The 144,179-nt window shown below is 46.6% G+C and overlaps 1 protein-coding gene and 1 non-coding gene across 2 annotated transcripts; one reads left to right on the forward strand and one right to left on the reverse strand.

Annotated features, from left to right (window-relative positions):
- The first annotated feature begins 45,614 nt into the window (after nucleotides 1-45,614).
- Nucleotides 45,615-45,752, forward strand: LOC114815315. The gene has a single exon (XR_003763079.1). It is a non-coding gene; the product is annotated as a small nucleolar RNA SNORA7 (small nucleolar RNA).
- A 6,234-nt stretch (nucleotides 45,753-51,986) lies between these two features.
- Nucleotides 51,987-108,333, reverse strand: BARX2 (BARX homeobox 2). The gene is made up of 4 exons (XM_029074617.2): nucleotides 108,147-108,333; nucleotides 68,625-68,928; nucleotides 63,273-63,357; nucleotides 51,987-53,123 (listed from the first exon to the last, which is right to left on the reverse strand). Exons 1-4 carry the CDS (start codon nucleotides 108,331-108,333, stop codon nucleotides 52,833-52,835), a joined length of 867 nt encoding a protein of 288 aa, XP_028930450.1. The 3' UTR covers nucleotides 51,987-52,832.
- Between the last annotated feature and the right edge of the window lie 35,846 nt (nucleotides 108,334-144,179).

A 144,179-nucleotide genomic window follows, 5' to 3' on the forward strand; every position in this document is an offset into this window, starting at 1 on the left:
GGGAGGCTGTTTTCAAAGCCTCGTTCTTGGGCGATGAATGATGTTGCAATGGCGTTTGAATGAGACATTTAAAATCTCACTCGTCGGGCCGTGAAGATCGTGCTCGCCTTCATCGCCGCTGCCGGAGCCCCGCTGACTCACCCCGGCCGTGGCCCGTTACCTGCCAAACGGGGCTTTTCTAAATCCACCTGGATCCACCTTTCCGGGGCAGTGAACTTGCAGGATTAATGCAGGCTCCTCCCCTGCGCACACTCTGCAGCCTCCTCAGCCCCGCCCCACCTGGGCCACCTGGGAGAGGATGGGGGCATCCGAAGGGCAGGGGGAAGGGTTCCGGGCTGGGGCAGCACCCCTGCCCCTTCCACGGAGGGAAGCGATGCAAACAACTGTGTAGAGAACGGGCACCGTGACACTGGAGGCTTGGGAGACCCTGAGATTGTCAGTGGGCACCTCACTGGGAAATGATTTGTGCTGGTGCCCACACTGCTGGGAGAAAAATTCAGCAGCATCTTGGGGGTGAGCATGGGGCAGAGGGTTTTGATGAGTGATCCAAGGAGCCTGAAATGTAAGACAGGAAATGGATACCCCCTTCAGCCATAAGAACACTATTCAAAGTTGTTCCACTGGGCTCTCTTCTTCCTGTCCCATGCTTTTGCAAGCGTGTGCACACACACATAAACACACACATAGACATACACATAACATGCATATACACACACAGACATACGCATGTACAAACACATATCCAGAGCAAGAGGCAAGAGAACAGATTGAGTTTCTCCCTGTGTGGTGCAAACCCACCAGTTGCTAATCTCCAAACAGCCTTATATAAGCAACTATTGTTGCTTCAATTAACACTTCTCCTGGAACAAAGCCTCCTGTCATAACAACAGTTTCTCTCCTGGAAAGCCCAGCATCTCACAATGCCCTGCACAAGTGGAAAGGTCCCCGGGGAAGAATCTGCTTCCTAGATGGACCCTCTCCCACTGCCTGCTCCCTCATGGAGTGCCAAGCAGGGAGGCAGCAGGAAAGACGTCAGTGGAAGACTAAGTGAGGGCAAGGCAGAACTGCCAGGAGCAGCAGTGCCAGGGGCCGGGCTGGTAAAATGCCCTCTGTCTTCCCCTGGACCGGGTCTCAGAAGAAGCGAGTTAAGACTCAGAGCAAAACTGGGAACAAGGAAAAACTCCCCAGAGTGTCAGGTTGTGCTGAGACGGGGCAGACCGTACTAGAGAAGCCAGTAGTCAGGGGAGGCTTGTGGAGGGGCTAGCAGGCAGGCAGAAGCTGGAAGATGGAATGTCCCAGGTGCCGAGTCAGGCCTCACCCTCTGGTTCAGGATTTCTGTTTCCCCATCTCTGCGCAGGAAGAAAGTCTTGTGCTCCCCTTGTACTTCCTAAATTCTTAGTATGGTGTGTGGCACCTAGTGGGTGCTTAATAAATAATAATAATGTTGGTATTTGCTAAGTGCTTACTAAGTGCAGAGCACTGTTCTAAGCGCTGGGGTAGATACAGGGAAATCAGGTTGTCCCACGTGAGGCTCACAGTTAATCCCCATTTTACAGATGAGGTAACTGAGGCACAGAGAAGTTAAGTGACTTGCCCACAGTCACACAGCTGACAAGTGGCAGAGCTGGGAGTCGAACTCATGACCTCTGACTCCAAAGCCCAGGTTCTTTTCCACTGAGTCACGCTGCTTCCCATGACCACCACTATCATACCTCCCCCATTACCTTGGGAAATCAACTTTTCTAGAGTAGGCAGGAATCTGGAGCTAAAGGAGTGAGAGAAATAACCCTGCTTTCTCTGACCTCCATTTCCTCCTCCAATAACCCACCCAATCCTTCAGGCGTGAAGCCTTTCAGGGCCAGTTAGAAATTCTGACTGCACGGAGCCATGAAGAGTTGGTGAAGGGGGGCAGAGGGGACAAGCTGACCAATATCCTGGGTTTCTCCTGCCTCATTCCATTGCATTGGCTCTTCTCTGTGAGCCCGAAACTGCCTCATCATGAATCCTAGGTCTGTTTACAGCTAATTATGCTGACCCTAAGCTGTTCGCTGCTCAGCCCCATGGGGTTTGTAGTTGGTTTCCGGCCTGATTTCTCAGGGTGAAGGGTCCTGGGGGGGGACTCCAACTCTCCAGGCCTGGGACGAGTACCCGGTCTCTTGCCCTCCTTTCTCACATGACCCTGTGTATGCAGGGAGGGGTGGATAAGAAGAGAAAAGGGAACAAGGTAAGGTGCGGCGGGGTGTGAGAGGCCCACCTGAGGGAACACTCTAGATTCTGACAGACCTCTGTGAGTATGACATAATTGTGTCATCCTGTGGCCCCAGTAGAGGGTTATAACAGCATAGGCATCTGGGTGTCTTAATCCCAGTACCTAATATGGAGGCCAAATTTTGATTGGTCTGTTTTCTTGGTAAAATCAAGTGGGCAGGGGGTGGTGGAGAGGGGCCTGAAGTCCAGGGTAGAATTTCCTTGGTGGTCTCCCAGCCCTACAGAGATCTCGCTGAAGAAGCTGAAGGTGGAATGCCAACAACCATCCTGGGCACTAATGAACTCCACTAATGGGCAGTGCCTTCTACTTCCTCTCCCTGTTGCCCCTAGTTGGGAGGAGTTCCCCGTCCAGGCAAAGTTGCAGTAGAAACCAAAAAGAAAAATAACTCAGAGAGGCATAGGCACAAACATACACACATACCACATAAACACACACACACACAGACACACGCACATACACACACCACCCTCTCTCTCCTCCCTTCTCCTCCCCGCCTCCCACCACACACACCTCATTACTAATCAACAGGCCAGAATATTATAAGGTACTCGCTCTGCCCAGGGCAGTTTTCATTGTCACTGGGAGGATTTTTCGGTCCAAACTAAATAGAGACTTGGGTGGGGCATGTTGCTCGTTGGGGTACTGCTGGGCCCCTGGAATTGGGCTGGAATGGGAAGGCGCTGACTGCAGCAACATTCCCTGGTGAAATCATGGGGCACCGGGCGGGAGGGAGCCCTGAACCCCAGGGACAGATTTTGGTCCTCCAGGGTCATTCTTGCCTCCAGGGACCAGAGACTGGACCAGCAGAGTGAACCTGATGAAATTCAGCTTTGCCTTTCAATCAATCATATTCATTTTATTTTTGATGGTATTTGTTACTAAGTGCCGGGCACTATCCTAAGCACTGGGATAGATATAAGGTAATCAGGTTGGACACAGTTCTTGTCCCACATAGGGCTCACATGTGTTAATCCCCATTTTACAGTTGAGGTAAGTGAGGCCGAGAATAATAATAATGTTGGTATTTGTTAAGCGCTTACTATGTGCCAAGTACTGTTCTAAGCGCTGGGGTAGACACAAGGGAATCAGGTTGTCCCCACGTGGGGCTCACATTCCTAATCCCCATTTTACAGATGAGGTAACTGAGGCACCGAGAAGTTAAGTGACTTGCCCAAAGTCAAACAGCTGACAAATGGCCGAGCCGGGATTTGAACCCATGACCTCTGACTCCAAAGCCCTTGCTCTTTCCACTGAGCCACGAGAAGTTAGGTGACTTGCCCAAGGTCACACAGCAGACAAGTGGCAGAGCCGGGACTAGAACCCGGGTCTTTCTTATTCCCATGTTGGTGCTCTATCCACTAGACTATTCTGCTTCTTGAGGACCTAGTGGGTGCAGAGCACTGCGCTAAGCTCTTGAGACACTACAACAGAGTTAGTAGACGTATTCCCTTCCCACAATGAGTTTACAGTTTCAGCCTTGGATTTGTTTTTTCAAAGGAGAATATTGGAATGAACGTTTGAGAACTGATTTTGTTTAAGTCTGTGTGGGAGTTGGAAAAAGGCATATCTTTTCAGTTCTTCCAATCTGTGACTTCACTCAAATTAGAACCATTAAGACTGTATACCTTGGAGACACCAGGTAATTGAAATCCACATCCACATTGAAGCAATCACCATTATCATCATAATCATCAACATACTTATGGAATGCCTGTTCAGTGGAAGGTTCTCTATTAACCATCTGGGAGAGTACAGCACTCTGTCAGTGACATTCGTTGAGGGCGTATAATGTGTAGCATGGTAGTAAGCAGTTGGAAGTGTATAATAATCAGATTATTATTATTATTATACTATTATAATAATAATACTACTATTATATATTATAATACTATATATATAATACTATTATAATATAATACTACTATTATAATAATACTAATAATACTATTATTATTAGTAATAATAATCTTTGTTATTTTAATGGTACTTGTTAAGTGCTACTATACCAAGCACTATACTAAATGCTGGGGTAGATTCAAGAAAATCAGGTTCTACATGGGGTTCACAGTCTAAGTAGGAGGGAGTATTTTGCAGATGAGGGAACAGAGGCACAGAGAAGTTAATATACTTGTCCAAGGTCACCCAACAGGTATGTAGTGGAGCTGGGATTAGAACTCAGGTCCTTTGACTCCCAAGTCTCTACTCCTCCCACTACACCATGCAGCCTTTACAGCATGATTGTAGAGTTATTACTCTCTGATAGGCATTATGCTAAAACACATTCTCTGCCCTCAAGCACCTTAAACACTGAAGAGGGAAGCAGACAGATCATTTACAAAAAATAGGAAGAAGACAAAGAAAGAAGGTATCATAGGTAGTAGGATAGTCATGGCAGGATGTATGAGTGCTGAAGTTGGGTTTAAATGTATAAATGCCATTGGATTAAGGCAATGAGGGTGATGGGAATTAATTGGAGAAGGCTTCCTGGGGTAGGTGGGATTTTAAGAGGGCTTTAAAGATGAGGAGAGCTGTAGCCTGGTGGATTTTTAAGCTCTGTTGAATTGTACTCTCTCAAACTCTTAGTACAATGTTCTACACATAGTAAGCACTCAACAAATACCATTAGATGATGATTTGTAGGGAAAGGAAGTCCCAGGCTGAGGAACAGTTTGAGCAAGGGATCAGAGACAGGAGAGTCAAGAGTGAGGTGCAGCCAGACAGTGCTCAGAGATGGCATGAAGAGAGGGAATGGCTCTTTTTTAAAAAAATGGTATTTGTTAAATGCTTTACTATGTGCCAGGCACTGTAGTATGCCCTGGAGTAGATACAAGATAATCAGGTTGGACACAATCCCTGTCCCACAATGGGCTAATAGTCTTAATTTCCATTATAAAGAAATTGAACTAAGGCACAGAGAAACTGAGTACCTTGCCAAAGGTCAAACAGCAGACAAGTGGTGGAGGTGGAATTAGAATCCAGGTCCTCTGACTCCCAGGCTCGTGAGAAGCAGCATGGTCTAGTGGCAAGAGCACAGTCCGATTAGACTGTAAGCCCGTCAAACGGCAGGGACTGTCTCTATCTGTTGCCGACTTGTTCATCCCAAGCGCTTAGTACAGTGCTCTGCACATAGTAAGCGCTCAATAAATACTATTGAATGAAAAGGTTTGGGAGTCAGAGGTTGTGGGTTCTAATTCCGACTTTGCCTCTTATCAGCTGTGTGACTTTGGGCAAGTCACTTGACTTCTCTGTACCTCAGGTACCTCATCTGTAAAATGGGGATTAGGTCTGTGAGCCCCAGGTGGGATAACCTGATTATCTTGTATCTACCCCAACCCTTAGAACGGTGCTTGGCACATAGTAAGCGCTTAACAAATGCCATTATTATTATTTCCATTACATCACGCTGTTTCTCTCCCATCAAACCTCTTCAAGTTCATTATTGCCGAAAGGGTCCTGAAAAATAACTGGCCAATATGGGTGGCAAAGGCTACAGCAGTGACTGAAGCCACTGTCGGGCTGGTCCTGGCACTCGGGAGTAGCAACTGCCCTAAGCAGACATCGCTTCTGCTGCCAAATGGGCACTTCACAATGTGCTGCCCACCCACATGCCTACTCTCTTGCTGCATTGCCTGCCCCAGAAAAAAAAATCTGTCGGGCAGAGAGAGAGAGAGGGAGAGACGCAAGGCAAGCCACTAGTACCAATATGAATTGTTTCATCCAGGTTCTCGGACCCCATTTTTCCCCAGTTCACTCTCCTTTCTGTGTCAACTATGGGTGTGAATCTGGGACTTTTGGACCTTTGGTTTTGCCCCGCCCCCAACCCATCAGGACTTATGCACATATCTTTAAATTATATATTCTAATTTATTTATTCGTTTTCATGTCTGTCTCCCCCTCTAGACTGTAAACTCTTAATGGACAGGGAATGTGTCTGCTAATTCTATTACATTGTACTCTCCCATTACGGTGCTCTGCACATAGTAAGTGCTCAGTAAATATGATTGATTGATTGACAGTTCCTGTTGGGAGACTATATCATCAAAATGGCCTCCTTCCCTATTTAAATTTCCCTATTTGTTTGGAAGGACTATGTTCTTCTAACAGGGCTGGTAGCTTGGAGCTAATCAACTCCGAAGGAATATTTCAATATTTCAAGCCTTGGTCTGGCTCTTTTTTTGATGGCATTTGTTGAGCATTTACTATGTTCCAGGCACTGTACTAAGCACTGGGAAGGATATAGGCTACTCAGGTTGGACACAGTCCCACAAAGGGCTCACAATATTAATTCCCATTTTACAGATGAGGTAACAGAAGCACAGTGAAGTGAATAGGCTTGCCCAAGGTCACACAGCAAACAAGTGGCAGAGTAGGGTGCCTCCCTCTCTTCCAAAGCCTCAGGGAACAATGAAGGGTGGAGATGATTTTTGAGCAGTGTTTAAATTTAGCTCCCACTAGTTCCACCATCTCCACAAGGAGTGCCTTAGAATCCCTCCTCTCAAGCAGTCAAATTTGCTTAGTCTATCAAAAAGGAAAAAAAAAGCCTTTTCAAATGATGAACCTTCTCTGTCCCTGTCTCTCCTTCCACCTTGGCATGACCAGGGGAAAGACCCTGAGAAAGTTTTTACATAACATTTCCAGCACTTTGTCCTCTAGACTGTATGGTCATTGTGGGCAGGGAATGTGTCTGTATATTGTTATATTGTACGCTCCCAAGTGCTTAGTACAGTGCTTTGCACACAGCAAACAATAAATGATTGAATGAAATAAATGAATTTCAGTAGGACCCCATGGGGAAAAATACATTTTTCCTCGATATTTTGATTTCCTGAGTAGATGAGCGCTAAGAACACTTCCATTTCTGAGCTGCATGAACAGCTTTTTGAGACAAAGTAAGGGTCATAGCTTATTCCTTATTTTCCTTGGCCCATTTTCTCCAAGCCATATCTAGCACCATTGTTTCTGCTATAACACAGGAACTATATTCTTGAAGAACTTTGTGCTATGGAAAAATAACATTATAGTAATCACATTGATTCAAAGAGAATGAAGAACTAGGGGGATAGATGGTTCAAAGACATCACCATAACTGACATTTTTCAAAACAGATTTTAATAATGATAAAAGTATGCAATTGATTAAATCCTTACTATATGCAAACCACTGTCCTTAATGGTGGAATCAATAAAATAAAGTCAGATTAGACACAGTCCTAGTCCCATAAAGGGCTCACAGTCTGAGGGAACGAGAACAGATATCCATCCCTATTTTACAGGTGAAGAAACTGTGGCACAGAGAGATTAAGTGAGTTTCTCCAGGTCACTCAGGAGGCAAGTGGCAAAAGAAGGACTAGATAGAGCCCATGTCTCAATCAATCAATCAATAGTATTTATTGAGCACTTGCTGTGTGCAAAGCACTAAACTAAATACTTGGGAACCCCTTCCCTTATCTGACAAATACTCTCCCCACATTCAAAGTCTTATTAAAGACACATCTCCTCCAAGAGGCCCTCCCTGACCAAGCCCTCATTTCCTTTTCTCCCACTCCCTCCTGTGTCACCCTGATTTGCTCCCTTTATTCACCCCAACTCTTCAGACCCAAAGCACTTATGTACATATCCATAGTTTATTTATTTACTTTAATGTCTCTCTCCTCCTCTAGCCTGTAAGCTCATTATGGGCAGGGAATGTGTCTATTTTGTTGTTATATTGTCCTCTCTCAAGGGTTTAGTACAGTACTCTGCACACAGTAAGAGCTCCATAAATACAGTTGCTTAACTGATTGAATGATTGGGAGAGTGCAATACAATCAAGTTGGTAGGCCTATTCCTTGCCCACAGTGAGCTTACAGTCCAGAGGGGAAAAAGACTGTGAGCCCATTGTTGGGTAGGGATTGTCTCTATCTGTTGCCGAATTGTACTTTCCAAGCACTTAATACAGTGCTCTGCATACAGTAAGCACTCAATAAATACGATTAAATGAATGAAATGGGTATTAATATAAATAAATAAATTACAGATATGTACATAAATTCTGTGGGACTGAGGGTGGGGTGAATACCAAGTGCCCAAAGGGTACAGATCCAAGTTTATAGACAATGCAGAAAGGAGAGGAAGTCAGTGAAAAGAGCGCTTAATCGGGGAAGGTCTCCTGACTCACCTTCCTGTGCTCTTTCTTCTAAGCCTCACTACCTCTAGTTTATGTAATAGTTGTTTGATCCACTCCAAGCACAATATTTTACGCTCTTGCCACTCACTGTGATTTTACTACATTACTGTAGAGTTGCAAAAACACCAAGAGAGACCAATTTGTGTATGGAATAGTTAAGGTCGAGGCTGGGAATTGGAGCAGCTTTTCTCCTCAACCGAAGCCGGGGGCAGGAGCACGACTTTTTCTTCCAACTTGTGTCAACTTGGGGATCATGCCCCAACAGGCTCAGGGGGTGGGCGGAACATTGCCTAATTCTGCCATTGTGTTGCATTCTAATCGCGTAATGGAAACACGTGTTAGAACAGACTGGCCCAGAATTTGAGAGAAATGGAAACCACAGCTCTTACCCCCAACCTATGGAGAGGGCAGTATCTGTCTACTCTCCACTGCCTTCAGTCCAACCGACATTCTGCTCACTCAGTCCTTCCCAGGACACACCTTTTCCCAGCCTGGAATTCTCTCCCCTTTTATAGCCTAGAAGCAACATGGCCAATTGAATAGAGCACAGGCTTGAGATTCAGAAGGACCTAGGTTCTAATTCTAGCTCTGCCACATGTCTGCTTTGTGACTTTGGTCAAGTCACTTCACTTCTCAGTGCCTCAGTTGCCTCATCTGTCAAATGGGGATTAGGATCGTGAGCCCCTTGTGGGACATGGATGGTGTGCAACCTGTTCGGCTTGTATCTACCCCAGAGCTTAGTACAGTGCCTGGCATGTAGTAAGCACTCAACAAATACCATAAAAAATAAATCCAGCAGACTCTACAGCTCTCCCCATCTTCATAGCCCACCAGGAATCTCACCTCCTCCAGGTGGCCTTCCCTGATTCACTGCCATCTCCCCATTTCCTAGCTTCCCACCTATCACGAGGTCATGCTGCTTCCAGCCACTTCCTAGAGTACTTTTAAATAGGCTTAGCAGAAAGGAAGATTGGAGGTAAAAGGAAGAAGAGCTGGAACCTAGATCAGCAGAGATGGAATCCAGATCCTCCAGCAGAAATAGACTGTCTCTCTGGATTGTGAACTCTTTAAAGTCAGGGAACATATCTGCTAATTCTGTTTGTACTCTCCCAAGTGCTTAGGGCAGTACTCTGCACATAGTAAGCACTCAATAAATGACATTGATCTATCGGTATGGGCAGAATAGAGAACATAGAACTGTAAGTCAGAATGCTGGGTCCTTTCTCCAACTCCCAGCAAACTTTTGGTGCCATCCTGGGTACCTCTCCTCTGCTGAGTGTCTTAGCCTGTTTGGCTCTCTCTTCATTAATTGAAACCTCAGGGTGATGTTGTAGATAGAGCTTGTTGCTATAAACACTTTGTCAATTTGCATAAATATGTGACATTGTAAAGGTTCCTGAAAGATCTTATCAGAACAGCTCTGGCACGGAGCCATATTCACCCAGAAAGGGCTGAGAGAAAGACAATGCATGTGTGTATGTTTAAGTGCGTGTGAGTAGCGCGTGTGCTTTAAAAAAAAGTTTCTTGTTTTTCTTCCCTCTGCAGGTGAACAGACCGTGGAAAATTTTATCCAACTCAGAGTCAGTGTTCAACATATCCCTCCGTTCTTATTTCAATTTTTTTCCATCCTGCCTGTCACAGTTGAAGACCAGGGCAGGATTGTTAAGATTATGTAAGTGCATCTTGTCGGGGCCTGGAGGGGGGCGGGGGCAAGGGGGGGGGGGGTTGTTCTGACCTATGACTAATGCTTCCTGCCTTTTAGAATGGGAGACCAAGAAACGCAGCAAAACCACAGAATCTCTTGAGTCCGTTTACGATGATGACAGCATGATAATGGTGGGATTTATGAAGCACTTGCTGTGTCGAGCACTGTGAGCTAGGCACTGGAGCAGATAGAAAGTAATCAGTCTGACCATAGTCCGTCCCACCAGGGACTCACAGTCTCAGGGGGTGGGAGAGCATAAATCTTATTCCCACTTCCCAGATCTGGAAACTGAGGCACAGGGAGATTAAATAATGTTCCCAAACACAGCCTCCTAGGGGCAGAGCTCAGAGAAGAACCCAGTTTATCTGCTGCCAGTTCCAATCCCATGGTCTTTCCACTAGGTCATGTGGCTTTGCAACTTGAAGTTGACTAGGGTGAAGAGGCAGAGACTCATGAAACGTTTTAAGGTCCAATGGCCTCTCTCCTGCCCCCCATCCTCCCCACCCATTCTTCAGAAAGGAAAGAAAAAAGGCAGAAGTCACCAGTTAGGGAAGTGACTAAAAAAGCCTTGATATGGGCAGTTGAAAAAGCCGAGATTAACGTGACTGTCATCCAGACAAGTTTGCAGTCTAAAGAATTTAGGCTGATTTGGGTTGAAATTCTTGAAATCTCCAACACACCTAGTTTAATCTCATTAGGGCCAACTCCAGTGACAGCCACTAAAGAAAGCTGCAGGGAGGGGGAGGAAGGCCTTGGAGACAGTCATGCATCGGTAAGCGGCAATTTCCTGCACACCTGGACAGGAGAAATCACAGTTGTCAACTCTTCACGTGAAAGAATGGGAGATAGTTACTAAATCCGAACAGCAAGGGGCTGCTGGGTGAGCAGTTCTGCTTCCCTGGGCCAGCCCTCAGACTACAGACGAGGAGCTGTGGAACTGGGTTTGCCACAACGTGGCCTAATGGAAACAGCACGGGCCTGGGAGTCAGAGGAGCTCGGTTCTAATCCTGACCCCACCACTTGCCTACTCAGTGGAAAGAGCCTGGGCTTCGGAGTCAGAAGTCATGAGTTCGACTCCTGGCTCTGCCACTTGTCAGCTGTGTGACTGTGGGCAAGTCACTTAACCTCTCTGTGCCTCAGTTCCCTCATCTGTAAAATGGAGATTAAAAGTGTGTGAGCCCCACGTGGGACAACTTGATTACCCTCTATCTCCCCCAGCACTTAGAACAGTGCTCGGCACCTAGTAAGCGCTTAACAAATACCAACATTATTATTATTATTATTACTGTATATCCTTGGGCAAGTCACTTAACTTCTCTGAGCCTTAGTTTCCTCACCTGGAAAATGGGGATTCATTTATCCATTCATTCATTCACTCATTCAATAGTATTTATTGAGCACTTACTGTGTTTAGAGCACTGTATTAAGCTCTTGGAAGAATACAATATATCAGTAAATATACACATTTCCTGCAGTAGAGATGGAGATAGACATTAATATAAATAAATAAATTACAGTTATGTACATAAATGCAGTGGGACTGGGAGGGGTCATGAATAAAGGGAGCAAGTCAGGGCGATGCAGAATACAGTAGAGGAAGAGGAAAGAGGGCTTCGTCAGGGAAGGCCTCTTGGAGGAGATTCTTTGCTGCTCAGTGCTTACTTAGACTGTGAGCCCCATGGGGGACTGGGACCGTGGCCAACCTGATTAACTTATATCCACTCCAGCACTTAGAATGGTATTTGACACATAATAAGCACTTAACAATTATCATTATTATTAATAATAATAATAACAGAGGGGGTGGGCTGGGGAGACCTGAGAGGTCCTGCTTGTTGCTGAGGAAACCTCAGCCCTTAGCTGCAAATATCTGCAGAAGGCCTAGAGGCCAGGCTGGCAAGGTGGTAGTAGTTAATGATAATAATAATTGTGGTTTTTCATTAAACACTATCTTCCAAGCAGTGTACTTAGCGCTGGGGTAGATGCAAGATAATCAGGACACACAATCTAAGCAGAAAGGAGGACAAGTATTGAATTGCTATTCGGCAGATAAAAGAACTAAGGATCTCGGCAGATAAAAGAACTAAGGATCAGAAAAGTTGTGACTTACCCAAGGTGACACAGCAGACAAGTGATGGACTGGGATTAATAATAATAATAATAATATTTGTTCTCTGTCCACAAGGAGTTTACAGACTAGATGGGCAGAATGAATTCAATTAAACTACAAATATGTACCTAGGTGCTGTGGGGCTGAGGGTGGGGGTGAATATCAAGGGTTTAAAGAGTAAAGATCCAAGTGCACAGGCAATGTAGAAGGGAGAGGAAGTTGGGGAAAAGAGGGCTTAAGAGGGGAAGGCCTCTTGAAGGAGATGGGATTTTAATAAGGCTTTGAAGGTGGGAAGAGTGGTGGTCTGTTGTATATGGAGCAGGAGGAAGTTCCCGATCAGAGGGAGGATGTGGGAAAGGGGTCAGTGATGAGATAAATGAGATCAGGGCAAAGGGAGCAAGATGGTGCTAGAGGAATGAAGTGGGTAGGCTGGTCTGTAGTAGGAGATCAGTGAAGTAAAGAAGGAGGGGCAAGCTGATTGAATGCTTTAAAGCTGTTGTTAAGGAGTTTTTGTTTGATACAAAAGTGGTTGGGGCAATCACTCGTAGTTCTTAAGGAGTAGTGAAAGAAGGACTGAATGGTTTTGCAGAAAAATTATCTGAGCAACAATGAATTAGGATTAGGATTGGAGTTGGAAGGGACAGGAGGCAGGGAGGTCAGCAAGGAGACGGATGCAGTAATCAAGGAAGGATAGGATAAATGCTTGGATCCGTTTAGTAGCATTTTGGATGTAGAGGAAAGGGCAGATTTTAGCAATGATGTAAAGGTAGAACCGACAGGATTTGGTGACGAAATGAATATGTAGATTGTATGAGAGAGATGATTTGAGATAATGCCAAGGTGATAGAGATATTGTTTACAGAGATGGGAAAGACAGGAGGACAGGGTTTGGGTGAGAAGATAAAGAGTTCTGTTTTGGACATGTTTAATTTGAGGAGCCAGAGGGACATCCAGGCATAGATGTTCTGAAGGCAGGGGGAAGTAAGAGGCTACAGAGAAGGAGAAAGATTGGAGCTGGAGGGGTAAATTTGGGAATCATCCACATAAATTGTCATTAAGTTAGGTTGTCCACCAGGCATAGAGCACATAATGTCCCATGTGTCTCCTTGTCCAATCTTCCTGTGTACCAGGAGTGGCCACCCTAGTAAGAAGTTAAGGATGCAGAACTGGAAGATTTACTAAGGCTTCAAAGTCTTTTTAAAATCATATCTCCTCCAAGAGGCTTTCCCAGATTAAGCCTTTTTTTCCCCCTACTACCTAGCCTTTCTGTGTTGCCTATGAACATGATAGGTACCCATTTACCCATTAAGCACTTGATATTCACCTCATCTTTGGCTCCAAAGCACTTAGGTGTGTATCAGCCATTTATTTATTTATATTAAGAACTGTCTACCTATCTAGACTGTAAGATCCTGTGGGCAGGTAACGTCTACCAACTCTGCTGCATCCTACTATCCCAAGCACTTAGTACAGTACTCTGCACACAGTAAATGCTCAGTAAGTACCACTGACAGATTGATTACTGCTAATATTGAAATTTTTTGTATTTTTAAGACCATTTTTTCAGGCTTTACATAAAAGAGAAGCGGTAGTGGATAGAGTAGGGGCCTGGGAGGCAAAAGGACCTGGATTCTAATCCCAGCTCCACCACTTATCCTTGTATGATCTTGGGCAAGTCACTTCACTTCTGTGTGCCTCAGTTACCTCATTTGTAAAATGGGGGTTAAGGTTGTGAGCTCCATATGGGACATGGACTGTATCTAACCTGATTAGCTTGTGCCTAGCCCAGCCCTTAGTATGGTGCCTGGCACGCAATAAGCACTTAACACATACTATATAAAAACAAAGAGAGAGGGTTTTCTTCTAGAAGGATCCACAAATATGGCTCACAGAGCAAATGGGTTGAGCACCACCCCAAAACTGGTGCAAAGCCTTTTGTTCAGTGCCCTCTACATAGGTGGTTGGTCTTAATATAATAATAATTATGGTATTTGTTAAGCACTTTCTCTGTGCCAGGCTCTGTACTAAGTGCTGGAGGGGGTACAAACAAGTCAGGTTGGATATAGTCCCTGTCCCACATGGGGCTCATAGTCTTAATTCCCATTTTACAGATGAGGTAACTGAGGTACAGAAGTGAAGTGATTTGCCCAAGGTCACATACCAGATGAGTGGCGGAGTCAGGATTAGAACACAGGTCCTTCTGTCTCCTAGCTCCATGCTCTTGCTACTAGACCACACTTAAAGACAGTGAGAAGTGGCAGGGACCAGCCACAGACTCGTCCCCATTCGACTGCCAGCTTCTTGAAGTCAAGAGCTTCCTCATTCCAGTGCTGTACAGTGCTCATCACCCACATGAAGGGGATCAATGATTATCCCTTGATAATGAGGGAGACCAGAATTCAGCTCTAAGGTCCTGTGCTCCAGGGGGATTCTTTAGAGAGACAAGAAGACAGCCAAGAGATTTGGAAGTCCTGGCATGGAGCATGTTTGGAAGAGACGTAACCAGGAGTGAATGTAGCTTCTTCTTCTTCTTTTTTTATGGTATTTGTTAAGCACTTACCCTATGCCAGTTCCTGTACTAAGCACTGGTGTAGATACAAGATAATCAATTTGGATACAGTCCATGTTCTACTACTGAGAGCTAACCTCCTCCAAGAGGCCTTCCCAGACTGAGCCCCCCTTTCCCTCTGCTCCCCCTCTCCTCCCCTTCCCACACCCTCTGTTCCTCCCCCTTCCCCTCCCCTCAGCACTGTGCTCATTTGTATATATTATTTATTACCCTATTTATTTTGTTAATGAGGTGTACATCCCCTTGCTTCTATTTATCTTGGTGATGTTGTTTTTGTTTTGTTCTGTTTTGCTTTGCTGTCTTTCTCCCCCGTTTAGACTGTGAGCCCATCAATGGGCAGGGATTGTCTCTATCTGTTGCCAAATTGTACATTCCAAGCGCTTAGTATAGTGCTCTGCACATAGTAAGTGCTCAATAAATACTATTGAATGAATGAATGAACATGGAGCTTACAGTCTTCATCCCCATTTTACAGATAAGGAAACAGAAACACTGAGAAGTTAAGTGACTTGCCCAAGGTCATGCAGTATACAAGTGGCAGAACCAGAATTAGAACCTAGGTCCTCTGACTCTAAGGTCTGTGCTCTTTCCATTAGACCATGCTGCTTCTGTTTCTTGTTTGGTGCTTTTCCACTGGTTCCTGCAAGATGATGGAAATGACCATCCTGCCCCTTTTAACTATTCTGAGCATGAAATGGGTGAGGGCATAGTGGTGTTGCTGTTAAAGTCGCAGAGATATTCCTCTCAGAGCTCACAGCCTCCACCCGCTCTCCTACCAGCCATCTGGCAACGTGAGCTTGTCAGCACAGAGGGGCAGGATAAGGGAGTGTGGATGGCTCATGCACACATCACCACTCCTGTAAAAACAACTCAGGTGCATATCCTGCTGGTGTCGGGCATACCTTTCCACTCCTACCCACTGGAAATGTTCACCTGAGTGGTCAAGGGCACATGGCTTAGTGGAAAGAGCATGGGCCTGGGAGTCAGAGGACCTGGATTCTAATTTTTGCTCCTCCGCTTGTCTGCTGTGTGACCTTGGGCAAGACACTTAACTTCCCTGTGCCTCAGTATCCTTGTAAAATGAGGATTAAATTCTACTCTGTCCTACCTAGATTATGAACCCCATTATGGCACAAGGATTATCTCTAAATTGATAACCTTGAATCAACCCCAGCTCTTAGAACCGTGCTTGGCATGTTATAAGTGCTTAACAAATGCCATCGCTATTAGCACATACCATAATTATTATTGAAAGACTGACTACTGTGTTTTGATGGACAAAGGGTGCAAGAACTTCTCTCAGTGTGAGCTTCTCCCTCATGGATACAAGGTTAGGGTAGGTAATGTAACTTAGAGTGAAGAACACAGGACTGGCATCAGGAAAGCCAGATCCTGTTCCCAGCTCTGCCATTTCCCTGTTATTGGGCCTTGGTAATTTACTCATCATCTCTATGCTTCTGGCCTTGGTTGTGTTATTTGTAAAATGGGAATGAAATTCTTATTTCCCTTCCTTTTTGACTGAGAACCTCATGTGGGACAATAATAGTTAAAGGCTTTAGTAAACACCATCATGATGATATATAACTCAAGACTACATTGTTTGGCTGCAAACAGCAGAAATGATCAGAAAGAAGAAGTGGCAATAGACAATCCGACTCCTCATTCTTTAGTGACTTTCCATTTTTTTATGGTATTTGTTAAGCTCTTACTATGTCAAGCACTGTTCTAAGCTCTGGGGTAGATACAAGTTAATCAGGTTGGACACAATTCCTGTCCCTCATGGGGCTCACAGTCTAAATTGGAGGGAGGAGGATTTAATCCCCATTTTACAGATGAGCTAACTGAGTCATGGAAAAGTTAAGTGACTTGCCCAAGGTCACCCAGCAGACAGGTGGAGGAGCTGGTATTAGAACTCGAGTCCTCTGTCTTTCGCTCCTGTGTTCTTTCCACTAAGCCATGCTACTTCTCTCCATTTCTATGTGTTTGTCCCTGTCCCTTCTTTCCCACCTCCCCTCAGCAGCGTTGGGTTACCTGTGCTTGCTGAATGGGCAAAATCCCTAGATACCAGTCCAGGGGGATGAGTTTCCAGGGCAAGGCTTCTGGAGTTTGGAGGCATCACTAGGGACACAGACAGGCAACAGTTGCTTCACCTTCTGGAGGAGTACAGCTTCTCCTACAGACCACCAGCCAAATGTCCTGATGTCTCCTGACGTGCTGGTAATAGTAGCAGGAGCAAGTAGTCATAGTAACAATAGTAGCATGGCTTAGTGGCAAGAGCCCGGGCATGGGAGTCAGAGGTCGTGGGTTCTAATCCCGACTCCGCCACTTGTCTGCTGGGTGACCTTGGGCAAGTCGCTTCATTTCTCTGTGCCTCAGTGACCTCAATCTGGAAAATGAGGATGAAGACTTTGAGCCCCACGTGGGACAACCTGATTACCTTGTATCTACCCTGGTGCTTAGAACAGTGCTTGGTACATAGTAAGTGCTTAAATACCACAATTATCATTATTATTATAATAGAAGAAGAAGTAGTAATGGCAGTAGGAAGAGGAGTAGAAGTAGTAGCAGCAGCAGTAATAAAAGTAGTAGAAGTAGTAATGGTTATAGGAGGAGGAGGTGTAGAAATAGTTGTGGCAGTAATAATAGTAGTAGGAGGAGATTCCAAGACTAAGCCCCCCTTTTCCCCTTTCCCCCCTCCCCTCCCCATTGCCCTTCCCCCTCCCCCAGCACTTGTGCATATATGTACATATCTATAATTATAATTCTGTTTATTTCTATTAATGATGTGTATATATCTATAATTCTATTTATTTACAATGATGCCTCTGTTGCCTGTTTACTTGTTCTGTGGTCTGTCTCCCCGCTTCTAGACTGTGAGCCCTTTGCAGGCTGGGATTGCCTCTGTTGCCAAATCATACTTTCCGAGTGCTTAGGACAGTGCTCTGCACACAGTACTTGCTCGGTAAATACGATAGAATGAATGAGTAGGAGTAGTAGCAGTGGTGATAAAAGTAGTTGAAGTAGTAATGGGAGGAGGAGGAGGAGGAGAAGTAGTAGGAGTAGGATTGCAGAATGACTTAGTGGAAAGAGCACAGCCTTGGGTGACAGAGGACCAGGTTTATAAAACTGGCTCTCTCACTTGCCTGCTGTGTCACTTAGGCCAAGACACCTAAGTCCTCTGTGCTTCAGTTTCCTCATCTGCAAAATGGAGATAAACTACCTGTTTTCCCTCCTACTTTTCCTAATCCCATGAGAACCGGGACTGTGCCCAACCTGATTGCCTTGTATCTACCTCTGTGCTTAGCACAGTGCTTGATACATACTAAGCACTGAACAAATACCATTTTTATGGTTATTATAATTATTAATAGTAGTAGTAGTAGTAGTGGTAGTAGTAGTATTGTATCGGGCCCTTCCCTCAGGTAACTGCCAGTTCCTGTACCCATTTCCCCAAATAACCCTTCTGCTTTGTTGCCAGGGTAGCAAATAGCCAGTGCTCCTAAATGCCGACTGGCTCTACCCCGATTGGGATTGGAGGGCAGTGGGCTTCTGAGATTGTCCATTCCTGAAACTCCACCCCGGGCTCTTACTGCAGCCCAGAGCAACTAGGAGAACTGACTACCCCCTACCCTTGGCGGGCAGGAGGAAAAAAGCAAGGAAAAAAATTGTAAAAGAGTGAAAGAGAGTTTAATATCTCAATCAAGACTGCCAAGCCAGCGCACCTCCTGGATGTGAGTGATTAATGAATCATTTTGTCAAAGCACCATGGAATTCTGTCAAAACAAAAGCTCTCTGAGGCCTGCCCCCCTAATTCACCCCTCTCGGCTCTTCCCTGACTCCAGATCTACCCAGCGACCATTTCTCCAAGTACTGAGATACAGCAGCTAGCTCTTTAATTCCATTCTCATCAGTCTGTCGTGTGTTTCCCAGCTCTGGAAAATTGGTCTTGGCCTGTCTACTCAGCATGGAGAGGGCAGAGGCAATCTGCAGGTTCAGGATGTTGAGGGTGAAGTGGGGAAGGGACCACGGGATTCCTGCCACTCAAAATGCCCTGTTAGTGCCTGGCCTGGGCTGTCTACACCAGCAAAGTTAAGTGGAGGACTGGGCAATTCCCCAGCAAATTGGGCGGTTGCTGGACAAGAATCACTGCTCTGTCATAAATGTTTTCCTCATGGGAGAAGGGATATTTTGCCTAAATGATCTTGATAGCTGCCTAAACTCTTCCTTCTGCTTTGCCTATTTAGACTGGACTCGGGTGTCTCCCTCAGTTTCCATCCTTCCCAGCTGCAAGACAGGCTCATCTTACTTCCCAGATTTCCAGGCCCCTACTTCTCTGGGTCTCCTGCCTCTCCCTAGCCCACCCACTCCTTTTTTATAGTATTTGTTCAGCATTTACCATTTGCCAAGCCTTGTTCTAAGCACAGGGATAGATACAAGCTAATCAGGTTGGACACAGTCCCTGTCCCACATGAAGCTTATAGTCTTAATCTCCATTTGACTGTTGAGGCAACTGAGGCCCAGAGAAGTGAAGTGAGTTGTCCAAGGTCACACAACAGACAAGTGGTGGAACTGGGAGCTAGAACCTAGATCTCCTGACTCATAGGCCCATGCTCTATCCACTTAAGGCCATGCTGATTTTCCCCATCTTCTGGCACAGTCCCCTGGTGCTAGGCGCTGTTGGCTGGCTTGGCTCCCGGGAGGCCTGTCCTCAAGGGTTTGGGCATTGGGCATTTCTGCTGGCAAGTGGTGGGATTGAAGGTGGGGGCAGAGGTGCCTGGCTCAATTCACAATCCCCCTGGGCAAAATACCCCTTTCCGGTGCTAAGAGCTCTGGGAGGCGGGATCCACGCGGAGCAGAGGGTCCAAACTTCAACTACGTTGACAACGGCCCCCCACCCCCCGCTTCGCCCAGCCCATCGCTGGCATCACCTCTGCCAATGCCTAACTGGAACTTGAAATTACTTGAAACAGGAGCTGGGGCTGGGACTGTTGGGTGAATCCAAGCCAATGGACTGAGTTCACCTTCTGTGTTCCCTCCCACTGCCCCACCCAGTCATCTGAATGGATTGGTTGCCAGCAGCCGGCGTCTTGCTTGTACATCTCCCACACCTGCTACTCAATAATAATAGCAATGCTGATAGGCTTTATTAAGTGTATACTATGTGCCCTGTGCTCTGCTCGATGTTGGGGTACATAAAAGATACACAGGTCGGTCAGAAAGGTTTACTGACTAGCCCAAGGTCACACAGCAGGCAAATGGCAGAGAATCCAGGCATCCTGACTCCCGGCCTGGGCCCTTTCCACTAGGCCACATTGCCTCCTCAAGATAGTTTTGGAAGAAAGAAGGAGGACTTAGTCAGGGAAGGACTCTTGGAGGGTGGACTCAGCAGGAACTGTGCTGGGTTATGCCACATTTCACTGGAGGATTGTCAACTGGCTGGCATCCCCAGCAAGCCCTCCTGCCTCAGTGGGCCTGGGGAGTCAATCGATCTATCAGTGACATTTTTTGAACTTTTACTAAGAGCAGAATACTGTACTAAGCACTTGGGAGAGCACAGAACAACAGAATAAGTGGATACGTTCCCTGCCCATAACGAGCTTACTGTCTAGAAGCAGCCCTGAAGCTACCATCAAACTGAGCCCCAGCCAGCAACCTCCAGCCTGGGCAGGAATTCGCACTGTGGTTTAGAAGGCAAGAACCATTCCAGGAGCGGTAAGGTGGGGACTGTGTCCCCCTGAATGGCTCCGCTTTTAGCTCAGTTCCAGGGTTGGATCCAAAACTCTCTCCCTGGACCCTGGAGAGTCCACAGCGCCACAGAGCTGGGGAAGGCTATTGTTTCCCGGCCAATCAGAAATTCTCATTAGGGGATTTGGAATCCAGTTTGAATTCCTGGATTGGGGAGGAGGGAACCACACCCTCCACCCAATTTGGGTAACTACAAGCAGTCCTGGGTGATAGTGGGGAGACTCAAATGGGGCACTAGGGCCTGTGTTATTAATCAATCCATAGAAAAGCAGTGCAGCTAAGTGAATAGAACACGGGCCTGGAAATCAGAAGGACCTACATTCTATTCCCGGCTCTGCCACTTGTCTGCAGTGTCTCCTCGGGCAAGTCATTTCACCTCTCTCTGCCTCAGTTACCTCATCTGTAAAATGGGGATTAAGACCGCAAGCCCCATGTAGGACATGGACTATGTCTAACCTGAGTAGCTTGTATCTATACTGGCTGCTAATACTGTGCCTGGCACACAGTAAGCACTTAACAAATACTTAGAAAAAAAATCAGGAGTATTCATTGAACGCTTATTCTGGGCAGAGCTCTGTACTAGGTTCTTGGCACAGTATAATAGAGTTTGAAGACATGATGTCTGATCTCAAGGAGCTTTACAAACTAGTGGGAGAGACAAGCATATAAATAAATTAGAGATAGGGGGAAGAAACAGTTTAAAGCTATGGCCATAAGTGTTTGGGTGGGGGCGTGAATGCCCAAGGACTTAGGTGATGGTAGAAGTGCTGAAGTGTCAGTAGGTGGGAAACAGGATAGGGAGATGAAAGATAAATCAGGGAAGGCTTTCTGGGAAATGGGATTTCAGGAGGCTTTGAATATGGGCAAAGCTATGGTCTGTCAGATGTGAATGGGGAGGGAGTTAAAGGCAGAGGGAAAGGCAAGGGTGGGGGTCGGAGGCAGAGTGCAGTGTACAGGTGTTGTACTCAAAATAGTCCACAGGATTGCTGTTTCCATTTTGCAAATGTGAAAACTAAGTCTCGGAGACAGGAAGTCACTTATCATCAGCCTCAAAGCAGATGAGAGATCAGAGTTCATCCAGGATCCCTGGGATCCAACTATTTGTTTAAACCACCTCATGCTTTGTCTATGATCTGGAGTTTCAGAACGAGGTGTGGTGCCATCTTAAAGAAAAGAATGGACTGTTGATCTGAAGTCTCACGTCTCCATCCTCAAACTCAAGTCCAGTCAGGATTGGTTTCAAACAAACAGCTGAGGTTGCCTTGGCAATTCTCTTATGTCTTGGGGATGAAACCTGGGGTGTCTTTAGCAGCCTGTTTGTTTAGAGACAGGGATTTCTCTAGCTCTATTCTTTCTGCTTTCTGGAGACACTTCTGTCCATCTCTTGTAGGATTACAGTGTGCAGAGTACCAGACTAAGTTCAGTCATTTATTCATTCAATCGTATTTATTGAGCTCTTCCTGGGTGCAGAGCACTGTACTAAGTGCTTTGGAGAGTACAATACAACAATAAACAGATACATTCCTTGCCCACAATGAGCTTACAGTCTAGAGGAGGGGAGGCAGATAATGTAAATAAACAAATTACAGATATGTACCTAAATGCTGCTTAGAAGAGTACAATAGAGTTAGGAGACTTGACCCCAGACCTCCAGGAGTTTACAATCTAGTTTAATACAATGTGGACACTTCTTGCCTGAAGCCAATCACCCATTCCCTGGATGGTTGAGCTTGAAACCCTACAAAGGGAGAGGGGAGGGAGTTCCTCTTTCCTTCTAAACTGTAAACTCATTATGGGCAGGGAATGCAACCCCTAATTCTGTTGTATTCTCCCAAGCACTTAATACTGTGCTCTGCACATAGTAAGTGCTCAACAAATACCACTGATTGACTGATTGATTAACTTATTCACTCCAGATTAGTATGGCTCAGAGAAGCATCAACCATTTGTCCCTCTTCGGGAGAGAGAAGAGAAAGGGAGAAGCATAGCCTAGTGGAAAAAGCACAGGCCTGGAAGTCAGAGGACCTGGAGTCTAATTCCAGCTCAGCTACTTTTCTACTGTGTGACCTCAAGCAAGTCACTTAACCTCCCTGCGCTTCAGTTTTCTCACTTGTAAAATGGGGATTAAGTCTGTGAGCCCCATATGGGACATAGACTGTGTCCAACCTGATTAAGGCGAATCTATGGTCAGTTCAGCGCCTGGTTTAACAAAAAATATGTATTTTTTCAAAAAGGAGTTCACCTTTTTCTGGTCCTCAGCTAGTATCAGGATTGTTTCTCCATGGCTACCCCCAAGTGTGTTTTTAATAATGTTGGTATTTGTTAAGTGCTTACTATGTACAGAGCACTGTTCTAAGCGCTGGGTAGATACAGGGTCATCAGGTTGTCCCACGTGAGGCTCACAGTCTTCATCCCCATTTTACAGATGAGGTAACTGAGGCACAGAGAAGTTAAGTGACTTGCCCACAGTCACACAGCTGACAGGTGGCAGAGCTAGGATTCGAACCCATGACCTCTGGTTCCCAAGCCTGGGCTCTTTCCACTGAGCCTCGCTCCTTCTCTGTCCATTAATCTCTCAGTTCCCTGGATGCTGTTATGTCCATGACTCCTCATGGAGCAAGTTGCCCACTCAGCACGTAATGAGTGCTAACCGAGATTGGTTACTTAGGTGTTTCAATAATGCCACCTCTAAGCCACTCTGGCCATGTCAGCACTCCACCCTGATTGACTGAGTGTATCTCAGGTTTGACCATATTTTGAATTCCATCTCCCTTCTTCCTCACTAAACTGGGTGACCTCAGAGCAGTGCCCAGAATCTAGGCGAATTGGTAATGGGGAGGAGCAGCAGGGTGGGGGTGAGATAATGAGACATCCAGAACCTTTGGGCATCAGCTGTCAATCAGACACCAGGATTGCACAGAGAGCACAGATTAAAAAACACAATCATAACCCACTTGCTTTGAATTGGGTGTGCTCTCCCCCAAATCCTAGATGGGATAGGCCAGATTCCAGCACTTGGCTACCCCTGTTGGGGAAACAACACCATCTTTAGGTTAAGCCAGGAGATCCTGCTGTCCTGGGTAATTTGCTCTTGTCTGGTTTCCGGAAACAAAGTCTCATTCAGCTTCCACTTATTTTTCTCCAATTGCTGAGTGGAGCTGGAGGATTATCGAGGGGGAGGAAGTTGATTCCTTACTAGGACCTGCTAATTGTTCAGCTCCTTCCCTGGCAGAAGCTCCCAATCTCTCCCACGTGGACTTGGGGAATTGTCATTGTCACTGGGTGGTCTCTCATGAGGTGGATGAGGATCCCTCTGTTGTTCCATGTGACAGGAAAACTGTGTAGGGAGATGGTTCAATCAATCAATCAATCAATCGGTCTTTTTTATTGAGTACTTTCTGCATGCAGGGCACCGTACTAAGAACTTGAGTACAGCACAACAATATAACAGGCACATTCTCTGTCACAATGAGCTTAGAGTCTAGAGAGGGAGACAGACATTAATAAAAATAAATAAATTACAGATATGTACTTAAGTGCTGTGGGGCTGGGGTGGTGAATAAAGAGAACAAGTCAAGGTGACGCAGAAGGGAGTGGGAAAAGAGGAAATAAGGGCTTAGACAAGCAAGGCCTCTTAGAAGAGATGTGCTTTCAATAAGGCTTTGAAGGTGGGGAGAGTAATTGTCTGTAGGATATGAAAAGGGAGGGCGTTCCATGCCAGAGGCAGGACATGGGGGAGAGGTTGGTGGTGAGATAGACAAGGTCCAAGTACAGTGAGTAGGTTGGTATTAGAGGAGTGAAGTGTGCTGGCTGGTTTGTAGTAGAAGTAGTGAGGTGAAGTAGGAGAGAGGGCAAGGTAAATAAGTGCTTTAAAGCCAATAGGAGTTTTATTTGATGCGGAGGTGGATGGGCAACCACTGGAGATTCTTGAGGAGTGGGGAAACATAGACTGAACATTTCTGTAGGGAAATGTCCGGATAGCACAGTAAAGTATGGACTAGAGAGAGGAGAGACAGAAGGCAGGGAGGTCAGCAAGGAAGCTGATACAGTAATCAAGGAGAGATAGGGTAAGTGCTTGGATTAACATGATAGCAGTTGGGATGAAGAGGAAAGGATAGAATTAAGCGATGTTGTGAAGGTTGAACCTACAGGATTTAGTGATAGATTGAATATATGAGTTGAAAGAGAGCGAGGAGTCAAGTGTAACACCGAAGTTATGGGCTTGTGAGACAGGAAGGATGGTGGTGCTGTCTACAGTGATGGGAAAAGTCAGGAGGAGGACAGGGTTTGGGTGGGAAGATATGGAGTTTTATTTTGGACATGTTAAGTTTGAGGTGAAGGCAGATCAAGTAGAGATGTCTTCAAGGCAGGAGGAAATGTGAGACAGCAGAGAGGGAGAGATCAGGGCTGGAGGTGTAGATTTGGGAATCATCTATATAGAGGTGGTGGTTGAAACCATGGGAGCGAATGAGTTCTCCAAGGCAGTAGGTGTAGATGGAGAACATAAGGGGATGGGATCTAGCACTGAACCTTGAGGGTCACCCAAAGTTAGGAGATGGGAGGCAGAGGAGGAGCCGGTGAAAGAGACTGAGGTGGTTAAGGTTTATCAATCCCGCTGTTAGGCAGTGGTTCCGAACATATGCTCAGCCTGTGAGGCAGTGGTGGGGACTTCTTCTGCATCCTGAGGCTTCCAGCCAGCCCAGATTCTGCAGGGAGGGGTCCACACCTGTTACGATGCAGTCTAAAATTGGATTTCATCAGCTACAGGACCACCCAGCAGTTGACTTCCAATTGGACTTTGGTCAGTCAACCAGTCAATCAATCAATCATTACTGAGGGCTTACTGTGGACAGAGCACTGTACTAAGTGCTTAAGCATTCTATTAAGTGTTTGAGCAGTGTACTAAGTGCTCAGTCCTGGGGTAGTGGGTCTGGGATAAGCTGAGGGGCTCTCTCTGATGTGCACTCTCCCTGGGGATCTCCCCTGGCCTCTCCCTTCTGTTTCAGGACCCCACAGGGAGATAGGGAGGCTCCAAGCATTCCCCCTCCCCTCTAGGCTTCAGTGGACTTAGGGAACCTGAATCCCCACCTCCTCCAGGGGGAAACAATTCCTTTTCCTTTTTTCGCCTATCTGTAAATGATTTCTGAGTTGATCTCCCTGGCTAAATTAAAGGCTCCTTAAGGGCAGGGATCAAACATGTCCACTATTTCTACTATATCTTTCTCTCCCAAGCACTTAAGTACAGTAGTTGCTCACTCAGGACAATTGATTGTTTGAGACATTTTCAGGTGCATAATAGTAATAATAAATAATTATGGTACTTGTTAAGCACTTACTATGTGCAAAGCTCTGTTCTAAGCACTGGGGTAGATAGATACAAGTTTAAAAGATTGGACATTGTCCCTGCCCAACATGCTGCTCACAGTCTTAATCCCCATTTTACAGATGCAGTAACTGAAACCCAATTAAGTTAAATGACTTGCCCAAGGTCACACAACTGACACGTGACAGAGACAGGATTAGAACCCAGGTCCTTTTGGCTCCCAACCCATAGTCCAACCACTAAACCATGCTGCTTCTCCAGGTTTTGTCTTCTAGAAAACCACCTACCTGGGTTTGTATGCATTTACAGCCCGCTGCCATGCTGTTTCATTCAGTTTCTTTTTTTCTTTCTTTAACTGGTATTTATTAAGCGCCTGCTCTGTGTCAAGCACTGTTCTAAGCCCTAGGGTAGATCCAAGATAATCAGGTTGAACACAGTTCCTGTCCCACATTGGGCTCACAGTCCAAGAGGGAGAACAGGTATTGAATCCCCATTTGAAGAAACTAAGGCACAGAGAAGTAAAGTGACTTGTCTAATATCTCCCAGCAGGCAAGTGGTAGAGTTGGGATTAGAACCCAGGTCCTTTGGCTCCCATGCCAATGTTTTATCCACTAAATTATAGTGCTTCCTCTTATACCTGCCGTTTCCCTTCCATCTTCTTTCCTGCAGACCTGGCCTGATGTCTTTGGTGCCCTGGGGCTGATTTGGATGAAAGGTTGAGCCCTTCTAGGGCTCCCAGAGGCCCCGGGGAGCCCCATGAAGACTGGAAACCCCAGACCTCTTCCTAGTTGGCCTCCCATCATCTGACTCACCACAAGAATTGCAGGTACTGCTCTTCCTCATAAAACTAACAAAATGGAGGGATTAATTTGGTTATTTGTCTTTACCTAGTGAGCCAAAGGCCAAAGAAATGGAGAGGCAGAAAGCCTGGTCACCCCCTCCACCAACCCCACCAACCGACAGGCCTCCCCTGATTGCATAGTGAGGGGGGGGGCTTTGCTCCTTACAGCTGACCTGTCTCCATCCCCTGCCCCTGGCTCTAGCCCATGGAGCAGGCCCATCCTCCTGGCAGGAGAGCCCTCCTGAATCCCCTCTCCCGCCCACCATCGGAGTCCCGGAAGGAGTCAATGGGTCCACATTTTGGGCAGAACAGACTAAGAAGGGAGGCTTAGGGGAGTGGAGGTAGTACCTGTTCTCAGCCCAAGATGAATGTGGGGGTGTCCCAGAGAGGGGCCAGTGAAAGGATGGATGTACTCTCTGCTCCCTTGGCAGCAGCCTCCTCTGCCTCCTGTCTCTACTCCCTGGAACACCTCAGCTAAGACAGAACAGGCCTAACCCATGTTGAGCTCTAGCTTGGCGGTTGTGAGTTCTAATCCTACCATTGCCTGTCTCACCATGCCACTTTGACAAACCTACTTGCCCTCTCTGGGCTTTAGTTCTCTCAGCTCTGAAGAAGGCTTGAAAACAAGAACTCAAAGTTTTGTTGCCTATGGAAGGTTTTCCTTCTTTGTCCCACTACTGAGCTACGCCACAGACATCATCAGTACACCTCATGTCTCAGCCTGGGAGGGAGGAACCCTGGGCCCCTGTATAGATGACCACCTTACCCTGCAGGAAGAGACACTGACACCAGCAATCTCAAAACCCATGCCTATGTTGAGGTAGATAGAGGATCATCAGTTCAAACAGTCTTTGCCCACACAGAAGGCAATCTAAGAGGTAGGAGAAGTAGGTACTGTAATCCCTTTTGACAGATGAGGAAACTGAGGCCCAGAGAGGTTAAGCGATTAGCCCAAGGACATGCAGCAGGCCATTGGCAGAGCTGGGATGAGAACCCAGATCTTTCTGAGTCCCAAAGCTCTTTCCCCTTGATCATGTGTCTCTCCAGAGAAAGCGTGGCTCAGTGGAAAGAGCCCGGACTTTGGAGTCAGAGGTCATGAGTTCGAATCCCAGCTCTGCCACTTGTCAGCTATGTGACTGTGGGCAAGTCACTTCACTTCTCTTTGCCTCAGTTCCCTCGTCTGTAAAATGGGGATGAAGACTGTGAGCCCCCCGTGGGACAACCTGATTCCCCTGTGTCTACCCCAGCGCTTAGAACAGTGCTCTGCACATAGTAAGTGCTTAACAAATACCAACATTATTAATCAGTGGGGAGGCAGCATGGCCTAGTGGATTGAGCACGGGCCTGGGAGTCAGAAGGATCTGAGTTCTAATCCTGGTTCTGCCAGCTGTCTTCCGCGTGACCTTGGGCAAGTCACTTAACTTCTCTAGGCCTCAGTTACCTTATCTGCAAAATGGGGATTAAGACTGTGAACCCCATGTGGAATAGGCACTATGTCAACCTGACTAGCTTGTATCTACCTCAGCGCTTAGAACAGTGGCACATTGTAAGCGCTTAACAAATACCATTAAAAATCAGCAAATACTTTCCTTAGCCCCATTATACCCACCTATGGACAAGCTATTACTTGGTAGTTGCCTCCTTCACAACTCTCCCTCTCTCTCATCTTCCCACTGCCTGCTTCCCACTTTGAAGGGGAGACGGGGCAGGACAGGCTTGACAAATTCTTGATTTCTCTCAACTGGAGAGGGCTAAACATTGAAAACAAGAACTCAAAGTTTTCTCACCCATGGAAGGACAAGCCTAACCCGTTTTTGAGCTGTAGCTCAGAGGTGGTGAGTTCTAATCTTACCCGTGCCTCTGTCTCACCATGCCACTTTGACAATCACACTTACCCTCTCTGGATGTTAGTTCTCTCAGGTCTGAAGAAGTCTTGAAAACTAGAATTCAAAGTTTTGTTGCCTATGGAAGGTTTTCTTTCCCTCCCTATGGGATAGAAATGCCATCCCATTCCAGCATTCGAGATAATGTCTTTCACACTGCATACTGCCTGCAAACTCCAAACACTCAATAAATATGATTGACTGACTGACTGAGGAAATGTTAACGTTGATTATCACCAGACTCCTAGCTGGGAGAGCCAGCTGGCCAGTGCCTCTGGAGGTCAGTTAGTTGGAATTCTCTCCAGCCCACAGGCACTACCTCCACCAGGAGCAGACTTGGCACTTACAGCAAGGGAAGTTTGGTTCTCCTTTATCCAACGCAGAAGGCAAGAGGGTTCCCCAAACTAGGGCAGTGGGATGGGGAGGGGGGCAGAGCCCATCTCCTGGGGGATCTTTGGCTGAAGGTTAAGGTGGCCAATTGTTCATATTCATAGTGGAAGTCTGATGTTCAGCTGTCTTGTCTCATGAGTATGGAGCTGGCCAGGATGCCTTTGTGCCTGTTAGTTTTCCTTCCGAGTGCCAGTGTATCACTTCCTGCCCCACTGATTTCACTTTCCCCTCCCCCTCCCCCGCCATTTAAAAGCTCAACAAGTGGTTCTTTCAGCCTCAAGGCCAGAACCTTGACCTCCAGCTTTCCAGGGGTCACCAGCCTCATCAGTCTTTCCCGGCCGCCTCTCTTTCTCCATCCAAGAGTTTTCCCGCCATCTTCTGCATCCACTGATTCCATTCTCAACTTCAAATGTTCCCTCTGACCTGACCCTCTCCCCCTCAGCTCCCCAAGTTCCTTTGAAATTCCCCACTCCTTTCCAAACCTTTTCCTCCCGACCTCCCCTCCCAGCCTTTCTCCCCCATCCCGTCCAACTGCCGCCGACCACCTCTGAGTCCCTTTGCCCGCCCCTCCTCACAAGCAGCCCTTCCCCTAAGGCCAGTCCTCTGGGCCAGCTGGGCGACCTGGTCCAGGGCAGACCACCCCTCTGCTGCCTGGGCAAGCTAGTGTGCTGTGAGAGGGTGGGAAGTGTAGAACACCCTCTGTAGAACACCCAGCAGGGCCAGGATCAGATGAATGCCGAATTCCTCCAACAATCACGTTGATGACCATGATACAGGACCCATTGTTCGTCCTCCTCTCAGCTAAGAGAAGCTCCACCCTGGCCCTGCCCGAGCCTCACCCCAGTGATGACAGACAGGCTGTCTAAACTGAAGTGGGCCAGGACTCTGCCCTCTAGCTGGCTGGAATATCTCCTCCTCTGCCCTCTTTTCCTGTCATGAGCTCACCCAGTGCTGCACCCCTGTGGGGGAGTAGCCAGGTGGGTGGATGCCCTCTCCCCCCACCCCCAAGGGCTTGTAAGTTCAGATTTAGTATATGGGCAGGGCAGGGTCCCTTGAGGCTGGACCTGCCCGGGGCCATCCTTGCCCCAGAGGATCCAGTTCACACTAGGCCAACCTGATCAGTGCTGTCAAAATCCCTATACAGCTGACTTTTCCCTTTTCTCCAACTTCCATACTCCATTCCCTTGTGGTTGCCCTTAAACATGCCACAGAGGGAAATATCTGGCTGGCATACCACATGGGTACTTTCAATCCATGTGTTTTCTTTCTTTTCCTTACTTACCCTCTTTCCATTTGTCTTCCTTTCTCATTCCTTAAATTTCCCCTCTCCATTCCCTTGGTTATGTGTTCTCAGTAGACATAATCTTCCTGAGGGGTTATGCCAGTTAATATCCTTCCTGATTAATCCATTCAATTCAATTAATAAACTAAATCTCGGATCACTGCTAACACAGGATAATGATCAGTGAATCAATAGAATTTATTGAGCACTCACTGTGTGATGAACATTCCATAATGCTCCTTTAGATTGTAAATTTCTCATTAGAGTGTAAGTTCCTTGCGGCTAGCGAATGCGTCGTTTACTTCTACTGTACTTTCCCAAGTACTTAGTATGCATGATGTACTCTGTAGGCATTTGATAAGCCTCTTCTAGTGCTACTACTACTACTTTGGCTACTACTCTTTCCTCCTTTTCTTTTACCTTTTCTAGATCTTTTCACTCCTGCTCTCCCACCCCACAGGTGCTTAAAAAGAAAATAATTGCTGTGTTTGATTTAATTAAGTAGTTTGTATTTCTGAAGTGCCTGACATTCAGAATGAGTTAGTCAATGCAGAAACTCTGGCAGGAGCTTCTCTTCAGAACTGAGACTCTAGCTTGGATGGGGCAGTTGCTCAGAGTAGGCCGGTGTTCAGATGAAGAAATGAACCGAGGGCATTTGTTCCCAGCTTCAGTTCAGATTTCCTCTACCTTGCTGACCTGGGTCTTTTGGTGCTGAGTTCTAATCCCTACCTCATCCCTCTACCCCTCCCAGGAATTTAAGCCCCAACTTCCCAGCTGAAGAGGGAGAATAACAGTTTTTTTCTGGATCCAATATTGAATAGCAGTATGGCCTAGTGGAAAGAGCAAGGACTTGGAAGTCAAAAGACCTGGGTTCTAATTCCAGCTCTGCCCCTTGCCTCCCATGTAATCTTGGGCAAGTTACTTCACTTCTCTGTGCCTCCATTCCCTCATCAGCAAAATGGGGATTCAATACCTATTCTCCTGCCTATTTAGATTGTGAGCCTCATATGGGGCCTGATTATCTTGTATGTACCCCTGTTCTTAATACAGTGCTTGACACATAAGAAGTTCTTAACAAATACTACAGTTATCATTATTATTACTAGATTGAAAGCTCCTTGAGGGCAGGGATAATTTCTACCAACTCTATTGTATTGTACTCTCTCAAACTCTTAGTACAGTGCTCTGTAAACAGTGAGCTCTCAGTAAATACCACTGAATAATTGGTTGGTTGATTCCTCTCCTGTTCCTCAGAAAGATTGTAAGTTCATTGTGGGATCATTGTCTCTTCTTTCTGTTGATCTTCCCTAAATGCTTAGTAGAGTGTTTTACCCTCAGTGAGCACTCAGTGAATATCATTGCTACTACTTTAAAGAAAAAGCCCAAACATTCTAGCCTCTGGCCTGAAGAGCTCCAACAGGACCTCAGATTAGACTGACGCCTCCAGAGTTTTCAATGGGGAAGATACCAAGGACATTGGAACTGTGTGAACTGATTGATGGTGGAAAATTGGGAGCATTTTGGAGGAAGGGAAGAAGAGGGGCAGGAAGGGGCAATGAGTGCTTAATTAGTACAATTACTACAACTACTGCCTTTACTACTAGGTAGGAGAGTAGAGGAGAGACCCTAGGCAAGTCACCAAACCTCTTTCTTTGTTACAAGTTCTAGCTCTATCAGTGTGTTGCTGTGTGATCTTGGGCAAGTCACTTAAGCTCTCCGGGCTTCAGTTCCCTCATCTGTCAAATGTGGAGAAGATTCCTTGCTTTCCCTCCCTTTTATTCATTCAATCATATATATTAAGCACTTACTGTGTACAGAGCACTGTACTAGGTGCTTGGGAAAGTATAATAGAGCAATAAAGAGAGACAATCCCTGCCCATAATGAGCTCACAGTCTAGAGGTGGGGGGAGTCAGTCATCAATAGAAGTAAACGGACATCAATATAAATAAATAAAATTACAGATGTATATACATGTGTTGTGGGGCGGGGAGAGGGGGGAAGAGCAAAGGGAGCGAGTCAGGGTGACGCAGAAGGGAGTGGGAGATGAGGAAAAGTAGGGCTTAATCTGGGAAGGCCTCTTGGAGGAGATGTGCCTTCAGTAAGGCTTTGAAAGTGGGGAGAGTAATTGGCAGCTTTGAGGACTTTTAGACTGTGAGGCACCATGCGGGACAGGGACTGTATCTAATTTGATTATCCTGTATCTACCCCAGTGCTTAGTACATGGTGGGCACTTAGTAAATGCCATCACTATTATTATTTTCCCTCCTGCTCACTCTATCTCGTGTATCTCACTGCCGACCTCTCACCCAAGTCCTGCCTCTGGCCTGGAATGCACTCCCTCTTCATATCCACCAGACAATTACTAACCCTGCTTCAAAACCTTATTGAAGGCACATCTCCTCCAAGAGGCCTTCCCTGACTAAGCCCTCCTTCTCTTTTCTTCCACTCCCATCTGCCCTTCTGCATCGCCCTGACTTGTTCCCTTTATTCATCCTCACTCCCAGCCCCACAGCACTTATGTATGTATATGTAATTATATGAATATCTGTTTCTCCTCTAGACTGTAAACTCGCTGTGGGCAGGGAATGTTCTGTTATATTGTTATACTGTACTCCCCCAAGCGCTTAGTACAGTGCCCTGCATATAGTAAGTGCTCAGTAAATAGGATTGATTGATTGACTGATCCTGCTAGCCAGCACCATTGGAGTTCTAAGGCCCACTGATACGGATAAAAGGATTAGCTTGAGGCGGGAGGTAAAATGGCGCTGTTAATTCATTTTTCTTTTTGGCCTCCGCCCTCTCGCTCTTCTTTATTCTGCTTTGGTCTGGCCCCAGAGATGCAGGTGGGAGAGGCCTGGCTGTCAGTAGGGCTGGTACTTGCACTGCCAGGTATTGACTGGCACTGGTACGAACCACCCTCCGTTGTTGCTCCTCTTCCCCCTCCGGCATTTATGCAACAGCTGGCGAGGCTGCTTCCAAGTCCAGTTTCTGCTTTTCTTTCCACGCTTCCCATCCTGCTCAAAGGCCCCCATTGTCCCACTGTGACAGCCTGTCCCTTTACAGTGTCCCCTGGTCCGGCTGCTGCCTTGACTCAGGGGAGCAGACCCAGAACCAGGGTTTGACTAGAGCAATGGAACCCATAGGGGTCAACTTGTTCTGCACTCTAGACCGTCGCCATCTTTCTAGAGCTGCTCTGTCAGGGCCAGATTGGCCAGAGTGGGCTCACCTGGGGACTAAAAATAAGAATTTGATTTTACGATTGGACTTCTTTGGCGTGAGCTACTGAGGGTCCCAGGAGTGAGCAAATGCTTGGTGACACCATTTTGCTCTACTGACCTGGGCCAGATTGCTTCACCCCTTTCTCTGTGCCTCAGTTTCTCCATCTGAACAATGGATAGCCACGGTCTCCCAGCCCCAAAGCAGGCAAGGAGAATGAACGAGGGCACATCCGTAGAGAAGCCTTTCAAGTAAGCTACTGGCCTACTCCTCTGAGAAGGGGGATGATTTCTGACTGCCTAGAGGAAGAAAGTGTGTATCAAAGCCATTCCTCTGGAATGGCTTATCCTTCAGATTCAGGAAAGGACACATTTTTGAGAATCTGGTAGAGCAAAGCCTCAGTTACTGCTGCATCTCACCCAAGCCAACAACCACAAATAGACCATCGCGCCTCGTGGCAATCAAGAAATCTTGAAAGGATCATGAATCAAGAGGGCAAAAGAAAAATAGTGCCAGATGCGCCCAACCGCATACATGACAAGTTCAGCAAAAGGACAGTCTTTGTGTAGGCACAGTGTGGTTAGGACTGTGGGTCCCACATTGGCCTTTTCAACCACTTGTGAACCCATAGGTGAATGGGTGGCATTGTCGTCAAGCACAAAGGATGACTCTATGTACATATGCTTAGATGTATATATTATAACAATTAATAATTGTGGTACTGGTTAAGCACTTAGTATGTGTCAAGCACTGTTCTAAACACTGGGGAAGATGCAAGATAATCAGGTCAGACACAGGGCCGTCCCATGCAGGGGTCACCCTCTAAACAGGAGTGGTAACAGGTATTGAATCCCCATTTCACAGCTGAACTAACTGAGACCCAGAGAAGTGAAGTGACTTGCCTAAGGTCACAAAGCAGATAAGAGGAGGAGCCAGGACTCCTAGGTCCAGGATCTTTCCACTAGGCCACGCTGCTCGTCATTATACATTCCCCATCAACTCCACCATCAAACAGAAATTCCACACTGTTGACTTTAAAGCCCTTCATCAGCTCACCCCCTCCTACCTCTCACCTCACTATTCTTCTACTATAACCCAGCCCACACACCTCACTTCTCTAATGCTAACCGTCTCACTGTACCTCAATCTCATCTATTTTGTCACCAACTTCTCACCCACGACCTGCCTCTGGCCTGGTATGCTCTCCCATGTCTTATATGACAGACATTTACTCTCCCCACCTTCAAAGCCTTACTGAAGGCACATCTCCTCCAAGAGGCCTTCCCTGCTAAGCCCTTCTTTCCTCTTCTCCCACTCCTTTCTGTATCACCCTGACTTGTTCCCTTTATTCATTCCCCCTCCCAGTAACATGGCACTTATGTGTATATCCAAAATTTTATTTATTTATATTAATGTCTGTCTCCCTCTCTAGTCTGTGAGCTCCTTGTGGGCAGGGAATGTGTCTGCATATTGTTACATTATACTCTCCCAAGAGCTTAGTACAGTGCTCAGCACACGCTAAGTGCTCAATAAATACAATTGACTGACTAATTTAGGTTCAGGCATTGCTACAGCCCGCATTTTCAAGTTTATAGTAGCCAAAGTAATGTCGGCATTTATTGAGCCCCAACTGATTGCAGTGCACTAATTACTTGGGAAAGTATCCCAAAAGCATGAGACATGTTCCCTACTCACAAAGAGCTTGCAATCTTCTGGGGAAAACATACATGAAAATATTTACAAATAGTGGAATCAAAACAAATAATCAGAAGTACAGTTCAGTAGGCATATATGAACACAGAGGTGGAGGGTTGGAATTCGTAACTAGCCTAAGTGCAAGAGCAGGGAATGTGAACAGCTTTGAGCTTCCTGCAGAAAAGGGCCTAAATTGAGCTTCCTGCAGAAAAGGGCCTAAATTGGTCTGATACCCTCGGACTCCTGGGTTCTGGCCTGAACTCTCAGGGGGTCCCCGCACCCTACTTCAGGGCTCTCCTCTCTGAAATAAGGTGATGAAACACTTCGAACTCCATACCCCCCAGCGTCCTGACTGGGCCATTGTTCTCCTAACTTCTCTGCACTCAGTAGCCACAGTTAACCAGCTGAGAAGCAGGGTGGCCCCAGGAAAGTTTCTTATCCGTGATCAGACCTGTGACCTCCCCCCCACCCCCACCCCAAGGAGATAAGTGACCACAATGCATCTTGCCTTTGTGGACCCCATTTCTTCCTCAAGTCTTCTCAAAGGGGAAAAGGGTGAGGAGGGTCCTCACAAAACCCCATAGGTCACTGGCCCCTGGTCACTGTATACCAGGATCAACAGTGCTACTAGGTAAAGGGCCTTAGAGAATCTCAGAGCTGGAAATGACCAAGAGAAGTCAACTGGTTCAGTTCCCTGCATCCAGAGTAGATCAGTGTTATCTGATCTCTATCTGAATTCCTCCTGGTCTTGCCATTGGTCTCTGTCCTACATTAAATTCTTCAGGAATGGACAGCACATCACCTCTTGAGGGGTTAGGAGATGCTGGACAGGAAGTGACTCATGCTTGATAAGAAGTGACTAGTCCTGGACAGGAAGCAACTTACCTTGGCTAGGAAGTGAGTTGTGCTGGACCAGAAGTGATGTGTCACCTTAAATTACCTCAAGTTGTCAGAAGGTGGGGATAATCTTGGTCTTGCTCCCTCCCACCTCCCTCCAACTGGGACTTTCAGCTCTCTAGAATCTCCCCACCCTGCAGAACTCAAGTGGACAGTGCACAGATGGCCTCACAGTGTGTCCCGGGCTAGAGTGGGTAGAGAGCTCATGACCAAAATGGGGATCCTGTGTCAGGAAAGAGCTTAACAAGTTAATGTCACCTACCCTTCTGGCCCTGGACATTCTCACCTTACATCTCTGGGCCATGTGACCCAAAACGCCACACTAGAATCACTGCATTCTGCTCCCCGCTATTAATAATGTCACATTGCTGGGCAAGCCATCGGGGGTAATATCAGAGCCGCTCGTGCCAACACAGGAATCCAGCTAACTGTCTCCCAGCCCACTCATGGCTGCCAGCAGGGGCCTTGGCCTGGGGGCGGGGCTGGCCTGAAGCTTCAGATGGGCCCATCCCGGCCCATCCCGGCCTGACCTTAGCTGGGTGTTGTCCCCAATCTGATCTCAGGAACGGCTCATGTTCCACCCCATGGGCTGGAGCTTGTTGCCTGTGACCTATCGGCTGGTGGGCCTGGGTTGAGTGAGAGTGTGGCCTCCTGGGGACAGGTCAGAAGCCACACCACCTTGGCTTATAAATCTGGATTTACTACTACTTCTACCACCGGAGAAGTAGTAGTAGTAGCAGTAGTAATAACAGTATTTGTTAAGCACCTCCTATGCACAGAGTGCTGTACTAGACAATGGGAGAAAAAAAAAACCAGGTGAAAGACACAGTCCCTGGCCCTTAAAGCATTAACCATATAAATATTCAAGGAGGAAGAGTGGACTAATGGCAGAGTCATAGGGAGAGAAGGAATAAAAAAACCACAGAAGCACCAAAGGTTCAAATACACCAGAAGCAGCATGGTGTAGTTGGATAGACTATGAGTTTGGGAGTCAGAAGGAAGGACCTGGGTTCTAATCCCAGCTCCGCTATTTGTGTGCTCTGTGACCTTGGGCAAATCACTTCACTTCTCTGGGCCTCAGTTACCTCATCTGTCAAATGGGGATTGCAACTGTGAGCCCCACATGAGAAAGGGACTGTGTTCAACTTGATTTGCTTATATCCACCCCAGCACTTAGTACAGTGCTTGGCACATTAGTAAACACTTAACAAATACCATATTATTATTATTACTAAATACACAAAATAAAAACCAAGAGTGCAGTAGACTACTGTGACTTGAGGAGCATGATTTGGGGATCCTGGCAGCCCTGACAGCAGCAGTAATTACCACAGACATTCCCAGAGTTTCAGGTTCTGTGGAACCCGTGGGTATCTGTGGCTGCTGTGATGGAGCATAGCAGGCCGGGACCAAAGCTCTGAGATAATGCTATAGGAAGTCATGGTGAGGTATAGGTGGGACAGCTCGGCTCTCTGCTTGGAGGAAGGGAGACAGCGGGGGTGCTGGCTCCTAGGGTTACTAGAATTGCTTTAAAACCCCACACTAAGATCTCATCCCTTCAAGAGTTTAATCTGAATAACCTCAGGGATCTTGGGTGTGTACACACACACACACACACAAACAAAAACACACACTTTTCACCCAGAAACGTTCCCTCTCATGGATGCAAAATTTTCATTTTGAGTGACAGACCTCGAAACAGGGTGACCTAATCGGGAGTCAGGGGCACCCAGGAAGTGCCAGGAGAGTCAGGAACATTGTGCATTCAGTAGTTCTTTAGCATCGACTTCCTGCCCCTGAGTCTGTCAAAGATGGGCAGGGTTTATGGGGCATCTTTTTAAGTTGGGGAAACTGAGGGCCAGAAACCATAAGGGTCCCAGCTCAGACATGAGGCAACTCAGAGGGATTTAGATTATGATGTGTGAAAATCCTTGGACGATTGGGAATCCTATGATGGATGCCAGTTACCAGCGATGGCAGCTTCCAGGCCTAGGATCCAACCAGAGACACCTATATCAACCAACCAAGTCCCTGTGGTCCGGGCCCCCTGTAGCAATCTCCACCAGTGCTTAGGAGCATCAGTGATCCTCTGCCAAGTCCTGGCAGTTTGCACCCAGTGGACTCTCAATAAGTTCTTTTGCTACTTCTAAACGAGGGAACTGTGAGGGAAGAACAAACATGGCTTAGTTTCAGCTGTTCCTTGCCCCTGTGCTGAGGAAGGCCAACATTTCCTTCTCCACCTTGACTCATTATGATTACCAGCACTTCTCCTTAGTTGCAGGTCTTGGCAGCAGAAACTGCTGCGGAGGGCAGCTAGTTGTGTGGAGAAACAACATGGAATAATGAGTAGAGCATGGGCCTGGGAGTCAGAAGGACCTGAGTTATAGTTCTGGCTCTTTCACTTGTCTCCTGGGTGACCTTTGGCAAGTCACTTCACTTCTCTGGGCCTCAGTTATTTCATCTGTAAAATGGGAATTGAGACTGTGAATCTCACAGAGGACAGGGACTGTGTCCAACCTGCTTTGCTTGAAACCACTCCTACACCCCTACAGTGTCTGGCACACGGTAAGTGCTTAACAAATGCCATGATTATTAATATTATCATTATTATTATTAGTTACTGAAAAGAAAAACAACAGGTAGAAAGGCCCCTGAGCAGAGTCCATGCTGGATGGGGTACAGACCAGCTGGGCTATCCAGAATCAAATTGGACGATGGGTCACCTTAGTTCTACTGGGGGGAAAGAGGTTTAGAACTTCAGGTTTAGAACTTGAGCTGGGGACAAGAGATAGAAAACGTTCATCAAAAGAGAGAAGGAAAGGGAATATTGGGAAGCAGGGAACAAAGTGAGCTTCCTGGAAGTGGAACTGGGTCTCCTGGTCAGTCAATCAAGTAATCAATCAAAGGGACAGGGAATGTGTCCAAGGTGATTTGCTTGCATCCATCCCAGTGCTTAGTACAGTGCCTGGCAGATAGTAAGAACTTAACAAATACCATCACTATTATTAACAGCCAGTACAGCAGTAAGAAATGTGCATTCAGGGAAAATAATAATAATTGTGATATTTGTTAAGCGCTTTCTATGTGCCAAGCACTGTAGTAGGTACAAGATAATTAGTTCTCATGGTCTAAGTAGGAGGAAGGACAGGTATTGAATCCCCACTTTGCAGATCAGGGAACTGAGTGCCTAAGGTCAACCAGAAGGTAAGTGGCGGAGGAAGGATTAGAACCCAAGACCTCTGACTCCCAGACCCATCCTCTTTCCAGCAGGCCATGCTGCAGAGATTCCAAAAGATACATAGCTCCCTCCATGTTAGAGTCCTGAGCCCCATGTGAGAGAGGGACTTTACCGGTTCTGCTTTCACTAAATTTATGCTAGTAGAAGAATTTTGGCCCACAGTGCTTAACAAATTCCACAATTAAATACCACAATTAGGGAAAATAAATGGGAACCCATTCCAGCAAGCAACTAACAAAGCCACCCTCATTCAGACACGTAAATAATCTTTTCCTGTGTAAAATAAAGTCATCTCCCCCTGCTAACAATCTTTCCCTCAGTAAGCTGATAACTAAAGAGTAAGAGGTTGAAGCACCAAGTAAATAGCCCTTTGAACACAACGAAGCAATGAACAGTTTAGGTTTGTTGGTTTTTGATGCTGGGTGGCCATTTAGCTCCTTTTAATATCCAGGCGGTTCACCACTCTTGTTTTCATTGGCCTCCTCTCAGTTCACAGTCACCAGCCAGCTCACAGAGAGACTGGATGCTGTGGACTAGCTTTGAGTCAGTATCTTTGCTACCAAGCCATCTCTCTACTGTGTCCAAGTGACTCACCTCTTGTGTGGGGAATTGGGGGAACAGGTATCCAACCAATCAGTCTGACTCCTTCATACTGGATTTTAGAGAGGAGGCTGGGTTGATGGTGGCCATTAATGGCCAAAGTCTGCTCTTGTGCCAATAATAATGATGATAATAGTAACCACAACCATGGTATTTGTTAAGTTGGACATAGTAAGTCCAAGCACTGGGGTAGATACAGGATAATCAGATTAGATGTAGTCTCTATTCCTCACAGGGTTCCCAGCCTAATGGGGAGAGAGAACAGGTATTTCGTCTCCTTTTACAGATGGGGGGGAAATGAGGGACAGAGAGGTTAAGTGACTTGGCCAAAGTCACACAGCTGGTAAGTGGCAGAGCTGGGACTAGAACCCAAGACTCCTTGACTCCAGTCCTGTGCTCCTTCCATGAGAAGCACTGTGGCCTATGAGAAGTGTGGTGTAGTTAGGAGAGCCCCAGCCCATTCAAACCCAGATCAGTCAGTAAATCCATGATATTTATTGAGTGCTTAGTACATGCAGAGCACTTTACCAAATGCTTGGGAGAGTACCAGCTTGGCTCAATGGAAAGAGCCCAGGCTTGGGAGTCAGAGGTCATGAGTTCGAATCCCAGCTCTGCCTCTTGTCAGCTGTGTGACCTTGGGCAAGTCACTTAACTTCTCTGTGCCTCAGTTACCTCATCTGTAAAATGGGGATTAACCGTGAGCCTTACGTGGGACATCCTGATTACCCTGTATCTACCCCAGTGCTTAGAACAGTGCTCGGCACATAGTAAGCGCTTAACAAATACCAACAGTATTATTATTGTATCTACCCCAGTGCTTAGAACAGTGCTTGGCACATAGTAAGCACTTAACAAATACCAACATTATTACCAATATGACAGAGTTGGTAGACATGATCCCTGCAAATTTCCATCTCTAGAGACCAAAGTCAGAACTCCAGCTGGTCTGGGGGATGAAATCTGGCTCTGTCTACAACAGAAGCTGAATTAATGACTGTATTTATTAAGTGCTTACTCTGTGCCAAGCACTGTGCTAAGCAATGGGGTAAACACAGAAGCAGATACAGTCCCTGTTCCCCTCAGGGCTGCTCACAGACTAAGAGGGAGAGAGAGCAGGCATAACATCCTCATTTTGCAAATGAGAGAAAAGGCCCAGAGAGGTTAAATGACTTGTTCAAGGTCCCACGGCAGATCAGTAGTGGAACTGAGGTTATCAATCAATCAATCAGTGGTATTTATTGAGCACTTACTGTTTCCTTCCCTTGACTTTCCCATTACTGCAGATAACACCACCATCCTCCTTCACAAGCTCACAACCTTGGCATTATCCCCGACTCATCTCTCTCAACCCACATATTCAATCTGTCACCAATCCTGTCGGTTCAACTTTCACAACATCGCTAAAATCCGCCCTTTCCTCTCCATCCAAACTACTACCACATTAATCCAAGCACTTGTCCTATCCTGCCTTGATTACTGCATCAGACTCCTCGCTGACCTCCCTGCCTAATGTTTCTCCCCACTCCAGTCCATATTTCACTCTTCTGCCCAGATCTTTTTTCTATGAAATCGTTCAGGCCATGTTTCCCCACTCCTCGAGAACCTCTAGTCATTGCTGATCCAACTCCGCATATGCAGAAACTCCTTACCATCAGCTTTAAAGCACTCAATCATCTCTCCCCCTCCTACTTTACCTCCCTGATTTCCTACAACCCAGCCTGCACACTTCACTCCTCTAATGTCAACCTACTCACTATACCTCAATCTCGTCACTCTCTCCACTGACCCCTCACTCGCGTCCTTCCTCTGGCCTGGAGCTCCCTTCATATCGGACAGATGGTCATTCTCCCCACCTTATTAAAAGTACATCTCCTCCAACTAAACCCTCATTTCCCCTACTCCTTCACCCCTCTGTGTTATCCACACACTTGGATCTGTACCCTTTATTCACCCCAACCTCAGCTCCACAGTATTTATGCACATATCCACAATTATTGATATTAGAGTTTGTCTCCCTTCTGGACTGTAAGCTTGTTGTGGGCAGCAGTTATATCTACCAACTCTGTTATATTGTACTTTCCCAAATGTACCGGGAATACAGGGCTCTGCACACAGTAAGCGCGCAATTAATATGGTTGACTAATTTACTGATAGGTTTACAGAGCACTGGACTAAACACTTGGGAAAGTTCAATATAATAGAATTGAGAGACTCTATCCTTTACCTCGAGGAGCTTAAAATCTAGTGAGGGTTGCAGGCAATAAAATAAATTACAGGTAGGGGAAACAGCAGAATATAAACCTACATACTTAAGTGCTGTGAGCTGGGAGTGGGATGAGTAACAAAGGGCTTAGGGGTACAATCCCAAATGCATAGGTGACAGAAGGGAGGGTGAATAAAGTGGGGAAATGAGAGGTTAATCAGGGAATCTGGGTCTCTTCCCACTAGGACATGCTACCTATTATCATCATTTTACAGATGGGGGGAAACTGAAACACAGAGTGGCTTACTCGTCCAAGGTGACAACAGCAGGCCAGTGGCAGAGCTGGGACTGGAACCCAGGTTTTCTGAGTCTTTGAGCCCACTGCCCCTCTACCTCACCCACTATCCAGCAGGGTGCCTATATATGCCAATATATACCTTATACCTTTATGATGGATTTTTAGGACTCCCTACCATCCTTTCTTTCTTCCAACCCTGGTTCAGGGCCCTCCAACAGTGTTCTGGGCTGGAATCATTACCAGCATCTTTTTCAATCAATTGATCAATAATTTTATTGAGCATCTGCTGAATGCAACTTGAGAGAGTACAATAGAGTGAATAGACATGGTCCCTGCCTTCAAGAAATTCAGAGTTCTTTGTTTTGATTTTGTGTACTTGTCCCTGTCTTTATGTAATGTTTTGTTTTGTCAGTCCTTAAGTGTCTGTCACCGGTCATTCATTCATTCATTTGTATTTATTGAGCTCTTAGTGTATGCAGAGCACTGTACTAAACATTTGAGAGGGGACAGTATAACAAAAATAAACACATTCCCTGCCCACAGTGAGCCCTTCTTCCCCTTTGATTTTTAGACTTTGAGTCCCCTGAGGGCCAGGAACTATGTCTAATCCCCACCTATCTATTCTTTCTCAGTGCTCAGTTCAGTGCTCTGCACATAGTAAATGCTTAATAAATACTAACTACTACTACTGCTGCATAGCAGGAGAAATAGATGCTAAATGGCCTTGTGACAAGAGAATGGTCTTGAGAATAAGAGAATGTGGGTTCTAATCCCAGTTCCACCACTTGTCTGTTGTGTGACCTTGGGCAAGTCACTTGACTTCTCTGTGCCTCAGTTACCTCTTCTGTAAAATGGGGATTAAGACTGTGAGCCCCATGTGGGACAACCTAATTATCTTATATCTACCCCAACACTAAGAACAGTGCATGACACATAGTAAGCACTTAACAAATACTATAATTATAAAAATCATAAAATTAAATAAATAAAATAAAATACTAAAATAATTACCAATTGGAGGAAGAAGGGAAAGGGGCTCTGTGCATGAGTTAGTGGTTAAGTAGTAGGGTGTGTAGGCTATGCTCAGAAGTGCTTTCCACCGATACACCTGGGGCCTGTGCTGGTTCCATAATTGTGGATATCTTGGGACCCTGGGGCCACACCTTTCCCCTCCTGCCAACCACCAGCCAGGGCCAGACCAGGAGACCCAGCTAGCAGCGACTCACTCGTCTTTGTGCACATGCCTTCTCCTCTCTTCCTTACCCTCTCATTCTCAGATCTCCCTGTAGGGAAATTCTCCGCCGATCCAGAAGCCCTTGGGCGAGAGGCTGGGCTCGGTCTCCCTCAGCAAGGGAACGGGACAGTCTGTGACAGAGGGAGGCCCTCTCCGCCCTGCTCAGCCTCACCACCCTCTCCCCCTGTATTGTCTGGTGAGAATAGAGGTCCCTTTGTTCGCCCCGAGAATGGGATGTTGCAACAGTCTCAGGGGATTGGCTGCTCTCTCCCTTTCCCTCCTTGTCACCGGCTGCCCCAAGACAGATGGGCTGAGGGGACTCTCTCCCAGAAATTCAACCCATTATACAGATCAGGCACCCGAAGTCCGTGGCAACTGGAGTGACCTTTCCCCTAGGCCCTACCAAGAATCAGTATCCAAGAGACATCAGTTCGCAGGGGTACTGGAGGAATTGAATTTAGGATACAAGAAGGGGGCTTCAGAGGAGGATTGGAGCAGTCATTGGGAGATATGGCAGGTCAAGTGAATTCAGTCTTTTTACAAAATATAATCCAAAATAAATTCAATTCTGCCCAATTCCCACATTCCACGGTGGTGTCCAGGAGTACAAAAAGGGGGACCACCATGACTGATAATGAGGAAAATGGAAAATAAATCACCTTTTTCCCTCATAGGTAGCCTTGGCAATTTCCTTCTGGCACCACCTGGAAGAAACTTTCCAAACTGGCAGAGAGGGAGCCAACTATTTGCCAAACTAAGATAAACTCAGGGTTTATGAGGACACTCGCCAAGCTGAGAGAGTTGAATGAGAGACAACCGTGGCACCCCATCCGAGCGGTAGACCGAGGGCTCAAAGGTTCCACGTTCAGGGACCTGTGGATGGACTGTGTGACTTTCGGGAAGTCACTTTACCTCTTTGGGCTTAAATTTCCGCCTTGGTGAATGCTGACTCCTCTTGCAGGGGCTTATGAGAAATAATGAGCAAATACAAAGGACGGCAGGTTCCCCTGGAGACATAGATAATAGTAAATGGCAATCAGGGGTTGACACAACTCCTTTTCCAGCTTTTAAACCAGGATGCTACCCACTCTGGAAGGATGGGGCTCAGATAGGAGCAAAGAGTGGAACGCAGTGGGAAGGGGAATCTCCGGGGATGTGTCAGGCTTCAGACCGAACCCCTCTGAAGTTTTCTAAGGAGAGTGGCCTAGTGGAAAGAGCATGGGCCTGGAGATGGAGGACCTGTGTTCTAATTCTGGCTCCACCCCTTGCTTGCTGTGGGAATTTGGGCAAATCAACTCGCAGTGGCCCAGTTTCCTCATCTGTCAAATGGGGATTCAATACCTGTTCTCCCACTTCCGCTCCCTCTCTGTGAGCTTCGTGTGGGACAGGGACTGTGTCTGACCTGATTATCTTGTATCTAACCCAATCCTTGGCATACAGTATGCACTTAACAAATTCCACAAATAATTATCCACGAGGTTAGGTTGATTCTACCCCCTCTTTCCTAAATTCTGTGATTATCTAGAATGAGACGGAGACTGCCTTCTGGGTCCTCAGGCTGATTCATTCATTCATTCATTCAATAGTATTTATTGAGCGCTTACTATGTGCAGAGCACTGTACTAAGCGCTTGGGATGAACAAGTCGGCAACAGATAGAGACGGTCCCTGCCGTTTGACGGGCTTACAGTCTAATCGGGGGAGACGGACAGACAAGAACAATGGCACTAAACAGCGTCAAGGGGAAGAACATCTCGTAAAAACAATGGCAACTAAATAGAATCAAGGCGATGTACAATTCATTAACAAAATAAATAGGGTAACGGAGGAGTGAGGCTGATCCAGCCCCTAGAGCAGAACTGAACCCCCAGAACAGGTTCATACCAAATTCAGCCCTGGGAATGGCAATGGATCAATTAATCAACCAATTAATGGTATTTATTGAGCACTTCCCCTCTCAGGGTCACACCTGGAGAGTATCCAGTATTCTACCAGCCTTGACTATGGGAGGAAGAGTCAAGCCGAGGCATATCCATTCCATTCTTAGCTTGGGCAGTGGCCAGAGAGTGGAAGGCAATCTACTACAAGTCAAAATCCACCTGTGCTGGGCAGCAGCGGCAAGGGAGAGTCGAGGGTGGAGACTCAAGTTTACTGTGTGGAAGGAAGCAATGGCAAACCACTTTTGTATTCTTACCAAGAAAACTCTATGGATACACTACCAGAATGACTGCAGGTGGAGGTGGGCATTCTGGAAGAGATATGTCCACGGTGTCGCTACTGGCTGGACACAACTCGACAGCATAAGACAAGACAATTGAGTACTTATGACATGCAGAGCACTGTACTAAGTGCTTGGGATAATACAGTAGATTTGGTAGATGCAATCCCAGCCCTCAAGAACCTTCTAAAACAGCTTGTACGCCTCCAGGGGTGTCCACCCCATCAAGTGGTCCAAAAGGACTGGAAGCAAAGTATCCCAAGGGTTCCCCTGGATCCTCAGCCTGGAAAGAACAGGTGCTTCTGTGATTCAAGCCATGGAACAGAGGAATTTGAGGGGCTGGGATAGCCTGTCTGGACGATTACTGCCTGCTCACTCATCTTCTGGGGCCCAGGGAGGACAGCTCCAAAGCCTAGCATGAGGAGAGAAGCAGCATGGCCATGTGTCTGTTGTGTGATCTTGGGCAAGTCACTTCACATCTCTGTGTCTCAGTTACCTCATGTGTAAAATGGGGATTAAGGCTGGGAGCCCCATGCGAGACATGGACTGTGTCCAACTCGATCAGTTTGTATGTATTCCAGTGCTTAATACAGTGCCTGGCACAGAGTAAGTGTTTACAAATACTATTTAATAATAAAAAAAGAATACGGAGGGATAATTGAGTAAACTGGTCCAGGACATAGTTACTCCCAACCAGAGAGGGCAACCAGTCACCCCCAGTTCGTCCTGAGCATTGCAGCATGGCTTAGTGGAAAGAGCACGGGCTTAGGAGTCAGAGGTCATGGGTTCTAATCCCACTTTTGCCACTTGTCAGGTGAGTGACTTTGGGTAAGTCACTTAGCTTCTCTGTGCCGTAGTTACCTCATCTGTAAATTGGGGATTAAGACTGTGAGTCCCACATGGGGCAACCTGATTACCTTGTATCTACCCCAGCACTTAGAACATCATCATCATTATTATTATTATTTTTATTATTATTACCCCACTGGGAAGAGTGTGTCCTGCTGGTAATTGGTAGGATTGCAGAGCCTGAGTCCAGTTCACCCACAGATCTACCCCGTTGGATTAGAAGATCCTTGAGGGCAGAGACTGTATCTCTTACACAAGTGTACTCTCCTGAGGGCATAGTACAGTGTGCACAATAAGTGCTCAATAAAAAATCCTGACTGATTGATTAATTTTGGCATTTGTTAAGTGCTTTCTATGTGCCAACTGATGTGCTATATACTGGGGTAGATAGAAGATCATCAGTTCAGACACAGTCCCTGTCCCCCCACGGGGCTCATAATCTAAGGCAAACAGGGAGTAAATCCCCATTTAGTTGATTATTTATATTAATGTCTGCCTCCCCCTCTAGATTGACTGTAAGCTCATTGTGGGCAGGAACTTCCTACCAGCTCTGTTGTATTGTACTTTCCCAAACTCTTACTACTGTGCTTTACATAAAGTGCTCAATAAATGTCATTGATGATCTGAGGCACAGAGAAGATAAATCATTTGCCCAAGGTCACAGAGAAGGCAAATGGTGGAGCTGGGATTCGAACCGGGGTCTCCAGACTCCCAATCCTGTGCTCCACCCACAAGCCCACGCTGCTTCTCATGGACTGATCATGTGCCTTGCAGGTTATCCTTTCTTGGACACCAGCGGCCTCTCCCCTTTGCACAGTCACCGGGTTCGGGGAAGGGGACGGGAAGGAGAGTGAGAGCAGGAATGGGGGTGATGATGAATGGACAGTTGCAGCTGGGCGGAGCAAAGCCAGCCTGGGAAAACTGTGTGAATACTTTCAAGCATCTCAATCCTAGCCTAGGATTCAACATGTGACCCGGGGATTAAGCCGAAACACCTGGGGTGAAACCGCCCCACTCCATGGGGCCTGCAGCTTTCTGTCTAATGGCATGACTAATGCAGAGGGTTGGAAAACACTTTGCAAATGCCTGAGACTAATTATTCTGATCGTCATCGTTAATAAGTAATAGTTTTAATTAAATAATAGCTAATACTAATAATAAATTATAATTACCGACACTTCCCACAGCATTTCCAGACCTTGAAGTAGATCATCAAAGTCGTTCAGTGGAGAGTTCATCTTGAGAGCCAGATGGAGGTCAGAGGTTGGGACTGGAGGAGCCGGCTTCTATCCGGGGGATCTAGGACTCGGTTCACTCCTCCGCACCAGGTCTGCTCATGTGACAGATCTTTCTTTCTCGATCTGGGGCTTCCCGGTTATTTCCATCCCTGTTCCCATCTTCCCCACTCTCCCCCCAGACTGACTGAGGAATGGCTTGACCAATCTACAGTGGGCATTCTGCCCACATCACCCATGATGAGAGTTGAAGGGTCGGGACCTGGGCCAGAGACAGGAGCAAATGTGTTCAGTCCATGAGTCAGTCAGTCAGTCGTACTTACTGAGTGCTTACTGGGCGCAGGGCACTGTACTAAGCACTTGGGAGAGTACAATATAACAGACACATTCCCTCCCCACAATGAGCTTAAAGTCTAGAGGGACACCAGCACTTACCTTTACCTCAGAAATTGAAAGACCAACAGCTATACCATTACTGGACGAGAGGAATGGGATGCCCAGCCCAGGGTTTTGTTTCTGACTGTAAGACTGTAAGCTTGTTGTGGTCAGGGAATGTGTCTGTTCTGTTTATTATTATATTGTACTTCCCAAATGCTTAGTACAGTGCTCTGTATACAGTAAGCACTCAATAAATATGATTGAATGAATGAATGACTGGAAACAGAATGCTTGGAGTGCCTGAGTGATGGTTGTCCTCCTGCCATAAAGCGGCATTCTAGGCACCTGAAGGAACCACCGGGTGCCACTTGCCTGCTCTGTGACCTTGGGTAAACCACTTAACTTCTCTGTAGCTCGGTTATCTCAACAGTAAAATGGGGATTAAGACTGTAAGTCCCATGTGGGACATGGACTGTGTCCAACCTGATTAGCTTTATCTCTCCCAGTGGTTAGTACGGTGTCTGGCATATAATAATAATAATAATGATGTTGGTATTTGTTAAGTGCTTATTATGTGCAGAACACTGTTCTAAGCACTGGGGTAGATACAGGGTAATCAGGTTGTCCCACGTGAGGCTCACAGTCTTCATCCCCATTTTACAGATGAGGTCACTGAGGCACAGGGAAGTGAAGTGACTTGCCCACAGTCACCCAGCTGACAAGTAGCAGAGCCAGGATTCAAACCTATGGCCTCTGACTCCCAAGCCCGGGCTCTTTCCAGTGAGCCATGCTTCTTCCCTATAGTAAGCTCTTAAATATCACACTCACACACAAAAAATGTGGTGGTCATCTCCTGCAAATGTAGGTGCATTCTGGACTTTTCTGTAAGACAGTTATCCTCATGCACATTCAGATGCATTCTGGGTACTTGGAGGGGCATGCAATCAATGCTGTACCAGAGGACAGTAACTCAGCAGGCAGTTGCCAGGATAGCCACCTCAGTAGCTTCTGAGGTATTTGCCATCCATATTAGCAGGTCATTTTTCAGAATTCCTGCTGGGTATCAAGTTGCCTTAGGTGGTTCTCTGGTGGGAAACCTACCCCACTGCTGGCTGTCTTATTTCACTTTTGTGGAAGAGATGCTTTCGGTCACCCCCTGGGAACATTCTGATTGGGTAAATAGCTGCCTGATTAACATTTCTCATCTGCCTCTTCCAGCCCCTGCTTTCCTCACTAGGAAAACATTTCTATTCTCTTTCTCAATTACAGAGTTACCATCTCAAGTTACCATCTCAATTCCAAGGCCAGTGACTTTCAACAGTGATATGCGAACCACTGTAGGCACTGATTTCTGAGAATGGTTTCCCATTCCTTTCCCCATTCTGGTGCTATCGAGAGACAGGAGAGAGAGGAAGGAAGGAAGGAACCTAAGGATAAAAGCCTCCTGATCAAACCCACAGGACTGGCACATATGATGTCCAGTCCATCCATCTCCACCAGGTCTGAGGCCCAATCCAACTGCATGTCAGCTGCTACTGGATCTGATCCACCCCTATATCTGCCAGTACTGAGACCCGATCCACCCCCGTGTCTGCCGATCCTGAGTCCAATCCATACCTACCAAGACTCAATCCATCCCTGTTTTCACTCACGATCTCACTCAGCATCTGTCAGGGTCTCAGAAGCAAAAGCTTGGGGTTCAGTGGGTTTCTAGAAACCAAATGAAATGACCCAGATTGAGATGGGGGGGTGGAGAGGAGGGAGCAGTGGACAAGAATAAGTCTTCCAGACTGCAGCAGAGATAGGGAGGGGATGGTAGTCTCCTACCCAATGCCTGGCTCATCTTGGCAAGGAGGAGAAAGTTACACAGTAACTGGGCTAGAATCAGCTCATGTAATAATTGTGTTATTTGTTAAGTGCTTACTCTGTATCTAGCACTGTTTGAAGTACTGCAGAAGATACAAAATGATCATTGGACACACTCCCTGTCCCACACAGGCCTTATGATCTAGGCAGGAGAACAGGTGTTGAATCTCCATTTTACAGTTGAGGTAACTGAGGCACAGAAAAGTTAAGTAACTTGTCCAAAGACACACTTTAGGCATGTGGCAGAGCTAGGATTAGAATCTGGATTCTCTGACTCCCAGGTCCATGCTCTTTCCACTGAACCACACTGTTCTTCACCATCGGAAGGGCATGCTCCCTTTCCACTGAGGGAAATTCAGAATGAAAATCATGAAAGGATTGCTACCTTGGAGAGACGCAAACCGTCTCTCCCTCCGTAGGCTTCTGAGACCTCAGCCCCCTCCATAACCTCCCATGAGAAGCAGCATGGTTTAGTGGAAAGAGCACGGGCTTGGGAGTCAGTGGACGTGGGTTCTAATCCCAGCTCTATTTGTCTGCTGTGTGATCTTGGGCAAGCCACTTAACTTCTCTGTGCCTTAATTAACTCATCTGTAAAAAAGGGATTAAGACTGTCAACCCCATGTGGGACAACCTTCTTACCTTGTATCTACCCCAGTGCTTAAAACAGTGCTTGGCACATAGTATGTGCTTAACAGATACCATTATTATTATTATTATTATCCCTGTGCCTCCTCAACCCATTCCCCAGCCAGACGACTAGATCATCACTTGATGTGTAGTGGTACGGGTAGTTGTTCTGTGGGAACATTGCTCACATGACTATCTGAGACTTCCTTCCCTTGAAGGACTATTCCACATTGTTTCAGGGTGGAGGAAGGCTCCTAAAAGGGTCTCCAGCTATCACAACGGGTCATCTGGTTTTATACCAGCGGGCATGGATTCCAGCTGATCTCCTCCCTCTCCTCCAACCCAAGGACAGCTTCAAACAGTAAGTGGGAGAGGCAGCAGCCTCAGAGAGCGCTGTCATTTGGATAATAATAACAATAACAATAATTAGAGTACTTGTAAGTGCTTATTATGTGCCAAGCACTGTTCTAAGCATTGGGGTAGATACGAGTTAATCAGATTGGACACAGTCCCTGTCCAACATGAGGTTCACACTCTTCATCCCCATTTTACAGATGAGGTAACTGAGGTACAGAGAAGTTAAGTCACTTGCCCAAGGCCATGCAGCAGACATGTGGCGGAGCCAGGATTAGAACTCAAGTCCTTCTGGCTCCCAAGGTTGTGTTCTATCCATTAAGCCACACTGTTGGCAAGGTTACTGCAGAACTCTGAGGATTTTCTCCTCAGAACTTCTGAAGCATAGCCATTTTGAGATCCTCTCCTAAGACTAAAATTGTCAGGAGATTGAGTTTATCCTTTGTTTTTATTGTCATGTTCTTGAAATAGGCTCTGGGAGACTCAGGAATTTCCATGCAATGCTTCATTTGAAAACACTAAGTTATGTTGTGTTTTCAGCACAGTGATCAAGGCAACCACCCAAGGGAGAGGACAGATAAATCTTCCCCACCCAGTGACAGCTAAATGTCTGTCCTGTCGGGTAGGTGGGTAGGTGGGGGTATGGGGAGAGAGTTGGCAAAGATATTCTGGATATGCTTGGTGCCACTAGCAACACCCTGATCTGCAAGTTAGGCCTGAGGGGAGATCCTTGGGCCTTACCTTCTGGCAGGCAAGAAGGGAGACCAAAGATGGAGAGAGTGTGTAGTCCATAGGAACCCCTGACTCTTCCCTTCCCACTGGGGTCTACTACCCCAGCTCCAGACTCCTCCAGGCCATGACAGGAGAAGGACTCCAGAAGACTGCCAAAATCCAATCCTGTTTCATTATTTATTGCCTTTTGATAAAAAATAAAGGTTTTAACACAACTGCTTTGCAGTTTTCTGCCAACTCCAGGAAGAACAAGGCACTTTGGTGGTGAGTATTCCTACCACCCTTTAATAGGTCAAAGGCACACACACATCTTCAACAACACACACAAGCTTCCTCCAGCAATGGCTCCTATAAACTCCTCATGCCCCTGCCCCAGCCCTCCCTGTCCCACTCAAAACACATCAGATGCTTTTTAAAATCCTATAGAAATAAGTGCTGGATCAGCGAGGCTACTCTCCCTCTCTCTCTCTCTTTGTCTCTCTCTCTCTTTCCTTCTTTGTCATGGCAATGCCTGGCATTGACAAAGGAAAGAGCAGAGGGCAGTGTAGACCATAACGCGGGTGGGGGGGGGGGGATTTCTCTTACCCAGTCCTGGCCCGGAAGCCCCTCCCCCAACAGTGATGGGGACCCCCAGACCCTCCCCTAATCAGGTTGAGCAACTTGGGGGCTTCTCATACCCGTTTTGACTGGAGAAGACCCCTCCCCTCCCGCCTTGAGATGAGCAAGTCCTTGTCAAGCACAGTGGGGTGAGGATGGGACAACTCTCCAGGAAAGAACGGGGACAGTGGAAATCTTCCCTCCTCTCCTCACCCATTGTTTGATTCTCAAAGGCACCAGGTGTGACGAGTTGAGTCATTTGGGAGTGACTCCCGCTATTCTCCCCCTCTGGCCCATCCCCTCAAGTTTTGCTTTAGCTTGACGATGACACAGATGGCGGAGAAGGCGGGGACCCCTCTGGAGGCCGCTCCGGGGTTGTGGGCGCCTCTGAGGGGAAGTCAGACACCTTCGGTTCCTCTTGGGCTTTCGGTTCCTCTTGCTCCTCCCCCTCCTCCTCCTCCTCAGGTTTGTGCTGATCCTGGGGGTGGGGCTGGGACTCGCTATTCATCTTCTCCTCGGCCTCGATTTCTTCTGATGTGGGGATGGAGTTCTTCTTGGGGCGGCCTTTTGGCTTGGTGGGGGCTTCCTGTCCTCCTTTGAGGACCTGTGGAACATAAGCACATAAGCCTTTAAGCATGATCTTTCTGGGGTCAGCCTCATGGTCCACCCAGCCCAGTGTTCTGCCTCCAACCCACAGAACGTTTGGGAGATCCATTAGATAGCATCTCCACCTACCATTAGGCAGCCCTAACCTGTCCCTCTAGAGATACCTCTCACCCATGAATTCTTCCACGCCCTCTTAACCTTTATCCAAACCCTTCCTGTGCTGATGTTTTCCTCCTGCACAAGTTCATGGTACCAAATTCGCTACCTTTATCACAAGGTGGGTAAAGATCTGTTTTTCTCTTATGGTATTTGTTAAGCGCTTACTATTTGTCAAGCACGGTTCTAAGCCCTGGGGCAGTTACAAGACAATCAGGTCAGACACAGTCCCTGTCTCTCATGGGGCTAACAGTCTAAGTAGGAGGGAGAATGGAAATTAAATCTCCATTTTACAGTTGAGGAAACTGAGGCACAGAGAAGTTAAGTAACTTGCCCCAAGTCACAAAGCAGGCTAGTGGAGGAGCTGGGATTAGAATCCAGGTGCTCTGACTACCAGGCCCATGCTCTATTCTCTAGGCCACGATGTTTGTTTGTTTGGCACCTTTCCCCTTTCAAGCCTCAATGTGTATGTGGTGGGGAGGGTGCAGGGGGTTCCCTTATCCTGAAGCTATGGGATTTGCTGAGCAACAATTCCATGTTTACTTCACCCACCCCTTTAATTACTTTCTAGACATTAATAGGGTCCCCCTCTCAGTCTCTGCCTTCCCAGGCTGAAAGTTCCAAATCTTATTAGTCTGTCCACACACAAGCTTTCCATCTGCTTGAGCATTTTGGCTAGTGAGAAAAAGGAAGAGAAATTGCCTAGAGCCTTGTCCTACCCTGCCTGATCCATCCCTGGGAATTAACAGACTTCGATGAGAATGTCTTTGACCCCTTCAATCAGAGAGGAGCTGCGGTAATGGGTGTCAGACCATCACAGATGGATGAATACTCAGAGATTGAGCTGGGAAGACTTCCTTGTTCGTAGCCACCTATGCCAACCCATCCCTACAAAATCACTCCCAAGTCCCTCTTGCTTCAAATCCACCAGGGCACAGCTCTTCCATTCTTCAAAACCCTCCTGAAAGCCCACCTCCTTCAAGAGGCTTTCCCTGTTCATTTTCTTTTCCCATTGTCCAAGTCCCTCGGCATTTATGCACTCACTGCCCCCTTCTAGCATTTTCATAAATATCAATAGATGCATTCCTACTATTTAAGCACTTAATCACTAATCCATCTTTCCATTCTCTTCCTCCTAACCACAAATTATTCTGTCTGTTTCCCCCATTTGACTTTTAACACCTCAGAGGCATGAAGTGTATCTTTTAGCTCTATTATACTTGCCCTAGCACTTATTACAATGCTCTGTACTCATTGGGTTCTCAAAAAATATGATTGATTGACATTGAGGTTGTAAATTAGGACGTACTATTGGAGCGAGAGAGTAGTCTTGTGAAAAGGGCCTGGATTTTGGTGTCAAGAAACCTGAGTTATAAACCCAACTCTGCCACTAGCCTGCTGGGTGAGTTGCGACAAGACACTTTAAGCTCTGTACCTTAGTTTCCTCGTCTGTAGTGTGAGGATAATAATGCTTTGCTTTACCTCAAATGAGTCAGCTGGTGCAAAGATGCTTTGGAATGAGAAGGATATCTCCCTCAACAAATCGTAAGCTCTTTGAGATCAGGGATCATGTCTTTTACCACATTATTGCACTATTCTAGGTGCTTATTATAGCGCTCTGCTTTGAGTAGGTTTTCAATAATGCTACTGAAGAATCGAAAACTAAGACAACTTTATTTTGAAATACTTTTGTGGGGGTATCTGTTAAGCACCTACTATGCGACAAGCCCTGTACTAAACACTGGGATATATACAAGATAATCAGACCGGACAGAATCACTGACCCACCCGGGGCTCCCAAGCTAAGAGAAAGGGAAAACAGACCTTAAATCCCCATTTTACAGATGAGGAAACATAGGTATAGAGAGGTTAAGTAACTGGCCCAAGGTCACACAGACAGCAGGTGACCGAACCAGGATTAGAGCTCAGGTTTCCTGACTCCCTTTCCAGTGCTCTTTCCCATCAGGTCACACTCCTTCAGTTGGAAATGCAGTTGACCGAAGAGTTCCGGTGGGTCCTTGGCCCCATGGAATCTCACCGGAAGGACAGTCCAGGCTGGCTCAAACTGGGAAACTGGCTCTGTCCATCCCCTTTCCCCTCTATCCCCCAACATTCCCAGCTTCTACAGAACCGTAACACTCAATAGTTAACCTCCCAAGCTGGAGCAGATTGGCTGACCAGCTTAGTGATGCGATGATGCCAATGGCCTCAGTGCCCAGTCAGCAGGACGACTGTGCCAGGAACTGGGCCACAGGTACCCATGCAGGGAGGTTAGGTCTGTGCTTCTAGGGTGATTCCTAGCTCCGGTAGGAGCCAAGACCACTGATCTTGTAGAAGGGCAAGTGCTGCATGAAGAGAGTCGAATGGCCGCTGTGGAAGGGATTGGAATGATGCACTCACATCCCCTGACACACAATCAATTCTTGTCTCCCTAACCCCTGTTTCATAAATCTCTTTGGACAAAACACCACTTTCCACTCAGTAGTCTTAACGATCTATATGGAAAGGCCCTTTCGGGTGCATTTCCATGGGGCCATCAAGCTATGTATCGAGCACCGACTGAATGTGGGACACCGTACTAAGCACTTGGGAAGAGGCAACAGAAAAGTGAGACACATTCCCTGTCCACAAGTGTCTTTTGCTCTGATGAGGGTTTCCCTTACAGCCTGACAATCTCTATGTGAAAATAAGATTGGCCTAGTGGAAAAAGCACAGGACTGCATGTCAGGAGACCTGGGTTTAATCTTAGATCTGTCCCTTGTCTGCTGTGAGACTTTGGGCAAGTCACTGAACTTCTCTGGGCCTCAGTTTCCCATTCTATAAAATGGGGATTAAATATCCTTTGCCCCTTGTCTTTCAGACTGTGAGCCCCAGTGTGCGGGATTGGGTCCAACCTAATCTTACTGGTTCTACCTCAGAGCTGGGCACACAATCAACACTTAACAAATACCAAAGTTATTATACCACTGGCACTAGGTCTGCTATCGACAGGGCCTGCTTGAGGGATGGTGCTTGACAGCTGGCTGTAGCTCCTAGTGGAGAGGCCGGTAGTGCAGTGCTCTGCATACAGTAAGCACTCAGTAAATATGATTGATCGATTGAGTGACAGTTCTCTGATACTCATCCCAGCCCCAGAGTACTTAAACTCTCCTGTTTTCCCTTAATCTATTTTAATGTCTGTCTCCCGCTGTGGACTGTAAGCTTCTTGTGGGCAGGGAACTCTGTCGTAGTGTACTTCACCAAATGCTTAGTACACTGCCCTACACACAGTGAGTGCTCAATAAACGCCACTGAGTGATCGATTGGACAGTGGCCAGAGCTGGATGGAAGGACAAAACTGGACCCTTCCGGTCTTCAATTGACCTTTCATTCATTCAATAGTATTTATTGAGCGCTTACTATGTGCAGAGCACTGTACTAAGCGCTTGGGATGAACAAGTCGGCAACAGATAGACACAGTCCCTGCCGTTTGACGGGCTTACGGTCTAATCGGGGGAGACGGACAGACAAGAACAATGGCAATAAACAGAGTCAAGGGGAAGAACATCTCGTAAAAACAATGGCAACTAAATAGAATCAAGGCGATGTACAATTCATTAACAAAATAAATAGGGTAATGAAAATATATACAGTTGAGCGGACGAGTACAGTGCTGTGGGGATGGGAAGGGAGAGGTGGAGGAGCAGAGGGAAAAGGGGAAAATGAGGCTTTAGCTGCAGAGAGGTAAAGGGGGGATGGCAGAGGGAGTAGAGGGGGAAGAGGAGCTCAGTCTGGGAACGCCTCTTGGAGGAGGTGATTTTTAAGTAGGGTTTTGAAGAGGGAAAGAGAATCAGTTTGAGTCTCCAGGAGTCACCTAATTGGCAACGGAAAGTCCGACTGGAGTAATTAGCAAACACCGCCCACACGGCCTGGACCCGCTCACTCTGCCCTTTTTCCTACTGCAGAGAAAACAATCAAACCATTTTTTCAGAGGACCTGAGCGTTCCAGGAAGTGCCCTCATTAAGAGATAACGACTTTCTTGGCTGCTACAGGATTTCATGCTCTGGCCCCTTGCCTAGGGACACACCTGAAACAAACAATTATCTCTCCCCTCTCCCCTTGGCAGGTACCACCACCAACTGAGCCTTTGCCTTCCCTTCCAAAAGGCTATGGTCTCGGCTGGGGCCAACCCCGTCCTCTGTCCCTCCCTACACTTCTCCCAGTGAAGGAGGGGTCGAGCCCCCTCCCTCTTTCTCCCCTGGAAAACTCTGTAAACACACCCATCTCTTCTCATAGGCCATCAGAGCATGCCCAGTTTCCAGTGCTACTACAGGGCCAAAGCCAGATCTTGGCAGGATCTCTCTGGGGCTTCAAGGAAGGAGTAGCAGTGTGGCCTAGTGGAAAGAGAATAGGCCTGGGAGTTGGAGGACCTGGGTTCTAATCCTGGCTCTACCCTTCATCTGCTGTATGAACTTGGGCAAATCATTTCACTTTGCTGTGCCTCAGTTATTTCATTTGCAAAAATTCAATACCTGTTCTTACTGCTATCTAGATTGTAAGCCCTATGTGGGACCTGATTATCCTGTATCTACCCCAGTGCTTAGTAGAGCGTTCGGCACATAGTAAGTGCTTAACAAATGTCAGAATTGTTGTTATTATTATTGCTGCTAAAGGAGTAGCCAGGCACCTGACCATAACGCTTTGTACTGGTGGTAGAAATGCTAGTTGTTGAGTCCCCACTAAGTGTAATGAGCTGTCTGGGGAAGTACAGTGGAAGCAAAAGACCTGCCCTCAAGGAGCTTATACTTGAATGGTGGTGAAAGTCAATCATTTTTATTGAGCGCTTATGTGTGCAGAGCACTCTACTAAGTGCTTGAGAGAGTATAATATGACACTAAAACAGACACATTCCCTGCCCACAGTGAGCAGAGGTCCAGAGGGTGGTGAAAGTGGTGAAAGACTGTTCTTGCTGGCCTCTACAGGACATCTGCCCACCCTCTATAATATATAAATGTTTCTTCATCACTATCACTTGCTTTTGCTGGGATTCTTTAGGGAATCCTAAAGAAGGGAACAGCTCTTCCCTTCTTCTTGTAACTCCCCAAGGCTTCTGGTAGTCTGCTTAACACCAGGGAAATGCTTCATTAATGGTATTGCCTAGCTTGGGGAAACAGAGCCTGGAGAGGAGACCACAGAGCTTTTAAATGTTCAATTTCTCCCAGCTACTTATGCTCACTCCTCTCCCACTACACCCCGGCCTGCATACTTCCCTCCTCTGTCCTCTAGGCACTAAGCTCATGATGGGCAGGGAATGTGTCCACTAATTTTGTTATAGGATTCTCACCCAAGCGCTTAGTACAGTGCTCAGCACATAGTAAGCGCTCAATACAATTGATTGATTGGATGATCTGATGCCAACCTACTTCCACTGCCTTGCCTTCATCTCTACTGCTCCCGATTCCTTGCTCACACCTTTCCTCCTTCCTGGAATCTCCTCCCTTTTTGCATCCGTGGCTTAGTGGAAAGAGCACAGGTTTAGAAGTCAGAGGTCACGGGTTCTAATGCCGCCTCTGCCAGTTGTCAGGTGTGTGACTTTGGGCAAGTCACTTAACTTCTCTCTGTCTCAGTTACCTCATCTGTAAAATGGAGATGAAAACTGTGAGCCACATGTGGGACAACCTGATTACCTTGTATCTACCCCAGCGCTTAGAACAGTGTTTGACACATAGTAAGCGCTTAACAAATACCATTATTATTATCTGAGTCCCGCAGCACTATGTACATATCTATAATTTTATTTATATTAATGTCTGGCTCCCCCTCTAGTCTGTAAGCTCATTCTGAGCAGGAAATGTGTCTGTTATATTGTTACACTGTACTCTCCCAAGGGCTTAGTACAGTGCTCTGCATACATTAAGTGCTCAATAAATATGATTGACTGACCACTGCTCTCCCCATCTTCAAATCCCTATTAGAATCATAGCTCCTTCAGGAAGCCTTCTCTGACTAATCTCCAATCTCCCCACCTTATTTCCCTCCTCATTTCAGCTTTGCACTTACCCCTCCAGCCACATAGGTATCCAACTCGGTATTGTTATTATTATTGTTATGGTATTTGTTAAGCACTTACTGTGTGTCAAGTACTGTTTTAAACACTGGGGTAGATACCAGTTAATCAGGTCAGACACAGTCTCTGTCCCACATGAGCTCGCAGTCTAAATAGGAGGGAGAGAATCCCCATTTTACAATTGAGCAAACTGAGGCATAGACAATTTAAGCGACCTGCCCAAGGTCACACAGCCAGCAAGTGGTAGAGCTGGGATTAGAACTCATGTCTCCTGTCTCCCAGGTCTGTGCTTTTTTCACTAAGCCATTCTGCTTTCCCCTCCCCCTTTCCCCTTTCCCAAGGCTCTTATGTCTATATTTTTGTATTGATTTCTTACCCCTTCCTGTAATTTATTTTAATGTCTCTTTCCCCCAAGCCTAGATTGTCACTTCATCGAGGGTAGGGGTTGTTTCTACTCACTCTACTGTGCTCTCCCAAGTATGTTGTGTAGTGATCTGCATAGAGAAAGTGCTCTGATAAATACCCACTGAAAGATGGATTGATTGAATAAGATGGAGATTCAGCAGTGTGACCTTGGTCTCTCCATCACCGTCTACACAGCAGTTCATCTTGGAGGAGTCAGTCAGCTGCTTAAGGTAATTTCCCTCCTCACCATGCAAGTCTACCCGTTGCAAATCCATCAAGCTGGGCATGTTCCAGGATAAATGCAAGCAGGATCTCACTGCCACTCTGGACAATGACCCTCTGACTTGTGTAGGCTGTTCTTTTTTTTTTTTCAACAAAGGTATACGTTAAATGCTTACTATGTGCCAGGCATTATACTAAGTACTGGGGTAAATACAAGCTAATCAGGTTGGACACAGTCCACGTCCCTCATAGGGATCTCAGTCTTAATCCCCATTTTACAGATGAGGGAACTGAGGCCCAGAAAAGTGAAGTGACTTGCTCGAGGTTATACAGTAACAGGTAGCAGAGCTGGGATTAGAACCCAGGTCCTGTTTATTTGTTTTGATGTGTATATACCTATAATTCTATTTATTTATATTGGTGCCTGTTTACTTGTTTTGGTGTCTGTCTCCCCTCTTCTAGACTGTAAGGCCAGTGTGGGCAGGGATTGTCTCTCTTTATTGCTGAATTGTACTTTCCAAGCACTTAGAACAGTGCTCTGCACATAGTAAGTGCTCAATAAATATGAGTGACCGACTGACTGACTGACTGAATTAATTAATTAATTAAGCCAGGTCCTCTGACTCCCAGACCTGTGCCCCAACCTAGGCCATACTGCTTCTTTCAAGAGAATGTCTTCAGGGAACTCTCCCTGGTTGACAATCCCTGCACACCATTTCCTCCAAACTCTCCCGAGGCACAGAGTTGGGATCGATAAGAGAAGACCTCATACCCCAAGGGGAATCCAGTTGGCAGAGGAGATTCCAGCACAGTGGATTGGGTGGAGATTTCTGTCTTCTTTTTCATGCCAGGACTGTGAGTGCAGAGGTTGAGGGGGCGGCGGTGGGGGAGCGGTTTGTCTCCACTTTGGGTTTCTTTGAATAATGCCATTTGTCACAAAAACCTGGCAGGCTTTCTTGATCCACCCAAAGCAGTGATGACCCCAAGGTGAATCTTACATTGAGCCCGCAATAACAAATTTTCCCAACCCTCTGCAGTTTACCAATCCTGATCAGTAGCAACTAGTCAGAGATGTTATCTTGGCTGTGACAAATTGGCAGCTGCCATCTTGGCAGCCAAGTCAACAACTCTGAGAATATATTTCTAATCCTTTTTTTATGATATTTTTAAAGCACTTACTAAGTGCCAGGCACTGTACTAAGCACTGGGGGAGATACAAGATAATCAGGTTGGACAGAGTCCATGTCCCACATGGGGTTCACAGTCTTAATCCCCATTTTGCAGATGAGGTAATTGAGGCCCAGAGAAGTGAAGTGATTTGTTCAAGGTCACAAAGCAGAGAAGTGGCAGAGCCGGAATTAGAAGCCAGGTCCTTCTGACTATTAGGCCCATGCTTTATCCACTAGGCCTCGCAGCTTCTCTTCCATCGTAAGCGGGGCACAGACCTCTGAATTGTCTTCAATGCCCAAATCATTGCTTTCTCTTCCTTACCAAAATCTGGAGAAGGACTGCAAGGAAGTCTCTAAACCCTAATTTGTTCCTGTTCTCGAACCACTGTGGGGATGGGGAAGGGAGCACCACACTTCTCTCAAACACATTTAAGGAGGGGCTATAAGATGGTCAGGTCAATCTGCCAACCTAGGGTGCCCACTCCTCTACATCATCACTAATCTGGGCGTCCAGAGACTGGGGAGGGGATGCCAATCCTGGGTAAGGAATGAAGAAGAAAGAACCAGATGCTTTTTGTTGTGTTTTTGAACCTGGGCGAGGCCTGCCAATGCTGGTGGGTAGTAAATCAGCTCAAACCATGAATCACTAAGAGAGACTCCACCACATTTTCGAATTATGGCCCTTGTCACTCTGTGGACACTTTCCACCTGGGGGAAACTGAGTCACAGGGTGGGGAGGGGGTCTTGTTCTCACTTGGAGGTTGAGCTGGGAGGACAACCAAAAGCCCTGGTTCCCAGTCTGGCATCACACCCTCTCCCCTCAATGGTCCATTACTTCTCCGACCAAGGCTTTGCTTAAGGTTAAGGAAATACAGGTTGTCAGCAAATTTACTTCTCTCTCTCTCTCTCTTTCCTTCCCTCCCCTACCCCTTCCCTTTCCTGTCACTCATCCCACTGCACCTCTAGTTCTCCAACCACCCACCCATGCCCCTTGATTCCTGTGAACAACTGAATGGCAGGGCTCATACATGAACCTACATAATCAAGCACACATGGGAACATATGCACACATAAATATCTGCATTTCTTATCATTAGTAAGCTCATTATGGGCAGGGAATGTGTCTGCTAATTCTGTTGTATAATAATAATAATAATAATAATTATGGTACTTGCTGAGCGCTTACTTTGTGCCAAGCTCTGTTCTAAGCTCTGGGATAGATACAAGCTAATCAGTTGGACACAGTCCCTGTACCCCATGGGGCTCACACTCTGAATCCCCATTTTGCAGATGAGGTAACTGAGCCCCAGAAAAGTTAAGTCACTTGCCTAAGGTCACATAGCAGACAAGTGGTGGAGTCAGGATTAGAACACAGGTCCTTCTGACTTCCAGGCTTGTGCTCTATCCACTAAGCCATGTTGCTTCACGTACTGTCCCAAGTGCTTAGTACAGTGCTCTGCACATAGTAAGCACTCAGTAAATACCATTATTTGATTGATTTGTCCTGTGTCTCTTTGCTTCATCTTCCCTCTGAATTATAAGCTCTTCAAAACAGGACCAGGGTCAAATCCATACTCTGAAAGTCCTTCATAAGTGCACAAGAGAGGCCTAGGCTGGTGGGAGATTTCCCTTTATGCCCCAGTGCAAAGGGGATCGGCATCTGTGGGTGGACTGTCTGCTCTCCTCCCTACTTGTCTTCTCTTCACCAACCCAGCCAGGTGAGGAGGCCAAGACAGGGGAAGGAAACCATAGAATTTCCAGGCCTCAGCAGTGAGGCTCAAGATAATGGCGGAGGTTGGAGTTTCAGGGTGGCCTGTGGGCAAGGGGGGAGGTTGGGGAGGAGAGGCAGGGAGGCTGAGATTGCCGGCAGAGAAGGGGGAAGTTAGGTGGGGATGTTGTGGGGGGCTGAGCCTGAGGAGGACAGAGGATGGGGAGATAAGAAGAGGGGGTGGAGAATGGGGAGGCTAGGAGGTAGGGAGAACAGGGAGGTCAATATGAGGAGAGGCTGGAGTAGGAAGACGGGGAGGTGGGGAAGCAAGGAGGTGAAGGCTGAGAAGATCGGGAGGCTGGGTGAGTGGAGGCTGGGAGGACGAAGGCTCTAGAGGCCAGGAGGTGAGGTAGAGGGGCAGGGGCCTCCCTCTTTCTTACCATTTTCTTCCACTTCATCCTGCGATTCTGGTACCAAGTCTTCACCTGGAGTTGTGTGAGTCCCAGAGACTGGGCCAGGTCCAACCTAGGGGGTGAGACCAGGAGGAGGGGTGAGTCAGGGGTGGGAGGGAGGGGGGTGCTGAGAAGCTGGTAGTGATAGAGGCTCTGGCTGGGGGCTTCACAATTCCCTGGTTGAAAACCTGAAGCCCGGAGGAGGCAGTTCAGAGTCTAGGCCCCGGTCTGAGCCAGACAGGAGAGGCCCTTACTCCCTGGTCCTCACCAGGACAGAACCATGGCATAACCCCGGCCCCTTGGCATGCCAGGGAAGGGGGCAGGTAGGAGGGCACGCTTTATGTTGGAATTGGACTGGGGAAAGCTCTGCCTTCCTCCTGACCCGAGTGCCAGGCTGGCCTCCCAAATCCCCTGAGGCTTCCAGTGGCACCCACCATGGGGCAGCAGAGACCGCACAACCTGAGAAGCAGCATGGCCTAGTGGATAGAGCACGAGCCGGGGAATCTGAAGGACCTGGGTTCTGATCCTGGCTCTGCCACTTGTCTGATGTGTGACCTTGGGCAAGTTGTTTCACTTCTCTAGGCTCAGTTCCCTCATCCGTAAAATGAGGATTAAGAGTGGGAATCCCACGTGGAACATGAACTGTCTCCAACCTGATTATCTTGTAACCCAGTGTTTAGGACAGTGCCTGGCACATAGTAAGCACTTAACAAATACTATTAGGAAAAAAAATCGAGGCTCGGAATTGACACCCGAATCCACACGGCCCTGGGAAGGGAGGGGACTGCAGAGGCATGGGTTGGACAGGGGCAGGAACGCGCTAGGTATCCACCAAGTTTTCGTGAATTTCCACGTAGAAACTTTTCCTGTGGGGTCCTGCTACTCTGTCAGTCAATCATATTTATTGAGTGTGTACTGTGTGCAGAGCACTGTACTAAGCACTTGGGAGAGTACTATGCAACAATACAGCAGACACATTTCCTGGCCACAGACGGAGGTTCAGGCCCCCAGCTGCAGCCCTTGTGTCTGGCCTAGCCGGCCTGTTTGCAGCGCTGTTTTCTAAGCAGCAATCCACCAGGGGGTGAAGGCCTACACCACTTGCCTGTTGTGTGACCTTGGGCAAGTCACCTTACTTCTCTGGACCTCCTTTTGTTTATTTGTAAAATGGGAATTGGATGCCCGTTCATTCTCCCTCTTGCTTAGACTGGGAGCCTTTTGTGGGACAGGAACTGTGTCCAATCTTGTATCTACCCCAGTGCTTAGTACATTGCTTCATTCATAGTAAGAGCTTAACAGATACCACAATTATTGTGAGGGTTATTGTCATTAACCCCCAGCTACTGGTTGGCCCCCAGAATGGGCATCCACCCTGTGAGCCCCGGTGAGCAGCCCCTTGCCATCCTCAGAGCTGGGAGCTCTGGGAGAAATGCTGCTCGGGAGGCAACGCTGCCTTAAGCAAGCCTGACACCGTCCGACTAATAGCCACCAGAACGACCTCCCAGCAAGTACACTCACCCATGGGGGTCACCTAGGCAACCAGGGAAACAAACAGAAAGAGAGACAGACAGAGACACATAGAGCGCAAGTGAGAGAGAGCACTACCATGCATGGTTGCAGTCACGTACAGGGCAAGGTGTGGTCATGACAGCCTGCTCCGCAGGGTCGGCCTCCTCGTCTAGAGGCCCAGCTCCAAGCAGGCCGGTTGGGGCAGCCCCAGTGGTCCCAAGATGCCACTGGAGGAGCCTCTGAGCTGAGGCTTTGGGGCAGATCTCAAAACATTTTGATTCCCAGGCAAGAAATCATTTTTCCCATCTCCTGGTGCCAGGACCTGCTCAATCCAACCAACTCTGGATGAGCCATAGTCCAGGGGATGGGGTTAGGGAATTCACCCCATCTTCCACCAACTCTGATCCCCTTGATCCTGGATCAGAGCAACTGCCAAGCAGCACTGGATTGTACTTCCTTTACTCCCCTGTACCTCCTTGACAGAGGGCTGAGGAATGGAGAGACAGTCCAGTGGGAGGAAATGAAGAGTTCAGGCAGCCTGGGGATGTTCCAGGCGATTATTTCCACTCCCCAAGGGCATACAGGGTAAACCCCAATCATCCATAATCCACCAAATCAGAATATTTGCCCACCACAGGATAAGGTCTAGGCACAGACAGGGAGGCGGAAGTCTGGTCTGATCCCAATTCCATCCCTTTCTCCACTTTGTGACTCCAGAGAAACTGTGTCCCTCCCTGTTCCCTTGTATAGGGCTCCAGAGCAGAGTAAGGCCTCTGACGGACAAGGTCAGACTTGTTTTAGAAGTTGGGGGGGCAGAAGAATAAGATGCAGCTGGCCCTTGTGGTTTCCCCAAGATTGCTTTTTTATGGTATTTGTTAAGTGCTTACTATGTGTCAGGCACTGTTCGAAGCTCTGGGGTAGATACAAGGTAATCAGGTTGCATGCAGTCCCTGGTCACAGGAGGCTCACAGGCTTAATTTCCATATTACAGATGAGAGAGCTGAGGCACAGAGAAGGGATGTGACTACTTGCCCAAGGTGATACAGCAGACAAGTGGAGGAGCCGGCATTAGAACTCAGGTCCTTCTGACTACCAGGGCAATGCTCTATCCACTAGGTCATACTGCTCCCCCAGTCTTCCTGGCTGGCATGGCGGTATGCCACTCTGCTGCCCAGCAAACTCCTCCCTATGGAGCTCAAAGAGGAGCAGGCTGTGGGCTGGGGGATGGGCCACCATGCAGAGGGGCTGGACATGGGAACACCTGTCCACCGATCCAGTGAAGGAGCTGGGCTCTGGGGCCCTCCAGTTGCAGAACCCAGGAAGAGGGTCCATTAGGACTGTTAGCTCCTTGAGGATAGGAATCATATCTAAAATGAAAGTCGTGCTTAGTACATTGCCCTGCAAAAAGTAAGTGCTCAATAAATACCATCGATTGATTAATTAGGGCAGGGAATGTGTCCACCAACTCTGTTGTATTGTACTCTCCCGAACACTTAGTACGGTATTCTGTACCCAGTAAGTGCTCAATAAATCCGATCGATTGAATTGATTGATTGATAGGTTATGATGGAACTGTCCAACAAGATGCCATCCTGTGACCAGAGGCTAACCTGCCTGGCAGTGCTGCAGGGGGCAGGGGGCAGGGGGCAGAGCTCCTCTCACCAGAGAAAGCCTAGCAGGAGGTCAGGGAGGGCAGTGCCAGGTTTTCTTTCCCACCCATGCCTGGAAAAGGGAGAAATGACTGGACCCATTTCACAAGTTGGGTAACTGACGTCCTTGAAGCTTTAAGAGGCTTGTCCAAAATACATTGAGCCTTGACACTAGAGAGCGGGAAAACCTTCTCCATACCAAAACCCCTGGTCCCTATCAGACATTCAATCGTGTTTATTAAACACTTACTGTGTGCAGAGCACTGTACCAAGTGCTTGGAAAGTACAATTTGGCAACAAATAGAGACAATCCCTACTCAACAAGGGGCTCACATCTGACCCTAGATCAGGCCTCCTTATGATCTGTGTCAAGAACTTACTATGTGCCAGGCCCTGTTCTAAGTGTTGGGGTAGATACAAGTTAATCGGGTTGGATGCAGTCCATGTTCCACATGGGGCTCACAGTCTTCAGTCCCATTTTACAGATGAGGCAACTAAAGCACAGAAAAGTTAAGTGACTGGTCTAAAGTCACTCGGCAGACAAGTGGCAGAGCCAGGATTAAAACCCAGGTCTTTCTGACTCCCAGACCCGTGCTCTGCCTAACTAGATAACACAGCTTCTCACGGCCTTCAACACCTCCACAGCGGATGTCCAAATGCTCTTCTACCTTGCCTCAGCCCTGCCTGGCAATGAGGAAAGGGGCTCCCCAAGCTGGTTTCTATTTGCCTCAGATGTGCCCAAGGAGTAAGAAGCCCTGAGATCTAATAAGACCAAAGCTAACTGTCAATACCAAGCTCCTGCAGGGCATTTAGAGGAAAATCAATAATATGTGATTCAAGTGCTGAGAACCAAAATATTTAAAATAATCGATTCCCCTTTCCCCTCACCCTATTCCCAACCCTAACCCTAAACTTTACCCAAAGCCTCTTCCAACCCTAATACTAGCCTTAAGCCTTCAGCCTCTCCCTATACCTATCCTTAATGCAACACAGAGAAGCAGTTTGTCCTAGTGGCTAGAGCATGGGCCTTGGAATCAGAAGAATCTGGGTTCTAATCCCTGCTCCACCACTGATCAGCTTTGTGATCTTAGACAAGACACTTAACTTCTCTGTGTCTCAGTTACCTCATCCCCATTTTACTGGGGATTAAGACTGTGAGCCCCATGAGGGATATGGACTGTGTACAACCCAATTATTTTGTATCTACCACAACACTTAGTGCAGTGTCTGGCACATAGTAAATACTTTAAAAATAGCACTTTAAAAAAAAACAAACCCTGAGCCTCTCCCCAACCCTATCACAACATATTAACCTCCAGCCTCCCCCTAACCTAACTCTAATGCCAACTCTAAGCCTCCCTAACCTTAAATCTTAATCTAACCCTGACCTTAACCTAAATCTTATCAAAGCTCAACTTCTAAGCCTCACCACAATTCTAACCCCTAGCCTGTCCCTCATCCTAGCCCTTAATTTACGTCTTTTGATCTTTGATTTAGGGAAATGGTAAGGACTGCTGTCAAATGGATTTTAGGAGTTTGGTTTTGGCAATTGGTCAGACCCCACGGTGTTGCCTGGACCCCCTGACCCCTGGGGCCGGGCCATTCCAACCTAATTAGCTTACATCTCCCCAAGCACTTAGTACAATTCCTGGCACACAGCAAGAGTTTAAAAAACATCATTTAAAAGAAGACAGTGCTGAGGGAGGCAGCAGGCAGAGGAGTGGCTTGTGTCTGCAAGGCAGTAGTAAGCTTGTGCTCCTGCAAAACAATTCTCCCTTTGGACAGGGAATTTCCAGTCCAAGCAGAGGCTATAGGGATAGTAAGGCCCTCCTCTTCCTCCTAGCCACTGCCAGTTCCTATGGTGCTTCCTTAGGGCTGGGCCTCCCTGCTTCCAGAGTCCTCCTCCTCACTGTCTTTTGATCCTCTTTGCCTAAGCCTCCCTTCCTCCCCATACCATGGTATAAACCTTCCTACCCCTAACATTCCCTCTTCCTGCCCCTGCTTCTCCTTCCCTCTGGTCCTCAGTCCTCTCTGTCACTACCTCCCCTTCTCCCCAAACCACGGTCTTCCCTGCCCCCCCAGCATCCCTCTCCCCTGCCCTATAATCCTCCATGCCCTAAGCTCTCCTCATCCTCAATCCAGGGTCCTTCCTGCCCCAGCCTACCCTCCCCATCCCCACTCTCACCTGTCAGGAGTGGACAGGTATTTCTGTTTCTGGAATTTTTTCTCCAGCCCCATGAGCTGCACCTCCGTAAAGATGGTCCGGCTCCGGCGGGGCTTTTTCAGGCGAGGGGCAGGCTGCTCAGCCTCGGACTCGCTGCTGGCGGGGGCTTCGCGGGCCGGGGTCTCAGTGGCCGGGGCAGCCTCCGAGGCCGGGCGGCGGGTCAGCACCTGGGCCAGGCGGGGGGTGGCGGGGACGAGGCGAGAGACGCCGGGGGGCTGGCAGGTGATCACAGAGAGGAGAGGGTATGCCCTCAGGGAAGGAGACCCTGGAAGACAGAATGGGAATCAATCGATCAGTCAGTCAATCAGTGGCATCCATTGAACAATGAACCATGTGTGCAGCACTGAACATAGCACTTGGGAAAGTACAATAGAGAAAGTACATTCCACCCCTGCTCTCATAGAGTTTATAGTCTAGCAGAGAAGAGGGCGATGATGACCAAAGAATTAGAGTTCAGCCCCGTTTATAGTCTAGCAGAGAAGAGGGAGACGATGACCAAAGAATTAGAGTTCAGGCCCGACCGCTCCCTGGTGAGCAGCGGTCTCCAACCTAAGGGAGGAAGGGCTCCCTTCCCAATTGTTCTGCATCTCCACCACTGAGGGTGTGGGGAGGAGGAAGGGATCAGTGACATCACATGACCACCCTCAGCAACAAGAGCAATACACCAACTAGGGATAATAATAATAATAATAATAATGTTGGTATTTGTTAAGCGCTTACTATGTGCCGAGCACTGTTCTAAGCGCTGGGGTAGTCACAGGGGAATCAGGTTGTCCCACGTGGGGCTCACAGTCTTCATCCCCATTTTACAGATGAGGTAACTGAGGCACAGAGAAGTTAAGTGACTTGCCCAAAGTCACACAGCTGACAAGTGGCCGAGCCGGGATTCGAACCCATGAACTCTGACTCCAAAGCCCGTGCTCTTTCCACTGAGCCACGCTGCTTCTCTGGATGGGCCCGCAACCAGGCTGCACAGATCAGGCTCCAGCCAATCCTCCGAAGGTCCACCTGATTCCCCTCAGAGGGCCTCAGAGAGAGGCAGCACAGAGCCCTGATGGTCAGGGCTACCTATGGTCTGGGCGAGTTGGACAAATCCTGAGGATTGCTGGCAGAGGAGGGCCTGGGGTCAATCCTGGCCTGGCCTGGCCTTCTGGGAGAGCCCCTAAGTTCAGCACTGGGCCAAAGATTGAGAGAGGCAGAGCCCCCCTCTGGCCTCTTCAGCCCTGACTACTCAACTCAAGCTCATAGACGTCATGGGCCAAGTCTCCTATTGCTTCTAGACTGTAAACTCCTTGTGGGCAGGAAACTTGTCTACCAACTCTATTATACTGAGTTTCCAAGAGCTTAGTGCAGTGCTCTGCACACAGAAAGTGCTCAATAAATATGATTGATTGAGATGAGAAGGAACAGACTCAGAGTCTCTTCCCACTCAGAGTCTCTTCCCCCAAGATCCCATGGGCCCTATAGAAACAGGGCACAGAACTTGGACTCTGCACCCCTCTCGAGTTCTGTATCACTGAAGATGGGAGGATGAGAAGTAGCATGACCTAGTGGAAAGAGCATAGGCCTGGGAATCAGAGGACCTGGGTTCTAATCCTAACTCTGCTGTTCGCCGGCTGTGTGACTTGAGAATGTCACTTTACTTACTGTGTTTCAGTTTCCTCACCTGTAAAATGGGGATTCAGTGTGTGCTCTCCCTCCTACTTAGACTCTGAGCCCTCGTGGGACAGGGACTGTGTCTGCTTTGATTATCTTGAATCTACCCAGCACTTAGTACACTGCTTGGCATACAATAAGCACTTAACAAACACCATTATTATTATAAATGTTATTATTATTATTAAATTTCAGGAAGCAAAGATAGAAGGGTCCCAGAAAGGTCAGGTGAGCATACAGAAAGAAGGCAATACCCAACCAAACTCCAGGCAGAGAGAGTCCATCCAAAACTCAGAAGTGGTAGGCAGATTCTTGAGATGCTGTCACATTTCTGGGTGTTTGGTGGGGAGTGGGGAGGGACTGGGGGGTGGGGAGTGGGGGGGTGGTCCTCCACGAACCTCCCCTCTCTTCTACTTCACCACCTCTGACGTCTCTGATATGTACGGGCAGGTTCTCTGACTACAACACAATGTGGTGAGTCAGAACCACTTTTCTCCTAGCAACTGAGTTATTAATGGGTCTTGTTTCCTGAACCAAATTTGGACACTCTAATATTAATAATAATATTACTAAAATCACCCAGAATCATGCAGCTACATCAATGTATTTATATTAAGACAGAGGGATTCTATTGTAGGGTAGCCAACTTGTACTTCATTAGCAGTAAAATATTTCTATTTCTGTCTCTTCCTTTGGAGTGTAAGCTCCTTGTGGGCAGGGAAAATGATGTTCCACTATTTTATACTTCCCAAGTGACTAGTACAGTGCACTGCATCATGGGGGAGCTCTGTAAATGCTACTATTACTAATCCTACCACTACTACTATTTCCACTTCTACTACCGCTACAACATGTCATCCCCACTAGACTGTATATAAGCTCCTCAAGGACAGGACAAATGTCTACTAACTCGATTGTACTCTCCCAAGCACTTAGTACAATGCTTGGCCCATGATAGGTCCTCAATAAATACCAGATTGACCCTTTCTAGTGACTCGTCCTAGCAATCAGATTGTGAGTTTAAACTGTGAGCCCCTTGAGGGTCAGGGACCATGCCTAATTTCCACTTCTGGACTCTTTCCCAGGGCTTCGTACAGTGCTCTGCACTCATTAAGCACTTGAGTCCTATTTCTACTACTAGTAGATAACATCCCAAACCCTCTGCCTTCTTGGCCTCCCTCCTTTAAACTTTTTCCCCTTCCTTCCTACTCATCGTGACTTTCAAATTTTTGCTCCTTTTCCTCTCGACTCCCGTCTGTCCCCACCCCTTGCGCCTCCAGTGATTTAAAGGAGGCTGGTATTGTAAAGTTGAAACTAACAAGTGCTGTTGAGCTGAAACAGGGTGCAACCTGAGAAACTATACAACTGTAAACTACTTCCATGTTTGCCCCTCCAGCTAGATTGTAAATTCCTTGACATTAGGAACTAGGTCTGCTAATTCCATTCTGCTCCCTCAAATTCTTAGTACAGCGCTTTGCAAGGAGCAGATTGTAAGCTTTTTGAAGGCAAGGATAGTGTCTACTAACTACTGTCCTCTCCCAAACACTTAGTATTGTGCTCTTCACAGAGTAGGACTAATCATAGTCCTCGAGAAGCTTCCAGTCTAATGAGGATATTATAGGCACAAACTGATGACTAGACTAGTTCAAAGTGAGAGAGTAGATTGAAATGAGCCCCAGGAATAAATGAATAGCTTACACCCCATTATCTGAGGGGACCGGGTGGAGGAGGGGGTGCAGAGAGATGAGTCAGTGTACACTGATCGATCAACCAATCGATCATATTTACTGAGTGCTTACTGTGTTCAGAGCACTGTACTAGGTACTAGGGGATACAGTAGTATAAAATGCAATCCCTGTCCACACCTGCCCCTTGCAGCCCATTTCCAGCCATTTTCCCTTCCCCAACCTGACTCTGGCTTCCCCTTCCCCCTTCCTTTACCCATTCGTGCTTCTCCTTTCTCTCCCACCCCTGCCTCCTGGATCTCCTTGCCCCCTCCACTCTTGCCCTTCCTTCTGCCTCCTACCTTGCCTCCTGCCTCCCCACAACTTTCCCCTCCTTCCTCTCCCTCCCTTCCAACTCCTACTTCCCCTATGTCCTCTCTCTCACCAATGGGTGACCCTTTCTGTGAAGGGGAAAAAATCTCCCCAAGCCCTCTTCACCCAATCCACAAACCAGACCAAGCCACTTCAGGGATGTCCTCTAAACTGTAAGCTCCTTGTGGGCAGGGAACTTGTCTATTATATCTACTGTAGTCTGCTCTCCCAAGTGTTTATTACAGTGCTTTGCCCATGTAAGAGTTCAGTAAATATCATTGATTGATTTCCCTCCCACCATCTCGTGTATCGATGTGAATCAATTGTTCGCTCAATTATTTATTCTGATTACTCTCTGTAAATATATTTTGGCTGTCTCCCCCATTAGAGTGTAAGCTCTTTGTGGACAAGGACTGTGTCTTATACTTCTTTTGAACGTTCCCAAGCACTACAGTACTCCCAGCGAGTGCTCAATATATAACATGTCTACACAGCCTTGCTTGCCAACTTGCAACTTGCTTCCAGACTCTACCTAGAGCATCTACCAATTCTGTTATAGTATATTCTCTGAAGCACTTAGTACAGTGCTCTGCACAGTAAACACTCAATAAATACCATTGATTCACTGGTTTATTGATCAAATTTTTCCTCCCTCAGGTCACTTCTTTCCAAATGCCATTCACTCACAACCACTCAGAAAACTTAGTACACAGTAAGCACTAAATAAATGCCACTCATGATATATAAATCAGTCAGTCATATTTATTGAGCACTTACTGTATGCAGGGCACTTAGGAGAGTACACTGTAACAGAGCTGTAGATACGTTCCCTGCCCACAGTGAGCTTACAGTCTAGAGGGGAAGACGGAAATCAACATAAATAAATAAATTATGGATATGTGCACAAATGCTTTGGGGCTGAGGGAGGGGTGAATGAAGGGAGTAAATCTAAGTGCAAGAGTGATGCAGAAGGGAGTGGAAGAAGAGGAAATGAGAGCTTAGTCAGGGAAAGCCTCTTGGAGGAGATGTGCCTTCATTAAGGCTTTGAAGGTGGGGAGAATAATTGTCTGTCGGATATGAAGAGGAAGGGCATTCCAGGTAGGACGTGGGCGAGAAATCGGAGGCGAGATAGGTGAGATAGGCAAGATCAAGGTACAGTGGGTAGGTTGGCAGTAGAGACGCGAAGTGTGTGGGCTGGGTTGTCCTAGGAGATCAGCGAGTAAGGGTAGGAGGGGGCAAGGTGACTGAGTGAGGAGTTTCTGTTTGATGCAGAGGTGGATGGGCAACCACTGGAGGTTTTTGAGAAGCGAGGAAACATGAACTGAACATTTATCGATTTTCAGGCTCTAAACTTTAAGGACTTGCTTTCCCACCTATCAAGTCCATAGCCTCCTATCTGTAAATCATTTTGTGTCTACCTCCCCTCTTAGACTGTAACCTTCCTGAAGGCAGAAATGACATCTTCTACCTCTTTTGTACTCTTCCAAGCACTTGATACAGTGCTCACCACCCTGTACACACTCAGTGCATGTAGATGATAGATTGATTGGCTGCTAGCACGTGGGGCTGCTGGATTCTGACATTGGGACCAGTTACGGGGAAGAACTGTTCATGAGGGGTCCAATTGTGGAGGGAACCACTCAGTCAGTGGTATTTACTGAACACTCTCTGAGTGCAGAGCACTGTACTGATGGAGGCTGTGGGAGTGGGGGACTTTTGGGGGGAACAGAGGAAACACTGGGGGTAGTCTCCTGAATGTTCCTTATAATAATAATAATAATAATAATGTTGGTATTTGTTAAGCGCTTACTATGTGCCAAGCACTGTTCTAAGCGCTGGGGTAGACACAGGGGAAGCAGGTTGTCCCACGTGGGGCTCACAGTCTTCATCCCCATTTTACAGATGAGGTAACTGAGGCACCGAGAAGTTAAGTGACTTGCCCAAAGTCACACAGCTGACAAGTGGCCGAGCCGGGATTCGAACCCATGACCTCTGACTCCAAAGCCCGTGCTCTTTCCGCTGAGCCACGCTGCTTCTCATGGAAGCACTCTTTCTTATGGAAAGAGTTCCCGTGGCCTAGAGGGGAAATCTACAGTGCATTGTACCTAGTGGAAGCTCAATAAATGCCTCTGCTACTAGTATAAAACATCAGGTGTAATATCTATACTGGACAGGGGCAGACCAGCTGGAACCCAGATTGTCCAGTACAAAACTTGGATGAGTGACCTCCCAAGCTGGGGACCAAATGCCACTTTCCCTTCTGATCCCAAGCTGGCCTTCCAGGTCCCTGCGTCAGCTGGCTGGACCAGCTCTGTCCAGCCTGTCAGTCGCCTGAGGCAAGGGGCCCAGATGCTGGTCAGGGGCTGAGAATAAAGAGCCTGGGCCGAAGCTTTCCCGGAAACCCCTCCCAATAGCAAGGAGCAGTGACCGGGTTCTTAATACAGTGCCTGGCACATAGTAAGTGCTTAGTAAAAACCATTTAAAAAAACAAAAACAAAAAACACTACACATGGAAAATGATGTTCTTGAAGCCAAGGGGGCCTGCCTTAGTTTGGGTTCAGGATGGGTCCCTCTGCTGGGGTTATGGTGGGGCAACCACCCCCTGCTTAGACCCCCCAGTGCTTCCCACATGCCCTGCTTGGACACAGTCCAGGCAGAAGGGACCTGCAGTGTAGGGAGAGGTCACTTACCAATTTTTTTAATGGTATTTGTTAAGCACTTACTTCGTGCCAGGCACTGTACTAACCCTGGGGTAGAAACAAGCTAATCAGGTTGGACACAGTCCATGTCCCACATGGGGCTCACAGTCTGAATCCCCATTTTGCAGATGAGGTAACTAAGGCAAAGAGAAGTTAAATGACTTGCCCAAGGTCATACAGCAGACAACTGATGGACCAGGATTAGAACCTAGATCCGTCTGACTCCTATTGCTCTATCCACTAGGCCATGCTGCTTCCTCTATCCATTCAATCATATTTATTGAATGCTTACTGTGTTCAGAGCGCTGTTCTAAGTATTTGGGAGAGTACAATAGACAATAAACAGACACATTCCCTGCCCACAAGAGCTTACAGCCCAGAGGATGAACTATTAGCACCTTTCACAATTAGCACCTTTTGTGGTTACCGAACTGATCTCCCAGTGCTGTATCTTCACCCAACGACCACTAACGAGACATTAACAGGTTGGACAAGCCCCTGAGATGCCATTATGGTTTTCTATCTGTCTGTCTGTGGCAGGGCTACCTGCAGACCCTTCTCATGGAATCCTCCAGAGGAGAGACTGCCCAGTTTCCACAAAGAAGCCAACACAGGGAATAATAGTGGGCATTTTAGAGCTCTTTAGTTTCCCCAAAGCACTTTAACATCAGTTATCTCATTTCATCCTCACCACATCTCTGTGAGGTCAAGGGGGATTTGGATAAGCACATTATCACCCTTATTTTACAGTTGGGGAGACAGGCCCAGAGAGGTTAATGATTTAAATTAGTCCAGCCTTCCCTGACTAAACCTTAATTTCCTCTAACAGCCCTGCCCTCTGCATCACCTTATGCACTTGGTTGTGTACCCCCTAAGCACTTTAAACTTATCCTATCCCCACAACACTTATGCTCTACTATTTGCCCTATCCATAATCTATTTTAATGTCTATCTCCCTACTGAAGACTGTAAACTCCTTGTGGGTGGGGGTCACGCTTATTAACTCTGTTGTACTATACTCTCCCAGGCACTTAATACAGTGATCTGCACAAAGTAAGCTTTCAATCACTGACTGATTGATTAATTACTTCCAAGGTCACACACAGGACAGAGGCAGAGTTGGGATTACAACTTGAGCTTCCTGTTCCTGGTTCGTTTTTGTTCTTATGGCATTTGTTAATAATAATAATAATGTTGGTATTTGTTAAGCGCTTACTATGTGCAGAGCACTGTTCTAAGCGCTGGGGTAAACACAGGGGAATCAGGTTGTCCCACGCGGGGCTCACAGTCTTAATCCCCATTTTACAGATGAGGGAACTGAGGCACAGAGAAGTTAAGTGACTTGCCCACAGTCACACAGCTGACAAGTGGCAGAGCCGGGATTCGAACTCATGAGCCCTGACTCCAAAGCCCGTGCTCTTTCCACTGTGCCACACTGCTTCCCCGTTAATACTTTGTTAATACTTACTATGTGCCAGACCCTGTATTAAGTGCTGGGGTTGATACAAGCTAATCGAGTTGGACACAGTCCAACATAAAGTCCCACATAAAACTCCCAGTCTTAATCCCCCTTTTACAGATGAGATAACTGAGGCACAGAGAAGTGAAGTCACTTGTCCAAAATCATACATCAGACAAGTCAGGGATCTGGGATTAGAACCCGGGTCCTTCTGACACCCAGGCTCGGACTCTTTCCTCTAGGTCATGCTGGTTCTGTCCACTTAGATCGCACTGTTTCTTTATGAGTCTGATTCTTTGAGCCATCCCTTCTAGGGTATGTCATCCAAATTGCTCTTCATTTCCAGTACTGGACTCACCTCCCAGGCCCTCCATCTCCAACTTCAGCCAGCCACTTCTCAGCGAGCCTAGCTCCGTGGCAGGGAGACCTCTCCCAGGTGGACTCTAAAGAAGACCGGTTTTATCCACCCTGAGGTGCCCGGAGAGAGGATCAAACTGACCGGCAGGAGGAAGAGCTCCAGCAATACCCTCCAGCTCTTCCTCAACCCAAACAGTGCTCTTGGAATCTCATCCAGCTCTCCGGCCAGGCCGACTAGGGTAAGACTTTGGGAGGAGGAGTGGGGGGAGATGTTCCCAGGAATGCTCCAGAGGCGACAGCGATAATGAAATCGGACCCCAGATCACAGAGGAACAGCTGGGGGCTTCCCACTGAGAGACTTGGGCCGGGATTTCCCCCTTGACCTGCCCTCCGGGGCTCTAGCCTGCGAACAGATAAAAAATCCTCAGGCACGGCTGCTTCTGAACTGCTAGTTTCTGATTAAGAAGTCAAAGACTTTCAAGTATTTCCCAAAAAGGCCTGAGAGAGGAAACCCCATTTTGGCTCTCCCGGGTATTCTCCCTGGTTAACTGGGAGACCGGGCCTCTCCTGTTGATCTGGGGACCTAACTGGTTGGCAGGACATTCTCAAGGTTGCAGCATCAACCACCTTCCACACAGACTGGTCTTGGGGATGATGCTCCTTGGCATTTTAATCAGCCAGTTCAGCTTGGGAATCAGAGGTTGTGGGTTCTAATCCTGGCTCCGTCACTTAGCTGCATGACTTTGGGCAAGTCACTTCACTTCTCTGTGCCTCAGTTACCTCATCTGGAAAATGGGGATTAAGACTGTGAGACTTATGTGGGACAACCTGGTTACCTTGTATCTACCTCAGCACTTGGAACAGTGCTTGGTACACAGTAAATGCTTATCAAATATCATCATTATTATTATGAACAAAATTAGAAAGCTGCTCACTGCACTCACCTTGGGAGAGGTGGCTGGTAACTTAGAGGTCAAAGGGGGAATTCACAGTCACCTCAAGGTGTTGAAGTGGCCCAGAACAAGTAAAATGGGGATGGTAAGGGGCACAATTACAGTTTGTGAAATGAATGGGACAGAAAAAAATCCAGGGGGCCTAGTGGACCACAAGACAAGGGCAAATTGGCAATATTCTGGTATGCTCTTTTCTTATACCAGCTAGTTCAGGGCCCTACCCCAAACAGGTACTTGAGCCATTCTGCTGATGTGGACAAGGAGAAGAAGGAAGAAGAAGGCTAAGAGGAGATGAAGGAGGTCAGAGGAGGAATAGGCCTTGCTTTTAAAATTTCAGTGTCCATGTTGAATACCACAAATTGAGTGTGGAAAAGTTAGAGGCAGTTCATAGAGGGAAGATAGGAGAATTCAGGACTGGATAACATGAGCAAAGATGAAATGAATTGTCATTATTTAGCCCTAAGAAGAGCATGCTGAGGAGTTAGTGAATAATCTGTGCATGGTTTTTTCTGGAGGGAGGGGGTGCACCAATGAAAATAGCATGGGGACTTGGAATCAGGTGACCTGGATTCCAGATTCAGCTCTGTACTGATCTGCTGTGTACCATGGATTATTCACTTACTTGCTCTAGACTTCAGTTTCCTTATCTTTAATGGGGATAAAATACGAGCCCTCCGTCTCCCATAGGTCTTTGAGCCCCATGTGGGAAAGGGATTGAGTCTGATCCGATTATCCTGTATCTAGCTCAGTAATCAGTATTTATTAAGCACTTAATACAAACCCTAATTCATTCAATAGCAAACCCTAATAAATACTCAGAATAAATAAATAAATACTGGAAGCTGATCAATTATTCTCAACTCCCCTAGGGACAGGACAAGAGGAATCAGACTTCAATTTGCAGCACTGATCACTCAGCTGGAATCAGCTAAGAAGGATCTTGCTAGTCTGCTCTCCCCTCCTCCCTGTTCTTGTTCTCCTTCCTCACCTGTTCACTCTCTTTCCTCTAGACTGCAAACTCATCATGGGCAGGGACCATGTCTACCATCCCTGTTATATTGTACTCTCTCAAGCGATTAGTACAGTGCTCTGTACGCAGTAAACACTCAGTAAATACCGCTGATTGATTTCTCTCCCATGTCGGAGGTGCTGAGTCAGGCACCCATCTGAAGTACAAGAAAGCAGCGAGCCAAACCCCATTTTACAGATGAGGTAACTGAGGCACAGAGAAGTAAAATGACTTGCCCAAGGTCAACACAGCAGACAAGTGGCAGAGCCGAATATGTCTCATATCACCTAACACATAAGCACACATATGTGTGCTGGTTAAGCACGAAAATGGACAACCCAATTTAACCATAAACCTTAAGTGCTGAAAAGGGCTCTATACATATTGATTGATTGACTGACTGATTCTGTGGATTACTCAGAACTACATCAGACCAGGGAGGCAGAGCCCCCTGCACCGGTCAATATTCCACCAACTACCAACTATGCATTTGTGTATTCACAACTACCTGCAGCACATTCGGATCTATGGATTTCCCTACCCTCTTCTATATATCCGATTGTCTTTCTTCCTCCTGGCTGTAAATTCTTTGAGTGCCTGTCTTCCCAGCAGATTGTCAGCTCCTTGACTTCTAACTCTTTTGTCCACTCCCAAGCACTTAGTACAGTGCTCTGCACCAACAGGTGCTCAGTTGATACTATTACATTGTCAGCTCCTTGAGGGCAGGGATGACGTCCACTACCTCTGTTGTCCTCTCCCAAATACTTAGTACGGTGCTCTGCATCCAACAGATAATCATTATTATTAAGCTCCTTAAGGACAGGGATCATAACCACTAACCCTGCTGACCTCTCCCAAATGCTTAGTATAGAGCTTTGCACTCAACATATGCTCAATCCATACTATGAGATTGTAAACTCCTTGGGGGGAGAGATCATGTCACCTAACTCTATTATAATCTCCCAAGATCTTATCGAACAGTACTCTACACCCAGTAGGTATTCAGAACCTACAATTGATTGACAGACTGATACAATGATGACCCTCAAGGTTGGAATGTTTGTCCCCCAGTTATCCATGAGTGGGCACATAATGTTCCAGTATTGCTCGCATCCTTCCAAACTATACTGTTTATTTTTTTATGATATTAATTAAGCACTTACTAAGTGCCAGGCACTGCACTAAGCATTGGGGTAGATACAAGTTAATCAGGCTGGACACAGTCTACATCCCACATGGGGCTCACAATCTTAGTCCCCATTTTAGAGATGAGGTAACAGATGCACAAAGTAGTGAAGTGGCTTGTCCAAGGTCAGCCACAGCAGACAAGTGGTGGAGCCGGAATTAGAACCCAGGTCCTTCTGACTCCCAGACCCATGCTCTATCCACTAGGATACTCTGCTTCTCTAGGCAGCTGTTCTCGAAGCTGGCCTCCCTGTTTTTATTTGTCATTAGAGGAAGCAGGGAGGGGGCTGTCTCCAGCCTTTTAGGGCAGAACTGAGATCAAAGACTCCTCTGGCAGTCCCAGTCCAGTTCTCCATCTGAGCCCAGATTAAAATGGAGCCGATCCTCTCCAAGGCCCAGCCCAAACCGGGAGCCTACCCAGGCACCTGTTCCAACTCTCCTTTCACTTGCCTCTCCAAATGTGAAGGGTTTTTCCTTTCCAAGAAGGAAAGAATGGAACGCTGGCATTCTCACCATTTCAGGGCCCAGAGATTGTAATAATAATAATAATAATAATTGTGGTATTTGTTAAGAGCTTACTATATGCCAGGCACTGTACTAAATTCTGGGGTGGATACAAGCAAATTGGGTTGGACACAGTCCCTGTCCCACAAGAGGCTCACAGTCTTAATCTCCATTTGAGACATGAGGTAACTGAGGCACAGAGAAGTAAAGTGACTTGCCTGAGTTACATAGCAGACAAGTGACAGAGCTGGGATTAGAACCCAGGTCCTTACATATCTTTAATTTTTTATATTAATGTCTGTCTTCTCCTTTACCTAAGCTCGCTGTGGGAAGGGTATGTGCCTATTTATTGTTACATTGTACTCACCCAAGTGCTTAGTACAGTGCTCTGCACACAGTAAGTGCTCAGTAAATACAGTTGAATGAATGAACAAACCCAGGTCTTTCTGACTCCCAGGCCCATATTCTACCCACTAGGCCCTGCTGCTTCTCAAGTTACTGAAGTTCCCGCAGCACATGAATCAATCAGTCAATCAATGATGTTTAATGAGTGAGTTTGGTGTGCAGATCTCTCCACTAAGTGCTTGGATGATTGAGCTAAGGAATAATAATAATAATAATTGTGATATTTATAAAGCACTTACTCTGTGCCAAGCACTGTACTAAGTGCTGGGGTAGATGCAAGCAAATCGGGTTGGACACCAGTCCCTGTCCCTCATGTAACTCCCAGTCTTAATCCTCATTTTACAGATGAGGTAACTGAGTCCCCGAGAAGTGAAGTGACTTTGCCCAAGGTCGCACACAGCAGTCAAGTGACAGATTTGGCCTTAGAACCCAGGCCCTTCAGACTCCCAGGCCTCCGCTCTATCCACTAGACCATGCTGCTTCTCTAAGGAAGATACTCTCCACTCTCCAGGTCCACTGAGGTCTGAATTCTTTTGCAGTGGGTTTGGGCATCATCATCATCATTAGTAGCAGCAGCAGCAGCAGCAGCAGCAGCAGCAGCAGCAGCAGAAACCACAGCAGGGCCCGGCTGTTTTCCCGTGTCCCCGCCTTACATCCGTCCCGAAAACTTGCTAAACCCCCGGAGCAGGGAGGTGGACTGACCTTTACCGTAAGCCCCGTGTGCGTTGGCCCCGACAACAAGAGCGGCCTTGTGGTCTATGAATGGGGCATTGTGCGAGTACCATGGCGGCCTGCTCCCTGGCCCCCGTGTTTGCTTGGGTGATGATTATCAGAAGAGGAAGCCACCAGGGAGTCCCATCGGGCCATCCCAGCACTCTGCTTTCTCAAGATGAAACCAGGTGAACTCTGCCCCTGAGGGTCAGCAACAAGGTGAGCTCCTATCGGCGCCCCTCCTCCTCCATCCGGTCCAGGTTACTGGTCAGCTACGGTAGAGAAGCAGTATGGCATAGTAGATAGAGCAGGGGCCTGGGAGTCAGATGGTCATGGGCTCTAGTCCTGGTTCTGCTACTTGTCTGCTGCGTGACCTTGGGCAAGTCACTCAACCTCTCTCTGCCTCAGTTACCTCATCTGTAAAATGGGGATTGTGACTTTGAGTCCCATGTGGGACAAGGGACTGTGTCCATCCCGATTTGCTTCTATCCACCCCTGCAATAAGGTCACTGCCTGGCACATAGAAAGCACTTAACAAATACCATTATTATTATCATTATTATTACAGCTGGGGCCAATAGCTTTTCTTTATGGTATTTGTTAAGCACTTACTACATGTCAGGCACTGTACTAAACACTGGGGTAACAGGGGTAATCCAGTTGAACACAGTCCATTTCCCATGTGGGGCTCACAGTCTTAGTCCCCATTTACAGATGAAATAACTGAAGCACAGAAAAGTTGAGTGACTTGCCCAAGGTCACTCAGCAGACAAGTGGTGAAGCAAGGACTAGAGCCCAGGTCCTTCTGACTCCCAGGCCCACACTCTATCCACAAGGCAACACTATTTCCCTTTTTTAACGGAGTCCCAACTCAGCAGAGATTGGGTAGTCACAGGGGTAGAGGGGGAGGGTGTGCAGGGTGGAGGGGACTCCTGGTCACAGGTGGCTGATAGATGGACACATGACAAACTCCTTGTTCAGACAACTGCCACTTGAAATGAGGAGGCGGCTGCTTAGTGTTAAGAGAAACATCATAGCCTAGAGGAGCAGCATGGCCTAGTGGAAAGACCATGGAATTGGGAGTCAGAAGGACCTGGGTTCTAATCCTGGCTCAGCCACTTGTCTGCTGTGTGACCACAGGCAAGTAATAATAATAATAATGGTGGTATTTGTTAAGCACTTACTATGTGACGAGCACTGTTCTAAGCGCTGGGGTAGACACAGGGGAATCAGGTTGTCCCACGTGGGGCTCACAGTCTTAATTCCCATTTTACAGATGAGAGAACTGAGGCACAGAGAAGTTAAGTGACTTGCCCACAGTCACACAGCTGACAAGTGGCAGAGCTGGGATTCGAACTCATGAGCCCTGACTCCAAAGTCCGTGCTCTTTCCACTGAGCCATGCTGCTTCTCTCTTCACTTCTCTGTGCCTCAGTTCTGTCATCTGTAAAATGGGGATTAAGACTGTGAGAGCCCTATGTGGGACAGGGACGGTGTCCAACCTGATTATCTCATATCTACCCCAGTGCTTAGTACAGTGTTTGGCACATAGTAAGTGCTTAACAGATACCATCATTATTATTATTATTATTTTAAAGCAACATCCCATAACATCTTGTTTCATTGTCACCAGAAGAGCCCACTTGCTGCTGCTGACATACAGACACGCAGACATACTTATATGTATTTGCACATACAAGACATAACTGGTCCTTTAAAAGACCAGAAGGGGTGTAGAAACCCAGGACAAGAGAAGAGACAAACCAATCCAAGAACCATGGACAGGACAATCAGGACAACAATCACAGAGTACCAAACTCTTGGTTATGCTGCTTCCTCCTTCCCAGACTAATTGTCTAGTATTTACAGGGCTTATGTGACTTCGTGCAAGAAACCATGCTGTCTAGCAAGATGTGCTTCCCTCACCTTAGAAAGACAGAAATGAGATTCTTTTTTCCTATATTTTGACTGAGAGAGAGAGGGTGTGCAGAAATGCAGCCTTCACTCACCAGAAGCAATCTTATTTATTGAGCATTTACTGGTTTTACTGTATTAAGCACTGCTGGTTCTGAATTCTGTACCTTGTGGATAAATACTTGCTGAGAATGTCGACGAGCACTAAATTCGTTTTGGAATTTGACCGTTTTCTGAGTTTCTCAGTTCTTGAACAGTAGCTGACCTTTCCCTTCAGGTGGGACCATGACAAGCATCACATCAGGCAGTCAGTGGTCATCATGATTTATTGAACCCACCTGAAGGGAGAAGTCGAGGGGGTGGGGTTGGGGGCGAACCCTGGGGAGTTCAAGGAGAGGGCAGGATCTCTGCCCTCAAGGAGCTTTCAAGGTACTGTGTGAGCAGAAAAGACTACACCCAAAACAAATTCAGGCACATCAAACACAAAGGGTGAAAACAGAAAGCAATTATATATTGAGAGAGCAAGAGAGAAAGAAAGAAAGAGAGGGAGAGATGGCAAGAGGGAGAGAGAGAAAGAGAGAGAGCTCATCATTTGTATTTGAAGAAGACACTCTTGACAGCCTACCTCTAGTCTGGAACGCCCTCCCTCCTCATATCAGACAGATAATTGCTCTCCCCCACTTCAAAGCCTTATTAAAGGTCCATCTCCTCCAAGATGCCTCCCTGACTAAGCCCTCCTCTCCTCTTCTCCCACTCCCTTCTGCGTCTCCCTGGCATGATCCCTTCATTCGTCCTCCCTCCCATCCCCACAGCATACACACATATACGTATATATCTGCATATATCTGTAATATATCTATTTTAATGTCTGTCTCCCCCTCTAGACGCTGAGCTCATTGAGAGCAGGGAATGTGTCTGTTTGTTGCTTCATTGTACTCTCTCAAGCACTTATTACAGTGCTTTACACACAGTAAGCACTCAATAAATACGACTGAATGAATGGATGAATCCACGCATGCCAGTGTGACTGAAAAAGACATAACAGATAACTGTTACACAGGGGCCTAACATGTCCAGAGATGGGTTTTGTTTGAGCTATGCCCCCAGGGAGGGAAGGAGGGAGGAGGTCACTGGAGAAGATGGGGGATGGTGGTGGTCCCAGGCTATAAGATTCTTAAGATTTGGAAGTGTTTCCATTTTCTACCTGGTCACATGACTCTAGTTTGGTTCTTCCCGTTCGGTCACATTCCAAGGCCAGACACTGGGCCCCAGAATGTCCAGGGCGGTCAGGGTCACACCCGCCAGTTGCTCCCACGTGACACTCCCGGGAGACTCCAGGCCTGGCAAGGTACAGGTGGAGCCAAAGAGGGAGGGGCCCAGAGGGAGGCTTCAGGTCTTTGTGGAACCAATCCATCAGTCAAGCAAGAGCATTTATTGAGTGCCTACTGGGTGCACAGCCCTGTACTAAGCACTTGGGGGAATACAATAGAATTAGTAGGCCCAACCCCTCCCCTCAGAGAGTTTACAATCTTATGGGGAAATAGACAATGAAGGAAAACCTAAATTCTCTAAAACTGCCCTTCAGGTACAAGTTGGAGACATCTAGGACCTGATAAAATCAGCTTCAGATACATGAGTAACACCACTACTCTAGTCTGTGTCGCATTTTTTTATTCTAGAGCTTGGAGAATCTTAGTAATTTTATTATTAATATTACTACTAGTAATAATAATGATAATAATTGTACTTGTTAAGTACTTACTGTGTGACAAGCACTGTTTGAAGCACTGGGATAGCTACAAGTTAATCAGGTTGGACACAGTCCCAGTCCCACATGAGGCTCACAGTCTAAGGAGGAGGGAGAAGCAGTGTGGCCTAGTGGAAAGACCACAGGCCTGAATGTCAGAGGACCTGGGTTCTTGTCCGAGCTCTGGCACTGGTCTGCTGTGTGGCCTAGGACAAGTGACTTAACTTCTCTGTGCCTCACTAATCTGAAAAATGGGGACTGAGATTGTGAGCCCCATATGGGACACGGATTGTGTCCAACCCAATTAGTTCATACTACTCCAGTGCTTAGTACAGTGCCTGGCACATAGTATGCATGTAACAAATAACATTAAAAAAATGTGTTTTGTTCAGTGCTCTGCTCACCATAAGTACTTAATAAATACCATTTAAAAAAGAAACAGGCATTGAATCCCCATTCTACAAGCATCATGTCTGTCCTGAGGGCATGGTAAAAGTAGAATCACAGTGAGCCCATTTTGCCAAAGATTAAACTAAGGCAGAACAGAGATGGGTCTGAAGTTCTATAGGGATAGGACAAGAATGAGCTTCCAGGTTTTCTGGTTCTAGCTTAAAATCATCAGATCATATCTGTCAACCAATCAGTCAATCAATCATATTTGAGTGCTTACTATGTGCAGAGCACTGTACTAAGTGCTCTGCACATAGTAAGTACAATATAACAGTACAATAAAGTACAATATAACAGAATTGGTAGTCACTTTCCCTGCCCATAAGGAGCTTACAGTCTAGAAGGGGAGGGTGGTCAGGGTACCAGGGTAGACTTTTGTCTGATTTTACATCAGGCAGTCTGGTTTTCTGCTGACTTGTCCCCTAATTGGTACAATTACGACATCAGATACCTTTTTGTCTGCTATTTTTTTTCCCTGTCCCCAGCCTCCCTCTTCCTTGGCTTCTTCTCCCAAATTCCATGGCACAGGAGCGGCACCCAAGTTTACAGGAGGGGAATGCAAAGGTTCTGGAACAACATGGAGGGGGCAGCAGGGGGTGGCAGGGGACAGGAGTCTTCCTGGAGAAATGCCCATGGATCAGGCAAAGTTGTCATACTTCCACAAAGTGGCACATGCAAAGACATAACACTTCCCAGCGTGCCTGGTGCAACACGAGTGATGTCACATGCGTCCCCTTGTCTGGTACGGATGAGGGGCATCAGTAAACTCCCCAACTCATGCCAAACTCCCCTCCTGGCAGACAGACTTCGAGCTTCGGCTGTGCCAAGCCCCATCCCCTCCCCAGCCTGGCTGCCAACCCCTCCACTGGTGGACCCCTGACTGGAGAAGCCAGGGCATTGATGGGGATGCACACCCTGCTTGCGCCTTTCGTTCTCCCTTCTCTCAGCTCCATGTGCCACTCTGGATGGCATCTCCGGTCCTGGAAGGAGCCTGCCACCCTGGAGCCCCCAGGAGATGATGAGGGGCTACAGTGGAGAATGTCATGTGGAGAAGACTGACAGCCACAGCCGCCCCCAACACTTGGATGCAGTTTGATTTACATACTCCATTAGTGAAGCACTTACCTCCCCACTTTCCCAACTTTCCATTCTCCCTCTCCAAATGTTATTTTTCACTTGTCTCTCACATTACAGTGTAAGCAACTCGGGGGCAGGACTGCTGTGACACTTAGCACAGTGCTCCGCACATCGTAGGAATACAGTACATATCATCCATTGATTGACTGGTTAACGGGGAGTGTGAATGGCTACGTGCATGCATGTGTGGATATGGGTAGTAAAATATGTAGGTATGTGACCGCGTATGGATATGGGTAGTATAATATATGGGTATACGCATGCATAGGAATATATGTGTTTTTAAAATTGCATGTGTGACTATGTAGGTGTGAATACATGTATATTAATACAAAGGTATTTCAAGGAGCCTCTTTGTGAAGGTATAATGTATAGAAGGAAATATAACACATTATGTTTGTTTATGTGAATGTGGGAGTATGTCAATATGTAAGCTTGCTAATTTTATTGCTCTGAAACCAAGTTGATGCTGAATTTATGACCACCCTCTTAAAATCTGATGCAGCAGAGGAAAGAAATCATGAGAAGCAGTGTGGCTTAGTGGAAAGAGCACAGGCCCAGGAGTTCGAGGACCTGGTTTCTAATCCCACCTCTACCACTTGTCTGCTGTGTGACCTTGGGCCAGTCACTTCATTTCTCTGGGTCTCAGTTTCCTCATCTGCAAAATGGGGATTCAATATTTCTTCTCTGTCCTACTTAGCTTATGAGCCCCATGTGGAACAGGATCTGTGTCTGACATAATTATCTGGCATCTAACCCAGTGTTTAGTACAGTGCCTGGCTCATAGTAAGTGCTTAATAAATATCACGATCATCTTCATTCCTTCATTTTCCTTTCACCATCTCTCTGGTTGTGTACCATTTGTCTCCATCTCTGTCCATCATCTCTCATATGCAGAGAAATGGGGAGAGAGCAAAGACCAAGGCCCACAGAGAGAACGGCACAATGGGAAATAGGCTCTTCTTGTTCTTTCTCCTCCTACCCTCTTAATTCTAGATTCTGCTCCCTCTGACAACACTAGATTATAAGATCCTTGTGAGGAGAGAATGTGTCTACCAACTCTGTTGTACTGTTCCAAAAGAAGCAGTATGCCCTACTGGATAGAGCGTGGCTCACTGGAAAGAGCACGGGCTTTGGAGTCAGAGGTCATGGGTTCGAACCCCAGCTCTATCACTTGTCAGCTGTGTGACTTTGGGCAAGTCACTTAACTTCTCGGTGCCTCAGTTACCTCATCTGTAAAATGGGGATTAAGACTGTGAGCCCCACGTGGGACAACCTGATTCCCCTATGTCTACCCCAGCGCTTAGAACAGTGCTCGGCACATAGTAAGCGCTTAACAAATACCAACATTATTATTATTATTATTATTAGAGCCCAGGCTGGGAGTCAAGAGGACCTGGGTTCTACTCCCAGCTCTCCTGCTTGTCAGCTGGGTGACCTTGGGCAAGTTATTTAACTTCTATGTACCTTATTTACCTCATCTGTAAAATGGGGATTAAGACTGTGAGCCCCATGTGGGACATGGACTGTGTCCAATCTGATTAGCTTTTATCTACCCCAGCACTTAGTACAGTGTTAGGGGCACAGTAAACACTTAACAAAAACCTTTTTTTTAAAAAAAAAGTATGCTTAGCACAGTGCTCTGCACTCAGTAAGTGTTCAATAAATACCACAGATGGATTGATTATTTGTGCAGGGAGAGGGGAAGAGCAGGGGAGTGAAGTGATTTAAACAGCCAGGGTGTTGAGAGCAATGACTTTGAGTGCAAGAGTTTACATTGCTATTTTAAGATGAGCCTGCATCTTTAATGCTCCGAATGCTCATTTTGGATTTAGTATGGCGCGTATATACACGTGTGCGTGGGTGTTCATGCAAGCGCATGCATTTATCAGGGGCCCAAATGCAGGTATCAGTGTCAATCTGCATTCCTGCAATTAGGACATTGTATTCAAATAGACAAACCTTTTTGGGTCAGGATGCTGTGGGGAGATTACACAACTTTCTCATTTCTAGGGATGGGCGAAGCAGTTAAAGTCAAATATGAGCCAAGTGGCACCATCGCCCAAATTCACCTTGAAACATGGCAGTCATCTGGATCCTCCACCCTCCCGGGCTGTAATCCACATGGGCCCCGGGGAGAGGTCGCAGGGGTCAGCAGGTTTGGGCAGGGGTGGACCGGTCTTACGCCAGGGTGGACTGTGGCTGTGTTCAGATTGGCCCCCCACCTCCCGCCCCCTGCAAGGCCAACCACTCGGTTGATTAATTAAAGATATTTATTTAGCCCTTACTGTGTGCCAACTACTGTACTAAGCACTTGGGGGAATGCACTACAACAGAGTTGGTAGTTACTCTCCCCACCTTCAAAGCCTTATTGAAGGCACAATTCCTCCATGAGGCCCTCCCTGACTAAACTCTTCTTTCCTCTTCTCCCACTTCCTTCTGCATCACCCTTACTTGCTCCCTTGATTCATCCCCCTCCCAGCCCCATAGTAATTATGTTAGTATCTATAATGTATTTATTTATATTGATGTTGTCTCCCCCTCTAGGCTGTAAACTCAATATGGACAGGGAATGTGTCTGTTTATTGTTGTATCATACTCTCCCAAGAGCCTAGTACAGTACTCTGCATTCAATAAGCACTCAGTAAATACAGTTGACTGACTGAGTGACGCATTCCCTGTCCAGGATGAGCTTACTATATTCTTTCTTCCTAAACAACTAGAGTCAACACTGCTTCCAGCAGGCCTGGTCTGCTCTCTCCTCACTAATAATAATAATAATAATGATTATGGTATTTGTTAAGCACTTACTGTATGCCAAGCACTGTTCTAAGCACTGGGGTAGATACAAGGTAATCAGGTTGTCCCATGTGGGGCTCACAGTATTAATCCCCATTTTACAGATGAGGTAACTGAGGCACAGAGAAGTTAAGTGGCTTGCCCAAGGTCACACAGCAAACAAATGGTGGAGCCAGGATTGGAACCCACATCCTCTGACTCTCAAGCCTAGGCTCTTTCCACTAAGCCATGCCGCTTTTCAGCTTAGCCTAGCTCTACGGCCACTACACCTCAGCCTGCACATTTCACTCCTCCAAGGCCAACCTACTCACTGGGCCTCGCTTTTATCTGTCTCATCGACGACCCCCTTGGTCAGGCATACCAACCTGCCTGGACCCTCTCACCCCCTTTACAGCTAACATACCACTGCTCTTCCTATCTTTGAAGCCTTTCTAAAATCATATCTCCTCCAGGAAGCTTTCGCTGGCTAATTGCATATCTCCTGACCCTATTTCCCTCCTTATTGTGTTTCTGGACTTGGGTCCATGTCTCCTAAGCACTTAGTTACTTACCTGTCTCCTTTATTTTTTTTCCCCTTATGGTATTTAAGTGCTTACTATATACCAGGCACTGTACTAAGCTCTGGGGTAGATACAAACTCATCAGATTGGACATAGTCCAAGTCCCACATGGGGCTCACAGTCTTAAGCCCCATTTTACAGATGAAGGAAGTGAGGCACAGAGAAATGAAGTGGCTTGCCCAAGATAACACAACAAGTGGCAGAGCCAGGATTAGAACCCAGGTCCTTCTGACTCCCAGGCCTATGCTCTATCCACTAGGCCACACTACTTTTCCTCCCTCCCCAGGGCACTAATGTCCATATCTTTATACTCGGTTGTTTCCCCTTTCCTATAATTTGTTTTAATGCCTAGATTGTAAGAATCTTGAGGACAGAGATCATGTCTACTTTACTATACTTACCCAAGCCCTTATTACACTGCTCTACATAGAGTAAGTGCTTAAAAATACTATGAAAAGATTGTAAGTTCTCAAAAAATTGGGAAGCAGTATGGTCTAGTGGAAAGAGCATGGGCCTGGAAGTCAGAGGATCTGAGTTTCAATCCTGACTCCTCCACTTGACTGCTGTGTGACCTTGGTCAAATCACTTGACTTTTCCGTGCCTCAGTTCCCTCATCTGTAAAATGGGGAGTAAGACTGAGAGTCCCATGTGGTACATAGACTATATCCAATATAATAAACTTGCATCTAGTCCAGCATTTAGTAAAGTGCCTGGCACCTAATAAAGTGTTTAACAAATGCCATTAAAAATAAAACAAAATAAATGAACACCATTGATGGACTGATCGATTGATTGGCCACCCAACGATCAGAGTATTCCTGGTCTCCCTGTGTAGAATCCCCAATTACTCCCGCTGATAGAAGGCTCATACAGGTCACCAAAAGACAGCAAACCCCCAAATGGGATGGAAAGGCCACCATTTCCCCCTGTGACGGTGACAATGATATCATGTGTTTTGGTTGGAGTCCTACTGGATTTCACAGCCTGCTTCCCCAAACATGGAACTCTGGGTAATTCTCCCTGGGTTATATGCGGCCCTGGACACTACTACTTTGTTTTTCTATTGGTCCTTTGTATTTTCAAAGCTCTAAATGAGCCTTTATTAGTCAACCCTGACCAACTTCCCTGGGGAGGAGGGTCAGGTATTGGTCATCGCATTGAACGGAGAAGGAAACGGAGGGACTGAGAAGTGAAGAGACTCTGCCAAGGTCAAAGCGTGAGTCAGGGCAAGGACTGTGGAGAGAAGCTTGGGTTTCAAATACCTTGTCCCATCCTAGCTACAAACACATGCCCCACCACCTATCATAATGGCACCCAATATACCTAATACACAGATTGTTTGAGCCACCGATCTCATGCAGTGGCCGCCTGAATACCATTATTGTATTAACATAATACAATAATAATGATCTTTTGTGACATAAGGTGATGAAATGCTTTCATGCATCATTAATATATATGATAATTAGCCCACAAGGATTGTTAAGCAGCCCTTGCCCAATCACCCATCATTGGCTCCTGGCAGTTAGCAGGAACACCTCCGATTTTCGGCACGTACTCTCTGAATGTTTTCAGAACGGAATCACCCATTTGCCTCAGTATTCATTTCTGGATTTCAAACAGACAATTGAAGTGCCCCTACTGTCTGCTCTCACCTCCCTGGCAGGTCTTCCTCTCCCTACCCCACCCCACTTTGTGGGGTGTGAAGTGGGGATGAGGGGTGCACCCCATTTTTCAGTCAGCCAGCACAGGGGCAGCTCATACTCTGTCAAATGCTCACAGGGTGGAGGCTGAAGTGGCCCGTCCAGCCATTTCACTCCACCCCTTGCTGCCCAGGCCAACAATTCCTCATGCTGCTCTCCTACCTTTTCCCCAACCCCTTGTGGGGGTGGGGGTCATTATCTTTTTTTATGGTATTTGTTAAGTACATACTATGTGCCAGGAACTGTACTAAGCGCTGGGGTAGATACCAGCTAATCAGGTTGGACACAGTCCATGCCCTACATGGGGCTCACAGTCTTAATACCCATTTCACAGATGAGGGAACTGAGGCCCAGGGAAGTGAAGTGACTTGCCCAAGGTCACCCAGGTGGTGGAGACGGGCTTAGAATCCTTCTGACTCCCAGGCCTGGGCTCCATCCACTTGGCCATGCTGCTTCTATGGTCAGACTGCAAGGGATCCAGCCCACCAAACTGCATTGTCCTCACCCAGGCACTTAGTACAGTGCTCTGCACACAGTAAGCATTCAATAAAGCGAGGCTTAGTGGAAAGAGCTTGGGCCTGGGAATCAGAGGATGTGGGTTCTAATCCTGACTCCGCCCCATGTCTGCTGTGTGACCTTGGGCAAATCCCTTAACTTCTCTGTGCCTCAGTTACCTCTTCTGTAAAATGGGAAATAAGACTGTGAGCCCCATGTGGGACAGAGACTGTGTCCAACCTAACTACCTTGTATCTACCCCAGCATTTAGAACACTGTTTGGCAAAGAGTGAGCATTTAACAAATACTGCAATTATTAATAAATCCCATTGACTGACAACCACAGGAATGTTCGGGTCAGGCGTGCAAGCCCCCACAGGAAGAGAAGCGTTGAAAGGAGGACTCGAACCTTCGTGTGCAGGGGAGAGACGGATCCCTGGTCTTAATCAAACTACTGACAACACGGGGACCACCTCCCACTGGCCTAGCTGGCCACACAGACCAGGGTAGAAGCCCCAGCCAGCCCTGGCTCCCACAGCTGTTTCTACACAACCCATCATCCATTACAACCACTTAAAATGCAGTCATTAATCAATCAGAGAAACCACCTACTTATTACCGGTGTCCAAGCACGGGCAATTTAAAAGCTTATAAAACAGGGGCTTCTTTCGCAATGCTCTTCAGTCCAGAGAGCCAGGAGTTTGAGCAGGATTAACCCGTACAATGCTGCCTTTCTCCTGCAGTCTGATTAAGCAGGGTGGCTCTGCCCCTACGCTCTGACCTGTTGGACCTGGTGAATTTGCATTTCAGGGATCTGAAAGACTGAGTAACCGAGATCCAGCTCTCCCCAGTTCCTGGTAGGAAGCAAGGCACCGTAACACCCGGGTCTCTGAAATAGATCACGGTGATCTGGAAGGTTCTTGTGAAATATGATTAGGGGTAATAACACCTAAACTACACTCGTGGAAATAAAGGAATCAAATGGACTTTTTGGTGAGGGGGTGTCAACTTGAAGGTGTTGGTTCATTTCACAGAACTGGGAACCCACCATGCACCACTGGAAATGGTCTGGGTGTGAGCTCAACATGTGCGTGCTCACATAGAACTCAACACGAGTTTGCATAGGCTCTCCCGAGCTCACGTATGCTCAGCTCACGTATGCTCATCCCATGCTCCTGGGGTCTCTCAGAATGCAAAGTGTCTGAACTCACTTTTACAGTTCATTTCTTTGGTTTTGTTTTGAATATTGGCTCTTTCTCTAATGCTCCGTGGCCCCCTTAGATGGGTCGGTCCGCCTCTGTATGTGAGTCTTGGCTGACAAGCTGTGTCGGCAGCATTTTCCGCCTCGGTTCCTGGCCAGAGAGACAGGAACACCGAGTTGGAAAATGGTTTGTCTTAGAGTTTATGTGTTTAAAGTGTATCACGTTGAGTGGGATTCATTTCTCTCTGCCCAGTGGCCAGACAAAAGCCAGAGGCACAAAGCACAGCAGTTGGAATGTAAAACAGTAACGCCTCCTAGTAACTCAGCCTTCAGAAGGCCAGACTCTTGGAGAGAGTGAAAAACAGCCGGGGCTTCTTTCTGAGGTGCTTAACAATGGGCAGGACAGGCAAGACAGGCAGGACTAAGGCACCCCTGCCAAGCCCCTAGAGCTCCAGGTAAAGCCCTGTTTCCCTAAACCTCAGTTTCCTCATCTGCAAAATGGGGGTGAAATACTTGCTCTCCTATCCTCTTAGACTGAAAGCCCCAGCTGGAACAGGGACTGTGTTCAACCCGGCTATCATTTTTCTACTCCAGCATGTAGTTAAGGGCTTTATTAACTAAATAATAACATCAAAATCGCAATAATAATAATAATAACAATAATAATTCAGTTGCGTCTGGTTTTGAGTAAATTTTTTAACAAAGAAAACACATCAAAAAAGTAGTGGTAGGATTTATTGAGCACCCCGTGGTGTGGTGCTCTGAATCAAATGGTCAATGTCTACTCTGAGCCCCTGCATGGAGAAGGGGAATCTCTGAATCTACACTTCAGTTAACCAGGGGTGGGCTCAGAGGATGATGGGACCTACTGCTGAGATTCCCCAGGGCTCTGCCTGAAGGACAATTACAATGAAACCAAATCCTATGGGTCAAATCCCATGGTCTCGTTCAGTTGTCAGCAAAGCTGAAAGGTTGAAGACAGGAGCGTGGAAAACATGAGGGAATAATGGATGGAACGAAGTGACCTTCTCGGGGTATTCTGGAATACCTGTCTGAATTTCAGAGAAATAGGAGAGTGAAAGGCAAATCTCTCTTTCCCAAAACTCCCTGGCCAGAGCACTGCAGGCTGCCGACTGACAAAGATGTGGATTACTGAAGAATCCTAAGTGCAGTAGGAGTGACGACTCACATTCTCCCTGGGGGATAAATCCACCCCCCTCCCCACCCCCCTCCCCCACCTACACACACACACACACACACACACACTGATCTCTGGAATGATTTCACCACTTGTTTCATCAACCTGTTAACCAAACGAACAAAAGAGGCTCAGACCCAACCAACATCTTTCAACCCTTCCCACTCCTCAGGGATTGTCTGAGAAGAAATATTTTGACTAAATTGAGAGAGAGGGTCAACATTTCAGTGAAAGTACATTGGCAGACTCGTTTCTGCCAGGAGGAGAGAGAGATCCTCAAGAAAAGGTCTGGTAATCTGAGCTTCGAGCCACAACCCCTAAATTCATTTATACCAAGTAAAGGACAGATCTGGTTCTGAACCAACCACCCAAACTGGAAAGATCTCAGCAATTACTGTCTCCAGATTGGGAACACTGGCAGTTGGCCAGGTGGGGACTGTGACCCCAAGGTGTCTAGCTCACCTCAAGCTATCTAAACAGGTAATAATATTCTCTGAAAGCTGTAGAAAAGCAGTGTTGCCTACTGGATAGGACATGGGCCTGGGAGTCAGAAGTACCTGGGTTCCAATCCTAGATTCCCAACTTGTCTGTTGTGTGACCTTGGGCAAGTCACTTCACTTTTCTGTACCTCAGTTACCTCATCTGTAAAATGGGAATTAGGACTGGGAGCTCTATGTGGGACAGGGACTGTGTCCAACCCGATTAGCTTGAATCTACCCCAGCACTAAGTACAGTCCCTGGTGTATAGTAACCACTTAACAAATGCCATGAAAAAACTTTCTTCAGAAATGCTTAGATATGCTTTAGCTGGTGCCTAATCAGTTCCAAAGACAAATTTGTTTTGACCAAAAATTAGTTGGTAAGAACGGTTTCTGATTTGGAAATTCTTGCTGTGGGGCGGGGAGGAAAACATCTTAGTTATTCAAATGTACCAATGAAATATTTGCCAAAAGCCTAGAGTAACGCACTGAACCATTCCTGGGGATCCAGATATTCCCAGGGACGTGTCTTTCCTTCTGCTTCTGTCTAACGAAACAACTGTCACTCCCCTCTCCACCCCCCTTCCTCGTACACTCCCTCCCTTCCCCCACCCCCCACCAGCTTCAATAGAGGGTCAGATTTTTCACATTTTTTTTTGATGTAATGAAAAATCTAAATCATATCCAGGCGACGGGAGATCATAAGCCGATGGTCTCTAGGGTGACACCTAAAAATTATTCTGCTTTAGTTTGGGCATTAAACCATGGCCAGCCCTCCACAAAAATCAAAAGCCACTTCAAGGACTGGTGCCAACAGGAGTGCTGGGCTCCAGCCAAGGCTAAGATAGAGCTCTTGTGTTTGTCAAATAGTTGCTAAAACATGAGGCAATCAAAGGGAGTTCTTGTCATTCTCTCCATACTGTCACCAGGGATTCTGGCATCCCAGCGTGAACAGGTGGTGCGTTTTTATTTTAATATCATTAGAAGGAGGAGGCAAGGGCTACTGTCCCCAAGATTTTCCCATCCGGCAGACCTCTGCTCTCCCCATCGTCAAAGCCCTTCTAATAATACTAATGATGATGATGAAGCTATTTATTTGGCTTTTACTAAGTGCCAGGCACTATGCTAAGTGCTGAGGAAGACATGAGAAGATCAGCTCAGACACAGTGCCTGGCCCACAAGGGGCTCATACTCTAAGACAGAGGAAGGACTGGTATTTTATGCCCATTTTACAAAGAAGGAAACTGAAGCACAGAGAAGTTAAGCGACTTGTCCAAGGTCACACAGCAGGGAAGTGGAAGAGCCAGGACTAAAACCTGGATCTCTCCTGACTCCATAAAGTCTTGCTGCCTCCCCACTGACATCACACCTCCTCTAGAATGTCTTCCCCAGTTAGTTTCTCATCTCCACAATCTATATTTCCCCATCTGCCACTTCAGCACTTCTGTGCCACCCAAGCCCTTGGATAGTCACTCCTCTCCCCTCAACCCCAGAGTAATTACATATACATATTTATACCATATAACCTTCTCCCCCCTGTAGTTCATTTTAGTGTCTATCTCCCTAGATGGATTACAAGCTTCTTGAGGGCATGGATCATTTCTACTAAGTATAATATACTCCCCCAAGTGTTCAGTACAGTGTTCTGCCTACTCTAAGCACATGGTACAATTTATTAACTGATTGAATGATGATTACCTGAGATTTAGGAAAACATTTTTAGCGGCTAAGCCACTAGGTTACCAGCCGTCTGATCAATCAATCAATCTTTCATTTATCGAGTGCTTACTACGTGCACAGCACTGACCTAAGCACTTGAGAGAGTACAGAGTTGGTAGAAATGATCCCTGCCCACAACGAGTTTGCAGTCATGTGGCTAATATGGAGGAGAATGAGGATGGCATGTGGAAAGCAGACAAGAAGAAGGCTGAATTTACAATGAAGGACTCTCCCAGTCCCACCTTCCTCCAAACCTCATTTGGGGTTCTCTGACAGCCTCAGTGGGGCCTGGCCCAAGTGTACCTCAGCTTGGAGGAAGATGCTCATCCATCCTTCCTGATCCAAGGAGGTGAATAAGAGATCTAAATCAGTTAATTTGGGATTGAGAATAGCCCCAAGGAGTAGGAGGAAACTCTCTCTAGATTCCCTCTCCAACCACCATTCCAAATCAGACGTGAGCTGCAACGGAGCCTGGTAGAAGTGATTCCCTCGTTCCTGTGGTTCCTGGGACCTGGAATCAATTGATTGATCACTGTATTTATTGAGTGTTTACCATGTGCCCGAGCACTGTACTAAGCTCTTGGGAAAGTATGCCATTACAGACTTGGTAGATACGTTCCTTGCCCATAACGAGTTTAACAGTGTAGAGGAATTGGAACCTCCCTCCCTCCCAAATCCAACAGATTCCCCAGCTCTCCCCACATTCCAGACTTTCCTAAAATCCCACCTTTTTCCATAAGACTTTCTTGATTAATTCCCGGCACCTCATTTCAAACAAACCCAGCGGTCACCTCCAGCACTTACAGACTTATATTCACACTCATATCCCCAGAATTTTCTACATATTTTTATTCAACCGAATCTTCAAGTATTTATTTTCATGATTATATTCATAAATAGTTTTATGTCTGCCCCTCCCCTGGGAAGGTGATGTGTCACTTCTTTGTCTTGCACTTCCCGATCATTTAATACATGGCATTGCCTCCAGTGGGTGTTTAATAAATACTATCACTATTGATAGAACGCCTACTAAATGCAAGGCCCTGTTCTCCTAAGTGCCTGGGAAAGTACAACAGAGACACAAGATGAGTTCCATGGTCACAGGACCTTCCACTCTAATGGAGTAGATGGAGATAATAATATTGACAAATAGAGGTATTTGAATGTACACATGAATGAGCCCAGATGCCCAAGTGCTGAGAATGGGTGTAAATGACTAGAGGTGGGTGGGTGCCCAATGGTGGCACTGGATTGCTATGCTTGGCAGAGACGGGGCTGAATTCACAGAGCTACCATGCCTGAGGGGTTCAGAGGAGCCAGAGGAGCCGGGTGTTGGTCACATGTGGCGTTGAGCGGATCGGCGTCCCGCAATGCCAGTTCCCGAGGCCCTGAGCCTGTGTTGGTGGCGAGGTGGAGTCGTGGGAACCCCCCGGGGCCCCACTGTGCCTGCCAGCGAGCCTCCCTGGCAGGCCGGCCCCCCGTGACACCCAGCGCCTAGGAAACTTCAGGCTTGAACCTGCCTCGGCCTACAGGCTCCTGTGCCCGGCCTGGAAGACGATGGGCAGGCAAGCTAGACTCCGCAAAAAATCAATGGAGCAAACAAAACAAAGAGATAAGTACACAGAGACAATGATGATGAATAACATAAACAGATCAAATAGGTGGAGGAGGGTGCAAGTTGGCAGTGAGCTCAACAGCAGATAGGTATTGTCTGGGCTGCTGACACAGCCTTGGGCTGCTCCTGAGATTGCTTCAAACCTTTTCTCTAAGGGGCACCATTAGGGATGCCTCATTCATTCTGTTGTATTTATTGAGTGCTTACTGATTAATGTTGGTATTTGTTTAGCGCTTACTATGTGCAGAGCACTGTTCTAAGCGCTGGGATAGATACAGGGGAATCAGGTTGTCCCACGTGGGGCTCACAGTCTTAATCCCCATTTTACAGATGAGGGAACTGAGGCACCGAGAAGTTAAGTGACTAGCCCAAAGTCACACAGCTGATAAGTGGCCGAGTTAGGATACGAACCCATGACCTCTGACTCCAAAGCCGGTGCTCTTTCCACTGAGCCACGCTGCTTCTCTACTTCTCTACTGAAGCCACGCTGCTTCTCTACTGTGTGCAAAGCATTGTATTAAGCATTTGGGAGAGTGCTATATAACAACAAACAGACACATTCCTGCCCACAACAAGCTCACAAGTCTAAAGGGGGAGGCAGACATTAATATAAATAAATAGGTACATTACAGATATATACATAATATATATATTCTCAACCCTCCCCAATCTATCCCCAATCAGCCAGTGAATAGGGGACGCAAACTTGGGGGGCAGGGAGACTCCCCCAGCAGACACTGGGGATGTTTCCCGGCCCCAACAAGGGCTCAGTCCTAAAAGCTCCATGACCAGGGGACGCCAGCTAGCGCTGCACAGATCCAGTGCTCTGTTCTAGGCATCTCAAATGAAGCTCCCTCCCCTCCCGGTCCTAGAACCTCATTCAGGACATCTGGATTACACAAGAAGGGTCCAAATAAGCTCTTAGTACAGTGCTCTGCATGTATTACGTGCTCAATAAATATGACTGAATAAGTGAATGAATGAACATTGGCTCTTGAGGCTATCAGGGGAATAAAGCAAGGTATAAATCTTGTGGTGAGCCCTTTAGAGACGCCGGGGTTCTTTTTTTCGGGCGAGGTTATTATTTTAGTGGTATTTGTTATGCACTTACTATATGTCAAACACTGTAGTAAATGCTGGATCTCAATTACAAGATAATTGAGTTGGACACAGTCCTTGTCCCAAGTAGGGTTCACAGTCTTAATCCCCATTTTAGACACTGAGGTAACTGAGGCAAGATAGGTGACTTGCCCAAGGTCTCACAGCAGACAAGTGGCAGAGCCAGGACTGGAACCCAGGTCCTCTGATTCTCAGGCCTGTGCCCTTTCCTCTAGGTCACGCTGCTTCTCGGGTTCTGGTGCCTGAGCTCTAAACATTTTAAAATGGACGTTGAGGGGCTTCAAGCTGGCTCCAGGCCTGACCCATCTTGCCCTTTCAGTGAAGAAGAGTTCCTTGCACCTTTCCAAGCCTTGGCACCAACCTTAGAAAACACATTTAGCTGTCATTCATGTCCATCAAACAGCCCTGCCACCAGAGTCCACTGGCGACTCACAAGGGACTCACTTCAAATGGCCTCATCCATCACTCGCCATGCAGAATTACTTCACCACAGTTTCAATTTCAATCAGCACAAAAGAAACCCCAGGCTTGCAAAAGTGACTTCTGATCTGGATCATCTGTCAGCCTCCGCGCCTTTATGGCCATCGTATTTTGGAATCAATCTGACCCCATATAATTACCCCATCTTCTGTTATCTGGCTGCACAATTTTCTTCCTGAATCGTGTGCCAAGTTTCCACTCTCAAGGCTGTTAAATTGCCATATAAATATCCCTTATGAAGATTAATTGACCTGATTATAATGGAGTTAATTATATTTTTATTTTGAGCATTTGACTTTACAAGTCTTTTTTTTCTTCTCCCAAGTGCTATTATGTAGTAGTAAATTTTTTTTAAATTGCCCTCCGGGTTTTGCACTGGATTGTCTTTTCAACGAAACAGGGATGGTTAGTTAGGGGCTTGTCCAAAAGAAGAGGGTCCCCAACTCCAAGATCCCCAGGGGACCAGAGAGATGTCCAACCCCTAGCTTCTTCTCTGTAAATTTGGTTCATTTTCCCAAGCTCGTAATGAGGACTAAGAGCCTGGTGCAACTTCCACAGTCAGGTGTCACTGAGTGAAACAGCAGGAAGGGGAGAGGCTGGTAAAATCTTTTTAAATCTCCAAATTGGCCTCCCCAATTGCTCTTTTTCTCCACCTCACTTTACTACCATTCCTGGGGGCAAGGCTCTTAAGGTTGTAATTTGTGTTTCACTGAGTTCAACACAAGGGTGGGGGTTTAGAGTGAGGGCTTTGTTTTCTCATGAGGTTTTGTCTTCAGCTTCGGGACCCGGGATCCGGATCATCGCAGAACGACAAACCCACAAGGCTTTAGAAATGTCCCTTTTCTGAAGCCTCTTGGAGACTGAATCTGCTAATTTGGGAAGTCTCCATTTGCTCACTCCAATTTTCTCTCCTGATACAGAGTGTCACTCCCCATTTCCCAGCAGTTTTTTCTAGCAGGGGACTGAACTAGGGTTCCGTGTTTCTAAGCGTCTGATCGTTTCATGGCGTAAACAACAGCTCAGTCACCTCAGTGGGCTGGAAGCCATGGCCACAGATAATCAAGGGTAAATCGTGCTCATTAAAATCAGGGAATCCCACACTGTTTGAGGCCCCATGTTTTTCCCACCCGCTCGCTCTTCTTGGCTAAGTGTGGTACCCGCTGTTGACTCTCAGAGGTTTTCTGATTTAGTGCTGATCAAGCACCCTGAGAAGACTAGATGCTGGGTATGGCATTGTCAACCCAGGCCTTGCCACTAGTATTCCTTCAGAGAGAACAGAGAACTCAGGTTGGGCCTATGGATTCTGGTGTCTGTGCTTACTACCCCACTGCAAGTACTGACAAGGCTGGGCTTACAAAGTCGCTCCACTCCCCAGGTCACTGGTCCAGTGACGCCTTGCGGGGGGAACATTTCTGTTGGGGCCAGCTCGAATTAGAAGGGAAATCAAGTTTCTCTTTCTTCTAAGGCCCCTTTATTGAATATGTTTCTGGGCCATTGAGCTATTGGTTAATCACTTGAAGTAATTAATCACTCCCACCTCAGAACCTTGTGGCCTTAGACTGGGTCACTTCAGAGAGCAGATTCGATCAGGGAGGCATTGGGAAGGTCTGAATGTGGGTGCGAGGGTGTGTGTGCGTGATGTGTGGTGTGTGTGGTGTATGATTTGCATAGTGTTTGTGGTGTGCGAGCATGGTGTGTGTGTGTATGGCGTGCATAGTGTGTGTGTGTATGTGTGTAAAATTCTGCACAAATCAGAGAAAAATTTCCATGAGGACTGCCGAGGGGGAAAAAAATAGAACCAAGGTTCCCCTTCCCTGAGACAGAAGAAACCCCTTTGTCACTTCCTCTCTGGCTCTCTCAGCCTGACCGCCACCCTCCAGGCCTCCTGACAGCACAAATTCCATCCAAAATGAAGATGTGTAGTTGACAGAAGCACTGAGTTAAAATTACAAGAACAATCGCCCAAAAGAGGACCCTGCCCGTGACTCCTTGGGAATTCGATTTAAGCGGGTTGATACAACCACTTGGTGTGCATTGGATACAATGTGGGGGACTCACAGGGAGAGTGCTTTGTGCCACTAGAATTCCTCTTATCCCAGATCATCCAGACTGTAGGCTTATTATGGGCAGGGAACATGTCTACCAGCTCTATTCTATCGTACTGTCCCAAGAGCTTAGTACAGTGCTCTGCACACTGTAAGCACTGAATAAATAAGACTGTTTGACTGATTGATCCAAACAGCCCCTCAACAGCCCTGAAGAAAAGCAGAAATGGTTTTGTTCTGATTTTCCTCAGGAGTTCAGGGAAGGAATGCTGATTCCTGCTTCAGGTGTTTGAGGTGCCTGGATGATCTACGGGTTTTAGGACCAAGTAAAAGAACTGTCAGTGGTCCTGTTGACAGGCAGGTTCCTAGGTAATGGTGAAACATATTGAAATCTGCTCATCTGGACTTCCTTATCATCCTCGTGCTTAACAGTCAAACAATTGAAGCTGGAGAAGAGACGCAGGAAACCTAAATCCCGTAAGATCTCAGCGATGCTGTAAAGCTAGAAAGGAGTTCAGCAGTCCTAGCGACATGAAGGTTTGATGTATTCTGGCACCCGGCAAAATCCCAGTGCCAACCTCAGCCCTGCTCCTGAACCCGCTCCCTGACCCGAGGAAGGTCAGATAACCTCCCTTTTCCTCAGTTTCCCTGCCCCTCGAACAGGCACAAGCATAGCAGTCCTAAGTAATTACGATGAAAGCCTATTTGCACCTGGCAAAGCTTACAAATACTTGTTGATAATGATCATTTTCCAAGCCCTCGTGTTACATATCTCCATTAACATTCCAGTGTCCAATTCTTCAGCTCCCAGAAACCTCGAACATTTAGCCACTGGCTAACGGAGCAGAGCTGTGGTTTCAGGAAGCTCCAAAGTGCTGGGGCCTCAACAGCCCCCTCTATTCCCTGGGGAAAAGGAGATGAAAAGTGAAACCTACTGCAGGACTCAATTTCATTTTGCCAGACAGGACACCCTCCCGGTCCGGGAGACAGAAATGCAACGAAGACATAGCCCCAAGGATAGGGTTTGCCCCTTTCTGAGGATAAAATGTTCTCCATGCAGGCTGGGGTCTTCTCCGAAGCTTGGCAAGGGACAAATGGAGTCTGGGTTGTGTGGAACCCCAAACTGAGCTCCTGTAGCCTCAATTCCCCCCTGCTATTTTGTTTTGATTTTTTGCATTTATCCTCGTCCTTGTGTTTTATGTTGCGTTCATGTCCTTACTCTATCTTTCCTTACGTGTCTATCACTGGTTCCCTCTTTCCCCTTTATTCCTAGATTGTGAGTCCCTTGAGGGTCAGGAACCAGATTTAATTAATCAATCAGTGGCATTTATTGAATGCTTACTACATGCAGAGTACTGTTCTAAGGGTTTGGGAGAGTACAATACAACCAAGTGAGTGGACACGTTCCCTGCCCACATCGACATTACAGTGCAAAGGGGGAAGACAGATATTAATATAAATGAGTAATTTATCATGTCTAATTTAAAGATTCTCACCAGTATAGTCTTTTCCAGCACTTACTATAGTGCTTTGCACAGGGTAGGTGCTTAATAACGTCTATTAGTACGACTACTCCTATTAGTAGGACAAGAGCCACTGCTACCACATCCAGACCTTAACATTACATACACATTACATAGGCATCAGAGGATTCCACTTCTTTTGAAACTTTTCAGCCAGTTGGCTGACTCTTATTTTTATTAAGTTCCCCAAATAGTTTCTAAATGGCAACATACTTGTCCTCAAAACTGGGGTGGCTACTATCTGATTTAGAGAGAAAATCATCTGAGAGACAGTGCGTCGCTGAAAATAAAATTCTCACCCTAATCTGAACACTCAGTGGGATAGATTTAACTTCTCTTTGCCAAGCAGAAGGATTTCGCAGATTTAGAAGGAACATTTCTACCTGAAAGTTTTCTGATAGTTCAACTCAACTGGCAAATAATTTTCTCTCAAGATTTCTGCAAGGCTTGGTGGAAATTCTCTGGCGAATGAAGAGTAAAGAAAGAGTCCTCTTTTCAACAACGCCACTCAGAGAGACAAGGTTGCTCAACTGAGATGTTAAAGGGTAGATCCAAGAGCAGAAACACCGCAGATCATGAGAACTAGAAAACTGAATAAATTTCTGTTAGGTGATTTCTGCTACCTGATGAAAAATATTTCCATTTCTTGGTTCCTTGAAAAATCTTTCACCTGGGAAAATGCTCCTCAGAAGTTGACATTCAGTTTATCCACGTCTAAAGAATCAGGTTTTCTTGATTAAGTGGAATCCTTGCTTGGCTATAGCTCTTTAAATTCACCTCCACCCTGATTCTATTTAGTTGCTATTGTTTTTATGAGATGTTCTTCCTCTTGACTCTATTTATTGCCATTGTTCTTGTCTGCCTGTCTCCCCCGATTAGACTGTAAGCCCGTCAAACGGCAGGGACTGTCTCTATCTGTTGCCGACTTGTTCATTCCAAGCGCTTAGTTCAGTGCTCTGCACATAGTAAGCGCTCAGTAAATATTATTGAATGAATGAACCTCTGGATGCATTAAAGAAAGATTCAGAGAAGGCAATCTCCCTTATTTGTATGTCATTATTCAATGAAATATCACTATTTCAACAGATAAGCATCTTGCCAATAGTAACTTCATAACCTGGAAATGCTAAGGACAATCCTTTGACTTTCATACCAGCACACAGTTCCCTTTTAGTTGATCTGAGTTCTTTATTCATTGGTTCCACCAAGAGGGCTAAATATTTGTCCTACCCCAGCAAAAAGAAAATGAACCTTTTTTGGTTTGGTGTCAGCACTTTATTGTGGTGTCTTTCGATCCAAAAGGGATTAGGCCCTTCCAGACTAAGATATGTGAATCATAGCTGCTAAGGACAACAGCAATGCTTTGAAAATCAAGTATTCGCAAAATGATCGAGAAGTGGCTAATAGAGTTCCCATGATCTAATACGAGCAAGGCTTTAGCTGTAACCGTAAACCCACTGGCGGCTTATGATCTGAAAGTGGGGACTACTGTCGCTAGTTTTTATGGGTTTAATCCCACTGGCAAATCTCAGTTTCTACAGTTCAAATCTTTAGCAAAGCAAAATCCACCAGAAAAGTGTAAAGTTCAGAGGGTTGATAGACTGAGACAGAAAGAATCCCAGCCTCGTCTCTTGACTGCAGTCACTGAATGAGAAATGCACCAAATTTTATCCATGGACAAATCATACTATTCTTTAATGATATGCATCTGAATCCTTTAAAATTGTCCTGGCGTTGCAATCAATAACTCAATTAATTGTATTTATGGACTGCCTATCGTGGGGATGGTGCTCTGCTGAGCTCTTGGGAAGGTACAATGGAAACACGATGTGTTTTCTGCCTACGAGGAGTTTAAATTCTCATTTTTACCCCCAGTAAAGTAAGAAACCTTTGGATTGGTTTCTCATCCTTTTCAGGGCCGTTCTCTCCTGTGTTACACAGCGGCCCTGGCATCAATCGGAAAAAGCAACTAGAAATTCAGTTTACATAAGGCCCTCTGTTTGGAGCCTATAAGGAAGATGCCTCTCTCCCCTGGAAAATTCATCAAAACGTAGAAACACCCAGAATTATTACTGAACTTGCCTTTGGATTTCCCTACAAATGCAGTTAAGAATTGTTAGTAACAGCTAATAACAGTCCCAGTGTGTGATACTGTAGATTCGAGACCCCTGCTTATGTCCCTTCTGTTCCTAGTTTCTCCCTACTTCCGATCCCTTAAATTTTAGATTAGCTTTTTCCCCAAATCCTTGCTCTTTCCAATTTTGCAGAAAATTCCACTGCTTCCACAGCTCTCTCCATCTAATGAATGAAAAGCCATTAAATTCAAGTATCAACACTGCACAGGACCAGAGCACCAATTTATTCAAATACTTACATGGTGGCTAATATTCATTATTCATTCTACATGCGCCTACAGCTGATTTGGGAGGAAAACAAGACCATGAGCAGAGACCCCTTGCCTTTTGGAACTTGTATTTTCCCAAGCATTTAGTACAATGTTCTGCACACAGTAAGCAGTCAATCAATACCATGGATTGATTAGTGAAATTCTCAATGGGTGATTGTGGAAATCTTGCAAGAAGAGAGTTGAGACAATCAATAAAAACTGAGTTTGCTTGGCCTGAAAAATTCACACTGGTCATGAATATAGATACAGTTCTGGGGCATTTGGTCAATTCTCCACTTCTGAAGGGTTGTAGAGACCCAACATTATTAGGAAATAATTATAATAAATTAGTGGGAAATTGACTACATGAATTCCCCTGCAATAAACCCATCCCCGAGCTTGGTTCTGTGAAGCTGTATGAAAAATCGTATTTTCTATCAGACAACCGAGGAAATAGCTGGTCAGTTGGGACTTCTACAGGTTCATTCTTTATGCCTGTCCTGTTTAACCATAAAGGACAAATCAGTTAGGTCTCGGAACTTTACAAACGCATAAATGCATTGCTTACACAAACCTGCCAGGTCCCAGATTTCTCAGTAGTTACTGAATTTTGGACAGTCCCTCGTGTCTCTCTAATAATTTCTGCCTTTACATTTTTTGGAGCACCGGGATCTATTCCGTCGGCTTTGCGTCGGCCATGTCAGAAAGGTGAACCTGATAGGTCCATAAAAAATACAGGTAATAATAATAATTGAGATATTCCTTAAGCTCTTACTATGTACCCTAACTGAGCATTAGGGTAAATATGGGATTATCTGGAGGGACACAGTCCCTGTCCCACATTGGGCCCCCAGTCTAAATTAGCACAGATTGCAAAATGCATGTTGATGAAGTTGGGATATTTTTCCACTACCCCAGAGCAGTCACCCTCAAATGACCTCCTCCCCAGGAAATGATCTTGAACTTGGTGGGGAGACTATGGAATTTTGCTCACATTCCCACACATATTTAGATTTTATTTCTGAAATTTCTCCATGTGAGATGGGGGAAAGAGCCTAAGTGCACAAGTCAGGGTTGCAGCCAACCAGGGCAGATCGGAATTAATAGCTGAAACAAGCAGCCCAGAGTCTCAGAAGACCGGCCGTTCGGGTGAAGGTGCAGGGTGACGGTGGAAAGGCCTTAAGCCTGGATTGCTGGGTAACTTTCAGAATTGAGGGGTGCGGAGGGTGGGGAAGCTGACGAGGGCCGGGACGGTCCCCCGTGCAGGGACACACAGGGTCCTGTCCTCACGGGTCAGTGCCTCGAGGCGACCCACAGAACCTACTTCGTACTCCACAAGCAAGAGACGAGGAGAGGAAGAAGAGGAGGAAGAAGAGCATATTGTTAGACACTGAGGGCTCCCTGCAGACCTCCTGCATACCAAGCCCTCGGTACAGTGCTCGACACACAGTCAGAACTCAATAAATACCATTTTGGCCCATCGATTGACTTCTAAGAGTCAAGGCGGGGAAACCGGACGACGGCTATCACTTTGAGGACCTCGGTGGCTCCTGTTCAGATGCAAAGCCCGGGGCGGGGGAGGACAGAGAGGGTTTAGAGGGGACCAGAGGGAACCAGAGGAGAGAGCTCGGCTCAGTGGAAAGGGCACGGGCTTGGGAGTTAGAGGCCGCGGGTCCCAATCCCGGCTCCGCCGCTTGTCTGCCGTTTGACCTCGGGCTAGCCACTTGGTTTCTCCTTGACCAGTTACCTCATCCGTCGAATGGGGCTGAAGACTGTGAGGTCCCAAGTGGGCCAACGAGATTACCCTGCATTAACTCCAGCGCTCAGAACTCACTCCAGCGCTTAGGACAGCGCTCGGCACCTAGGAATGGCTAAACGAGGGCCATGCTTGCCATCACTACCCTGGGGGCCGGCGAGGGAAAGAACGGGGATGGCCTTACCCGAACAGGAGTGCAGGGGCTTGGGCCTGAGGACGAGCGAGGGGCAGACGGAGTAGAGGGACAGCTTTTCGAAGTAATCGCAGGTCTCCTTGGAGAGGATCTCGTCGATCATGAAGGTCTTGTAGCGCCGCCTGGCTGCTTTGAGCTGGCCGGGTTTGCTGAGCGCTGGCTCGGCCTGGCAATGCATGGTGATCCCGGGGCGAGCTCCGAGCGCGGACCCCGCCAAGTGCTGGAAGGCTGCGGAGAGGAGGCGGGGGCGGGCGAGCGCTGCGCCCCCGCGGAGTCTCCGCGCGCAGGGATGATTCGACGCCCTCCCTCCCTTCCTCCCTCCTATATAACCGGCCCGATAAGCATCTTCTCCGAGCTTTTTTGGGACGCAGCCCCGCTGTCAATCCCGGGGCTCTCCCTGCTGGGCCCGGCCTGCCTCCATCGTCTCCCCGCCCGGAGAAGCGCTTAGTGCAGTGCTCTGCACACAGTTAGCGCTCAGTAAATACGACTGAGTGAATAGACGGTCTCGGGTCTCTGCGGTCTCTGTATTTTAAGACACCCCGGGCCGGTCCTGTTGTCTTTCTCCTCCTCCTCCTCCCCTTCCTTTCCCCTCCCCACCCTCCTCCCCCTGGACGGGTTCCAGGTTTTTTCTGTTTTTTTTTTTTTTTGGTTTTTTTTTTTTGTTCCCCCAGAGTCGCACTCCTCTAATCGCTGACCGCTGCACCCTCCGACTCCCTTTCTTCCACCCCAGGGACCCTTCCCCATCCCCCTCCCCAGTCCCCCACCTCCTGAGGTTCTTGGCCTAGTGGATAGAGCCCCGGTCTGGGAGTCAGAAGGTCATTCTTTCATTCATTCAATCGTATTCATTGAACACACTGTTTGCAGAGCACTGTACTGAGGTCATGGGTTCTATTCCCAATCCGCCACTCATCTGCTGTGTGATATTGGGCTTCTCTGGGCCTCAGTTACCTCATCTGTAAAATGGGGATTGAGACTGTGAGCCCAAGTGGGACAGGGACTGGGTCCTACCCTATTTGATTGTATCTACCCCAGCTCTTAGTACAGTGCTTGGAGCATAGTAAGCATTTAACAAATGCCATTATTATTATTATACATGTGCATCCTCCCTCCCCCCCCGGGTGGAGGGGGAGGTCGCTGGGGGGGTCCCTAGGACCCAATCAAGCACCCCAAAGTTCTGTTCCTTACCAGAGAGGACCTGCTAGCCATTCCAGCAGGACCCTCTCTCCCCAAAAGGCTGCCTCACTCCTAACCCCTGATCCCCCAGCTCCGAGTCCTGGAAAATGGTCTCACAGCCCCCTTTGCTGCCCCACCCCCCGATGGCTGAGACACCGCCCCCACCCACATCCACGAGGGCACGGCTGGATCTGGGAACTGGAACCCGGTTGTCCCTCCGAGCTGCCAAGTACCATCTGTGTGCTGGGAGCTGGGGGCTGGGGATAAGGGGTGGGGGTCTGAGCCCTGGAAACCGGGAACTGGAGGCTGTAAGGGCTGGGAACTGGGATCCAGGAACTGCGAACCTGAGGCTGGGAATTGGGATCCAGGAGCTGTGAACCCAAGTCTGGGATCAGAGCGCTGGAGGCCGGGAACTGGAGCTTGAAGGAACTGGGAATTGGGATCCAGGAGCTGTGAACCCAAGTCTGGGATCAGAGCGCTGGAGGCCGGTAACTGGAGCTTGAAGGAACTGGGAATTGGGATCCAGGAGCTGCATCCTGGGGCTGGGATCTGAGCGCTGGAGCCCGGAAACTTGAGCCAGAGGGGGCTGGGAGCTGGGATTCGAGAGCTGCAAACTAGAGGTTTGGGTGCAAGAGTCGGAGCCTGGGCTCTGGGCCTGGGGTGCTGGTCGCTGGACACTGGGGAGCCGAGGACTGAACGCTGGTCTCTCCACTGATGAAATCAGTTGCTCCAACGTCTCTAACCCTTCCTCCCGCCCACCCACTGCCTCATCCAGTTCTCTTCTTCCCACTTGCTCCCTTCCCCCTCTCCCCTCCACCATCTCTTCAGATTTGGGGCACACATTTGACAAGGATGGTCTCCAGTCTGATTATTTGTTATCTATCCCAGCTTTTAGTTCAGTGTTTGGCGTACAATAAGCACTTAATTAGTGACAAGGCCAGTAACTAATTGGACGGACACCCGGGTTACAAGGAGAGGATTTCTGGATCACAAAGTTTTGGAAGTTTCAACCTGTTTGTTCAACTGTTTCTCGAGAAGCAACTCGGCATAGTAGAAGGACCATGGACCTGGGACTCAGGGGATCTGGATTCTAATCCTACCTCTTCCACTTGCCTGTTACGTGATCTTGGGCATTGGACTTCTCTATGCCTCAGTTTCCTCATCTGTAAAATGGGAATAAAATATCGGTTTTCTCACCCTAGAGTGGGAGCTTCATTTGGTACAGGGACTTAGTATAGTGCTTGGCAGATAATAAATTCTTGACAGTCATTATTGTTATCAGCATCATCATTAGTTTTCCGTTTGTATGCTCTCCCAGTATTTGGAATCATAGTTTCTTATCCGGCATAAGGGCAGTCCGGTTCCATTGGACCAGGAGGGTGGGTTTTCGCTAGCTGGTCCTGCTCTGCCCAGTCCTACCATGCCCTACCGTGCCCTGCCCTGCTCTACCCCTGCTCTCCCCAGCCCTGCCCTACTCCACTCTCCCCTGATCCCATATATTCCTGCTCTGTTCTGCTCTCCCCAGTGCTGCCCCAATCCAACATCTCCCTGCTCTGACCCGCTTTCTCTAGTCCTGCCCCGCCCCTCCTCACCCTGCTCTGCTTTGCCCTGCTCTACCCTACTCCTCCCTGCCCTGCCCTGCACTACCCTGCCATTGCAAGACTCTCGGCCTCTCCGAGAAGTGAAAATCAGAACAACCGATGGGGGCAGCGGCAGTGGCAGCGGCAGCAGGGGAGCACATGGGCATGAAGGGCCTGTCCAGAATGTGGCTGGGCAACGAGGCACAACGAGAGAGGCCAGGGACTAGGTTTAATTGCCTCCTGGGTAGTTCCCCAGCAGAGATGACTTGACAACATAAGACAAGTCCTCCCTAGAGCTTAGCATAGTGCTCTGTGCCCAGGCAGTAAGCATTTGATAAATAAGTTTTCTACGATTACTAGTACTACTACTAATAATAATTGCCTTTATTATTGCTATTATTATAGTATTTAAGTCCTATTATATGCCAGGCACTGTACTAAGCACTGGATAGGTGGATACCAGTAAATCAGATTGGACAAAGTCCCCGTCTACTAGTACTACTCCAACCATTCTAAATCCTGGAAAGATTAGGTCCAAATTCATGATCAGCATTCAAACTCTTTATTATTTCTTGGATGCCAAAGGCACAGGAGGCAGCAGTCCAGCTCGGTGCTGGAGACCATGGGACAAACTGGCCCCAGGGGCAGGGGGACAGAGCTGCCTGATCCCTTATCCGCAGCATCTGGGTGAGGGGAGCCCTGGCTCCGGGCCTGGCACCTTCTTGGGGTGTCACTCAGTCTCTTATCCCCAGCCACTTCAGTCCAGCCCTGTGGGGCAAAGGAGGGAGCGCCCAGGGTGGGGAGAAGTAGGGGGGCACCGGTCAAGGAGGTACCCAGTTTAACCAAAACCCAGACACGTGTTTTACTGTCTTCAGCCTGTGGGAGGGGAGATAAGGTGGGAAGGGGATCCAAGGTGGGCAAACTGCCACCCCTGTCTCTTCTGCTCCAAAATGATGGAAGTGGTTAAGGGGGGAAGGGCTGAACCATCCCAGCTAATAAGGGAGTGACTAGGGGGAGAAGGGCTGTATTCATTTATTCGATGAATCATATTTATTGAGTGCTTACTGGGTGCAGAGCACTGTACTAAGCGCTGTACCATCCTAGCTGATAGGGAAAAGTTGTGGAGGTGGCACAGAGCCAATCTCTAGTCTTCAAATCTTTATGTTTCACTCTGTGTCTCTTTCCTTTCCTGCTCTCTCTTCCCTTCTCTCTCTCTGCTTCTCTCTTCCTATCTGCCTGTCTGTTTCCTCTCTCCATCTCTGTCTTTCTCCTCTCTCTCCACCTCTGTCTTTCTCCTGTCTCCTCTCCCTCTCCTCTCTCTAGCTCTCTCTGTGTCCTCTCTCCCTCTGTCTCATTCTCCCTTCTTTGTCTCTCCTCTCTCCCTTTCCCTCTTTCTCCTCCTCTCCCTTGTCTATCTCCTCTTTTTCTCGCTCCCCCCACTCCTGAATCTTCCTCTCCATTCCTTATCTCTCCTCCTTTTTCTCTCTATCTTCTCTATCTCCCTCTTTGTTTCTTCTCTTTCCCTCTGCTTCTTTCTCTCTATCTCTCTCCCTCTGCCTCACTCTCTCCTCTGTCTCTCCAATCTCCCTTTCCTGTTCTCCCCATCTCTTTCTCTCTATCTCATTTCTCCCCTCTCTTTCTCCCAATCCCCTCTCTCTTTTTGTTTCTCTTATCTCTTGCTCCTCCCCCTTTCTCTCACTCTTTTCTCTCCCTCCCTATTTGTCTCTCTCCTCTGTCCCTCTGCTTTCCTTCTCCTTCACTTCCTTCTCCTGCTTCCACTCTCCTTTTCCTTTTTTCCTCTCTCCCCCTTTTTTCTCTTAGCAGCCATCACTTTTCCCCCTCCTTTCCTCTGTTTCCTTCTCCCTTCTCCAGGATGCCTCTCCTGTGCCGAGAGCAGTCGCAAGAAGCACAGTCCAGCTGTCAATCATCCAGGGCCTGCTTGGGTCAGGAATAATCAGGGGTTTTGTTTCCAACATTAATGAAGTGGCTGGAACAGCCAACATCTGCCATCAGGGCTCAAACCTTTCACAGCTGCGGGAGCCCCCAAGACCCAGCACAACATAACGCAGCAGTCCCTTGGGGGTTTTCTCCTGCAAGAACTACATGGGTGACACACCCATAGCAGGACGTGTGAGATCAGGACATAAATCCAGCCCACTCCCACCCCTTCTCCTCTTGCCCACTCCCGTCCCGCACTATGACTGGCACCGTTTCATGCCAAAGACCAAGTTCAGGCAGAGAAGCAGCATGGCTTAGTGGAAAGTTCATGGAACTGGGATTCAGAAGGACCTGGGTTCTAATCTCGGCTCTGCCCCCTGTCCGCTGTGTGACCTTGGGTGAGTCACTTAATTTCTCTAAACTTCACTTACCTCATTTTTAAAGTGGGGATTAAGACTGCAAGCCCCTTGTGGGACCTGAACCGTGTTCAACCTGATTATTGTGTATCTATTCCAGAGCTTAGTAGAGTGCCTGGCTCATAGTAAGTGTTTAACAAATACCATAAAAAATTACTAGAGAAAGGGAGAAATAGTAATGGCATTTATTTATCACCTCCTGAGTGCAAAGTACTGGGATAAGCACTTGGGAACATTCAACAGAAGCAATGGACTTTTTCTCTGCCCACAAGGATCTTATACTCTAGCTGCAGAGACAGACCTACAACATTACTTAAAAATGATGGGAGAAGTAGGGGGAACAAACTCCAGCCAGGGAGTAGAATGAATATGCCAGGATGAGATCTCAGAATAAATATCTGAATATGCAAGTGAATATTACAGGCAGCAGGGCCTCATGGAAACTGCATAGGACTGAGAGTCAGATCATCTGGGTTCTAGTTCCAGCTCTGCCACAGGCTTAGCTGGGTGACCTTGGACAAGTCATTTAATCTCTGTATGCATGTGTTTTCTCATAAAATTCTTGCTAATCATCAATCAGTGGTATTTATTGTGCATTTACTGAATGCAGAACACTGTACTAAATGCTTAGAAAAGTACAGTGTCTACTCTCCTCCCTTCTTAGATTGTGAGCCCTGGTGGGGCAAAGATTGAGTCTGTTCTGATAATCTTGCACATAGCACAGTGCTATTCCAACTGAGTTCATAAACCTTGAAAAACCTAGGTTCCTGGTTCTTTCCAGTGGATGCCTCACCGGGATAATCAGGGATAAAAATGTGCTATGTGATTTTGGGCAAGTTATTCAACTGCTATTCATAATACTTACCCTTCCCAGCTCTTGTCCCCTTACCCTCTTGTCCCCAACCACTAAATTCACCACAATCCTGGGGAAACAAGTATACATGATAATGTATGTCCATTCTGAAATTTTGAAGCACATGTACTTTCTATTCTGTTGCAGCTCACTGGGAGAAGGTGATGGAAACTCAAATAAATCACCACTGGGTTAAGCACTGTGGTCTAGTGAAAAGAGCCCGGGCTGGGAGTCAGAAGACCTGCGTTTTAATCCTGGCTCTGCCACTTGCCTGCTGTGTGACCTTGGGTAAGTCACTTGATTACTCTGCCTCAGTCTGTTCATCTGTTCATTGAAGATTAAATACCTGTTCTCCCTCTTAGACTTTGAGCACCATGTGGGACAGGGACTTGGTCTGATCTGATTGCATTATATCTCTCCAAGTGTTTAACACGGTGCTTGGCACAGAGTAAGTGCTTAACAAACATCACTATTGTCATTATTTTTATCCCCAAGGACTTGACTTTATCTGTCTCTTCAAAATCGGGGAAATCAAGCTGATTACTAAGGAGATTTTTCACCACATGAGCCTCCTTTTGATGACCAAATTGCTCAAGAAAAGAGGCAAGAATATTACCACTTTAAAGTGCCCAGGTGAATTTACCTGGGGTGAATAATTTTCAGTCACTTCATCCCATTGTTTGAGAGTTGAATAAACTAAACCCTGGATTTACAAAGCACCCTTACAATAACAAAATACAATTATGTTTCCAGTAATTATCACAAGGAAGTCACAGCTTTCCTGCCCTGGTTCTTTTCAATAAGAAACTCTTTTTGGCATCAGGTGCCTGAAACTAAATTTGGAGGTGAGGCAAAGAAGGTGGAGGAAGCCCTGTTGTGTTTTTTTGGTTCTTTTTAATGGTATTTACTAAGTGTTTACTATATGCCAGGCAATGTACTAAGCTTTGGTGTAGATACAAGTAAATCTCTTTGGACACAGTCCATGTCCTACATGGGGTTTATGGTCTTAATCCCCATTTTACAGATGAGGTAACTGAAGCTCAAAGAAGTTAATTGACTTGACCAAGGTCACCCAGCAGACAAGTGACGGAACCAAGATTAGAACTCAAGTCCTTCTGACTCCCAGACCCATGTTCTATCCCCCAGGCCACATTGCTTCCTATCAAAATCAGTCTCTCCCAGACTAAGCCCTGCTTTTCCTCAGCTCCCCCTCCCCTCCCCTTTGTACCAACTCTCTCCCTTTACTCTCCTCCCCGCCCCACAGCACTTGTGTATATATGTACATATCTATAATTCTATTTATTTATGTGAATGCCTGTTTACTTGTTTTGATGTGTACATATATATCTATAATTCTATTTATTTATATTGATGCTACTGATGCCTGTTTACTTGTTTTGATGTCTGTCTGGCCTCTTCTAGACTGTGAGATCATTGTGGGCAGGGATTGTCTCTCTTTGTTGCTGAATTGTACTTTTCAAGCACTTAGTACAGTACTCTGCACACATTAAGCACTCAATAAATGTAATTGAATGAATGAATGAATCAATCAATCAGTAAAACAGCACTGCAGTGTAATCAATGAAAGAAATGACAGTATCTACAAATCTCCCTCTGTGACTCCTTTAACATCTGGCAGTGGCTATCATGATAGGGCCCATTTGTAGGTGTCCATCACTCCATCTTCCTCCTTAGACCCTGTTTCTCTGCAGCCACGTGATTCTCCACAAGCTGTGTCCTACAGGGACTCAGGAAATCGCCAGTTTGACACTTTTCTCTGGACAGTAAGCTCCTTGTGGGCAAGGAAAGTATCTATCAACTCTGTTATATTGTACTCACCCAAGTCCTTAGTACAGTGGTCTACACACAGTAAGCACTCAATAGCTATCATTGATTGATTAATTTCCCCATCCCTGCCGCTCCCCCAAATATCCCAGTGGCCAGATCATGCTAGTCAGCCCCTTTTCTCCGTTTCAGTGGTTCTGTCCAATCAGGTTGGTGGGTGTTACTTGCAGAACTCACCAACGATGTGCATAATGACAGGTAGGCGATGAAGGTGGATGTAATGGCAGAAGCAGTGTGTCCTAGTGGAAAGAGCATGGGCCTGGGAATCAGAGAAACTGGTTTCTAATTCCAGCTCTGCCACTCATCTGTTGTGTGATCTTGGGCATGTCACTTCACTTCTCTGGGCCTCAGTGACCTCATCTTTAAAATGGGGATTAAGACTGGGAACCCCATGTGGGACACAGATTGTGTCCTTCCTTATTACCTTGTATTTACCCCAGGGTTTAGTACAGTGCCTGGCATATAGTAAGTGCTTAAAAAGTGACATTAAAAAAGGACATACCTATAAATCAACAGGGTAAATTAGAGAAATCCAGCTCACCTATGGCAGGAAAGGCAGTAGGTCCAAAGGGAGTCTTGTTGAGCCAGTCTGCCTGATCTGCGCATGGAGGAAAAACAGCTTTCTGGGGTCAAGGAAAGTGCCAAACACTCCTATTTTGATAATTTAACACTTATGAAGTGGCCCGCAACATGTGCAATTTTCCCACATTTTGACCCACATGTGTAACTTCAGCACTGTGGGATTGTATAGAGGTAATGTTTTGCAAACACAAAAATGATCTCTGAGCCTCACCTTTGCCCTCCCGTACCTGAACTTCCAAGTCTTACTGGGAGAGATTTTTAATTGATCTCTGCCCTCTGGGATCTTAAATCACACTCGCACAGTCGCACACGGCTTCTAAGACACACTTGTCTTTGTGTTTTCCCAGTGTTCTGTTTTTTCTTGAAGGAGGAAGGAGAGGGAGAGAGGAAGGGAAGAGAGAAGGGAGGGATTGTTTTAACACCTCCTGGGAGGATTGTGCCTTGAACAGATGAAGAAACTGAGACTGAAGGTTCCATGTCCTGTCTTTGGCTTCAGAAGGGATATCCTGACTTAGAATGGTGGAGTTCCTAGCTCTGGGGGAAGAGTTCAAAGAGCTCAGAAGCCTCATTTGCAAAGTAAACAGCATAGCCTAGTGGAAAGAGCCCAAGCATGGGAATCAGAGGACCTGGGTTCTAATCCCAGGTCTGCCACTTGCCTGCTATAGGACCTTGGGTAAATCACTTCACTTCTCTGTGCCTCAATTCCCTCATCTGCAAAATGGGGTTTAAATCCCTGTTCTCCCTCCTACTTATACTGACAGCCCCATTTGGGACCTAATAATTATAATAATAATAATCATGGCACTTGTTAAGCACTTACTATGTGCCAAGCTCTGTTCTAAGTACTGGGGTAGAAACAAGTTAATTAGGTTGGACACAGTCCCTGTCCCACTCACATGCTTATCCCCATTTTACAGATGAGGTAACTGAGGCACAGAAAAGTTAAGTGACTTGTCCAAGGTCACACAGCAGACATGTGATGGAGTCAGAATTAGAACTAACATCCTTCTGACTCCCAGGGCCTTGCTCTCTCCATTAAACCACCTTTTTCTCTACTTAGCCACGCTGCTTCTTTTATATCATGACTATCCTAATTATCTTATATCTTCCCCAGTGCTTAGTAAAGTGCTTCACAAAAACCACAATCATTGTTATTATTAGAAAGTTCTGTTTTTGCTACTCCTTACTCCTCCCCCAACACCCACCTGAAATAGTGCCTTCCTTTCCTGCACCAAAAGGGATTAATTTCAGACAGGACACTTCTCTGAGAAATGTCCCTTTTGTCCCTGTAAATCCATTTTAGAGAAGATGGACATTGATGTAAACACAGGCAGGACCGTGACATCCTGAGGGAAGGCTCTATTGGGTGTTTTACAGCCTTGAACCCTGCCCAGTCTCATTACATTCTCTCCAGTGTCAGGAGGAGAGGCAATCAAGTGGAAAGAGAACAGCATAAGGGAACAGGACAGTACCAAGATCCAAGCCTGTGGCCCCTCGGGGAGCCTGCTCGGGTAGACAGTCTGTCCGGGGGGAAAGGGCTCTGGGATTTTGTTTCTGGCTCTGACCCTGAATCATAACTTGAGCAAATGACTTCTCCTCTTGAAACCTCTGAAATGAAAACACCTCAAAGCCAGGGAAGTCAGGGCCATCTCCCTTTGGGACACAAAACCCTGACTTTCTCAGACAAAAAATGAGGTGAGTGTGGAGGTGACTTCTTGAGTCACTCATAGTGATTCTTGGCTGAATCCCATCTCTGCTGGGCAGGGACAGGGCCAGAGCCAAGCTTGGGAGCAGAGTTTGCAAAATGACAGCGAATGCATTTGCAACAATGTCAACTGCTCACTCACATGCCCCAGCAAGGAGCCTGTTGTCATTTCTTTTCAAATGATATTTGTTAAGTGCTTATTATGTGCCAGGCATTGTACTACATGTTAGGGTAGATATAAGATAATCAGGTTGGACACAGTCCATGTCCTACAGGGGACTCACAATCTTAATCCCCATTTTATGGATGAGATAACTGAGGCACAGAGAAGTGAAATGACTTGCCCAAAGTAACAGACAAGTGACAGAGCCGGAATTAGAACCCAGGTCCTTTTGAATCCCAGGCCCACGCTCTATCCACTAGACCAAGCTGCTTTCCACTTGCACTTTCTCACATTCTCATTTTCATAACCAACATCACTTGAAAAAAGAGCCTTTTGCTTGACCTCCTGAAAGGACATCAGAGCATCAAGTCATATGTAGGTGGACCCCATGGAGGAAGAGATCCCGGACCACTCTGCTAAAAAGAAATCCAGAGAGGGGACAGAGGCATGCTGGACCCCCCACCCCTACCCCAAATTGTCCTTTCTCTTTAAGTTATGGCCAAGAAATTCTTAGTCTGGGGAAACTTTTCCACATTGGTTGTCAGCCCTGAGAGCACTCTTTTTCAGGAAGCTTGGATCCTAAAAGGATTGGAAAAGGGAAATGTTTCCATTTTAATTCTGGGCAGCCTCAAGGACATTCATCTTTTGGGGGCCAAACCTTCTCCGATTTAGCCTCCTAGGCCAGGGACAGGGCCTGAGATGGGAGAATGGGGGAATGAAGCATTCTACTTGCTGATGATGTTGCAGAGCTGAATCCTGAAGGGAGACCCTGAGCCAGATGGGACCACCTCTGGCAGCTGCAGGCAGGAATGACTCAGAAAATCAGCGGCAGCAAGAAGATCATGATTCCATGGAACAGGTTGGAAAACAGCACTGGGTACTGTTGACAGCTTGGCTCAGGATAATATAATAATAATAGTAATTGTGGTATTTGTTAAGTGCTTACTTTGTGCCAGGCACTGTACTAAGCTCTGGGGTAGATAAGAGATAATCAGGCTGGACACAGTCATTGTCCCAGATGGGCCTCACAGTCTCAATCCCCATTTTACAGAGGAGGTAACTGAGGCACAGAGAAGTGAAGTGACTTGCCCGGGTCACATAGCAGGCAAGTGGCAGAGCCTAGTTTAGAATCCAGGTCCTTCTGACTCCCTGGCTCATGCTCGATCCACTAGGCCATGCATGTGGATCCACACCTTTGCATGTGGACACAGTGGGAAAGGGCCTGGTGGTCTTTTTAGCCAGATTCTCATACATGGATAAATCTCACTGTCAGGAACTGAGTCTATTCACATAGGGAGGAAGAGGCATTCTTTCCACTTCAGCTAAGAATAACAATTATGGTGTTTGTTAACTACTCACTAGATGGGGTAGACGCTAGATACTCAAAACACACCCAGTTCCTCTCCCACATGGGACTCATGGACTAGCTGGGGAGGGAGAACAAGTATTTAATCCCCATTTTACAGATAAGGAAATTGAGGCCCAGAGAAGTTTTTTGTCTTACCCAAGACCCCACAGAAGGCAAGAGGCAAATTAGAACTCAAGTCTCCTGTTGTCTGTCCCCCCCTCTAGGCTGTAAGCTTGTTGTGGGCAGGGAATGTGTGTGTTTATTGTTATATTGTACTCTCCCAAGTGCTTAGTGCAGTGCTATGCAAAAAGTAAGTGTTCAGTAAATTCGATTGACTGACTGACTGACTGGTTCTGATTAAGCCACTCTACTTCCTGAAGCTCAAGCTTTAGTTCTTCTAATTAGGTCCCAGGTGCCAAAGCAAAACTGCTGGATCTTCGTTCAACCCAAATGTCTTTTCTTGTTCTTCCTCCCCTCTCCGGGAAATGGGCTGCCAATGTTGAACTTGGCCTTTAGGCTGCACATTTAAACAGACCAAAGTCAGGAAATGCCAGAGTTAAAGCTGTCAGCAACATCAACGGTTTCATGTAGCACAAGTCCAGTAGCTTTTGTTATTAGAGCAGGGTCTAAATATACCCATCCTAATGTCCGGCTAGTCATCGGGGATTCTATGCGCGCCACCAAGAAGCGGTGGGATCGGAAGTGAGCAATGTTAAGTCACATATGGGAACCTTCATTTTCGCATCCCCTGAAACCATTGTCTGAACTTGGGCCACCGAGAGGGACTTGGCATTTGACCTTCGTGGAGTCCGATCTTGCTTTGCAACGGGAGATCTTTTAGAGTGGCCCATGGGCAGCTACTGCCCTCTACTGGATGGATTTCCAGAGAGACTCTAGTGACATGGAATCATGTCACCCTCTACTGGCCGAAGGAGGCCAAGGTGAATGTAAGAGAGACAACCGCACACACATTACGGTCAATCTTGTGGGTGGCGATTGGATCGTGAGAAGCGGCATGGCCTAGTGGTTAGAGCATGGGACTGGGAGTCAGGAGGACCTGGGTTCTAGTCCCAGCTCTGCGTCTGGTCTGCTTTGTGACCTAGGGCAAGTGACTTCACTTCTCTGTGTCTCACCTCCTCTGTAAATGAGGATTAAGATTGTGAGCCCTATACTCTATTATTTTGCACCTATCTCAGCGCTTTGTACAGTGCCTGGCACATAAGAAGCACTTAAAAATACTATTTTTAAAAAAGAGAATACTGTGAGAGCAGGAGGCAGAATTGAAAACATTAGGTCTTGCCTACAGCTGATTACAATCGTGTCTCAATCAGCCAGTAACATCTGCTATGAGGAGGCAGTGTGACCTAATGAAAAAAGCAGGAGATTAGGAGTCAGGAGACCCAAGTTCTTGACCTGGCTCTGCTTCTTGCCTGCTGTGTGACCTTGGGCAAGTTACTTACATTCTATGTGCCTCAGTTTCCCCATGTGTAGAATGGGGATACGAGATCCATTCTCCCTCCCCCTTAGACTGTGCCTCCCATGTAGAACCGAGACTATGTCCAATCAGGTGATGTTATATCTCCCCTGGTACATAGTAGAGTACTTTGAACACAGTAAATGCTTTAAAAATGCCACAATTATTATTACAATTACTATTATTATTATTGTTGTTAAGAAGAAGAAGAAAAAAAGAAGAACTTATAATAGGGAAGTGCACCATCACTAAAGGAATCATACAAAGGTGACTTCAGACATGGTCTCTGGCCCACAAAAGGCTCCCAAACTAGTTGGGGAGAGGTGACATCCACAAAGAAAAACAGCAAACATAAAATGAAATAGAACTAGAAAAAAATCAATCAATATGATTTATTGAGCATTTTCCCCCTGCAGAACTTGGGAGAATACAAAATGGTCAGAAGACACAATCCCCTGTTCTCAATTAGGAGTTTACAATCCAGCAGGGGAGATGCATAATGAGCTAAATTACAGGTGGGAACAAGTAATAGAGTTTAAAGGTAAGTACTTAAGTGTTATTAAGGGGGTGGGAAGGGTCAGCATTCTTGGGCAGAATCTCACTATCATTTGACTCTTCTTTGTGGGTAAGTGTGTGTTTCTGGGTGTTACTTTCTAGGCTTATCCACCAATAATCAATGTAGAAGTTTCTCATGTCCCGTGGGTGTAGTTTGCTCCAAGCTGAATAGTTTTTGTTTCGTCCTAGTCTTCGGGATAGCTTCAGGGTCAATCTCTGTGCAGTGCTTTCTTTTTTTTATTGTACTTGTTAAGCACTTACTTCATGGCAGGCATTGTGCTAAGCACTTGGGCAGTCCCTGTCCCACATGGGGCTCACAGTCTAAGGGGGAGGAACAACAGGGAATGAATCCCCATTTCCCAGATGAGGAAAATGAGGTAAAGGGAAGTGAAGTGACTTGACCACTGTCACACAGCAGGTAAGTGGAGGAGCCTGGATTCTCTGTGAAGTGCTTCTCTGTGCACCACTTTTCTGTGCCAGGCAGAGAGGAGTATTTGACTCTCCCTTTAGATCTTAAGTCCCTGGAAGGCAGAGATCGCATCTTTTACATATTTTGTGTATTTCCCAGGTGCCCGGTGCAGTTTTCTGCACCCAGCAGGCTCTCAGTCCTGTTTGTGTTCTAGAAAGACAGCTCCATCCCCATGCTCAAACTCCTTTCTCTGCCCAAAGTGCCCTAAAACCTTTCCACACCATCCACCCCATCTTCAACACCTCCTAAAGTCTCACTTCCTCCAGCAGACATTCCCCAAATAAGCTCCACCTCCCCAGATCTGATTATCCAACTGCCGGAAGAAATGATATCACTTTACACTTATTCATTTTCCTATCAGTCCAACTATCAACTGTTGTAGCAGTTTCCTTATCCTTGTTCCAACAGTGTGTAAATAATGTGCTCTGTCAGTCTCCCCGGTTAAATTATAAGTTACTAGATGGCAGAGAACCTGTGTCTGACCTCTCTTAAATTCTCCCAAATGTTCATTTCAGAGGCTTTGTTCTCTGAGGTCATTCAAGTGTGCATTCAGTGTGACGTGATAACATCATACAGGATGGGAGGGAGCTGGAAAATATTTCCCTGCCTCAGGGCAGCAGAAGAGTTGAAACCAGATCTAGAAGCAGTGAATGGGGAAAGGATATCACTTGTTTTAGTGTGTATAATATTATATGCTTGCAGGTAGTCTGAGACATTATTTGTTGTGGGCAAAGTTCTGCTGTCCCAATTCATGAGGGTATACCTTAAAATGTGGCACTGGGCATTAATATACATGAGTGCATGATGCATGTGAAGGCATATCTCCTTCAAGAAGCCTTCCCTGACTAAGCCCTCCTTTCCTCTTTTCCCACTCCCTTCTGCACTGCTCTTACTTGCTTCTTCATTCATCCTCCCTCCCATCCCCACAGCACATATGCATATATCTGTAATTGATTTATTTATCTATCTGTGTTTTAATGTCTGTCTCTCCCTCTAGACTGTGAGGTCATTTTAGGCAGGAATGTATCTGTTATAATGTACTCTCCCAAGCCCTTAATATGGTGCTTTGTGAACAGTAAGCACTCAAAAAATACAGTGGAATGAATGAATGAATTATACCACCACATCCTCCCCATAATAATAATAATAATGGTATTTGCTAAGCGTTTTCTATGTGCTATGCACTGTTCTAAGGTCTGGGTTAGATACAAATTAAGCGGGTTGGACACAGTTACTATCCCACAGCCTGATACCTAGCTTGCTACTGGCAGCCCTGGGTGATTTGTGCACAGGAGCATAGGAAGCAGATTGTGGAGATGATCCAGGGCTGTGGATCAAGCAGAAACTTCTGTCCATCAGTCGTAAGCATTCAATCACTCTTCTGCTCCTACTTATCCTCTCTCCTTTCCCACTATGCCCCATCTCGCATACTTCAAACCTGTCAGATCAACCTACTCACTCACTGTGCCTCATTCTCATCTCACCCCACACCAACCTCTTGTTCACATATTCTCTCCTGCTTGCAGCTCCCTTCCCCTTTACATCTGGAAGACCACTGCTTTCCACAACTTCAATGCTCCTGGATGAGGAAACACAGATGAGGAAACACAGAGTGGTTAAGTAGCTGGCCCAAAGTCAAACTGCAAGCCATTGGCAGAAATTTGACCTCCAGTCAGTCCTGTACCCTTTCCCATGCTACCCCTAGATCTATGTCGTTGCATAACTCAACAAATATTAAGCAGTCAGTACAGTGCTCTCCACACAGTAAGTGCTCAATAAATGCCATTGCTTGATTAACTTCTTTTTTGGTCAGGAAATTTCATTTGCAATGAAAACTTTTCTGGTTTTCCTTGTCTGATGTCCAGTTGTCACTCAGTTGCCCTGGGGAAAAAATAATAACCTGAAATTCTGCACAGGCTTCCAGTGAGAAAACCTCCTAGTGTTCAGGGCAGACGTGCAGCTGTTTAGGACTGCTCTTTACACAACTGAGTTCAAGTTCAGGTTGGTTTGCTTAAGGGACAGATCAGAAGAGTACTGGGTAATCTGCTCTTCATTACCAAAGGTGATCATCTTGAGTCACTGGGCTGTCTGACACCTCCTACTCCCCCAGTAATCTCACACCCTTCTAATACTTATTTTTCCCACCTTCAGGATTTTGGATAGATGCCTATTCAACTGTACCTTTGGTTACTTATTTTGATTGTCCCAACATTTATTTGAAAGTATTTGTATGTCCTTCCCCATTAGAGTGAATATTATTAAATATTATTATTGTCACTAAGCTCCTTGTGGGATGGGAAGGTGTCATTTCTCTGGTTTTTACTTCCCTAGAATTTAGGGCAGTGCCCACAGTGGTTTATCAGTAAATATGATTACTGCTGTTTCTACTATTACTGTCGTTACTTCTAATAATGTATTTGTTAAGAGCTTACTATGTGCCAAGCACTGTTCTAAACGCTGGGTGCCACTAGTTGCTATTACTACCATCATTATTTTGCATGCTTACTGTGTGTCAAGCACTGCTTTAAACTCCGGGGTGGATACAAGTTAATCAGGTCCGATTAACTCCTATTACTGCTACTGTTTCTGCTGCAGCTATTGCCCTGCAGCTATTACCCTCCCTAGCAGTAGCAGCTACTACTACTGTAGTATTCCACAGATACTACCCAAATCTGGGTAAAGTCTACAAGGTCATCCAGAAAACTCCAGCAACTGCTTTGTTTACCTTCCAAGTGTAGTGGAAACCTGTGTTTCAGCTTCCCTGGAGATTTTAAAAAATAGGACTGCAGCCTTTTGTCCTCGGTAGTTTAGCCATTTCCCTGACTGGAGGCAGGAGGGTGGACCCCACCCCGTCCAGTCCACTCCTCTGCCGCTCTCCTCCTCATGGTCCCCCGTTCACACCTATCCTGCCATCGACCCCTGGCCCACGTCCTACCGCTGTCCTGCAATGCCCTCCCTCCTCACATCTGCCAAACTAACTCTCTTCCCCTCTTCAAAGCCCTACTGAGAGCTCAACTCCTCCAGGAGGCCTTCCCAGACTCAGCCCCCACTTCCCTCTGCTTCCCCTCCTCTCCCCTCCCCCCCGACCCTCTGCTCTTCCCCCTTCCCCTCAGCACTGTGTTCATTTGTAAATTTTATTACCCTATTTATTTTGTTAACGAGGTGTATATCTCCTTGATTCTATTTATCTTGATGATATTGTTTTTGTTTTGTTCTGTTTTACTTTGCTGTCTGTCTCCCCCGTTTAGACTGTGAGCCCATCACTGGGCAGGGATTGTCTCTATCTGTTGCCGAACTGTACTTTCCAAGCGCTTAGTACAGTGCTCTGCACATAGTAAGCACTCAATAAATACTGTTGACCTCCTGAGAGCCTTTCCTGCTTGATCTTGCTAAAAGCCAATAAGCCAGCTGCCCTTTTTTTCTTTAATTGTATTCATTAAGCACCTACTATGTACCAGGCACTGTACTAAATGCTGGGCTAGATACAAGGTTTTCAGGTTGGACACAGTCTCTGCCCCACATGGCATTCACAGTCTTAATCTCCATTTTGCAGAAGAGGTAACTGAGGCACAGAGAAGTGAAGGGATTTGTCCAAGGTCACACAGCAGGCAAGTGGCAGAGTGGGAATTGAACTCGAGTCCTCCTTACTCCCAGACCTGAGCTCTATCTACTAGGCCACACTGCTGGTCAGTTCCTTCCAAGCAGAGTCTCTGGAAGAAGCTAATGAACCCTTTGATAAAATCCAGCAGGGGGTCAATTCCAGAAGGGAAGAGGCACCGTATGACCAGGGAAAGGAGAGACTGTACCCTGGAAATCCAGCCTCTAGATAAAAATGATTGAAAGCAAATAATATTCCCCTTGGAACAGTCCACCCTCAAATACCTTGGATGGAGCTCAAAGGTTCAACTGTCCCCCCTGGGTAGTTCTGGCCAGATACAGGCTGGTCCAGGTGCATTGGCTGAGTTGGCAACAGAGGGTGGTTTGTGGACGGCGAGGAACAGCAACGGTCTTCTATAAATGTTCATCAGACAGACATTTTAACCCCTGTAATCCCTGACTGAACTTTAGGAGACGCCACACAGATTAATTAATCAGCCTTAGTTACTCTGTGTCTCCTGCTGATTAACACTTCCCCAGAGAGGGTCTAATGAGAGTTTATTTGTGTAAATGCTTCCATTACAGAGATGGTCCCCTCAACACTCCTGCAAATTTACACGCAAGAGGTTTGCTGTGCTGAGCATCCCAGGGCAAACAGATGGAATGGAACAACAACAATAATAATAATAATAATAATTCTGGTATTTGTTAAGCACTTATGTGCCAGGCACAATACTAAGTGCTGCGGTAGATACCAGGTAATTGAGTTAGACACAGAAGGATAGATGAGAGAGGAAGGGGATGGAAAAGAAGAATGAGGTGGACTCAGGCAATGTGTCTGCCAACTCTGTTATACTGAACTCTCCCACATGCCCGGTTATAGAGCTCTGCACACAGTACTCAGTAAGTATGATTGATTGACTAACTCAGTGGGGCAGTGAGATCAGGGGTTAAGAAACTAGGATGGAGAGTCAGGAAACACAGGTTCTGAACCCAGCTCTGTCACTGGCAAATTGGGTGACTGTGGGCAAGTCGCTCAACCTCTCTGGGCCTCAGTTCCCCATTTGTAATCTACTTTTTTCAGGTACTTGTGCCATGTGCCAGGCACTGTACTAAGCAATGGGGTAGATACAGCTAATCAGGTTGAACACAGTCCATCCACTAAGCATATACTGCTTCTTAGCATTTTGCAAGAGACCCTGGAGTTCTGCCCAGGACAATATCAGAATTTAGCGAAGAAACCTGCCCCCAAAGATCTTTAAGATTTTTCACAGGATAACTTTTCTTCTCTCCAAGTCTATCAGGGGGAAGCACATGCCACGTGTTTAGCAAACATTTGCTATGAATGAGCCCTGCTGATCAAATCACCTCCTTTCTCTGAAGCTCACCTCACCATCCCTAATGTTAGCAAGTCCCCTCAAAGGGCAGAAAGTATTTCAAGTTTTTCCACTATCCCTTTCCTGGCTGTCCCTCCCCACTGCCCCTATTGTCCTTCCCTGTAGTGGATTCCAGGAGTACAGAAGCCTCAGCACTTCCAGACATTCTCTGTCAATCAGACAGAACTTTGGGCCAATCGGGTGGTAGCATGAAGTTGCAATCCTCCAGTGATCTCACCCAGTCTTTATGAGCAAAACAATATTTCCCAGACCCTTTAGACTGAATTGCAACAAAAAATTCTAGTCCTCAAAACTCTTTTATTAGCCAGCTACTGAGTCAGGCCATGCTCGGGCTGTTTAAGAAAGGAGTAGAATCCCTCAACCTTTTCAACCTCCCATTTTTTCATAGTGCTTATCAAAGCAACTGCCCATCCCTTCTTTTCTCCCTGAATGCCATCTTCAGCTGATGTTCTCCAGTGTCTTCTTCCCCACTGCTTTCCCCACGTCTTCCCTAGCCTAATAATAACCCCTCTCTTGACCCCATGGCTTCCTCCACTTATCCCTCCATTTCCCTCCTCCTATTCCTCTCCAAACTCCTTAAGTGAGTTGTCTGCACCCACTATCCTCGCCTCCAGTTCTCTCCTTGACCCCCTCCAATCTGGCTTCTGTCCCCTTCACAGAAACTCCCTGCTCAAAGGTCACAAATGATCTCCTTAATAAATCGAATGGGCTCTATTCCATCCTAATCCTCCTCGACCTCTCAGATGCTTTTGACGCTGTTGACCACCCTCTTCTCTGATATCCAACCTAGACTTCCCTGACTCTGTCCTCTGATGGTTCTCCACCTATCTCTCTGGCCTCTCATTCTCAGTTTCCTTTGTGGGCTCCTTCTTTGCCTCCTACTCCCTAACTGTAGATGTCCCTCAAGGGTCAGTTCTGGGTCCCCTTATATTGTCCATCTACACCCACTCTCTTGGTGAACTCATTCACTTCCATGACTTCAACTACCACCTCTACGAGGATGATACCCAAATCTACATCTCCAGCCCTGATCTCTCTCCCGCTCTGCAGTTTGGCATTTCCTCTTGCTACTCTCCTATTACAACCCCGCCTGGCACTTTGCTCTTCTAATGCCAACCTATTCAGTCTTACCTTACCCTCTCTGCATCTGAGTTTCTTCACTTGCAAAATGGGAATAAAATATCTGCCTCTCCTCTCCTTCACGGAATACTATGAGGATGAAAGTAAAATCAGCTTTGTGGGATAGAGACAAGATAATCAGGTCCCATGTAGGGCACATAGTCTAAGAAGGAGGGAGAAGAGGTATTGAATCCACATTTTTTAGATGAAGAAACTGAGGCACAGGGAAGTGAAGTGACTTGCCCAAGGTCACACAGCAGATAAGTGGAGAAGTTGGGATTAGAACCCATATCCTCTGACTCCCAAACCCATGCTCTTGCCATCCACCTTCAGCATTAACATATATACATTTTCAATTTTTCATTTGCTCACTTCACCCCAATATACTGATGTTATTAACCATGACATCCTTGTTCTTGCTCCTGCTATACCTACATAATTGACGTCTGCTGCCCCACTATGCCCACAGCAGCGATCATGGTTTTGGCACATGTTTGTGCTTACCAGAACAGTAAGGACTAAAATACCATTGACTGATTTGACTAATAATTAAACTGAAAACAGACCAGTGCAACCAGAAGGTCAGCAGCTTGGCTCAGTGGAAAGAGCCCAGGCTTGGGAGTCAGAGGTCATAGGTTCGAATCCCGGCTCTGCCGCTTGTCAGCTGTGTGACTTCGGGCAAGTCACTTAACTTCCCTGTGCCTCAGTTACCTCATCTGTAAAAGGGAGATTAAAACTGTGAGCCCCACGTGGGACAACCTGATCACCTTGTATCCCCCAGCACTTAGAACAGTGCTTTGCACATAGTAAGCACTTAACAAATACCACCATTATTAAGGTCCTACCTGGTTAGAACTTTGCTTAATCTTTAAGAAGTGTAACCTAGATAACCCTGTAGCATTACTTATAACCACAGACATTTTTCTCTTGACCAAAGAGGTCAATTTTTGGCACCGAATCCCCAGTTTTCTCTTCATCTAATACTGTAGTTCCATAAAAGTTTTGAATGAGCCCAAGTTCAATGCCTTTATATTCAAAATGATATCTAAGTCATCCACCTAATGAAAACTGGAATCTCACGAGGAGACCCAGTCCTCCCATCTATGAAGCCCACTATGTTCAGCTCGTGGGTTTTAAGCAGGTAGTATTATGGAGCCTCAGACCTGACCTAAACTCCAGGTATCTGCTGCAATAAGCCCCTTCTTGTTTTAAGAGACCACGACTCAGCCTTTGATGATGGGAGCTTTATTTGATTGCCAGAAACAGCCTTCCAACATGGCTAAGGAAATTCTACCACCTTTCAATGGGAGCATGATGACCTGCTGAAATAACATTCAACTGTTTTGAGGGGAGAGATCCCTGGTAGAGGAGAGCAAATCAACCAGAAGACAACCTTTCTAATTGTGTTGGACTTGTCTTCCTTCATTTTGAGGTCATCTGGATAGAGCTGAGTTGGCTCCAGGATATCTCTTCTTCCCAAGTTCCAGTGAAATGAAGGACACCATTGTCTGGAGCTAGTTCTCAGTCACTCATTGAGTCACCCAGGCTGGTGACCCGACACAGCCAATTGATGGCCATGGGGAACTGGCAAGGTTCTACACCTCTCATTTTATGGGTTGAAAGGACTGTAAACCTGACCCAAAGAGAATTTCTCCCAAAGTATAGTGTAGTCTGGCAGCTAATGCAGTATTGATATTGACAAATGTCAACAGTCATTATGACTAGTGTCCACAACTTTACACTAAAACAAACAAAAATCAAAATGCAGTATTGATATTTACAAATATCAGCAGTTATTATGACCAGTGTTCACAGCTTTACACTAACCCAAACAAAAACAAGAGAGAAAAATCCACAGATATTTTCTATGCCTGGATTGCAGATCTAGCCTCAAAGCTAATGCCCAGAAGTGGTTTAGTTAATTTGAGTTATCACAACACACTCAGACAATTTACTCTCCCCACCTTCAAAGCCTTATTGAGGGTACCTCTCCTCCAAGAGGCCTTACCAGGCTAAGCCCCTCCTTTCCTCTTCTCCCACTCCCTTCTGTGTCACCCTGACTTGGTCCCTTTGCTTTTCCTCCCTGCCAGCCCCACAGCACTTATGTACATATCTGTAATTTATCTGTACTGATGTCGGTCTCTTCTCCCTGACACCTAGCACACCCCCACCAGACTGTAAGCTCATTATGGGCAGGGAATCTGTCTATTGTATGTACTCTCCCAAGTGCTTAGTACCGTGCTCTGTACATGGTAAGCACTCAATAAATACGATTGAATGATCAGCATTGTGAAAGAGCTCTGGAGTACAAAAACACTGTAGAAATGAAATGTATGATCTTCTTGCTACCAGGAAAAATCACCCCATCTGCTTCTCCACAAAAGTATGCAGGATCTTTTGTCTCCAAAATTCAGGTGTAGTAGAGCAATAGGTGAACCACTTGTGTTTTGCTCACTTTGTTTAGAGTGTTTGTGCAAGGACTGTGGGAATCTCAGCACAGGATGCCATTAACAGCGGCTGCCATCCAGGCAGGGAAACACTTGCTCCAGCTGCGCTTTGTTATTCTCCTCAGGATGGCATGACTGGTAAAATGATGGAGCCCTGGTTGGTTCACCCCAGACACTATTGTGAAATGTAGGATGGAAGTTTGGGGACATTAATGCTCTTTAGAGAAAGGGCTTGCTTTCTCTGGGCATAAGAGGAGGAGCGATATCAGCACAGCCAGGAGTTGGGCTTTTAAGAACACTTCCTGGAAACCAAGTTCATTCCAGGGCAGAGAGCTAAGTGGTGTTGGATAAGTGGCTTACACTGTGCTCTGAACAATTTGCACTGACCTCTTCTATGGAAAGACCACAAAGAAAGAGTGGATGCATATTTCTCCACCCGTACTGATAGATGACCCCTACAGGAGTTTGGTGAATTTGCTGGTGTTGAAAATCTCTAGGAGACAGTAAAACTGGATGACTAATGTCTACGCTATTTTTCCAGATGATTTTATGGTTGTTTCCTGCTCTGAAATCATATTTGGCCAGTGAAAACATATATCCAGCCACACTGAGCACTGTTTTCTAAAACCCATTTTCCCAAATGTGGCTGGATTTCACTCCCAGCAAGTGACAGGTTTTAATCAGGAGACTTTAAAACTTGAGGCTGAAAACACTTCAGCTGTAAGAGTTAATGTAGAAGTTGATGAGGTGTTCAGAGAGAGCAGGGAGCGGGAAGTTCGGAGGGCTCTCTAGTTGTCTCAACTCTGCCATTGGCTTAACTGTGTGTCCTTAATTTCTCTGTACCTCAGTCTGCTCATCTGTAAAATGGGGTTAAGATAGCTGCTCTCCCCACCGAACCCTCTTAGAATGTGAGCCATGTGTGGAACAGGGATGGTGTCCAATCTGATTTTTTGGTTCCTACCCCAATGCAAAGTGCACAGTGTTTGGCACATTATATTGTCATGTCATACTCTCCCAAGCACTTAGTACAGTGCTCTGTACACAATAAGTGCTCAATAAATCCAACTGACTGACTGACTGCCACATAGTAAGTGCTTAATAAAGACAGATTGGCCAGAAAAGCAGCATGGCCTAGTGGATAGATCCAGGTCCTGGGCATCAGAAGTACCTGGGTTCTAATCCGGGCTCCGCCACATGTCTGTTGTATGACCTTGGGCAAGTCCCTTCACTCCTCTGTGTCTCAGTAACTTCATCTGTAAAATGGGGATTTAGACTGTGAGCCCCACTGGGGACAGTGACTGTGTCCAACCTGATTACTTTGTTCCTATCCCAGCATTTAGAACAGTACCTGGCACATAGTAAGCAATTAACAAATCTCATAAAAATCCCAAAACTTCATGATTGTTGTTATGATCTTAAAATCAATTTAATTTGTTTGTGCCACATTCAATCAGCTTCCTTTTCAAAAGACAGATTGGATTGGTTAATGAAGCAATAGATATGACAATAATCAAATTTGTTATTTACTGAGCACTTACTGTGTGCAGGGCACCGTACTAAGTGCTTGGGAGAGCACAATACAATAAAGTAGGTGAACATGATCCCACCCCCAAGGATTTTACAGACTAGAAGGGGAGGTAGTCATTAAAATAAATTACTGATAGATATGATCTCAAGTACTGTGTGGCTGGAGGAGGAGTGGATATCAAAGAGTTTAAGGGTTACAGACCCAAGTACATAGCAATGCAGAAAGGAAGGTGAATAGGAAAAATGAGGATTTAGTCAGAGAAGGCCTCTTTGAAGAGATGTGATTTTAGGAGGACTCTGAAGGTGGGGATAGTGGAGGACTGCCGGATATGAAGGAGGAGGAAGTTCCAGGCCAGAGGGAGGGTGCGGGCAAGGGATCAGTGGTGAGAAAGACAAGATCAAACAAAGCGAGTGGGTTGGCAAATAAATATTTGAATGAATAAACATTTTTATGAAATAGCTGTACTGGCTTTTGATCGGTCGTCTGACCGCTTCCGAGGCTTCAGCATTTTAGAGTAGGTTTTGGTATAAAAGGTGGTCAAGTCTTGGGAAAAACTATTGATTCTGTGCCTGCAAAAGGTTTATTCAGGCCAAACTTACAAGCTACCCTTAGGCAAGGAGAACATTAGTGAAGGGGGTTATGGGTATTTGTGTGCTTAAGTGACAAGAAACTGCTGTCATGGGAATTGGAGTTGAGGGAATATAAGGTGTGGAGATTGGAAATAAAGTTCCCAGCACCCAGTAGGTAGTCAATAAATGTCACTGATTTAATGATTGACTGAGGTTTTCAGGAAATCCCAGTTACATCTGTCCAAACTTAAGGCAATCTTAGGCACAAAATATTTCCCAACTTCCCACCTCTTAAATTTTGCAAAGTCCTAAACACCATTCTTGAATTAGTCAATATATCTTCTAGTAAAAAATAGGTTACACACAGTCCTCTACATTGAGCAAGCTGTGACTTCATTAATCAATCAATCAATGGTATCTATTGAGCAGTTACTGTGTGCAGAGAACTCTGCTAAGTGTATGGGTCAAACCATCAGTATTTAGATTCTTACACTGAAACTCAGAATTTATCAGTCAGTCAGTGCTACTTATTGAGCCCTTACTATGAGGAAAGCACTGTACTAAGTGCTTGGGAAATTACACTTGGACAGAGTTGGTAAATGTGATCCTGCCTTCAAGGAATTTCCAAATCTACAGAGGGAGGCATAATCTCTGCTTATGGTATCAGCCTGTTTTTTGGCTGAACTAGGGCCAGAGACTGTGAAGCCCCTTGCAGGACAGGGACCTTATCTAACCCAATTAACTTGTACCTACCCCCAGAGCTTAGAACAGTGTTTAACATACAGTAAGTGCTAATACACACACAAAAAAAGATTCAGTGAGTCTCATCACCTGGGTAAGATTTGACTTGAGCATGTTTTAAAATGGTATTTGTTGAGCATTTACTATATACTAATAATGTTGGTATTTGTTAAGCGCTTACTATGTGCAAAGCACTGTTCTAAGTTCTGGGGTAGATACAGGGTAATCAGGTTGTCCCACGTGAGGCTCACAGCTAATCCCCATTTTGCAGATGAGGTAACTGAGGCCCAGAGAAGTGAAGTGACTTGCCCACAGTCACACAGCTGACAAGTGGCAGAGCCGGGAGTCGAACTCATGGCCTCTGACTCCGAAGCCCAGGTTCTTTCCACTGAGCCACGCTGCTTCCCACTGTACTAATTTCCAGGATAGATACAAGCTAATCAGGTTGGGTACAGTCCCTGTCCCACAAGAAGCTCACAGTTTAAATCACCATTTTACGATGAGGTAACTGAGGAAGTGAAGTGACACACAAGGTCACAGAGCAGACAGGTGGCGGAGCAGGATTAGAACCCAGGTCCTTCTGACTTCCAAGCTTATCCACTAGACCATGCTACTTTTTCATTTCTTGGTGCTTTGAATGTAGTTGTAGCTATGCTCTATCTTAGCCTACTGTCCTGGCCATTTCTAAACTATGACATGGTGGAAGCTTGTCTACCGTCCTACCTCTTTACCCTATTCTCCCTCCCTTCTGTATCCCTTATTCACTTGTGTTCATAGCCCCTAGCACTTCTGACCTCACCGCCCCCTGCGAGAGAATGTATATCCCATATCCTTAAGCTCAGTTGTTTCCCCTATATGTAGTTGGTTTTATTGCCTATTTCCTTCACTAGATCATAAGCTCCCTGTCGGCAGGAGTTGTGTCTCCCTCCTATGCTATGAGCCTGATGAGGGACAGGGACTGTGTCAAACCTGATGATCTTGTATCTATCCCAGGGTTTATTACAGGACTTGACACATAGTAAGAGCTTAACAAATGCCCTTATTACCAACCGTAGGGTACCCTACTTCAACTGTGAGCTTCATGTGGAACCGGGACAGTTTCCAACCTGATTAACTTGTAACTATCCCCGTTCTTAGAAAAGTGCTTGGACATAAGTAGTACTTCACGAGTACCATTATTATTATTAATTATTTTATTATTATCATCATTATATTTGGAGCCCATGGAAGGCCCTCTACACTCTTGGCTGTTATTACCACGAACAGATGAATGACTGAGCTTCAGAGGAACAGGAAGGAGAAACCTGCAGGGTCTGCCCAAGCCCACTAGATGGCAATATAAGGATAGAAATGGGCAAGATCTAGCGCCAAAGACCCAGTTGGACTCCTGGCCTTCCTCCTTTTCTTCACCACTCCCAACCCCACAACACTTATGTACATATCCTTACCCAATGCCAGGCCAATCTGAGTTACTGCTACCTTCCTGGGCCTGTTCTAGGCTAATGAAATTGGCCGGCCAATCCACATCCCTAACCCAACTCAGAACGGCCCTTTCAGCTTGCTGTGATGGGGCATAAATTTGACTTTTAAGTTAAGAAGCCCTATTTCTGGGCAGATTTCCCAGGAGACCTTTAGACCCCTGCTCTCAGTGGCAAATTTGCCTGGGGGAGCGGCCAGGGAGGACTTCCGGTGAGGTGTGAGTGAGACAATGGGCTCAGGGAGTGATGTCTGAGGGGAAGGTGAGGAGAGCCATGTCAGCGATGTTAGTGATGCCTTTTCATTAGTCTTGGATTTCCTGCTGCCTTCAGGACATCTCAGACAACCTCATTCAACATGTTCAAAACAGAGCTTATCTTCTTACCCAATTCCTATCGTCCCACTATCTTTCCCATCTTATAGACAACGTCACTATCCTGTAAACTTGGCCTTCACCTCAAATAATCTCTTTCATTCAACACGCATATTCAGTCTGCCACCAAATCCTATTGGTTTTATCTTCACAACGTTGCTAAAATCTGCCTTTTCCTCTCCATCCAAAATGCTACTAAAATGATCCACTCATTCATTCATATTTTTTAAGCACTTACTTTGTGCAGAACACTGTACTAAGTGTTTGGGAAAGTACAATACAACAAAACTTATCCTTATCCTATCCTGTCCAAAACTTATCCTATCCCATCTTGACTGCTGCATCAGCCTCCTCACTGACCTCCCAGCCTCCTGTCTCCCCACTCCAGTCCATACTTTCCTCTGCTGCCCAGATCATTTTTCTAAAAAAATTCAGTTCACATCTCCCCACTCCTCAAGAACCTCCAGTGGTTGCCTGTCAACCTCCCCATCAATCAATCAATTGATTTCACTGAGCACTTAATGTGTAAAGAGCACTGTACTAAACACTTGGGAAAGTACAATGCAATAATATAACATACACGTTCCCTGCCCACAAGACGTTACAATCTAGAGGGGGAGACAGACATTAATATAAATCAATTGTGGTTGTAGACATAAGTGCTGTGGGGCTGGGCTGGGGATGATGGTGAAAAGAGGTAGCAAGTCAGGGCAGTGCAAATGGAGTGGGAAAAGAGGAAATGAGGGCATATTCAGAGAAGGCCTCTAGGAAAAGATGTGCCTTCAAGAAGGCTTTGAAGACGGGGAGAGTAATTGTCTGTCTGTTGGCTATGAAAATGGAGGGCGTCCAAGCCAGAGGCATGATGTGGACATCAAACAGAAATTCATCATCAGCTTTAAAGTGCTTAATCGCCTTGCTCCTCTAGACTGTAAACGCCTTGTGGGCCCGGAGGTACCTATCAACTCTGTTGTACTGTAATCTCTCAAGAGCATAATATAGTATTCTACAGACAATAAGTGTTCAAAAATTAACAAGGATTGATTAGTCAGTTGTCAGAAGGGCAGCTGGAAGAGGGCTGTCAGATGGAACAGCAGGGAAAGGGTGATGTCAGAGGAGGCGGCAAGGAGAGGGTGATTTCAGAGTATTCCCAGAGAAATGTCCTAGACCTGGTGGTTCAAACAGAACTCCATAAGACATCACCAGAGAAACACATGACATCTTTTTTTTCATGTGACCACTCTGTGGTCACATAAAGTTAGGTCTTTGCTGTACTAAGACATTCATCCCATTCAGAGCCCATCTCTGTTTTCAAGCCAGTCTCTTGTCTCCCTTTCACGGGGCCTCAGCTTGAGGACTGTAAACCCTCTTTTCACTGCTACCTTCCCGACTGGTCTGTCTGCTGCAGTGGTCGCCCAGAATCCCATCACTGCACCCCACAAGATTGCACATTCCTTGAGGGCAAGGATCTTGTCTCCCAATTCTATTGTATCGAACTCTCCCAAGCACTTAGTCCAGGCTCTGCACATAATAAACACTCAGTAACAACATTAATTGATATTCATTTAACTCACCCAAGAATGGGTAGAGACAACCTTGTTTTTCTCCCCCAACCAGTTCTGGTTTTTTTTCCTACACTCTCATAGTTTTTCTTTTCTTCTGCCCCATTTTCTCCACACTCCCTACTGCTCTTTTCCTCTAGCCCTGATCCTCTGCTGCTCAGAAACAAGGTTCTCTGTGTTAAGCAAGGAGCCTGGGAAATCCAAGGTAATCCATCACTCTATAATATCAAGCCCTGAAAGGCACCTGCCTGAGAAATCCTAAAATCTCCTGCCAGAAGGAATCCCCCATTTGTCCCTCCCTTGCCTCCCCTGCCCTAATCATCTTACAATGGAGATCTCTTCTCTCTTAAATTCTCCAGAGAAAGCATAGACTAAAATCAACTTGGCAGTATACGTGAGCACTTAGTACAAAGCTCTGCACATAGTAAGCACTTAATAAATGTGATTGAGTGACTACACAGTTACAGCCAGAATGTTCACCTATATCCCAAAAAAGAAAGATTGACATATAATTATGATGATGGTGGTAACTGTTCAGCACTTACTATGTGCCAGGCACTGAACCGAGAGCTTGAGGTGCATACAAGCAAATCAAGTTGGACACAGTCCCTGTTCCATGAGGGGCTCAAAGTCTCAATCCCCATTTTACAGATGAGGTAACAGGCACAGAGAAGTGAAGTGACATATGCATGTTCTGATACCCAAATTCAACAGTATAGTAAGATTCACCAAGTATTAGATTTAAGTAATTATAAAGCGTGCCATTCTACATTCAATTAGTCCTAATTTGTGCACCCTTAATTGCAAAAATGATTGTAACGAGAATTATTGAAGTAAGGAAACCCTGTTAATATAGGATTATACTCGAGTCAGATTTCACAATCCGTGTCACAACCTCCTCTCCAGACTTAATTTCCAATCTGTCATATCAGAGAAATTGAGAATTGGATCACCCTGATGAGACTCTCTGCCCATCTCCCACGTCCTTCTATTGTATTTATTTAGCAGTTATTGTGGGCAGAGCATTGTACTAAGCACTTGGGAAAGTACAGTACATTGGAGTCAATGCAATAGAGCTTTTCAAACAATAGAGCTTCTCAGACTCAAATAGAGTTTGAGAAACAGCATAGTAAAGTGATTAAAGCATGGGTCTAGGAGTTATAAGGTCAGAGTTTCTAATCCTGGCTTCATCACTGGTCTCCAGTGTGGCCTTAGGCAAGTCACTTCACTTCTCTGTGCCTCAGTTACCTCATCTGTAAAATGGGGATTGAAAATGTGAGCCCCACATGGGACAGGGACTATGTCCAATTTGTTTTGCTTGTATCCACCCCAGTACTTAGTCCAGTGCCTGGCCCATAGAAAGCCCTTAACAAATAGCATCTTCATCTAATATCACAATTATTATTTTATTATTGTTGTTAGTTTATAGATAAGGTGAGGAAGTGATAAATCAGCAATCTACAAGGGCAAAATGCATCATGGGCAGTTGTAGTCCAGAATCTATAATGAGTAAGTCCGTGACTCCATATGTCACTGAACAGCTGCCGCTCTAATCAGCTGTAAAGTTTGGAGCTGCCGCTGACAGATTCTGAGGGCCATGGGCTTTGCCCTTTCCCCTGTCACTGATCTGTCAGACGTGCCTTCCCTTGGGCCCAAGTGTCACTGTCATTGGTTGGACAGAAAGCACAATCCTCTCCTAGCTGGAATTGGGTTGTGACCATGGCAAGACAGGCCCTGTCCATACCAATACCTGCCCAGGGAGTGAGGCATGGCAGGGAGAACCCAGGGAAACTCTGACTGGTCAATTATGTATCAAGCAGCATGATCTAGTGGACAGAGCACAGGTCCAGGAGTCAGAAGAACCTGGGTTCTATTCCTGGCTCTTCCACTTGTCTACTCTGCAACCTTAGCCAAATTACTTCACTTCTTCAGGCCTCAGTTCCCTTACTTGTAAAATGGGGATTAGGACTGTGAGCCCCATATGGGACAGGAAACTAGCCCAAACTGATTACCTTGCAGCTACCCCAGGTCTTAGAACAGTCCTTGGCACATAGTAAGTGCTTAACAAATACCATCATTATCAACATTTCAAAACCTCCTCCTAGTATTCAACTCTTAACTCCTTCAGACTGTAAACTTCTTGAGGGCAGTGACTGTGCCTACCTACTCTGTTGTACTATACTTTCTTAAGTGTTTATGACAGTACTCTGCATACAATAAGCCCTCATTTGATTGATTTCCAGTGGCCACCAATACTGGACATGTCAGTCACTCTTTGCTTCAATTTCCTAAACTGTAAAATGGGAATAAAAGACCTGTTCTCCTTCCCCCGGCTTAGACCATGAGTCCCAAGTGGGACAGGGACTGCGTCCAACCTGATTATCTGGAATCTATATCAGGGTTTAGTGCATAATGCTTGTCACATAGTAAATGCTTAACAAATGCCTTATTATTATTGCTATTTCTATGGAAAGAGGTCCAGTGGGATGTGGAGAAAATCAGAACACACTTGTTTTTTCCACCTGCCTTTGGACTCTGTGCCTGGCCCAATTCCCCCTGCCCAGGACTCTAGACTGGTAAGCAACATGACCTAGTGGAAAGAGCATGGGCCTGGGACTCAGAGGACTTGGGTTCTAATCCTGGCTCCATCACTTTTCAGCGGTGTGACCTTGGGTTAGTCACTTAACTTCCCTGAGCCTCAGTTCCCTCACCTGCAACCCGGGGATTAAGACTGTGAGCCCCATGAAGGACAGGGTTGGTGCCCAACCTGATTACCTTTACCCCAGAGCTAAGAACAGTGCTTGGCACATAGCAAATGCTTAACAAATACCATAATTATCATTATCTTAGACTGGGATCTCATCTGATTTCCTCACTTTTCCAGTGACTCAGCTGGGTAGAAACCCCCAAGGGAAAGTGATGGGCTGCAGAGAACCAACTTGAGGTGCAGTCCCCTCAGGCACCCTTATTAGCTGGGGCCCCAAGTGACTCCTCTCCCAGTCCCTTGTCTGCAGGCCATACTGGCGGTGTTCAGAGAAGCTCTAAGTTATCTGAAAGCAAGCAACACCCATTCTGTAAACAGAGCTGGGTTTATCCCCTGGGTTCCCCAAGAATCACTGTTCCCCAGCAGAGCATCTCCTCTCTGTCCAAAAACCCAAAGACCAGGAAACCCCAGGCCCTCTTGACATGATCCCAGTATCCTGCCCCCTGACCCTCAGAGACCAAAAGAGAAAAACGCTGTAGAAAAACCCCTAAAGAAAAGACTCAAGGACCCCACAGAGAAATGTCCCCATAAAGAAAAAGCCCTATAGAAAACTCCTTGGAAAAACCCACTGTTTTGCTTTTGAGTTCACACTCTAACCTCCATGGTTGGTGAGCGGCAGAGTGAGGTCGCTCACTTCTTTCTTCCCTTACTACAAATACTGTGCAGCCTTAGCAGTTGATTGCATGTTACATATACTTGGCATGATCATTCAAGTAAGTCTCTTGGTACGTAAAAATTATCATGGTCACCACTGCACATTTCCAGCCACCCTGCCCGGGCACAGGTCAGCTCCAGGATAGTCAGTTCCACTTAAATCCTGGCCTGTTTTTTCCTCAATTTCCAGCTGGCCCCAACAAGTCTCTCTCAGTTTGGTCTCGAGGTCTCCCGAGCACTTTACACACAATCCTGTCATTATCTTGAGGAGCTAGTTCCCCCCAGGGAAACAGGGACTTCTCCGAATAAGTGACAGCTTAACATTGGCCCTTCCCTATCCCAGCAGCCTCCTATCCTGCCAATCCCAGGGGGGCCAGGCTGTTGGTAGCAACAGCCTACCCAACTGACACAAAAGCAAACCTCTGAATCCTGAAAGAGTCAAGGGCAGTTTTCAGTAGGATTGGAGTTGGAGAGGCAGGTATGGGGCTGGTCACTCATATGCCACTGCTCTAAGTCTGCTGGTAAGTCAGACGACCTGGGTTCTAATCCCTGTTCTGCCACTTGACTGCTGTGTGACCTTGAGTAAGTCATTTCACTTCTCTGGGACTCAGTTACCTGCTCTATAAAGTGGGGATTAAGACCATGAACTCCCTGTGGACATGGACTGTGTCCAACTTGATTTGCTTGCATCCAACCTAGCTCTTAATACAGTGCCTGGTATATAGTAAGTGCTTAACAAATACCACTCTTTTTTTAAGATCACTTTTCCAAGGAGGTATTCCCTGATTAATCCCCCAACCTCCCCAATCTTGCTATCCCTTCAACTGCTTCAGGAGTCATGTGGAGTTACAGTAGTAATAATGACATTTTTTCAGCACTAGACTTTAAGCTCATTGTGGGCAGGAATGTGTCTGTTTGTTGTTATATTGTATTCTCCCAACCGCTTAGTACAGTGCCAATAAATGATTGAATGAATAAATGCTAAGCATTGGGATCACTGCAAAGTAATCAAAATCAGACAGTCTCAGTTCCACACATGGCTCACAGTCTAAGAGGAAGGGGAAGGAGAACAGGGATCTGACCCTTATTTACAGAGGAGGAATCCAAGGCACAGAGAAATTAAGTGACTTGCTCTAGGTCACACAGCAGGCCAGAGCTGGGACTAGAACTCAGGGGAAGCAGCCTGGCTCAGTGGAAAGAGCACGGGCTTGGGAGTCAGAGGTCATGGGTTCAAATTCTGGCTCTACCACATCTCAGCTGTGTGACTTTGGGCAAGTCACTTAACTTCTCTGTGCCTCAGTTACCTCATCTGTAAAATGGAGATGACAACTGTGAGCCTCATGTGGGACAATCTGATTACCCTGTATCTACCCCAGCACTTACAACAGTGTTTTGTACATAGTAAGCGCTTAACAAATACCAACATTGTTGTCTCCCAACTCCCAGACCCATGTTCTTTCCATTAGACAATTCTGCCTATTGTAAATAATCAACATAATAATCAATCAACTGTATATATTGAGGGCTTGCTGTGTGCAGAGCACTCTACTAAGCACTTGGGAGAATACAGTACAATAATATAACAGTCAGTAGAAACATTCCCTGCCCAGAGTGATCTTAGAGACCATTTTTAACCACCTGGGTTTATTGCACATTTAGGTACTTATCTGTAATTTATTTATTTATGTTAGTATCTGTCCCCCACTATAAACTGTAAGTTCATTGTGGGCAGGGAATGTGTCTGTTTATTGTTATATTGTACTCTCCCAAGTGGACCCATATCTGAATCACCTTTCTACCAACTCTGTTGTATTGTACTCTCCTAAGCACTTAGTACAGTGCTCTGCACACAGTAAGTGCTCAATAAATTCAATTGATTGGCTGACTTACCATTCACCTCAGTACTTAGTGCAGTGCTCAGCACAGTGCAAGTGCTCAATAAATGTCATTACTACTGTTTAATCTATAAAATGAAAAGCACTGGCATTTTATTGTAACACCTTTATGCTAGTTCCTGCTATACCCAGATTCTTCCTTCTCAATCAATCAATCAGTCAATTATAATTTTTTGAGAACTTACTGTGTGCAGAGCACTGTACTTAGCAAGTTGGGGGGTGAACAGGTAATGAAACCCCATTTTACAGTTGAGGAAACTGAGGCATAGAGAAGTGAAGAAACATGTCCAAGTTTCCACAGCAGGCAAGTGGCAGAGGCAGGATTAGAACCCAGGCCCTCTGACTCCCAGGCCCAGGCCTGGGCTCCTTCTCCTAGATCACAGCTGTACAAATTTTTTGTCTGTACAGCCATCCCATTTGGTGGTAAAAACACTTTGAGGGCAATCCCAGCTCTGCCACTTCTCTGCTCTGTAAACTTGAGCAAGTCACTTCACTTCTCTGTGACTTAGTTTCTTCATCTGTAAAATGTATATTAAGACTATGAGCCCATGTAGTACAGGGACTGTGTCCAACCTGATTAGCTTGCACTTACCCCAGTACTTAATACAGTGCCTGGCCCATAACAAGTGCTTAACAAATAGCACAATAATTACTATATTATTATTGTTATTGTTCCATTCTCCCTAGTGTGAGAATGATGACAAGACCACCTGACATGTTGAGACAACAGTCTAGAAACTGGACACACTGAATCCCCCAGATTTCTCCTCTTCCTCTGCCTCTTTTCCCACCAGACCCATTCAGGATGGCCCAGTGACCTTGTTCCTGGAAGAAACTAAGCTAAAGTGGATCATAAATGATCTAATAAAAATGGAAGAAGTAGCCAACACCCTGGCATTGAGCATCTTAAGATTTCCGGTAGATCTTAGATGATGGGGGCTATGTACAACCTCAAGCTATTTGATGCTCACCCTGGCCACACAATACTTGTACTCTGCTAAAGCAGCATGGTGTAGTGACTAGTGCACAGACCTTGGAGTCAGAGGTCATGGGTTCTAAGCTCTGTCACTTGTCAGCTGTGTGACCTTGGGCAAGTCACTTGGCTTCTCTGGGCTTCAGTTACCTCATCTGTGAAATGGGGATTGAGACTATGAGCCCCACATGGGACAGGTACTGTGTCCAACCTAATTTGCTTGTAACCACTCCAGTGTTTAGTACAGTTTCTGGCACATAGTAAATGCTTAACGAATACCATAATTATTATCGTACTTTAATGTTTGTCTCCCCATGAAGACTATTAGCTCCTTGTGGGCAGGGATCATTATCTACCAACTCTATTGCACTGTGTTTTCCCAAGTCTGAGTACACAATAAATACCCCATAAATATGATTAATTGATGGACTGATTGAATGCAGGACCAACCTATTTCTGAACTATCTGGTAGGCCTTCTAATCCATTCAGGGAATGGAAACTGAACAGACTAAGACTCACAGTTCACAGATAAGAAGAGAGCTGCTGACAAAGGAGAAACAAAAAGAGACTGATATTTCCAGTGCACGCTCATGGCAGAGTGGCTGATCAGGAAGGAACAAGAAGAGGCTGAAAATCCCAGAGGGGAATGTGGGGAGAAGTGGGAGGAATGAAGCCCAAGATCGTGTATATGGAGAGGGCTTTTGAAGCCAAAGTTTCCCCACTCACTGAGCTTACATGGTCTAGTGGACATAGCGTGGGCTGGAAGTCAGGAGACCTGGGCATTCCCAGGTCTAGCTGTAGCTCTGTCAAAGGCCTGCTGGACGACCTTG

The sequence above is a fragment of the Ornithorhynchus anatinus genome, chromosome 11, assembly GCF_004115215.2.
Source record: "Ornithorhynchus anatinus isolate Pmale09 chromosome 11, mOrnAna1.pri.v4, whole genome shotgun sequence".
NCBI lineage: Eukaryota > Metazoa > Chordata > Mammalia > Monotremata > Ornithorhynchidae > Ornithorhynchus > Ornithorhynchus anatinus.

What these genes read in the sequence shown, in the direction of transcription:
- BARX2 (XM_029074617.2), bottom strand. Translation starts at nt 108,333, where the DNA reads ATGCATTGCCAGGCCGAGCCAGCGCTCAGCAAACCCGGCCAGCTCAAA. An exon ending in GCCCCTGCACTCCTGTTCGG is followed by an intron (nt 68,929 to 108,146) that starts GTAAGGCCATCC and finishes TCTGTCTTCCAG; the next exon opens with GGTCTCCTTCCCTGAGGGCA. An exon ending in GGATGAAGTGGAAGAAAATG is followed by an intron (nt 53,124 to 63,272) that starts GTAAGAAAGAGG and finishes TATGTTCCACAG; the next exon opens with GTCCTCAAAGGAGGACAGGA.